General features: G+C 37.7%; 2 protein-coding genes across 2 annotated transcripts; both read left to right on the top strand.

Moving 5' to 3' along the window:
* The first annotated feature begins 35,235 nt into the window (after positions 1–35,235).
* On the top strand, positions 35,236–90,150 carry LOC127446758 (glucosylceramide transporter ABCA12-like). The gene is made up of 45 exons (XM_051707946.1): positions 35,236–36,589; positions 37,119–37,222; positions 38,263–38,369; positions 38,926–39,134; positions 39,679–39,755; positions 39,900–40,030; positions 41,308–41,478; positions 42,037–42,201; positions 42,743–42,938; positions 43,089–43,228; positions 44,096–44,215; positions 44,309–44,399; positions 44,561–44,740; positions 45,765–46,056; positions 49,202–49,316; positions 49,672–50,001; positions 50,747–50,816; positions 50,901–51,035; positions 51,793–51,945; positions 52,087–52,270; positions 52,736–52,954; positions 54,112–54,308; positions 54,740–54,897; positions 55,160–55,396; positions 60,392–60,539; positions 60,734–60,980; positions 61,462–61,551; positions 64,812–64,911; positions 66,806–66,933; positions 67,786–67,873; positions 68,050–68,155; positions 70,178–70,232; positions 73,208–73,385; positions 74,337–74,452; positions 76,439–76,598; positions 80,210–80,463; positions 81,362–81,566; positions 82,416–82,525; positions 82,912–83,062; positions 86,568–86,702; positions 87,013–87,116; positions 88,352–88,444; positions 88,606–88,711; positions 88,902–89,039; positions 89,179–90,150. The coding sequence occupies exons 1-45, from the start codon at positions 35,268–35,270 to the stop codon at positions 89,281–89,283; spliced, it is 7,920 nt and encodes a 2,639-aa protein (XP_051563906.1). The 5' UTR covers positions 35,236–35,267; the 3' UTR covers positions 89,284–90,150.
* A 1,950-nt stretch (positions 90,151–92,100) lies between these two features.
* LOC127446762 (BRCA1-associated RING domain protein 1-like) lies at positions 92,101–121,367 on the top strand. The gene is made up of 11 exons (XM_051707949.1): positions 92,101–92,255; positions 92,364–92,420; positions 93,080–93,228; positions 96,775–97,811; positions 98,489–98,569; positions 102,610–102,782; positions 107,163–107,289; positions 107,456–107,588; positions 109,450–109,545; positions 113,276–113,373; positions 120,154–121,367. The coding sequence occupies exons 1-11, from the start codon at positions 92,158–92,160 to the stop codon at positions 120,487–120,489; spliced, it is 2,385 nt and encodes a 794-aa protein (XP_051563909.1). The 5' UTR covers positions 92,101–92,157; the 3' UTR covers positions 120,490–121,367.
* The last annotated feature ends 16,602 nt before the right edge of the window (positions 121,368–137,969 follow it).

Below are 137,969 nucleotides of genomic sequence, written 5' to 3'. Positions count from 1 at the left end.
TTAGAGCAAGAGTGCAATGAGAGATTCTCTTTCTCTCTCTCTCTTCATCCTCCTCCTCTTCTTTCTTCCTCCAATGGCTGGTTCAAATCGGCTCGCCTATAGTCTTTTTACAAGGCAGTAACAAATTGCATGACACATAATGGCAGTACGGCTACAAGTACACAGAGCCTTGAACTATAACCAGATGACCTTTTAATATTTAGACAGGTCTATGAGTAGTTCAGTACTGATGCCTGTTATTTTAACCCTGTTCTGTGTGCATTTGTTCAGTTTCCAGCCAAAAAACTTTAGGCTATGTGAGAGCCCCTTATGATTAACATCGTGTACATTCATGTTACATGCATTTATTGTGACTTTCATTAATCTCTATGATTGATCATCAATACATCTGAAACTCTGTCTTACTAAAGCCATAATTACTACTTTAATTAAATTCTGCAATAGTTAGGTAATACATTTCGGCGCCTTGACAAGGTTATAAACAACTTCCATGTTTGTCAGTATTTCCACCTTATTTTCATTTTGAGAAAACAAACTCCTGGACATACTGGCCAAAGTGATCAGCACCTTTGGACTAGACAGCTCCAATGACGAAGCACTTAAATTCAAATTTATAACGAGCGATCTACATGCTGGTTTGGGAAACGGGCATTACTCCATCGTAAAATAACGAGCAACGTTAGTTAAGATGATCGTTAAAGCTTAAATTGCAATGTTATCGGGAAACCCAGCCCTTGTCTATTAGCTTTTAGGTCATTAATATAGTTGTGTACTCTGCAAAGCTAACCAAATTAGTTATTAGCACATATACATATTTAAAATGTATAGTCTTAAACAAATAAAACAAAACTGATGGCTTATCTCATTTACAGGGCGTGTATTTTATCCAATCAAATGCTCTCTAGAATGAGCATATTCCTTCCCCTAAAAACACCTGCTACAGATTAGCAATAGCAAGTAACATAGCATGGTTGATGGCAAGGGTTGCCACCCATCCAGGATTTTCCAGTATTGACCCTGTTTTTGGCCATCTGAAATTTTGGCCACAAAATAAATAAATAAATAAAATAGACAGAAATTATTTTTTTTATACATTTCATAACAAAATTCTAATTTAATTGATTCCTCTTTAACAAAATAAAATAAAATAAAATATTTTACGTTTTATTTAATTTTGTTAAAAATTACACAATTCATTTTGATGGAATTTTGTTATGAAATTAAATATGTATCTTAAAAATAGGCTAAGCTATTTTTTTGAGTGTATTGATGTTGTTGTTTGATTGAATTATATGTTATAAATGCGGTAATTTCCATATCAAACAAAGAACTAACAATCATAAATAATATGTTTTATTTCTCGCATGATTACCAGCAATACATTTTTCAGTCAGGTGTCCAGGAATTTTACAAGGCCAAGGTGGCAACCCTATTCATATCTGTGATGAAAAATGTCCAGGCCAAACTCTCCTGTTTCAACAGAAAATATGTCAACACAGGAAACTGTGATCATTGAGACATTGCATGGAGTCTTTAATCTCATTAACCTTAAATATGAAAGAGCAACATCTGAGCAATGAAATGTGCCTCTGCTCTGTTTCTTTTAGGCTATGTGGCACCACGAAACCTCCCAAGCACCGGTTTCTTCCCGTTCCTACAGACCCTCATGTGCAGCACAGACAGTTCCTGCACCAACAGATCCTACCTAACAGATGGAAAGTCCAGCTCATTCTTGTACACAGGCCATCGTCAGCGCAGAGATACTGAATCTCACAAGTAAGAAATGGCTTCCTAGAAGCTGCTGTGCAAAACTATTGATTTTCACAAACACTCTTTCCCCAAAAGTTGTTTCATGTAGCACCACATAGAAGTTCTGAGGCTAGTGTTTGTTTTGATTTCGTCACTGAGTCTAGATCTTTCTGTAAATAGATGTTACATTGGTGGTGAACCTTACTGGCCTAACACTCTAATGCCAAACTACAGTATGTGCTGTAAATATCTGATATAGCCTGGGCTCACAAAAAAAGAGGCCATACCTGTATGTTGACACATCACTGGCTAGATTACTATTGTGCTCATTGCAAAATACCTCTTGCAACATTGCTGTCCACTTTACCTTAGTTTTTGACAAAGCTAAAATGCATTTCTTTTGTCAGTTGACTAGCAATAACCTATGGCTGTTTTATGCCACAATGTTTGCCAAAGCCATTAGTTCACGAGCAGTTCTTTTACATCTGTCAGCATTTATTGTTCTGTCCTTAAAGTCTAGGTTGAGTCAAAGTTAAAAACCTTTGTAGTCAACTGGACCATTGTTATGTTGTTGGTGAATTGAAGGTTTTTAGACACTATTTGCTTTGACATAAACACAAAAAAGCTACATTTTAGATTAAGAAATGACATGATTTTCAGAATAAGGGGTAGTTAAAATCCCTCTATTATTGTTGTAGTTAGTGGGTAAATGTCAGGTCGTTCAGTATCATATTAATTTGATGACAGGATGTTGTTTCTTGCTGTTAGATACGACTTAGCAATATCACCTTTAAGTGGCAAGACATGATTACAGAAATATCAATTGTAGATACATTATTATTTATTTATTTTTTCAATGTAAAATGTCAGAAATAGGTATCACAGTTATCTGTTTAGGTTAAAGCATTGTATACATTGTATACATTGTATAAAAAAATAAAAAATAAAAAAATAAAAACTTTACAAAGATTCCTGGCAAAAGTAAGGTTTAAACTAATTGTTTACATAAAAAAAATAGTTGCTTTGCCATTTACCAAACTGTATTGTTTAAAACTTATAAATTTTTTATATACTATTTTTTTAAGTTCATATTCCTCATTAATGTTAAATACTTCACATTTATTCTGAATTCATAATATGTACATTATTTGAGGATTACTAAATTCAGTTTGATAAAAATTTGTCATACAATTGAAATGTGTTAATCTTAAAAAAATAGGCTGAAATATTTTTTGAATGCATAATGATTTAATACTAGTTTAATGTAGGTTAAAGACATTTAGAGTTGAATGTTTTAGACACTCTTTATTTTACTCTAACTTATACATAAAAAGATTTTAAAAATTGTATTAGAATATTGCATGAGTGATTTAGAAATTATACGATTTTCAGAATAATAAGGGGACAGTGGAAACTCCCATTCTTTAACACTTCCTTTATGAATTCAGTCTCTTTGTGTGATCTCAAACTTGCTACCAACTCATGTGAGTTTACATTCACAGAACTTGTTTGTGTAATCCCTCACCTAGTGCTTACCATTGTTAAATAATATTCCATCTTTGACTACGTGACTAATCTCTTAATAATATGTGCTTTCAGTAATCGGTCTATCCTGATTCTTTTTGTAGGCTAAGGGTTAAACATCAGCATTTATATACTCAACTATAGCTAGCAAGAGAAAAAGAAAGCTAAGGGGTTGAGAAATGAATGAAAAGTATGTCCCATTGGTTCTTGTATTGACCCATGATCCTCTGTTCATTCCAGTCTAGCAACACTTCTCCATGGCTTACCTCCACTGGCCGATCTGCAAAAGGGAGGGCTGGTTCACTCCATTCTTAAAAGGGAAACATCAAATCAACCAGAGCTCCTAACGCTATGGGACCAAATGCTCAGTATGTGCATTTTTTTATGTTTTAATGTAAAATACTACCCAAACCATTTTTTGAAAACAGTGATTATTTTGCAGTTCTGATTGGAATTGTTGCTAGTGGCATAGAAATACTCTTCAGCTTTAGACTAGTTTTATATCAATTTCTATATAAAATTAAAACTTTGTTGTGTTTACCCCCTTTTTTAAGATTCCAGTCTTCAAAGCAATGCGACTTCTGTTGTGAACACTTTCAACAGCTCTGTACTGGCTGATCAGGTTAGACAATATAAAACTGATTATTTCCTTTAATACTGACATATATACCACATTATCAAATTCCTCAATTGTTTGGCATAATTGCTACAACTTAAATGAATATTCCGGGTTCAATACAAGTTAAGCTCAATCGACAGCATTTGTGGTGTAATGTTGATTACCACAAAACATAATTCCGACTTGTCCATCCTTTTCTTTAAAAAAAGCAGAAATATAGGTACACTGAGGCAATGGATGTGAATGGGCCAACTTTTGGAGGGTTGAAAAGCAAATATTTGAAGCTTATAATTTTATAAAAGCACTTACATGAATTCTTCTGTTAAAACTTGTGTATTATTTGAGCTTTAAATTTGTTTAAATCGAGTTATAACAATGTTGTAAAATTGACTTTAACTTTACACAGAAAAGGTTAGAAAGCAATTTTATCAAACTAAAATCATGTTAACACACATATTGTTTATGTCTTGTGGGTATACTTTTGAAATAGTGAGTAATTTAATGTTTACGTATTGGCCCCACTGACTTCCATTGTAAGTGCCTCACTGTAATCCAGATTTTTGCTTTTCTTTTTTTAAAGATTTTTGTACAGTAGTAATCAATATTATGCCACAAATGCTGTCGATTAAGCTTAACTTGTGTTGAACCCAGAATATTCCTTTAAGCCATTAAATGGAAAATGTAATTGTTTTTCTTGTGGGAATATGTAATATTCGAATATGTAATATATTTATATTACATATTTATAATACATCATTTTTATTTATATTATATGTAATAAGGAATATTTTTACAGTTTTACTGCCAATATCCGGACTCCCACACCTTTTGACCTATGGTTTTCTGTTATTTTTTCCCATGCCTTTTCCAGTTGTTCATGATTACTATATAAGTATTTAAAAATACATTTCTAAGAGCAATTTTTACATGCTAAAATATTTTAGAATATTCTAGAAAAATATTTCTGATAATTCCAGGCATTTCCAATCCGATATTGAAGCAATCTAATATACTGTGAAGTCACATACTCAATTAAATTTGAGTTTTAGTTTGCCCTTGCAATGAAAAATAATGTTTTTTATTTTTTTATTTTTTTTAATTTAAACTCTGAAGCCTTAAATCAAACTTCAAACTTCAAATTTAAAACTTCAGAGCCTGACAAAGTACGCTACAGGACTATAGTTTGTTTAATTGGAATGTATTTAAATATTTTACCATGCGTTATGCTTATTCAGCTATGTTGGCTTGAGTAACACAAAAATGACCAGTGATATGACCATTAGCTTAGTTATGTTTGTCATTCCATGTTGTTTTTAATAGGAGATGATAGCCTCCATTTGGGAGTCAGTGAACCTCCTGAAAAAATCCTTATGCAGTTTCTCCATGACTGCAATGAACATCTCAATAGATTCCCAGGCAGATCCCTTCACACATGGTCTAATAAACTTCTGCATGTCCAACGACACGGTTTTGGAAGCATCCTTACTAACCCTGAATCAGGTTCGGTCAGCCATTCCACACAATTTAGAATCTGCTACTGAGTCTAATCATATTATGCCCATGGATGTCAAATGACAGGGTCATTAAATGAATCATTATACCTTATGGCTTTCATGCTCATCTGTGTATGTTTGTGAGCTGGCAGGTGTTGACAGAAATGCTGCTCAATAATCCGGCAGAAGTGTTCAGTTCGGTTGGGGAGGCTGTGGTGGTCCTTGATAGACTTCAACAAGAGACATCAGTATGGGACTTCCTGCTGGGCCTGCCTAATCTCCTCCTGAAGCCCTCAGAGATGATAAGTGCTGGAGCAGAGGAACTGGGAAATCTGAAGAAGTATGTGTCCAGGAAATCAGTGTTTTGTTTTACAGTGGTTCTCAACTTGTGGGTTGTGACCCAAAAAGGTCACAGGTCTATGCTAAATGCAAATAATAAAATGCAACTAACCATATAATCATGCGCAGTTAGGATCACAAAATAAATAGACGTATCAACTTTTAAAAGAAGTGAGAAAATGCTTCTCATATCTTTTGTGTTGACGTCAAAGCCTGTTCATCCAGTTAAGCTCTATGATATTTTTGTACAAATTCATCTGGGCATAGTAGAAGCAAGCTAAATTAAGCAGATGCCAACCTGGGCAGGTTGCGTGACATTCTTGAAGACCATGAAAACATCTAAATATGGATCCAGACTAAATTAAATACATGTTCACTTGCATATTGTTATACCAATGGAGTTCGTGGTAATTTTTATACATTTCTAAATTTGATTCAGGATGTGTTACTGTTAATTTGCATACGACAAACCATTTTGGTACTGTGTTGGGTTGCCACTTGATGTCTAATGTAAAATCTGGAAACTGAAGCAAAACCAGTTGAGCAGCAATGCTGTCAGTTACAGGAGATTAAATGAAATTATGTAAGAAGATATGTAAGTGCCCTGCGTGGTTTTCACAGGTCAGTCTGGTTTGTCTGTTTTTTCACAACACTGTTCGTTTCTAAAACACATTATAATGTGTGACCTGCATGCGTGCACATGTTTATGTTTGTTGACATGTTTTTTGACTCAGCCTCTCTTTGCTAATCTGCATTTAGGGTCTTGACTTTTATCCAGAGGTCTTTTCCCCAAGCCAATATTTCTACTGACACCATGAATCCAGTGATTGATGAAGGCATTAGCTTTCTCAACTACATCCGTACTTGGAAGGGAAGAGGTATGTTGCAGATGACATGCTTAACATGTTTTGTGACCTGTGGCATTTGTCTCTCTCTGTCATTTCCCTAATTAATTAATTAGCCATTATATTAAGTTGCTTTAATAGGTTTAAATGTTGGTTCGCTTGGATTGGTACTCACTGGCTGATTAAGCTTTTTTTTGCTGATCGACTAGCAAGCTCACACTGCTGTAAACTACAGAGTACAGTACATGCAGTAAGTAGTGTGAGTACAAGCCTTGTTTCAAAGGGAATTCATGGTTTTAGAAAATTTTAACCAGTGAAAAATGTGCTGTGATAATCTGTGAAAAAAAAACAAATTCACCCAGATATGAAAATTATGTTAACAAAACAGTATGTTCCAAACTTGTATGATTTGACTTTCTTTAATGGAACAGAAAATGAGATGTTTGGCAGAATGTTAGCCTCAGTAACCATTTACTTTCTTTACAAATGCAACCTTACTGTAAAGTGTTAACATTGCATCTTTTTTCCATTCAATGAAAAAGCAAAGCACATAGCCCCAGGTTGCTTGCTATAGCGGGCAACATTAGGAAATATAAAAAAATTGATACAGCATAAAATATATAAAGTAGGGATAGGCATCGATACTTCCTATACTGATGTTGTATGAAATATAGTGATCCTCACACAAAAATCTAGATTAAAAAAAAATTGTTTTTTAAACTAGGGATATTATTATTTGGTTACTATGAACATGAACAATAATCATAAGCTTCAAAGTGAAATACAAAGGATTAGGCTATATTAGCAAATACTTGTGCAGGAAGGGAACTATTTCTTCTTCCGCTCATCAGTGCCTTGTAGAGGCAATGAAAGAAAATCAGAGAAACAGCTTCTGGAGTAAATTCACACTAAAATAACAACATATCTAAAGGTGACATTTCTTAAAATGATTTTGGGTGTAATTGTTGTTAATATGTAATTAAAAAAAAAGTTAACCATGGTTTTACTAAAGTAATATTGTAGTAACCATGTTTTTTTGTTTTGTTTTGTTTTTTTGTTGTTTTTTTTAGCTGAAACCATGGTTATACTAAAGTAATATTGTAGTAGTACTATAGTGAAACCATGGTTAATTTTTGTAAGGGTAAAGAAAACAGAAGTATGGGTAGCTCAGTGAGTAAAGACACTGACTACCACCCCTGGAGTCGCGAGTTCGAATCCAGGGCATGCTGAGTGACTCCAGCCAGGTCTCCTAAGCAACCAAATTGGCCTGGTTGCTAGGGAGGGTAGAGTCACATGGGGTAACCTCCTCGTCGCTATAATGTGGTTTGCTCTCAGTGGGGCGCGTGGTGAGTTGTGCGTGGATGCCGCGGAGAATAGCGTGAAGCCTCCACTCACGTAATGTCTCCGCGGTAATGCGCTTAACAAGCCACGTGATAAGATGCGCAGATTCACTGTCTCAGACATGGAGGCAACTGAGATTCGTCCTCCGCCACCCAGATTGAGGGGAGTCACTACACCACCACAAGGACTTAGAGCGCATTGGGAATTGGGCATTCCATATTGGGTAGAAAAAGGGGAGAAAAAAAGAAAAAAGAAAACAGAAGTCTAATAATTTTCTGTTTACGCTCACAAATGTAAAAAACAAAATGACTTGAATTATGACTAAAAATTATATTTTAAATTACCCATTTTATCCCAAGAAATAAAAAAAAAACAAAAAAAAACTATTTATTAGAAGTATCGGTATCGGTATCTGCGATTTTGGACTTTTTTGTATCGGATCGGAAAAAAAATAAGTGGTATCGACCCATCCCTAACATAAAGTCCAAACTAGTCTGTCTATGTGTTCTGTGTGCATCACACCCTTGTACTAAATGTGAAAAACATCCTACTTGACATGGTGAAAAATGATTATTATCATAGTACATTTAGAGCTTGTTCTCACAGAACAAAGCTACAGTAAACAGAGCTTTTAAAGGATAATATTATTTGAGTATTGATGTAAGACTTTACTGTTACTGTTTTAACCAGTGTATTTCCCAGAAGGTGAATTCACTCATGCTTCAAGTGGTTAGTATGTCGCCTGCCTCCATAAAAATCACACTAGATTTCTCTATCAGTCTTACAATTTGCTGTTATTTTTTTCTCTCCGTTTTTAAATAGATGTGTTTGTCAAACTGAGTGATGTCATGACACCAGAAAGCATTTTTCCATTCACTTCAGAGATAAAGGACCTTATCAATCAAATCCAGATTCCTCTTGACAAGGTAGGCCTCACATTGTTGTTCAGAGCAGGTTCTAATCCAGCATACGGGTAGTTGATGTCCTGAGGTGACATCCTATACATCTAAAACTTTTTAAAAGCACATTTTGCTAATTCTTTTATGAATGTAGTTTTTTATGACCTCATATAAATTCAGAGACTACGTACATGGAATATTTGTACTTATAAAATGGTCAAAAAAATAAATAATAATAATAAAAAAAACTTTAAAGAAAAGGTTCCAGGTATTTCTGTCTGCTCCACTTGTATAATTTGTCATAATGAACATTCTCAGTCTGTGTATCCTGTACAGTCCTAGTACAATATACAGTAGGTTACCATTACTTTGTAGTCACTCCCGTGCTGATAGTAAGAAGACGAGTGACATCTAGGTTCTGTTCCATAATCTAGTGAGGTTCTGCTGTCTACTGCCTACATAGGTAGCATGCTAACAGAAATAGAACCTTAAAAAATAACTGATTTGGAATGTTAAGACAACAAAAACATCTGTGCAACATACCAACTGTGCTTTTCAAACTACAGTAAGTGCATGGCAGACTCAACTCACTATTGATGTCAGCAGAGTCTGCCAAACTTACCGAAAATTTCCTACTCACATGCAAATGAGCTTGCAGTTCACTACAAATGTTTTCCAGAAGTTTAAAGCTCTTCACCGGTACTGGTGAACCTGTAGCAAACCTTTGGCGACAATAAAGTGTTTGCGGCAAAGCTCATTTGCACGGAAAAATAATGATTGTCGAATATGTGGCATGTTTGCCAGAGCTCTTGATTTTTTTGTAAGGGTGACTCTGTTTAAATATATAGTGAGTTGAGTCTGCCATGCACTTACTGTAGTTTGAGGAGCACTTTTGGTATGATGCACAGATGTCTTTGTTGTCGTGGCATTAGCTTGTTGTTAAGATAATGAAGCAATATTAAGCATAAAAATACATGCCACACTTTTTTTTCTCCATACTTTATGGTATTGAATGACTCATAACTTTCCTTTTTCTATGTTTTGTCCACCTGAGTTTGTTATGTGATTTCAATTGAGTGTGGTGTTAGCATGTTGCTAAGCTAAAAACAATACTCTGCATAAAAATACATAGTAAACAGTTTTTAGTATTTTTGCATCCATACTTTATGATAGTAAATGCCTTAAAAGTTTATTTATACTTGCTTTGTTGACCTTGTTGCCTTCTCTGTGAAAGATTCATGCGCTGTTGCCTAAGAATTTGGCCAAAAGAAGATAAATGAAACTGGCTAACTTTTGGAACAGACTTCTAAAAATCCCTAAAAGTGCCTAAAATCCTTAATCTCTAACTTGCCTGCATAGGCAGCTCACAAGGTTTTGGAACAGGGCCCTACTCTTTGTATTTATATAAACACACACTCACCAACAACTACACCATCATTTACACTCTCATATGTTTTGACCTTCTCAGGTGGAAGTGCTGTTCATCGAGGAAGACTTCCGTACCTTTTTGTGCGATCATAACATCAGCGCTGCCTACTGCTGGAGCAGGGAAGTTGGCCAGATATTTCAGGGAATAAATACCGGAAAGGTTTCTCAACAGGTATATTACTAACATATGCATAACTACTAAAAATAGTATTACATGCAGTTTATTTTTTACAGTTTTTGTAATTAAGAAATGTTGATGAAAATGTTCTTCAAATTTAATTTTAGTCCAATTTACTCTAAAATTACATAATTTTAGTTGATGAAAATTACATTTTAGTTGAAAATGTGCTTTTGAAAAACTTTTAAATAACAATATTTAACCAAATTCAGTGTCATTTTCTTCTCATAATATTTTCATCAACAGTATATTTGAATTAAAATAGTTAAATTATCGCCATCATGCATCTTTTCTCCTGGGATTTGCTATTGTTGACGAAAAATAAAAACTCAATAAAAACAATCGTTTTCATCAGGTATTTAGTTGATGAGATTAACACTGACAACATGTCTACTACATCTAAATGTAAAAGTGCACAAAATTGTATCTTTGGTTTTTGATCACCCAGACAAGAAAATAAGGGGGTGAGAACTCTTATTTGAGGTAAGCCTCGCCCTTACCTGCTTTATTAATGGTTATGTGAGAAAAACACAAACATCAGCTGTGCATGTTACCTTGGAAACTATTTCAGTTCAAACACAAAACAGCATGCTAAAGACTGATTGCATAAAAACTGTGTATGTGCTTCAGGGAGCAACAATTAGCGATTTCCCTCAACACAGAGGGAACTCCACAGCAATATGTAATCACCCAATCATGGCTTTCTGTTCAAAAGTCATGCTGCAAGTCCAGATGACAAATTATATGTTGAGTAATCAATAATCCACAATGAATTTAAACTTAAAGGTGAATGATCCAAATGTATGAAAATTATGCTAATGCTAAACTTTTAATGACAGTGTTCGAGCACACATGCAATATATCAGAGATCATATAAGGAGGAAAAGGCAAACAGCTCATAGGCTGCCTTTGGAAATTAAGGCAGCTGCCCTGATGCCTGACAGTTCAGTCAGTCAAATACTTCACAGGCAGTGTTTTGAATATGGTCACCTTGTAATGCTGTCAAAATGGCTAAAACTAATTCAAGTTCAACTATTTCAAGAACATATATAGTAGGTATGATGCTTATTTATAGCTAGAAATGGAGTTCTAATAAGAAAATAAAATAAAAAAATTACGTTAATAGCATAAACTAATTACTGCTTTCAATTGCTCTATCAGACGCCATTTTAAATTTTTAACCAACCAGTGAAACGCACTCATAGAATTTTTGGATATCGGAGGCAGCAAAGGCTTCATTTATGCTGCCTTCAAAAACTGACCAAATAAAGAAGAGATCTTAGTAGACAGGATGTGGTGCAAATATGTTTTGCCTAAAATGCATGAGCATTAGCTGAACTAGCCTGAAAAAATCAGAATTTTAGCGTGATTTGAGCTAAAGCAGCAATACTTGTGATATCATTGTTGTCAAATATTCTTGCCTAGTTGACATATGCAATTGAAACATAATCTTGAAAATCAGTTTTGGAGATGTCTGTCTCTCCTCATTCAAGTAGATAGGAGCTGTACTTGTATGATTATTGCCTTTCTGGGGGTGTTACCAGGATGGTTGTTGAGTAAAGTGACTTGCCTTAAAGGGACTTTGAACATACTCGCTCTCCACAGGTAATGGTGGCATGGAGTCAAAATTCTGCCTCAAAAGACGTGGCCTTCACTAAGGGGGTGTTGAGCAACATGCTGGGCCTTGTCTCTCCAGCAAGCTTGGATGCTGTGCTTAAACACAGCAGGTCCCAACGCAGTAGCAGTGATGCTCAACCACTGAGCCTGTGGGAACAACTGTATGTGAACCCAGAATTTTTTTTGCATCTGTTTTGGTGGAGATGCTGTAATGAATAAAAATGTTTTCTAGTCCTGTAGTTCTCAACTAGTTTTGCTTCAGAATCCAGATTTTACATTGGACATCAAGTGACAAACACAATACCAAACCCGCAACCCATATTTAATGTAGTTTGGGTCGTATTTTCCTTTTACTTTCCATAGTTTTGTTTGTGGTTTTTGTGAATGAGGGCACGTCATGCAACTTGCCTGTGTTGGCATCTTCCTAATTTAGCTAGTTTCTACCGAGTAACATGAATTGTGCCAAAATAATGTACAGTTTATTGGAAGCATAGCCTTTGACATTAATAACAAAATATATAAGAACTGTGTTCTCCTCCCTTTTAAAAGTCCATAACCCTAAAAGTTGACAGACCATTTTTGGGTCATGACCCACCAGTTGAGAACTACTGGTCTAGTTTGTTTTTTTCTTGATGTAACGGTTGGTGTCATTGTAAAGGAGGTCAAGTGTGTCATTCAGTAATAATTATCTCACCTTCACCTCTATCCCATCTTTGGTTTTCCCACTACAGAATCTTTGGAATTGGCAAAACAGTGTTTGATCTTCTACAAGGGATACCTGGATGGGAGTACATTCAGACTTTCATGATTGGTGGCCAATCTTCCATGCAGATGGCTAGAGTTGCAATGGAAGCACAGCTACGTATGTATCAGCATGCGCAGAGAAACAAGTTATGAGCAAACAAGTTATGGAACTATTTCATATGCTATCAACGTGCAGTAGTTCATTACAAAAGTGAGCATCTGTGTTGCTTATTTGCCTAACAGCATTCATGCAGCTGGTCCTGAAAGATGCCAAGCATGTCCAGGAGATCTTCCTTTCCCTAATGCAGAATGAGACCTTTGCAAATGCCTGGGCTGACCATGGTATGGACTCCATTGTGCAAACTGTGGTCAAGGTGAGTCAACTTAAGGCCCGGGTATCCTTAGTTTTTCGGATCGTGCCCGGTCGACCATGTTGCCTTTCAAAGTATACTTTTTTGACTGCGGCGAATACGAACGCGTTCGACGCATGCACACTGTGACTGCTTTGTGATACTCTATTATTACAGTCAATGGCAGGCACATGCGGCGTCGATGCGCACAGACAAGGACAGTCCGTTTGTCGAGAATATCTGGGCCACACGTGGACAGTCCATGCAGACTTGGCTGATGACAATATTTGCTTCACGCACACTGTGCGTGGAGCAATCAGCAACACTCAGTCATCAAATGGAATTGCAAAAATAATGTGTGTTTTCAAACAGGTTTTCCGAAACACTCTCCCCTTCTGTCATTGGTTGGAAAAACAGATAATCCCACCCCAAACTCATGCCATTGTTTGAGCCAGTGTTGCTATGTCAGGCTAATTGGGATGCTTTAACAATGTGCCACATTGTTTACACTTTCCAACAGATGGCTTACATACTGCATAGTTTCTCTGCATATTGAGCTGGGAAAAGAATGTATTTTAGCATCGAAAAATGATAAACTTCACCTTTAGATGTAAGCTTCATGTATTTTGCATAAAGCTCCTCATTTACCACTTGGATGTTGCCCCAATGTTTTCATGCAGGTTCTAGAGGGCCACACTAACTGCAGTGATCTGTCTGCTCCCTGGACTTGGATGTCAACATTCAGCTCTATAGACCCTCAGAAGTGGGACACTCTCATTTGCTCTGGGAATAACACAAATCTTGAGCAAATGCTGTTAACACCACTTTATCCTGTAATGGAAAAGGTATGGGAATTTATTTAGAATTGATGAACCGAACATTTCATCCCTTTTTTTACTGTTTTGAAAAAATTGAAGATTTTGCCTAAACAAAGTATGTCATCACAGGTCCAGCACTTGGTCGATATAGTAAATGGAAATGTAATGTACAATGTCACACCCTCCATACTTATGGCAGAGTGGCACAGACTATATGCAACTTACCTGCAGTACAGCACTGCCCTCCAGATCTTGATAACAGAGCTTAATCAAGACTACTTTGCTGCATGGAGCCAAGAGAACATTACAAATGATTTGTCCCAGATTCTGCTTAACAGGTCAGAAACCCACTAATAGTTAAAAAACTACTATGTGACCACTGACCAGAATGTTGCTTGTTGAGAATTACGAACTAACACTGAAAAAAACAGTGCTTTGGTTTCCAGAAACATGCTTAACTACTTACCTTTATCATTTATTAAATGTATTTTTAGGTTTATTTATGCATTTGTTTTGCTTGTAAAACAGGAGTATGAGCACATTTGAGACTATAGGTTCTCTACTAGGAAACAGCCCTATGTGGCCCTCAATGGAACCATACTTCCACATGGCATATTGGATTATGAACTACCAACCCAATGCCACTGCATTACCACACTGTGAGTGTCACTGCAAAAAATACAATTACATATGCATACAAAGAAGTAGAGTAAAAGGTCCATATTACTGACATTTTAGACATAGGCCTATTCAAGTACAAGTGCAACTTTTTTTTTATTTTTTTTTTTTTACTAAACTTAGTCCTTAATATGTGATAATGTTGTGTAAGTGTGTGATTACAAATAGTTATCATCTTTAATTATATTAATATGAAAGATTTGTAAAATTGACACTGTAATGCAAATTGATACCATTGTTTACATTGATTTCCAATTACCCTACAGCATACTTGACCAGTTACTTACTGTAACATCATGAAAATTACTTAATCGCTAAAGAAACTGTGTGACCTTGTTATTTGGACCAAATGATAAAACAATGCAATGAATTATTATGTGGTAAAAATGTACTTTCTTGCAGGCACTGTTGGTTCATTTGGCCTAAACTGTCAGACTGGCTTTACTTGGGAAACATTGATTCTACAAATTCATTCTCTGATCTCTGAAGTGTCAAGTGAACCTGAAAGCCTTCTAAGGTAGTAATTATTTTCTGCAGAACATTTATTGATTCTTAAGTAATATTTATATAAATGAATTGTCCTTGACTGTTTATTTTCTTAGTCTCTTTTACAAAGTATACTTTTTTGACTGCGGTGAATACGAACGCGTTCGACGCATGCACACTGTGACTGCTTTGTGATACTATATTATATAAATAAAATAAAAAGTGTCTTAGTAATCTTGTATCAAAATGTAATAAATTGTCCCGCCTCTGAAATTACTTTTCTTTTTATCTAACATCACCAATCCCTCATACTTTTTGAATGCCCAGTTTTTACAATCCAATACATTCCTGATGGATAACATCAAGTTCCGTTTTCCCATTGAATATCCTGTTTCACCCGGAAATATGTCACATTTCGAAAGTAAAATAAGTTGTGTGTGAGGTTTCCTGTTGACTTTAGTGCATGCTAAGTACTCAAAAGGTATCAAATTAAATAAGAAGACCCATCGGTCTAGGGCTGGGCGATATGACGATATATGTCGTCGCGACGATATAAAGTGTCAGTCGACAGAGATTTTGCTATATCGTGTATATCGCGATATGTAAATATCCATGTGACCAGTGTGACCATGTCTATCAGTGGGCATGCTTCACGTGAAACTAAAACCAGGCTTGAGCGGGGGATGAATTTGCGGGTTATTTGCGCGCTGGTTTAGCGCCAGATTCACTAAAGGAAATATGCAAATCAGGCAGGTGGCGCAAACGCGCCCACACACTCGTGGCTGATTCTTTGCAATTCTGATTTTGCGGGCCGGTTCTGAGAGCTATACAGCGGAGGAGTCAGAAGTTCACTGTGATCTGACTGACACACCGCCTCGACAGCATCACTGTGATCCAGACACCTGAATCATCTCTTTAACATTCCGAGGTGCGCTTGACTACACCGCACATCTGTACGTCTCCATCATTTGATGAATTTTTGCTGATGTGATCAAAAGAAAAGTTAAGAAAATGAAGGGGAGCTTGTTATTAAAACAGGTGCGACATCTGGTTCACAAAAACTGACACAGATTAGAAAAAATTTATCTGCAAACTGTTGCGCGACGATAATCACGTGGTAATACAAACAATATGTTTTAACACCTTAAAATGAAGCACGCTAAAGAATATTATGAAAGCCAAAAAAATGCGCTGTGCATTAATTCCGTCTTTTTTTAAATCTTTTTGTTGTTGTTGTTTAAAAAATTACTATATCGCGATATAGATTGTTATCGTGATCTAAAATTACTCATATCGTGATATAAGATTTTGGTCATATTGCCCACCCCTAAATCGGTCATACAGAAAGTAAATGTAAATGTCTCCACATTCCACTGTCATTAACTTACAGACATTTATCTTCTAATTGTAGACCTATCCAAGGAACAGTGGCTCTCTTACAAAGCATCTACAAGGATACCTACATGGCACTTTTGCAACATGTCCTTGCCAACAGCTCTGGTCAGCTTGTTGGTAATGACAGTTCACTACAAGGACTGTTGCTGAGCCTCATAAATACAGTCGACAAGGAAATCCAGCTCCTCTCCAATATCCAGTATACTGAGCAGTTTGACAATCAACTCTCGCTCTCTCTGCTAAATAACATTATGGCAGCTCTTGGACTGGGACAGCTAGAGAATCTGTTGTCAGGAGGTTTCCAGACATCCAGTTTCCACCCAGCCATTCTTCAGGTCCTCACCAATGCCCACATCCAAATGCTTAACAATGAGGGGGGAATTGCAGTGTTGCATTCGATTTTGAGCCAACTTGGAGCACTCCTGCCTCCAGAGCAACAGTATCAGTTAGAAGCAGGGCTTAATAACACTCATGCTCTGTTTCGAGATCTGGAGATCTGTTCATCACATGGTCAGGACTGTGCTGCTGATGTCCAAAATGTTTTTAATATTCTAAATGTTCTTTCTGAACTAGTTGCCATTGGAATTAATGACTCCTTTCCAATAACACCTGTTCAGAGTAACATGACTCTTTCTGTTGCGGCTGATGTGCTTTGTCTGCTCCTGCCATGGAGCACGCCAATGTCATCAGAAGCCACCATGGAAATTGTCAGTAAGGTCAAACATTTTCTTAACCAGATCTCTGCATCGCCTGTTGCCAGTTTAACCAGCGTCAATGAAGCTCTTCAAGCCTCCAATCTCACTGTTTCAGAATTAGAACAAGTCTGTAATGTAATTAAAAATGACTGGGCAGTGTCCATGCTGCATCAACTGTCTGTCCTCAATATGGCCATTCAAACCCCACAATGTCTGAACACTTACAATGCCTCAATGCCTCATACCACACAGTCTGAGGCTGAATGTGTCCTTCAGCTCATTCAGAGTGCTAATGGTTTACTTCAAGTAATACCAGTGGCAAAGAACATTCAAACAACTCTTAGAGACTGGCTTAATATCACCGCTGTAGAGTTTATGAAACTAATTGACATGTCAAGCCATGAATCTGATCCACATGCATTGACCGAAGAGGTGCTGATAACAGCACTGTCAGCCATTAGACAAAACCTTCAAAGTCTCGAAGTGGAAAACATGACTATGATTACAACTGAGCTCAGTGTTCTGGAGGACCTTTTGAAAATCGTATTCAAAGAACAGTATCCATATCACACCATTAACTCGACATTGATGGCTAATGGACGTTATAAACTGAAGGTATATGGAGAAATCACACTGTGGTATTTAAACATGCTTGGGAATGCCACCAGTGGCAGCATGTTTGTGAAGATTCTCCATCCCCTGATCCACATAACCAAAATGCAGGTGGCCTTTAGCAATGCAGAAAGTGATTTTACTACATTGGTGATGAATCAGATCCAGACTTTGACAGCCCTTATGCAGCTTCCACTGGATGGGGAAGACCTTATGGAGGTTGCCAATGCAATCATGACCATACTGCATGGTGAACTGAAACTGATTAAAACAAATCTTGAGATCCAAAAGACATTCTATGACTCTCTAGACTCCCCAAAGAACACCAGTATTCCCTCTGAAATTGAAGCTCAGATCATGACCTACCTCAACATGACAAGGGACTGGATCACTAATCCACAACTGACAATGGCACTTGCCAGAATTTTCCAGTGGAACATTAGCTCTGTAGACATAACAACACCTGGGATGGATCTTGAGCAGCTCATTCAAGCTTTGACTCCCCTACTCTCCCCTGAGGACAAAGCCTTCCTTGCCATTGCTGACCAGGTCTCACAGACAGTAAATTATGCTCTACAGATCTCTAGTACTGATGGTGGTCTCCAAAGTGGAAAGTTTACAGAAGCCATCGTCAGTGCTGTAAGAATGGTTTTGGATAATATGTCCAATGTGACTGGAGCTCTACCTCAGGATGTGGTTCACAGTATCCTTGGAGCTTTTCATGGTTCACTTCAGTTGATCCTGAACCCCAATATGAGCTATGTTCAAGCTAGCAACCTCACACAGGAGACTGTCCGGAGGGTGGAGGGAGTGATTCATGCTCTTTTCCCAGTGGAGGCAGCTGAGGTGTTGGTTCCCATCACAAATAGCATTTTTGCCTATTTGGAAACCATCTCCCAACCTGGTGGACCTGACAAATGGAATGAAGTGTAAGTGAAGACAACATAGATTTGCTTCAACTCTCCCTCTCTTTTTTATGTATACAGTATAAAGAAAATGTCATGACATACTTCATGATCTTTCTCTTTTTCAGGATCATAAATGTGATGAAAGAACTTCAGAATTGCCTGCCATCAAACAACACAGCTCAACCCATCATATCCATGTCACTAAAGGTCACAGAATTAATTCTAAACTCAAATGTGGGTAACCTGACAAAGGACTGGATCACTAACCAACAACTGACAATGGCACTTGACAGATTTTTCCAGGAGAATGTTAGCTCTGCAGATATTGCAACAGCAGTGATGGATCTTGACCAACTTATCCAAATCGTGAACCCCCTACTCTCCCCTGTGGAGAGGGCGTTCGTTGCTGTTGCTGACCAGGTCTCACAGGCAGTAAACTATGCTCTACTGGTGGCTAGCATGGATGGTGGTCTCCAAAGTGATAACTTCACAGAAGCCATCACAAGTGCTGTGAGAGTGGTTCTTGAGAGTTTGTCTAATGAAACTGGAACTCTACCTCAGGATGTGGTTCACAATATTCTTGATGCTTTACAAGGTTCACTTCAGCTGATCCTGAACCCCAATTTGAGCTATGCTCAAGCTAGCAACCTCACACAGGAGACTGTCCAGATGGTGGAGTATGTAATTAATTACCTTTTCACAGCAGAGGCATCTGAGGTGTTGGTTCCCATCACAAATAGCATTTTTACCTATTTAGAAACCACCTCCCAACCTGGTGGACCTGACAAATGGAATAAAGTGTAAGTGTAGACAATATATACAGTATTTGCTCTGAATTATTCTGTCTCTCTCTTTTACTTTGAATTTCAAAAGAGAAAAGGAGATGTCATGAAAGTCTTGATTATGTTTTTTCTCTTTTTCAGCATTGTAAATGTGATGAAAGAACTTCAGAATTCCTTACCATCAAACAACACAGCTCAACCCATCCTATCCATGTTGATGAAGGCCACAGATTTTATTATGAGCTCAAACGAATGCAACTTAACAAAGGACTGGATCATTAACCAACAAATGGCAATGGCACTTGGCAGAATTTTCCAGGGGAACATTACCCTGGTAGATATCAGAACATCAGGGTCAGATCTTGACCATTTATTGCAAGCTATGATGCCCCTACTGTCCACTGAGGAAAGAGCCTTTCTTGCTGTTGCTGAACCGGTCTCTCAGGCAGTAAACTACGCTTTACAGATGGCTAGCACTGATGGTGGTATCCAAAGTGAAAACTTCACTGAAGCCATCATAGGTGCTGTGAATGTGGTTCTAGAGAGTATGTCTAATGAGACTGGAGCTCTACCTCAGGATATGGCTCTCAAAATTCTTGGTGCTTTTCATGGTTCACTTCAGCTGATCCTGAACCCCAATATGAGCGATGCTCAAGCTAGCAACATATCACAAGAGATTGTCCAGATGGTTGAGGGAGTGATTCATGAATTTTGGCCAGCAGAGGCGACTGAGGTGTTGGTTCCCATCAAAAACAGCATTTTTACCTATCTGAACAACATCTCTAAACCTGGTGAACTTGATGAATTGAATGAAGTGTGAGTGTAGAGAGTACATAGGCTATTTGTTTCAAATTGTCCTCTCTCTCTCTCTCTCTCTCTCTCTTTCTATTTACATATGTATGCATATATATCAAAAAAGAGATGACAGTTATGGTCATGTTATTTCTCTTTTTCAGAATTTTAAACGTAATGAAAGAACTTCAGAATTCCCTGCCATCAAACAATACGGCACAGCCCATCATATCCATGCTAATTAAGATCACAGAATTCATTTTTGGCTCAAATGAGGGCAACTTGACAAGGGACTGGATCGTTAACCAACAATTAACAATGGCATTTGATAGAATTTTCCAGGGGAACGTTAGCTCTGCAGATATAGTGACATCTGGGATGGATCTTAACCAGCTAATCCAAGCCTTATACCCCTTATTCTCCCCTGAGGAAAGAGCTTTCCTAGCTGCTGCTGATCAGGTTTCTCAGACAGTAAACTATGCTCTTCAGGTGGCTAGCATTAATGGTGGTCTCCAAAGTGAAAACTTCACAGAAGCTATTATCAGTGCTGTCAAAGTGGTTCTTGAGAGTATTTCGATTGAGACTGGAGCTCTACCTGAGGATGTGGCTCACAATATTCTTGGTGCACTATATGGTTCACTTCAGTTGATCCTGAACCCCAACATCAGCTACTCTCAAGCTAGCAACCTCACAAAGGAGACTGTCCAGATGATGGAGGGAGTGATTCATGCCCTTTTGTCTGTGGAGGCGGCTGAAGTGTTGGTTCCCATTACAAATGGCATTTTTACCAATTTGGAGACCATCTTACAATCTGATGGACCTGACGAATGGAATGAAGTGTACGTGTTGACTCAAGCTAGCATATCAAGCTAGCATGCTAAAATGTATAACATGCATTTGTTCCAAATTATTCTGTTTCCAATTTATATGTATATAGAGAGAGAGGGAGCACAATAGACAGAGAGATGTCATGACTAACTTGATGATGTTCTTTCTCTCTTTCAGTGTTATAAATGTGATGAAAGAACTGCAAAATTCCTTGGCATCAAACAGCACAGCTCAGGCCATTATATCCATGCTTATTAAGATCACAGAATTTAGTCTTGACTCAAATGACAGAAACTTGACAAGGTATTGGATTGTTAACCAACAATTAACAATTGCACTTCCCAGAATATTCCAGGGGAACGTTAGCTCTACAGATATGACAATATCCGGGATGGCTCTTGACCAGCTAATCCAAGCCATGACCCCCCTATTCTCCCCTGAGGAAAGAGTCTTCCTTGCTGTTGCTGATCAGGTTTCTCAGACAGTGAACTACGCTCTACAGGTGGCTAGTATTGATGGTGGTTTCCAAAGTGAAAACTTCACCGAAGCCATCATCAGTGCTGTGAAAATGGTTCTCGAGAGTATGTCTAATGAGACTGGAGCTCTACCTCAAGATGTGGTTCACAAAATTCTTGGTGCCATTAATGGTTCACTTCAGCTGATCCTGAACCCCAAAATGAGCTACACTGAAGCTAACAACCTCACACAAGAGACTGTCCAGTTGGTGGAGCAAGTAATTCATGCTCTTTTTACAGCAAAGGCGGCTGAGGTGTTGGTTCCCATTACAAGTAGCATTTTCACCTATTTGGAGACCATCTCACAACCTGGTGGACCTGATAAATGGAATGATGTGTAAGTGTAGACAATTAGATTTTTTCAAATTTGTTTTTAATCTTTCCTTCCACACACATACACATAGGGGAAACCAGAATTTGTTGTTGCATGGTGAAGATGTCAAAAGGCCAATATCTCAGAAATAAGTTGTTCAGTAAAAAGTCCAATTGCATAAATGCCATTTTTCTATAAGTGGTAAACCATGTTGGTTTCAGACTCATAGTTCAAAACTATCCTAAATTAGGACATTTTTTTTGTATCATATTTTGTGAAAACTGTTACCAATTTAATAATAACGGTAAAGAAAGCAGTGGAATACATCCACAGAATTGCCTAAGGATACATAAAGACCTGATTTAACTATATGATGGTGGGGGGTTTTTTTTAACCAAAAGGTTGATCTGTGATCTATGGACAAGAGTGTTTAAAAAAAATAAAAAAATAAAAAATCGGGCCAATTTGTTATTTGCATTTTATGTGATATAATTTTATACACTTAATTAAAATTTCTGATAGAAAAAAAGCAATTAATTTTATGGTTAACCTTTCACTTTTTTTAATTTTAATTTTGTGTTTCAGAATTGTTTTACTGTTTATATCTTGACATTAAATTGCAAATGACGTCTAAAAATTTAATCAAACAGCATAAAAAACATTTAAAATTCTGATATTTTGTGGAAATTGCCTTTTATTTTTTTTAAAGGATTTGTTGTCAAATCACGAGAAACTTGGTGTTCTATCTATTTTTCAGTATTATAAATGTGATGAATGAACTTCAGAATTCCCTGCCGTCAAACAGCACAGCTCAGCCCATCATATCCATGTTGATAAAGGTCACAGAATTTATTCTGAGCTCAAATGAAGGCAACTTGACAAAGGATGGGACCACTTACCAACAATTAGCAATGTTCCAAGGGAGCGCAAGCTTTTCAGATATCGCATCATTCGGGATGGATCTCGATCAACTGTTCCAAGCCTTGAACCCTCTATTCTCCCACGAGCAGAGAGCCTTCCTCACTGTGGCAGAGCAGGTCTCTGAGGTTCTAAACTATGCTCTAGAAGTAGCTAGCACTGATGGTGGTATCCAAAGTGATAACTTCAAAGAAGCCATCATAAGTGCTGTTAATGTGGTTCTGGAGAGTATGTCTAATGAGACTGGAACTCTACCTCAAGATGTGGCTCACAATATTCTTAGTGCTTTTCATGGGTCACTTCAGCTGATACTGAATCCTAATATGAGCTATGCTGAAGCTAACAACCTCACACAAGAGACTGTCCAGATGGTGGAGGGATTGATTCTTAGCCTTTTGCCAGTGGAAGTGGCTGAGGTGTTGTTTCCCATGAGCAACAGCATTTTCACCTATTTCAAAACCATTTCCCAACCTGGTGGACCTGACAAATGGAATGAAATGTGAGTGCAGAGAACATATTTACTTGGATCACTTTGAAATTGCTCTCTATAGACAGGCACTTCTGTCTCTCTGTCTGTCATTGACCTACATACAGTATATGTGTTTTTGAATGTCATGGGTTTATGTTTCTCTTTTTCAGTATCGTAAAATTGATGAGAGCACTTCAGTATTCTCTGCCGTCAAACAAAACTGCTCATCCCATCATATCTGTGATTCTCAAGGTCACAGAGTACATTCTAAGCTCAGATGAAGGCAAGTTAACTGTGTGGCGTTTGCTGGGATTGATTTTAATAACTGCAATACTTCATCAATGTATTGTTATTATGGACATACAGTACCTTTTTAACTCGTTTTGGCTGATTCAGCCTTCTCACTTTCCTTTTCTTCTGATTTAATCAACCATATTTTCTCAGGCTATTTAAACTCATGGGACAACTTAGGAAACTTTAGTCTTGGCAACCTCAGTGAAATATCACAACAGGTAAGTTGACAGAAATTGTTTTATCTCAAAGGCCTGTTTCTGACAGCTCGTACTGACAACTTATTTACATAAAAGTTCATTTTGACTGGAAAATATCATATTGATGTATGTATTTTAAGTATTTATGATTTATTGCAGACATAGAAACCACAGACACACACAAAAGCACATTCACTAACAGTGGGGTCCAAATGTCTGAGATCACTTTTTTTTTTTTAATCATTTAAACCTAGAAACAAATAATTTTTGGAAAATTTAAAACAAGTTATGATATAAAGTGAAGAAGAAATATGTACAATTCTGCACTATTTGAAGGTCACTTATCAAATGTAAGCGAATTGGTGATAGTGACCATGTTAAGTCCTTAGTACAATATCTCAGATTTTCTTGCTTACATTGAAGTGCACAAGATGGTCTTCAGAACATTTTCATTAAAGGGGGCATACCAAACTTTCTAAATCAACTGTTCACTCAAATTGTTATGCTAATAATATGCTTTGTAATTAAAAATAAATAAATAAATACAAAATAAAATAAAAATGATAATGAAATGTAATGTTGTAATACAATTAAATCAGAAAAAAGGGAAATCTAATGTTCACTAATGGTCTCAGATTTTGGACTCAACAGTAGCATGTATGTACATGTGATTGTATGCTCATATTTAACTTGTTCTATGGTCCCCCAGCTTGCAGTGCTTATGGGCTCTGTGTCACCATTCTTGAATGAGTCTGCTCAGACTGTCACAGAAGCTGCAGCAGTGCTGGTCCAAATCCTCTCTGGGAATGCTGACCAAATGACCTTTCACATGTGAGTTAAAGTAGCTGTTGACAACACAATCCCAGCATACTCATCATTTGTATTTTCTCTTCAGATTCTTTTAATATGTTCTTCTTACTACACTCACTGTGCACTTTATTAGGAACACTATGGTCCTAATAAAGTGCCTGATGTGGTCTTCTGCTGTTGTAGCCATCTCTGCCTCAAGGTTCGATGTGTTGTGCATTCTGAGATGCTATTCCTCTCAGTACAATTGTACAAAGTGGTTTTCTGAGTTACTGTAGCCTTTCTGTCAGTTCAAACCAGCCTGGCCATTCTCCGTTGACCTCTCTCATCAACAAGGTGTTTCCGTATACAGAACTGCCACTCACCGGATGTTTTGTGGTTTTGGCACCATTCTGAGTAAACTGTAGAGACTGTTGTGTGTAAAAATTCCAGGAGATCAACAGTTACAGAAATACTCAAACCAGCCCGTCTGGCACCAACAATCATGCCACGGTTGAAATCATTGAGATCACTATACTGAGATCATTCTGATTGTTTATGTGAACATTAAATGAGACCTATTATGCCCCTTTTTACAAGATGTAATATAAGTCTCAGGTGTCCCCAAAATGTGTCTGTGAAGTTTCAGCTCAAAATACCCCATGGATCATTTATTATACCATGTTGTAAATGCCTCTTTTTGGGTGGAATCAAAAACACGCTGTTTTCATATGTGTCTCTTTAAATGCAAATGAGCTGCTGCTCCCCGCCCCCTTTCTGAAACAGGGCTGTGCCTTTACAGCTTGTGCTTCGAATACTATAGCAACAACAAATCAGAACCAATATGACTGACACCTTAAATACCAGTTTGTTTTTCAGCCATTTAGCAACACTGGATGAGCAACACAAAAATATACTGTAATGACGTTAGCTATGCTTTATAATGAGACGTGACATTTTAGGGGGTTGTCTTGCATCATGCGATTTGCAAACATTCACAAAATATAAAATGCGATTGTTACATCTTCAGGATATAAAGCTGGAACACGAACAGTTGGTACTGATCCATGCTTGAGAATCAAATATTTAGAAAATCCTGCTTTATATTGACCCTCATTCACAGTGAGAGCAGTCCGGTGTAAAATGATGTTCTCAAACATACATGAATTTTGGTATGTTTTGGGTAACATTTTCTTCAAAAACAAAACTTGTCCACTGCGTCTTCAGTGGCTCTGATGCTGGGAGTACATGAAGACTCTTATGTTCACTTTTACAGCCTATAACAGAACACGTATGACGCTTATGAAGCTGAGACATTATTCTTCTCAATGTAGCTGCTCCAGCGCGGATAAAAATGGCGGACTGTGTGTCGATCACTCAGGGGAGGATCTATGATAATAGGGTGAAGTCCGTCACCAGTCGTGGGCGAGGCCTGCTCTAAAGTGACATCACTTTAGAGCCAATACCAAAACCAATCATTTTGAGATACTGTTTTTGATTAATAGAAATATAAGAAAGAGGAGTGGGTGTACTTTAAACATTGTAGGGTTGTTGTGTACACACACTGCTGACTAACATTTATGTTCAAACACCATGTAAAAGTGAATTTAACTGAAGCTCCTGACCTGTATCTGCATTATTGTATGCATTGCACTGCTGCCACATGGTTGGCTGATTAGATAATCACATGAATAGGTGTACAGGTGTTCCTAATAAAGTGCTAAGTGAGTGTATATCAAAACCCATTTGGCAGAAATTAGTGAAACTTTAGGGAAGGCAAGGCAAGTTTATTTATATAGCACATTTCATACACAATGGCAGTTCAAAGTGCTTTAAATAAAAATTATAAAGTAAATACCAGATACATAAAAAATGTATTTAAAAACAAATTAAAAACATGAAATATGAATAAAAAGTAATAATAATAAAAAAAAGTCAAAATGATTAAAATGAATAAAAAAGAAAAAGAATACAGAAATAAAATGATGCAGTGCAATCAGTAAGTGCTCGGTGAATAAATGCACAGCTAAAGATGCTGGGTTTTCAGTCTAGACTTGAATATTACTACTGTTATAGCACACCTGACCTCTTCTGGAAGCTGATTCCAGCTGCGGGTGGTATAATAGCTAAACACAGTCTCGACTTGTTTTGAGTGAACCCTTGTATTTCTAACTGACGTGATCCTAATGATCTAAGATGTCTGTTAGGTTTATATTCAACAAGCATATCTGCAATGTATTTAGGTCCTATGCCACTGAGTGATTTAATTTTGATGTGACTACTGAAACTAAGGTCTGACTCTAAAATGACACCAATATTCCTGAATAGATTTTTTTGTCTTTAGACCCCTGGAGTCAAAGTATGTGTTCACCTTGGGAATTTCACATTTGTTGCCAAATACAATAACCTCTGTCTGAAGTTTCGGCACATCGAACTGTTGGTTTCATCAATGCACTGGCACAGAGAGTCTATGAGGCTGTAGTCATTTGGCGATAGGGTTAAATCTGGGTGTCATCTGCATAGCTATGGTACATAATTTGGTTCTTTTTCATAATTTGGCCTAGTGGGATCATATATAGTTTGAACAGGAGCGGTGCAAGAATTAAGATTTGTGGGACTCCACATGTCATGGATGTCCACTCAGATTCATAGTTGCCTATGTTCACATAGTTGCCTGTCCTATCTAGATATGACCTGAACCAACTGATAGTCTTTAGAACCAAGTAGGCAAAGACTTCTTAGAACTGTGACTGTTCAATCACAGTAAATCCAATATAGATACATTGTTTCGTCTTTGGGGTCAATTTGACCATGACAAACAACACACTGTAGAAAAATACAATAGTTAAACGCTACAGTGTGTACACCAGTCAGAACCTCTTATGTAACCTGTTGTATGAAAATTAATTGCAGGTTTCATGGTGAACATGGGATGAATATCATCAAGTTAAAAACATTTCATAAAATCCCATGAAATCACTTTTCAAATTAGTTTATCTTATTTTGTCTTAGTTTTTAATGTTAAGCTGACTGTGTTTGTTAAACAACAGGTTGGAGGAGATGTTGGCTACTCTTTTGTCAACCTTCATAGATACTCCTATGTGGGATTCATTGCCCTCTGTTGTGTCCACAATTCAAGAGGTCATTTTGAACAGTACTCAAATCATGCAAGCACAAACAGGTAAGAAAAGCCTGCATTACAACTGAAACTACAAAATTGAACTGTATGTAGCTAACAGAAATGCTTCCTTCTCCGCAGAGTTCTTCTACAGTCTTCAAGGGCCATTGTCCAGCCTTTTGTCAGACATTTTCCATGCCATGAACTACAGCAGTTTCACTGTTCCCTCCCTTGTTGGTGGATTGTCACAGGCTCTTGTGTTGACCACAGAAGCTTCTATACAGGTTAGAACAACATTCCTCTCTACTGATGTGCCTGTTACGGCACTTAAAAAGAGTGTCAGTGACACTGTTAAGAATGCAGGTTGTTCAGCCCATAGTATAGGGTTGGGGAGCTGGTTTTTCTATTTAATCCATTGAAGCTTATTAGAAGAATGTTTGTTTTTCACATTTATGATGTTAACTGCACCAATAACAAAGTCATATTTATGATTTGTCTTAAGAACCTTATGTGTTTTCAGACACCTACAATTTTACATTATACAAGTATGGCAGTATAAAATTAGAGCAGACTGAACCCTGAGTTGTCTCTGTATGATTATTTATTTACATTGGTTTTCCTTCTAGCCGACTCAAAACAACTTGATTTTGCTCAGCTTTGGTTTAACTGTTTTAGCGCAGTTTCTGTGAGAAAAATATTTACCTTCGATATACAGACTGTTCTGTCTCCGGTCTCTTATTTTAGTAGTCATTTATGTGTAGGAGGAGATCCCCAGAAAAACACTATTATAACGGTCGCTGTCTTCCTCCAATTTTGAACAACTATGTAAAGGAAGTGTACAGGTGCATCTCAATAAATTAGAATGTCGTGGAAAAGTTCATTTATTTCAGTAATTCAACTCAAATTGTGAAACTCGTGTATTAAATAAATTCAGTGCACACAGACTGAAGTAGTTTAAGTCTTTGGTTCTTTTAATTGTGATGATTTTGGCTCACATTTAACAAAAACCCACCAATTCACTATCTCAAAAAATTAGAATATGGTGACATGCCAATCAGCTAATCAACTCAAAACACCTGCAAAGGTTTCCTGAGCCTTCAAAATGGTCTCTCAGTCTGGTTCACTAGGCTACACAATCATGGGGAAGACTGCTGATCTGACAGTTGTCCAGAAGACAATCATTGACACCCTTCACAAGGAGGGTAAGCCACAAACATTCATTGCCAAAGAAGCTGGCTGTTCACAGAGTGCTGTATCCAAGCATGTTAACAGAAAGTTGAGTGGAAGGAAAAAGTGTGGAAGAAAAAGATGCACAACCAACCAAGAGAACCGCAGCCTTATGATTGTCAAGCAAAATCGATTCAAGAATTTGGGTGAACTTCACAAGGAATGGACTGAGGCTGGGGTCAAGGCATCAAGAGCCACCACACACAGACATGTCAAGGAATTTGGCTACAGTTGTCGTATTCCTCTTGTTAAGCCACTCCTGAACCACAGACAATGTCAGAGGTGTCTTACCTGGACTAAGGAGAAGAAGAACTGGACTGTTGCCCAGTGGTCCAAAGTCCTCTTTTCAGATGAGAGCAAGTTTTGTATTTCATTTGGAAACCAAGGTCCTAGAGTCTGGAGGAAGGGTGCAGAAGCTCATAGCACAAGTTGCTTGAAGTCCAGTGTTAAGTTTCCACAGTCTGTGATGATTTGGGGTGCAATGTCATCTGCTGGTGTTGGGTCATTGTGTTTTTTGAAAACCAAAGTCACTGCACCCGTTTACCAAGAAATGTTGGAGCACTTCATGCTTCCTTCTGCTGACCAGCTTTTTAAAGATGCTGATTTCATTTTCCAGCAGGATTTGGCACCTGCCCACACTGCCAAAAGCACCAAAAGCTGGTTAAATGACCATGGTGTTGGTGTGCTTGACTGGCCAGCAAACTCACCAGACCTGAACCCCATAAGAGAATCTATGGGGTATTGTCAAGAGGAAAATGAGAAACAAGAGACCAAAAAATGCAGATGAGCTGAAGGCCACTGTCAAAGAAACCTGGGCTTCCATACCACCTCAGCAGTGCCACAAACTGATCACCTCCATGCCACGCCGAATTGAGGCAATAATTAAAGCAAAAGGAGCCCCTACCAAGTATTGAGTACATATACAGTAAATTAACATACTTTCTAGAAGGCCAACAATTCACTAAAAATGTTTCTTTTTATTGGTCTTATGATGTATTCCAATTTTTTGAGATAGTGAATTGGTGGGTTTTTGTTAAATGTGAGCCAAAATCATCACAATTAAAAGAACCAAAGACTTAAACTACTTCAATCTGTGTGCACTGAATTTATTTAATACACGAGTTTCACAATTTGAGTTGAATTACTGAAATAAATGAACTTTTCCACGACATTCTAATTTATTGAGATGCACCTGTACAACTGAGCTGTTAATCAGCTTGTGTGATTATCATAACCTGTTTAGATTTCTGAATGGCCCAGTCAATAGCCACTTTTCCACCATCGGGCCGAACGGTTCTGAGCACAGTGAAGAACAGTTCCAGTAGCATTTCCACTTGAGCATGGTTTGGCAATTCACGATTGTCAATTTACCAACGCCACGGTGACTATTTTGTTTCTAGGTAGTTAGCAAAGTTCAAAGGTGAGGTTAATAAAATTGAATACAAAAAATTGTGTATGTTTGATGTATCTTCATGAATGTATAATGATGATGAACTAGTATGGTACATTTTTTTTACATGCGTTTTGCATCAGGAAGGTAGATTGCACTAGCTAGCTCATTAAAACTCATATAATATAGCATTATATTGTGATCATCTCCATAGCACACTCGCTCCAATGTTTACCTCTCTCGCAGTCACCAAATTACGTATTTGTTTCGTACATTCAAGCAACACAGTGAAAAAAGAAAACCGTAACTGGCCTGTATCAGAAAGGAACGGCACAGTTTCACAAAGAGAACTGTTCGGCCTGATGGTGGAAAAGCGCTTAATGTGCCAAGAAGTAAAGAGTAATCAGAGAGAAACAGCTTCTTCATTAAATATTGTCTAGCATGTATTAGGTGCTGCCTTTCACCCCTAGAGAAAATCTGGTTTCTTTTCACAACAGATGCTTAAATCCTGGCAGGAGTCATATTTCCCTGCCTTCCTATTATACATTTGGTGAATGCTTTGTTTAGGAGAGTATCAATGATCAGACAATGCGATGCCATTCCTTCAAATCAAGGGGCCAGAAACAGAATTGTTATGGGTGGGCTCGCTCCCTCGGGCCCAATGAGTACATTTGGTCAGGGTCCAAAACGAACTTATCTTTCAATAGTGAGTGAATTTAGAACATTTAGTAGCCATAAATATTTCTTTATGGCCACGAAACTGTATTTTGCATTATTTTTATAAAAATATATAATATATAATTTATATATAATTTTTATAATATATATAACAGCTTTTATTTTATTGTCATCCTGTTTCTTTTTGAGTCTCACTATTGTATAACATTATGTTCGACTAGCACATGATAATTATTTTATCTTGTTAGGCTGGTTTGGAGGGTCAGGACCTGAACTGCAGCAAGGTGCTTCAGATATGGGTGGATGTGAGAGAAGCTGCTGGAATAAGTGAAGCCAGCATGGATTTGTGGTGTAACATCAACCTACAGCCAGTCATTGCAGCCTTCAATAAACCAGGAGAAAACACAACAGCCCACAATATGATGGTAAGACAATAAGTTTGTGTGTAAAAAAAATAATAAAATGAAATTAACAGCAAACATACAAGTAGCTAAAATAATGTACAAGATATCATAATACAATACAGAAATATGAAATATGGCCCTATATGAATGTATATAAATATCTATATATAAATATATATGTGTAAAGTACATCATATATGTGTGTCATATATGTGTTACATATATGAGCATTTTTGCAGTATTTTGAAATATATGTTGCATACATGTACAAGTATGTGACTGTTTGTGCCTGCATGTTTTGACTATCAGTGAAAACCATACATGAACATACATATTTTGCCATATATCAGATTTCTGTATGGGGTCCATTCTGCTGGAGTACATGTTTTGATTTATTTTTTTGACCCATGTGTTGTAAGTAGTATTAGTAGATCCTCTAGTTGTTTGCTTTAAGTAGTTTTTGTTTCTGATGACTAATGAATGATGCTAGTTTTTCTCATGAAACTTTTTTCTTTCTTTCAAATTCAACTGTCATACATCTGCACTAGACAGTAGTGTGCACTAAAGATTGAAATAGACTTTGTCCCTTTGTGTTTCTAATATATTTGCTATTCCTGCTTTAAACAGGACATGGAGATGGACACTCTGTGGATAAATTACACTGCAGCTATGGTGGTTCAGTCTCTGGAGTCTTTATACGGGGTGACTCGGAATTATACCATTGCTAGTGAACACCTAACAGAAGTCCTTTTGCATTACACATCAATGCTGTCCAACCTTTCTGTGGCAGAATTAACAAACCAGGGTGACTGGAATGTCCAGCTCTTCCATCTGCAGTTGTACCACAGGTGAAAAAATTATTTAGAAATTTTTGCAGGAAGTAAATCATTCTCACAGTGATACTTGACCTGAGTCATATTAAATGACAGCAAACAAACTGCTCTGTTATAAATGAGTAAGATCTTTTATAAACATACACACTCTGTGGTTTATTGAGTGTGTATTGAGCTTTTCAGTTATTTCACACAGAATTATTTTTAAACTGAGTCAGTGCAGCTTGAAAGGACTGCCAATAACAAAAGCAAATGGCACTAGTATTCCCATAATACGTCGACATTATCATGCATCAGATTATATTACAGAAATGTATTCTCAAATTTGCTGAGAGATTTGCAGTTTTTACCCATAAGGACCAGGGGTAGAATCCATGCAAACAAACTGAGTAAGAGTAATTAAATTTGTATTAAGAGTAATTAAATTTGCATTAAATTTTATGTATTCAGTTAGACTACCAAACAGGTTTGAGCAGATAAAATAGTTTCTGTTATTGTTATCTCTGTCTTCCTGCTCTTTAATTGATTCTGCTTTATGTGCTCATCATTGTAATGAACTGACTACTGATAGGAATCAATTTATGCATTTTCCCATATCTGGGAAGTATCTGACTGCAGGAACATTTATCCGCTCACTGTAGATCATTGACCATGATGGAAATGCTCCAAGTGTATTTGAACTATACAGTTCTGTTAATATAATGTGAGTGCCCACTGAAATGGAGAACAAAATTGAGATGAATGACAGACTAGTGTTTTGCAGTGTATAAGATTTTAAAATAAAAGTAGTTCAGTTTTAAACAAAGTACAGTATACATTAAATATTAATATAGCCATTTTATATATATATATATATATATATATATATATATATATATATATATATATATATATATATATATATATATATATACACCGATCAGCCACAACATTAAAACCACCTCCCAAATATTGTTTAGGTCCCCCTCGTGCCGCCAAAACAATGCCAATCCGCATCTCAGTATAGCATTCTGAGATGCTATTCTTCTCACCACAATTGTACAGAGTGGTTATCTGAGTTAACGTAGACTTTGTCAATTCGAACCAGTCTGGCCATTCCCTGTTGACCTCTCTCATCAACAAGGCATTTCTGTCCACAGAACTGCCGCTCACTGGATGTTTTTTGTTTTTGGCACCATTCGGAGTAAATCCTAGAGATTGTTGTGAGTGAAAATCTCAGGAGATCAACAGTTACAGAAATACTCAAACTAGCCCATCTGGCACCAACAATCATGCTTCAGTCCAAATCACTGAGATCACATTATTCCCCAATCTGATGGTTGTTGTAAACATTAACAGAAGCTCCTGACCCATATCTGCATGATTTTATGCACTGTACTGCTGCCACACGATTGGCTGATTAGATAATTGTATGGATGATTGTTGGTGCCAGACGGGCTGGTTCGAGTATATCTGTAACTGCTGATCTTCTGGGATTTTCATGCAAAACAGTCTCTAGAATTTACTCCAAATGCCCAGTTCTGCGGATGGAAATTTTTTGTGTGTAATATTTTTAATTTTTTGATGTTGAAATACTTCATCCTATCCCAGTTTAATATGCAAAGCCATTCGTAAATTCCCCTGATAAATGTAAACACTTTAGCTCTATGGTGCTTTCAGAAATTGCTCTGTTTGTTTGAGCATCCTGACCAGCCCGACACTGGTTCAACCAACGGGATGAATTTAGACTGGGGGAGTGTTTGGGAAAACTGTTTGAATACACTCATTACTTTTGCAATATAGTGTTTCTAGTGTCGCAGAAATTGCACATATCACCTTTAAAGAGCCATTTGTATTGTTAAATATTTATCTTTTTTTGTTGTCCAATTCTAACTTCGTTCTCATTCATCAGCATGTCCACTGTACAAATGGCTCTGGAGGAAATCAAAACAGAGGCTCCATGGATAGAGCCATACATCCAGGCAATTGGAAAAACTATAGAATACATCCTGCAGAATGGCAGTCTTCTCCAGAACTCAACTGGAAACCCTCAGATGATTAAGCTGGCTCTAGAAATTGTCCTTACTGGAATGAACTTTACACAGGAGTCCATTAATTATGTCCTCAGTGGAGAAATATTTTTGAACCCCAATGGAACCACAATTGACAGTATTATAAAAGAGGTGATCCAACAAGTAATTGAAATGGAATTGCTGCAGGACTGGCCCATACTGTATGGAATAATGCAACATGTTAATTATTTGGAAGATTCAAGTGGCATTGTGTGGAAAACAATTGAATTTGTCAACTGGCTCAGCACTACTGAAGATACTGGAATCGATTTTGTGTTGGAGATGTTGCTCAAGTTGTATGAGACAGTTAGGCAAGTTCTGCCAACCCTAACCGAGATGACACCTCCACTGAAATGCTTCTCTGACACGTTTATCGACCTTGCTGAGAACCTTTTGTATATGCTGAGACAAATCAAACTTACCAGTGACTTCTTTGCCCCAGTGGAGCAATATCTAAACCCTCTTCAAATGCAGTTGGCTCAGGGACACAACCTACAAGGTCTTTTGTCTCATACCAGAAACACCAGAAGGCTCACACGTAGTGTAATAAGGGAGCCAGTTGACGACTTCCTTGATATTCTTGACATCGATTACCAAGCCTTGCTTGAAATTCTTTCTATTCCACCTACCCAGACTGAAATTTTGGAGACCATCCACGTTTTCTTTGCCAATCCAGACCTGGCGGTCATCCTAAAAGGTCTGTTGAGAGACACTAATGAATATTCAAGTCAGGAGGAAACCATTGATACAGTTCTGAAGGTGCTGTCCGACTTGACACTTCCGAGCAATGGACAGGAGTTGCTGGAGATGTTTATAGACATTGGCAATGAGAGATGGAGTCTGGCGGACCTAGATAAAATAGAAAAGCTGGCAGAGAGCCTAGGAAGAACAGTTGACATGGCCATGCTGCTCTCCGAGCAGCCATCTCTGAACATTGCTCAAACAATTGAGCACATGGCCCAACAACTTCAAGCCTCAGTGTCAAACATTGTCTCACAGCAAGAAAATGGCACCAGCCCTGCAATTGAGTTCCTCACTGCCCTCAATAGCATCCTCACCGAGAACTTTCAGGAAGTCAATGACACCAGCCGTCAGATCACTGATGTTCTTCAAAACATAATTGATTCATTTTCCAATTCAGGGTCACAAATGACCGTAGGACCATATTTGATGGCTGTGGATCAAACTGCCAAAGCTTTCGCCTCACTCCTCTCTGGAGAAGTAGCAATGTATTTCAAAATATCTGGACAAATGCTGCAAGCCTTTGCATTGCTCGAGGCATACCCTATAGATACAGAGCAAGTTCTGATGTCAACCAACATGATTTCTAACTCTCTTAACCATGTTCTTGCCCTCTCAAATATCACAATGCTTCCAAATGGACAATCCGTTCAAGAGGTCACCCGTCCTCTCGTCCTTAGCAGTGCCATGGCCACCCACGTACTGTTCAACCTCTCCATGTACAACTACAGCCTGAGCAGTAACGCAGAGCGGGAGATGCTGCTAAACCAGACATTAAATCAAATGATCTTTGTTCTCCCCAAAGAAATGCATGTCTACCTCTATTCAATCAAATCCCCTCTTTTAACTGCCCTCTCCAGAGTATCCAGCACTGCGGAAATCATACCACACTTCCCGGAAATCTCCCAGCAGGTTACAGGGTCTCTCCTTGCCTCTCTAAACATAACTTATGATCCGACGTCCACACAAATGACTCCAGATGGTCTTGCTTACATTTTGATGACCATGTCCAATCAAGTGTCCATGAGTCTTTTTGAGGGCCTCAAGTTAACCGATTCTGCTATCCAAGTGTCACAAGTGGTGGATTCTCTGAGCGAGGCTGTGCAATCTCTATACTCAGTAATGCCTGTTGAAGGAAGACAATACCTCAATATCACACTCTACCTCATGGAGACAATGTCCTCTGTGCTTAATGACACCAGCTCCTTTGGTGATGTAGAGAGAGCGGTATCTCAGATAGTTCATTCTGTCAGTGGACTTCTGGCCAGTGTGCCAAATATTAACACCAACACATCAGGCAGCATTATTGGTGACCTGGAACAGAACATGAAGACAATCCTAATGATCCTCCAAGGGGACAAAAGCCCTCTTAATCAAACAGCTGACATTACCCAACAGCTGCTGCACACCATCCAGAAATTCATCTCGATGGGCGATAGCAGCATGGAGTTGAATCTCACCCAGAAGGTGCTGGGGGCTGCAAGCATGAATATTGGGGATCTGCTGCTGATGAATGACACAAATTGGACAGACAAGTAAGTTTCTATAAGGTCTTCCCCTTCTGAAAAATAGACCATGCTGGTTCCAATTTTCCATGTTGGTTAGGCTGGTTTTTGCTGGGGTGGTACTGCTCTAACTGGTGGACCAGAATAGCTATGCTGTTCACCAGCAAAAACGGCCAACTAACATAGAAGTTGGTTGACCATGGAGCTCTTAGTGGTTAAGATAGTAAGAAGCCATGTGGGGACACCAACAAACCACCATCCAAAAAAAAAAAAAAAAAAAAAAACATATGCTGGTTACAAGCATTGCTGGTCTTTTCAAAAGATTTGTTATGAGCTCATAACTGTGCCCATTGTCTTGTTGCTCACTGTAAGCCTATTACTTTGCCTGAATACAGTAATTGCTAAGTTCATCAAAGAAATAAGTTTCATGACACACTTTTGGGGTCATGAAAATAAATGATCATGTTGCATTGTAGAACAATATGATTAAGTTGAACCCTGTAAAAATGGTAAAGAATAAGTTTTGGTTAGTTAATTAAACTTTTTTATGTTTACTTAGGCTGCCTTTACTGCTGGCAAATGTTGCGAACAGTCTTCCAGATGATCTTCAGTATTCTTCTCCTATAAAGACCATCATGAGAAGTTTGGCCAATGAATCTCAAGGTACATAAATCAACTGAGAAAAGTTTCTGACCTATAACACTGTTCATTCAAGGTCTTTATTTCCATGATCTCTTATGCTGAATAGATACCCACAGTTGTATATAGTGCATCTGAGTATTTTGCATTCAGCTGTATGAATTTGTAATTATCTCTATACATAATTTACATTTGTTTAGCTCAGGAAAAATATGTATGTGTTATGCACTGTAAATATTTCAGACCCCCGATTTTCCCACTGAATAAATTACTTTTATACTCTCGCTATAAATCAATGTATGTTGCTTTATGTGCTTGTCAATACAAAGATTTGTTAGTTTTCATAGCAGTTCCACGAACAATAAATTTAAAGTCTGCTTTTTCAATGTTCTGCCAGGAGGCATGTGGCCAGACTATATTAGAAAGTCTTTCTGCACCTTATTAAATCCCATTCCCGCAGTAGAATCACTTCTTCAGCCTATGCTGTTTAAATTATTAATATTTTTATTTTTTTTCAAAAGTTTTACCTTCTTGCTCAACTGTTGGTGATCCCCAGTGCTTTGTGTTATTAGCCCAGTCGCTTTTTGAGTTTGCTTAAATATATCATCCTGCTGTGCTCCAGGATGCACCATTTGTCGTTTCTTTGAAGTTCCACTGTTTATTCATGCCCCTTGTCTGCAGCACACTTTCATTTTCATTGATAAGTCACTCGTTAAGCCTTTCTGTTTGCTTTATGTTTGCTAGTATGATTTAATAATGCCGATGTCTTGTTGAGCATTTAATTTCCACATAAGTGTCAGACTTTTTTAATAGCTGGAGGTGTTGCAGATGTTCTGTAGGAGCTGTCAGATCTAAATCAGTACACAATGCCATTAAGCTTATAAATATCTCTTTTTTTAAGGGGGGATTTTTTGCTAGATAATTTGCTGCTTTCGTCACTGTGTGTCTGTCCTGAAAATGTAGTTAGGTTGAAGTAATGATGCCTGTGGGGAATTTAAGTTTCTTCAGCTCTGTGAAAGCTGATCTTTGTTTTCCCTTTTCTTATTTTTCTTGTCTCTCTGCAGAAAATCTGAATCTTCTACTGCAAGTGCTAAACACTGTCTTTGAATTTGGTTCAGCCAACTGGATGAATGACAGTTCGGGTCTGATACTGGACCACCTGTTGACTCAGGTGAGAGTATTGATGGTTAAGATGCAAATTGAGCTTCATTAAATGAATAGTTAATCCAAAAATTATTTACTCACCCTTGTGCTGTTTCAAACCTGAATGCAGTTTTATGTTCTGTAGTAAACAAAATGAGAAATTCTGAAGAATGTACACTCCACTTTTCCAAACAATGATGGTTTGTTGTGACCATGGTTGTCAAGCTCCAAAAAAGGCAAAAGATCATCATAAAATTATCATAAAAGTAGTCCATATTACATGTCCTAGATAGTTTTGTTTGAGAAACAGGACAAAATTAAAGTCACTAACTAATGTCTTCCCATCCACTGCAGCATTCAGATCTAATTTGTGCTTTTGATAAATGGCGACTTAATATGCTTCATGCCAGGTTATATGGCATTAGTTTTTGCATGTGTCATAAGCAAATATGGTGCAGAAAATGACAAATAAGATATGCAGAGGACAGGAACTTTCAGTGAAAAGCAGCTTACATTTTAGTTTATTAGATTTCCAGCTCTCTGGACTGTAAATTTTACTATGAGTTGTTTTCTTGATGTTCTAGGTTTGTGCTCTGGAAAATATGGCCTCTGTGCAGATGATCAGCCAGGCTCTGTCTCTCAGCCCTAGGCTGCTATGTGGCACCGTTGTCCCCACACTTCAGGCTCTCCATGTGCTCACAACCAACGTGGTGAACAAAAGCGTTGACATCTATGATCTGATTTTCCAGACTTTTGTTGGAGACCCCAGCACTTACAACACTGAAGTGGACTGGTATTGCTTTTTAAAATTACCTTCAACGTGACCTTTTTTAGGTCAATATGAAATCAAAATTTACCCTGTTTACTTTCTTAATATACTGTATGTTCTTGATCTTTTTGTGCCTGATTCATTAAAAAAAAAAAAAAAAAAAAAAGAAAAAATTGGTTTTGTAATTTTTCATCAAAACGTAATAACTTGCTCTGCCTCTGAAACGACTTTCCTTTTCAGTTGACATCACAAATCCCTCTTTCTTTTCAACCTCTCCCCTTTAACCACCTGGATCCATTCTGTTTTGTAACACCCACTTTTCATGATCCAATTAATGTACCTCACCGTACATTTACTTTTCATTGAAGATCTTGTTTCTCTCTAAAATACAGCAGATTACGAAAGTAAAATGGGTTGCAAAAGGCAATTTACATTGACTGCACAAACAAATGTAAATTATTATTAAAACAGTTATAAATCATTATTAAAGCTTGTCTTAAGAACTTCTTGAAATTTAATGTCAAAGATTACTTTTTGTTGTTTTCCTCTCTTTTTCTCTCTTGTTTAGGACCTCAACCCTCTCTCAATTTGTTGGCTTCGACATCAAAACTCTGAGAACTCTTAACATCAATATGACATCTCCAGGTGTGTACCACTGTCCCTTCCGGCATAAGAACAGCAGAAACATCAATGTTCTGCAGCCGTCAGATGGTGGTCCAATCACTCTTTTTCAGCCCCTATGTGTGCATGCATGGTTCCTCACTTGTCTTTTGTATTGCATTTTGACAGCTGAAGAGGAAGTTTCAGAGCTGCTGAAGAACACTACCCTGTTTGTTCAGGATGTTGAGCGGTACACCAGCCTCCCCCCTCTCACTCTTCAGGCTCTGCTGGAGTCCCCTCTACCCAGCAGCAACATGCAGGTACAGCACAACTCTGTCCCCAATGCATACATCAGATCTGCTCTCAAAAGGTGTGCCCCAAAAATTATGGTTTCACACAGTGTGAGGCAGAAACAGGAAAACAAGAGAGAGACAAAAATAAATTGAATGGCACTTTTTGTTGTCATTTCCCATCTCCTCAGCCAGAGGAGACTCTTGTTTCCTCCCATCCCAGGGTCCTACCTAAACATCTTAGGGAGTTTTCCTTGTCATTGTCGCCTTTGGCTTGCTGATTGAGGGATGTAGAGCACTATTCTTCATAAAGCTGCTTTATGAAAGTACTATGCACATAAAGAAATTGGACTCACCTATGCATTTTTATTACTATTTTCCAAATCTTGTAATAACAGTGAAATCATAAAGATGATGGGAATTACGAAGTGACCAAAAACGTGAAACAAATCAAAGCTATCTTATATTTTAGCTTCTTTAAAGGGATTGTTCACCCCAAAATGAAAATTATCTCATCATTTACTCACCCTCATGCCATCCCAGATGTGTATGACTTTATTTCTTCCGCTGAACACAAATGAAGATTTTAAAAGAATATCTCAGCTCTGTAGGTCCTTTACTGCAACTGAATGGGGGCCAGACCTTTGAAGCTCCAAAAATCACATAAAGGCAGCATAAAAGTAATCCATATGACTCCAGTGGTTTAATAAATGTCTTCTGAACCGATGAAATCACTTAGGGTGAAAAACAGATCAAAATTTCAATCCTTTTTTACTATAAATCTCCACTTTCACTTCCACTTTCAGAATGTGAAATATTCATGTGAATATGAATGTTCTGAAGACATAGATTTAACCACTGGAATCATATTGATTACTTTTATGTGACCTTTGTGTGATTTTTGGAGCTTGAAAAGGTCTGGCCAATTCACTTGCATTGTATGGACCTACAGAGCTGAAATATTCTCCTAAAATCTTTGCTTGTGTTCTACAGAAGAAAAAAAGTCATACACATCTGGGATGGCATGAGGGTGAGTAAATAATGAGAGAAATTTCATTTACAACTATCCCTTTAAAGTAGCCGCCCTTTGGCTATTGATTACAGCTCTGCACACTCTGGGCATTATCTCAACCAGCTTCATGAGTTGCCAGCTGGGACGCTTTTTAAACAGTATTGAAAGAGTACTGAAGCTTAGCTCTTATATTGTATGTCCTGTTAACTCAAGCTAGTAGCATTCTAGGATGATGTGAAGACTTTTAAAGAGTAAAATTCTTGCATTAATCTCAGATTGTCCTCTCTCGCCATAGATCTTGACATGGTTGGCAAACCTGCATCAGTGCTCGAACCCCTCGTCTCTGGGACTGGACCCTACAGGGCAGATGATCTTCAGCGCCTTCTGTAATATGTCAGACAGTGAATGGTACAGCATGGCAATTCTCCTGGTTCGCCACGTGGATACGAAGGCCGCTTTGTTCAGGGTAAAAAACTTAACTTAATTTAACATAACTTACTTATAATTGCTATGAATCCAAAATAATAATGCCCTTTTTTATGCTATAATGTATTTGTGTAGATTCTTCTCATTTACTGTACCCTTATCTCATCCAATCAGAATACAGAGTCAAAAAAATTCATTTTATTGCAGTAGTTTTACTGTAGCTGTAGTTTAACAGTGTGTATATATATATATATATATATATATATATATATATATATATATTCAGCTCTTAACATTCATTTGTTACAAATAATCTTATGGTTTTGATTTGGTTATCCAAATAAATACAATTATCAAATGAGATGAAGCCATTCATTTGTACAGTATTTAATTCTCTGGATTATCAAAAAATAGATATTTCCACATGGTTATTTAATATATAAGCAATTTTTCAGTTTCTAGCAAAAATATATATTCATACTTCAAAACTATATTGTGTTTACAAACAGTTATTGTTATACAGTGTAAGATTTTGGTCATAACACCATCCCCTACCAGATTGTAGTATTCTCTTCTTGTCTATAACATTTTCCTGCAGCTGTTGTTATCCAAAGAAATTCAGGATTTGGTGGCACTCATGCTAAAGATGGTCGAGTTCCTGACGGAAATGATGCAAAAGCTTGTACCTGCCCTGAACAAACTGCAGGAGTACCTGGCAACCATAGGAGATCTTAACCTGGTGGCCAACCAAGAGTTCCACAGCGTGAGTTCTCCCAAAGAAAATTTGTAGATTGATAGATTGATTTCTCCGAAAAGCCTAAAAACTGTAGGTCAAATGCTGCATTCCATTCAAGTCGTTTCAAAGTACTTCGTATATCTCTCTGGGTGCCGACATGTTTGTGTGACGTCAAGCACCTGCATCTTGCCGAAATCGGAGTTGAAAATTTCCGCACGAGCTTCCAAGTTGGAATTCCGACTTCAAGTGGTGTTCTATTGCACTTTTCCTTGTAGGAAGTTGGAAAATCCGGCTTTCCGAGTTGAATGGAACTCAGCATAAGGTGCTATCAAACATTGCTCTGTTTGATTACACTGACTCAACCAGTGGGCCAGGACTGTGTTTTTTCAACCAATTGCAGACTAGGGTGGTATTTGGGAAAGCCATTTGGAAACAATTTTTGCAATTCCATTTGGTGGTGCTAGTGTCACAGGAATTACACACTTTAGCCTAAACATTGTTACTTTGGTAAAATTGGTAATCCCACCAAGCACTGCCACAAACATTTTATTTTCTCTCTCTTTTTTAGCTGGTAAGAGGAAAGCGATCCACAATGTCTAGCAGAGCAACCTTCAACACCCTCTCTCGAGCCTTGTGCAAAAACGGAATCCTTACGCTTTTCGCCATCACTAAACTTCCCATCGCAACTGAGACTGATCCATCAGTCCAGGCGGACCACAAGAGAGAAGAACTCATTCAGAAGTTCAAAATCCCTCACGATGCCAGTATAAAAGCACTTTCTTTTCTCAGCTAAATTTGCAATAAAGCAATATGATAATGAACTTTCATGAATCTACTTACAGCATATGGAGTACAGATTGATGAGATGCTGTGGTCTGGCATAATTAATATACTGCTTATGTCCTAATGTACAGGTCCCTTCTGTATGAACCTTTATTTGGATATGGTGAACACCACAGGGGGCGCGGTGGCATGGGCATTCCTCAAACCCATGCTGTTAGGACAGGTCCTGTACTCACCAGACACACCTCTGATTAGAGAAATCATGAGAAAGGTATTGGTTTAAAATACTTCTATAAATATTGACATATAAACTGAATTTATACTGTCTACCAATTTCCGATTTTTCACTGAAGACACTTGTATCCAAAGCACTTTAGCAAAGCATTTTATTTGTACATGCATTCTGAGGCTGTGCAACAAATCATCAATTTCCGTCACTCTTTTCCATCATGATCTATTTTTATCCAACATGTTTGTTTTATTTCTTACCAGATAAGACATGTTACGCATTATTAGATTATTGTTTTAAGAAAATCCTGTTTTCTCACCACTACTTGGTGGAGAGAACTCTCTCTCTCTCGTACACACACACACACACACACACACACACACACACACACACACACACACACACACATAGAGACAAAAAGATAGAGACAAAAAGAGAGTGTAGCAGTATAGAAATATATACCCCATGAAAATGGTTAAATTGATGCACTAACTTTAAATGGATTTCTTTCTTGTCTTTTATCCATCAACATGGCGAAGAGCGCTTTGAACTATCCGTCAATGTTTTTAAAATGTGGTATACGATGTAACATTTTCAGTTAATGCAACATCTGCATGTTTTTTCTGGGAATTGAACCCTTGATCTTGTCGTTGCCAGTGGCAAAGCTTTTACCATTTGAGTTATAAGAACAGAGACTGAATCTTGTTGCTTGCGTGTAAATGGCAAAACACACTGATTTGTTTTCGCATTCCGAATCATTCAGACTATAAATTCTGATTGAATGAGTCGCATTTGAAGTAGGTCCCAAAACTGTGTATCTAAAAAAAATATTGTGTTGTCCTAAAAATACACTTTAGCATTTGTTATCTGACTGTAATGAAACAATTCTCTTATCCTGCTTTCCTGCAGTCAAATTCTTCACTGCACCAGTTTGGCGATCTGAAGCTTTATGCTGCTGAATGGATAGCGTCATCATCCTATGTGATGCAGTCTGCTGACCTTCTGACTAAAACCTTGCCAATGCTTCAGGTATACTAACTACAAGACAAGTCAAAGGCCAACCATGTAAACCTCTCAATGTTACAAACTCTAACTGCTTGTTTATCAAACTACTCTACACAGAACTCTCTGCGGAATCCCTTCGTCCAAAACTTTATTCAGACCCAGACTGGTATTGATGTCGCACAAATGACAGCAACACTCAGCCAGTTCTGTAAGTTTGAACTTGACAGTTTGATATACGCAATGCATGCAGTATATTGCAGTATTTGGATAAATTCCTTTTCCTGTCATTCCGACTTAAACTCAAGGAATTGAACTGGAGTCGATTCATAAATTCTGATTTGTTCCCCCTACCCTTTACTCTCTGCACAGCGAACATGACAGATCTGTTGCATAAGAACAAGTTTATCATGGATCAGATCACCACCCTCTCCCAGCTTATGATGAACCTCTCCTCCTGCGTCAACTTTGACCGCTACAAAGGCTTCAACTCCACCGATGAACTCGAAACACAGGCAGAGAAACTGGCTCAGAACCGCGAGCTCTATGCCAGTGAGTACACACACACACTTTCATGATGAGATGCCTCTTCTATTGACTGCTCCACTCATGCATTTTGTGATACTCACAGATGAGGACACCACCAGCACTGAAGAGCCATCGTGCTGTAAGGCCTGTAATTCAATGCAATTCGATTGAATTCAATTGAGATATAGATTTCCACTGTAATCGAAGAGCAGTATGCCACTGAGGTTACTATGGCAACAGAGAGCCAGCTTCTAGATCACTGCTATGGCTACGTGTTCATACAGCAGCAGAAAAAAAACTGCTTGTGTTTTCATGAGGGCCTTTAAAGACGCAAAACAAAGTAGTATCCTTATCGGTCACCATGGTTACAGGGCTTATTCATGGCTAATGTGAGTTAGAGAAGTGGATTGACTTCAGTTACCTGTTTATACAGATATTATTCGATCCGCTCCTGTGTATAAACGTGCTGATGTGTAAACAGAACAAATTGAGAGCCACACCTGTTAGTAAATGGCTAATTCTCACAAAACCCGTCAAGAAAATATCCTAATCCTATATACTCAAAAAAAAAAAAAAAAAAAAAAAAAAAACAAATAAGTTATTTTTTACATATAGAAAATTAAACCTATTTTTAGGGCCATAAAGATTTTTTACATTGTGACATTGTTTTCAATAAAAAAAATAAAAAATTTTTACGACAGCATCTGTAACATAATATCATACAGTAAAAAAAAAAAAAAACTGTTACGGTACTGGAAATCATCTTTGAAAACAATGGGAATATTACAAATAATTTGTGTTACGGCAATGAAAATTGGGGGTAAAATGTGCTAATGTGTCCTGAAAATGATGTCACAATGGAAAAAATATGAATGGTCCTAAATGTACCCTTTATTTTCTTTATGCAAAATATAATACTTTTTATTTTTTTTATTTGGGGTTAAATATAACCAGGACATTTTCTTGACAGGTTTAATTGGAATCATCCAAATATGGTGAACATGGCCACTATAAGTTATTTTTATTCACGTGTTCTGCATCTCCACAGGTATCATCTTTAAACTTCCTGAGGCAACCTCCAAATCCAGCCTGCCTTCTGATATAGACTACACCATCCGCATGAATATCGAGAATGCCATGCGTACCGACCGCATGCGGAATCCCTTCTGGGTGAAGGATGCCTTCATCTCTGCTACGAAGACACAACGGTACAGCCGAGGCTTCGTGTACCTGCAGGAGAGCATTGAGAGAGCCATCATTGAAATGCAGACGGGTAAAGCCATGGATGGACCCGCGGTCCAGATCCAGGCCTTCCCCTATCCATGCTACTACAAGGATGAGTGAGTGTCTTACAAACACAAACACTCCAAAAGTCACTGAGCATCAGATTCACAAAAATATTCTTAAGAAAGAAAAGAAGAAAGCTCTTAGGATAAGTTATAAAAAGTTCTTAAGAATGTTCCTGAGTGCAATTCTTGAAAAATTCCTCTCAAACGGGGTTTTTGCACACATGCACCTGTCCACACACACAAACACACATACAGAGATATATATCCTTTTTTCCCCCTGTCATTATATACTTTTAAAGTACAATAAAACAGATTTTCATTAATGGGAATCTTAAGTTCTGTTGTACACTAAACAATAATTTATGCATTTTTAATGGTTTTCAATACGGGTAAAAAATGACCCAAAGGACAAATGGAGGCTGGGGTTTCTAAAGACAATTGGTGGGTTAAGACTGTTCAGAATTGAATGAATTAAGTTTTCTAAAGCATTTCTCTTGATGCTGTCTGCCATCTTTAATTATTTTTTCAGTGAGCTCATTGCAATGCATTGCCTGCTCCACAAAGGATGCATCCTTAGAAATTGCGAAAAAATGAGGTGTCTGAGGCCACCTCCATTCTAATACGTTTGCATTTGAAAACGCATTCATTTTGCTAAGTTTACACCTCTCATCCTCAATAAATCGGTGTTTTGTTCCACTGAAAACATAGCATTTTGAAACACTCTCCAGTAGCGCTTTGGAAAATAATGACATTAGGAAACTGGGGACAGATAAAAAAAAAGTTCTTCAGAAGTTCTTAGGATAAGTTATAAGAAGTTTGTAAGAATGTTCCTAAGTGCAATTCTTGAAAAATTTGTAAGATTTTTTTTTCTTATGAATAAAATGACAGGCTTTGAAATTGTCTAATCATACTAACCTGCTTATATGGTTGCTTTGTCTAATACAACAAATTCAATACTTCAACACTGTTTTTTTATTTTTATTATTTTTTATGTAGCAAGCACCTCACCATACATTTTTTGAATGTAAAGTGTGTGAGATGTGTTAGTTTAACAATATTAACCATCTTAGGAGAATTAAACATTTGACAACTTTTAATTTGACATGGAGGAAAAGAAAGAAAACAAAAATGTCATCAGACAACAGCTGGAGGTTCTCATTGAGGAAATTACTGCTAGGGTCTCTATCCCTGTTAATTGCCTATAGCATTTCCATCTGGAATACTAACATCCAATAAGCTTACAAATATGCTAGATTATAAAAGTAAAATGTTGTAGTAGTACTGTATATGTAGCTAGTATTATTTAGTGATGCAATGCTTAATATTTGTGACCCTCTGCATCATAATGAGCGTTATTATGTTTTATGGACTCTAAAGATCACGGAGACAAAGCATTATGCAGCGCATCAGTTTAAATTGGCTTGCATGATTGGTCACCACATTAAGAAGCTTTAAAACAATATTTATTGTTTGAATAACATTTACATAGCCTATAGCGACTTCTGACTCAACTGTCATATCAGTAACCTTATAAAATTATTTTATTCTACATGGGGCACAAGCGCCTCATGGGGGCAGCCATGTTAGCATCACATGACCAAATGAATACTACTCGCTTAATCTCAGTAACTTGCCTGTTTTTTTGGACACTTTCATTAATGAATTACATGAATCCTGTTTTACTGTGTATAGTAAATTTCTAGAAAGGCATTGGTAACTGAAAATTACTGTGTTTGAATGATGCAGCATCCAAGCCACTAGGTGTCAGTGTAAGCCAATGTAAACCCCTTTGACATACTTAAAAAAATTACTGAGTGCACCTTTAGGATATCTGTGAGGTTATCCTAACTTTAAGATTTTATTTACAAATAAACTTTTTATTTTTTATTTATTTTTTTATTTTTTATGAGAATTTGAATTCTTCTTAAGTTTTTTCTTAAAGGTGCTATATGTAAGATTGACAACAAGCATTTGAAATTGGTACTGCAGTCCAAATTCAAAATATTGGAGAGTTGTCTGCCCCGCCCCAGACTCGAAGCTCATGCAGGTTGCCAGAATGTTGACACGCAAATAAGCCAACTCAGCATCCGTTTTAAAGGATTTCTGGGCTTTAAGCTGTCTCCATCCTCCAAAGGCATCTCCAATATGTATCCTTGTTTTACTACGCCTCTGGTCATGGTGGTTTTTAGACGGATGGTGAGGCTTTTTAGGTAGGCTGGAATCTGTTATCTCTGATCCAGTTCATTTGCTGGCTTCCAGTGTTGTTGCCTGCAAACTTCTTCAAATCTGGCAACCTGGTGGTGTGGAAATACTATTGGTGAGTGGGCAGTGGGCGGGATCAAAATTCTGGCCCAGAATGGAAACTTCAAAGTAGAATATACTGGCTGTGACATTGTTATCAGAGAAGCTAGTATTTCAACTTAGCAGGTTTCCTAATTTTCTAATGACATATTATGGTCATTTTATGATTTAGTACAGTTAAGATTGTTTAAGAACAATCTTAAAGGTGCACTCAATGATTTTTTCCTCATTAAAAAAGTTTACCTCCTAAAGACATATATATGGAAATTATTACCACTCACATTAAAATGAAGACTCCAGTCATATCAGTAACCTTATAAAAGCTGTTTTATTCTACATGGAGAGGGTCCGCAGATTGGGGCTGCCATTTTAGAATCACATGACCAGCCGAATAATACTCGCTTAATCTTAGTAACCATACTGTTATTTGACACTTTCACTCATTGATTAAAGTAATCATTGCTGACTATGTTTACTAAATTTCTACAATGGCATCTGAAACTGAAAACTACTGATTTTAAATTATGCTGCATCCAAGCTGCTAGGTGTCAGTGTAAGTTTAAGATGACACAAAGACAAAAGCTACTGAGTGCACCTTTAAGGAAAACAAAATATTCACAACTTTTTTAGAAATTAAGAAAAAAAATGATTGTTAAGAAGAATTTTCTTAAGAACGTTTTGTAAATCTGGCCCCTGATCTAAGGACTGTCCTTTCAATTATTTTTTTTTTTTTTTTAATGGCAAATGCCAATACTTATACAGCAACTAAAGAGCTGGGGGGTGATATCATGCTGATATATTTGTGACATAACAGAAATTATGTATTATCTAGGAACCATTTTAAAACATTTGGAGTGCTCTGCAACAGCTAATCTCAACTTTTTCTACCTTCCAGTTATCTCAACAGCATCGCTTTTGCCTTCCCAATGGCTCTCATGATTTCCTGGGTGCTTTTTGTTGCCCACTTTGTGAAGAAACTTGTCCATGAGAGAGAGCTGCGACTGCACGAGGTATAAAAATAAAACGTATTTAGATTGCTAAAAGGCTTTTACTTTAGCAAAAATGTTTTTTAAGGATTAGGGTTAGGTTTGGGAGATGTCAATTGTAAAACTAGAGTTTTACATATTCTGAAGAAAATATAAGTGGTGCTTGCCTGTACAAATGTTGCTGCCACAATGCTAAGGTGTTGTGAGTGGTTACCAATGTGTTGCTATACAGCTGCTAACTTGCTAATATGTTCATGAGATATTTTTAGCTCATTGCTGTGTGGTTGCTAGAGTATACTGAGCTAACACCTATCTTCTGGTAATATGTTTCCAGAAACTTTCATCAGGTTTCTAAAATCTCTTTTGACTCTTCTCACAGTACATGAAAATGATGGGAGTCAATCCTATCAGCCACTTCTTTGCCTGGTTCATTGAAAGTGCTGTTTTCCTCCTGTTCACCATCATCCTCCTCACCATCATTCTGAAAGCTGGCGGCATCCTTCCTCACAGCGATGGCTTTGTGCTCTTTCTCTACCTTTGTGACTACAGCCTCAGCGTCCTTGCAATCAGCTTCCTGGTCAGCTCCTTCTTTGATAAGACCAACATCGCGGGGCTGAGCGGCAGTCTTATCTATGTCATCTGCTTCTTCCCCTTCATCGTGCTGATCCACTTGGAGGACAACCTCTCGTTCTCTGTGAAGAGTGCTCTGGTCTGTACTGCATTTTAATCAATGTGCAATATAATATCATTGGTCAGTCATATTTTGACATATAAATGGGAGGTTTTTCAGTTAATTTTCATGTGCCCTAGGATGTTTTTTAATTTTTAATTTTCATAATCATTACAGGTTTAAATTATAATTTATAATAGCTTTAAACTTTTTAAAAATGTATCTTTAATTACTTTTTCCTGTTTGTTTTAAAGGGATAGCTCACCCAAAAATTAAAATGTGTCATTTCCTCACCCTCATGTTGTTCCAAACCTGTATGAGTTTTATTCAGTCATGAAACACAAAGGATAATGTTAGGCAGTAAAGTATGTTAGCCATTCACTTTCATTTTATTGATAATGGATGCAATGAAAGTGAATGGTGACTGAGGCTTTATTTGACCTAACATGCCCTTTTGAGTTCCATAAAATGAATACGTTGCATGGGTTTGAAACAACATGAGGGTGAGTAAATGATGATTTGTGGGTGAACTATGCCTTTTAACTGTTTAATTTTTAAATTTGCCAGAATTGCACTTTTTTGGGCTTGTTCCATACCCAAAATCTTTAACGTCCCCTCTATAATACATTTATAATTTAGCACTTTTTCCATCCATTGTCTATATTTTTATTTGAATTTGCATTTATGTGTACAGTATATCATTTTATAACTCAAAGCATTTTAGAGAACCTAATTGAAGAATTCCTAATAAATAAATCTGACTGTTTTTGTTTTTGATCCACAGAGTCTGTTTTCTCCAACATGCTTAAGTTATGCCACTCAGTATATCTCCCGCTATGAAAAACAGGAAGAAGGTAGGCTGACTTTTCATCAAGCTGTAATTATTGTTTGTGTGAGATAATTATATTAACTGAATGTATTGTGTACCTTCACCTCAGGCATCCAGTGGAGCAACATGTATGTCTCTCCTCTGGCTGGAGACACTTCCTCCTTTGGTTGGCTCTGCTGGCTGCTGCTTATTGACTCAATAATATATTTCATAATTGGTATTTACATCCGCATGGTCTTCCCAGGTATGTGTGAACTACCCACCTCCCAGGTCTCTGAGCAATGTACAAATAAAGGAATAGTCCACCCAAAAATGAAAGTTTTGTTATTATTTACACACCCTCATGCTGTACAAAACATATTTGCTGTTATTTTCAATGTGAAACACAAAAGGAGAATTTCTGATGAATGCTTACACAGGTCTTTTACATAAAACGACAGTTCATAGTTGCCATGGCTGTCAAGCTCCAGAAAGAAAATAATAATAATAAATAAAAAACCCACCATAAAACCACCATAAATATAGTCCTTAGATGCTATATTCTGCAGGAACAGACTAAAATGTAAGTTGCTATTTACAAAAAATCTTGATTTCCACTGCAGTTTTGGAACGTTGACATTTTTAAAAAATCTAAATGTGAATTCTATCAAGATTTCAGAAGTTTCTGTCTATTCTGCATATAAAGCTATCATATAACTTTAAAAGACTTGAAATATAGCGCACAAGTCATATGGACTACTTTTATGGTGCTGTTATGGTAATATTTTGTCCTTTTTAAAGCTTCACAGATGAGGTCACTATTAAATGTTGTCGTATGGAAGAGAGCAGCATAAAGATTCTTCAAAATCCATTGTTTTGTGTTCCATGGAAGAATAACAGTATATGGAATCTTAATATTTGGGGGAACTTTTCCTTCAACCTGTCCATATTCTTTGCGGTTAGGTTAAAAAATTATATTGCAATTTGCAGTGTTAATCTCCTCTGTTTTTTCTCCCAATCAGGAAAGTATGGCATTGGTGTCCCGTGGTACTTCCCTGTGACACGATCCTTCTGGACAGATATGTTCAGCTGCTGTAACAGAACACCAAAGAAGATTGGCAGAGGGTTGCTCTTCACTAACATGATGCAGGAGCAAAATAATGACAAGAACAAAGGTACAATAACCATTCATCTCTGAAGAGAATTTCCCCACATGTGTTCCATCCAGTGTACTTTTATTTGAACTCTTTACCCTCTTATTGTAACATCTTGGCTTCTCTTTTTCTGTGATGTTTTTTCCTTTTATCTTACTGTAGGGAAAGGTAACTTCCCGGCTAATGGAGAGGAAGACTTCTCAGGTTTACCTGTGGGAGTATCACTGTATGGGCTGACGAAGACCTACGGCAACCGGAATGCTGTCGACAACCTGAACCTCTCTTTCTATGAGGGGCATGTCACCTCTCTGCTGGGTCACAATGGAGCTGGAAAAACCACCACTATGTAAGAGCACATGTTACATACATAAATATTTCAGTACAATTTGACTTTAGCCAAGCTAATGAAACAGTGCTCTAATAAGAATAAAAATCTGCAATACACAAATATTTTGTATAATAGTTTTTATTTTATTTTTATTCTAAGTACATTTTTATAATAGACATTTCTCTCACAATCGGAGATGCATGTGACACTGCATTAGAATTTGGCTAAAAGAAGGTATCTTTAAAGACAGCATAATCATGCTGTCTACCGTTTTGGCACAGAGCCTTAGTCTCATTTGCATTAATGTATCTACTATACCGTAGTATACTTTACTATACTGTACTGTATTGTACTATGTTGTGCTATGCTATGCAATGCTATGATATGATATACTTTACTATGTTATACTATACTGTACAGTACTATATTAGGCTATGCTGTGCTATGCCAAACTATGCTATACTATACTGTGCTATATTTCAGGTCACTTCTGACGGGGTTGTTTTCACCCACCTATGGTACCATTGAGGTCTATGGGATGGATATGCAGACGTTTATAGATGATGTGCGAAAGGAGATGGGTGTTTGCATGCAGTATGATGTCTTGTTTGACCACCTTACCACCAAAGAGCACCTGTTGCTATACGCTCAGATCAAAGCCCCCCACTGGACCAAGCAGGAAGTGAACGAACAAGTGCGCAGGTACGTTCAACACTCATTTTCTTACAGTTTTTTGTACATATACTTGTGATTGACTGATATATTGTCAATGGATAGAGTACAAAGTTTATATCTTTGTCAATGAATAGTGTAAATAAAAATGAGTATGGAATAAAATAATGCATTATAAATTCTGAATCTATGTACTGATAACCATTGTCCCGTGTCTGCCAAACATATTGAGTGGTCCAAACATCATCTGCAGCCTGAAATGGAACTTTTGGTTGGATTTTAAGAGTGAATGCACTTAACTGCATAGGAAAGCTATAGGTACATTAGTGTACATTGTGTTTAGCAGTGTGATGTTTCAAGTTAAATCGCTCAAATTTAAAAAATGGCATATCGGATGAAACTAAAGACTCTAATCAATTGACTCAAACAGATTTCCATGCAAAAACATAATTAGGTTTCTTACCATATGTAGTTTTGTTGGCAATCCTCCTGAAGACAAACTCCGCTGTGATCTGCACAAAGTTTTTTGTCACATGACTCGGTGTGTCAAAAGTTTAGCCCTTTACAGACAGCACAGATTCTTCTTAACTGAGATCAGTCAGTTTAAATTAATTTAAATCCTGCGTTGCATATAGCGAAGCCAAAAACAACATCCATGCATTAAATCGGTTTTCAGTGTAAATATACGCTAGATGGGCGTCTTTGAACATTGCTTGTGACATGCCATGAGTGCGTTTTTTTTTTTTTTTATGATGACATGTAATATTAGAAACTCTACATCTTTTAAAAACATTTCTCAAGACACTTTAATTTTGGTCCATTACACAGCGCCGTGGCAAGCTGTTTTTTAACGCAAGAACACATGCTGTGTAAACGGCCCCTAACACTCACTAATAATGAGAGATGTGTACTCTGTTTACATTTGTTTTGTTCTTATTAGCTTGTCAGGAGCCATATGGTATCTTGTAGCTTTGTAATCTGTTCTTAACTTGGAGATGTGGCTTAGTGATCAAAGATTCGGGCTGGTAATTAAAAGGTTATGGGTTCAAACCCCACAATGGACAATTCATGAAGTATCAACATTGTGCCCTTGAGCAAGGCATTTAAGGCATTCTGTTTACTTTCTATTAAAGCATCAGCTGCATGAGGATTTAATATTAACACATTCTCTGTTTTCTCTGTCTTAGAAACCTAATGGAAACAGGCATGTACGCCCACCGCAACAAGCGTGTCGGCACCCTGTCAGGTGGTATGAAGAGGAAGCTATCCATCTCAATTGCCTTCATAGGAGGCTCACGACTTGTGGTGCTGGATGAGCCCACCACTGGTGTGGACCCCTGCTCTCGACGCAGCATCTGGGACATTGTCCTTCAACACAAGCAAGGTGAAATCCCCCTGCAATTCTGCCATTCAGGCCAGGGAGAAAATAATCGCCTGCCTCATACCTGTAGCAAACCCCCAAAAGGACTTTGATCTTATCGGGTATCTGACACTCGGTTTAGAATTTAATTAGGCTTGAATGGATTTTCTCAAGGTGTGTGCAGTCAAATCCAGACAGGGAAAAATCCCGATTGACGTGTAGTAACAACTGATTGTTATCCGTCATGCTCCCTCTGTTCGGGCCTCTGATGTTTAATTATCTTCCTCAGAGACAGTTAGGGAATTTATCTCAGGCAAGGATTTAAACCGTAAAAGAGGGTCATGTCAGATTCTCCGGTGTTATCTTAGTACATCACCCATTTGTTCAGAGTCTATGTTCTTTCTGTCTGTATCAGTAGATCTTTGATTTGATGTTGTTTTTTTTTAACTGTCTAGAGCGCACCATCATTCTTTCCACCCATCACCTGGATGAGGCTGAAGTTCTCAGTGACCGCATCGCTTTCCTAGAGCACGGAGGCCTCAAATGCTGTGGTTCACCCTTCTACCTCAAAGACAAACTGGCTAAAGGCTACAACCTCACCCTAACAAAGATGGTAAATTTGTTTAGTTACAGATCTTAACTTCATGAAGTATGTTCTCTAGTGACACCCAACAGTAGGTGGTACGAGATACAGTATGTAGGAAATCGGTTCCCTGGGACAATGGTCAATTATACAGTTTAGCAGTCATCATACAAAAGTATTTGACCTCAGAATTCTGCTGTTGACCAATGATCAAGTATTCCAGATAGCCATTTAGTAAATATTTTATAATATGTCATATTATGAACATGCATTTCCATGCTTTTTGGTTTAGGTTCAGACTCCTGATTCAAAGGAGAGCTTCGACAATGATAAATTGAGGGCTTTCATTCAGTCCTACCTGCCTGACGCTCTGCAGAAGGAGGGAGAGGTGGGCGATCTGGTCTACTCCCTCCCACCATACAATCCCCAGAATGCTGTGGCATACCAGTCTCTGCTCACCAGTCTAGACCAGAATCTCGACAGGCTTCAGCTGGGCTGCTATGGCATTTCCGACACCACCCTTGAAGAGGTAATAGTGTGATGTAATGTGAAGGCCTAGGGGACGTTCTCACATGATTCATACTCATAGTCAAACACAGTTAGATGAGGCTTAGTGGAATGGAACAGAATTCAGGGATATACTGTAGCAATTTATTTTTCAAAATTGAACAACTTTTAACTTGTGCCCCTGCTTGACATGCCGTCTTAAAATGCATGACTATGTTTTGCATGATTACGCTGGTTCGCTAGCTTGACCCACATGAAACCAGCATTAACCATTATGGAAATTCATGCTGGTCTCAGCTGGTTTTTTCAGCACACTGCAAAAAATTATTTCAGTAAGCATTAATCAAAATTTAGTTTTCTCTTTTTTGAAGTACAAATATCAAAACATCCATAAAACAAGATCAATTTAATTCAGAAAACAGTTTATCTTATGTTTATTAGTTTAGTTTACTGATGTATCTTAGTATACGTATATCTAAGTTTATTTTTCTTGCTCCATTGGCAAAGTTCTTTACTTTTTACAGTGCTGTCAGTTGATTAAATTTATTAATTGTGATTAATCAAATATGTTTTTTTTTGTAGTTAATTGCGATTAATCACAGATTTTAAAAGTGCTGAAATTTTCTTCTTTTCCTTACAAAATGCATTTATTTCCATCTTTTGTTTCCACAAAACAATATGTAACAATATAATGCTTTATTAACATTTTCCAAACAAAGACTTCCACAGTATAAACATAGAAATGCACTAAAATAGCACTGATTCAAGTAACATTAAATGTTTCCAAAGGTCTAATTGGGAGTTTGACTAACTGTCTCCCTAAAGTTTGCATTTTTATTGCAATGGGCATTAAATCTCTTAAACTATCATTCTCCACAATATTGTTCTGCCTGTAGACTGTGGCTATCCGCTTAGCTGGCTGAAAAAATACTTGATTTCTATCACAAGTCCCATCTGTGCTTGTTTTGTGCATCAAATAGCGTTAAGAGGTCCTTTCTCCATCATTTTATCACTGACACAGAAGTGCTGTTGTGTGTGTGTATTGTGAAGTGTGCGTCTGTTAATATTTCGGGCAGACATACTACAAAGGTTCCGCCCTTTCAACCAGTGTTTATGCTGGTTTATGCTGTATTAACGGTAAATGCGTCAATCGCAATTAAAAAAATTTACACGTTGTGATGCAGCGGTGCAAGGGTGATGCGTGAGCTCTGACGATCTCGTGAGACAGCGGGTGTGATCTAACATGGAGATACTCAGAACGTTAACAAAACTAAACTTGAACAGAATGATATTAGGACATAATTGGAGGAGACTTTAACACAGTTATTGAACCAACACAAGACAAATCGAACACCACACCACATTTTAAAACCTGGCGATCCACAGAAATGATCAAAAAATACATGAATGAGCTTGGTCTTGGTGATAGCTGGAGACTTACAAATCCAACCTCAAGAGAATACACCTATTTCTCATCAGTTCATAAATCACACTCATGTATTGATTATTTCTTAACAAGTAATTCCATCATGCCAGACATATTACAGGTGCATCTCAATAAATTAGAATGTCGTGGAAAAGTTCATTTATTTCAGTAATTCAACTCAAATTGTGAAACTTGTGTATTAAATAAATTCAGTGCACACAGACTGACGTAGTTTAAGTCTCTGGTTCTTTTAATTGTGATGATTTTGGCTCACATTTAACAAAAACCCACCAATTCACTATCTCAAAAAATTAGAATACATCATAAGACCAATAAAAAAACATTTTTAGTGAATTGTTGGCCTTCTGGAAAGTATGTTCATTTACTGTATATGTACTCAATACTTGGTAGGGGCTCCTTTTGCTTTAATTACTGCCTCAATTCGGCGTGGCATGGAGGTGATCAGTTTGTGGCACGGCTGAGGTGGTATGGAAGCCCAGGTTTCTTTGACAGTGGCCTTCAGCTCATCTGCATTTTTTGGTCTCTTGTTTCTCATTTTCCTCTTGACAATACCCCATAGATTCTCTATGGGGTTCAGGTCTGGTGAGTTTGCTGGCCAGTCAAGCACACCAACACCATGGTCATTTAACCAACTTTTGGTGCTTTTGGCAGTGTGGGCAGGTGCCAAATCCTGCTGGAAAATTAAATCAGCATCTTTAAAAAGCTGGTCAGCAGAAGGAAGCATGAAGTGCTCCAAAATTTCTTGGTAAACGGGTGCAGTGACTTTGGTTTTCAAAAAACACAATGGATCAACACCAGCAGATGACATTGCACCCCAAATCATCACAGACTGTGGAAACTTAACACTGGACTTCAAGCAACTTGGGCTATGAGCTTCTCCACCCTTCCTCCAGACTCTAGGACCTTGGTTTCCAAATGAAATACAAAACTTGCTCTCATCTGAAAAGAGGACTTTGGACCACTGGGCAACAGTCCAGTTCTTCTTCTCCTTAGCCCAGGTAAGATGCCTCTGACGTTGTCTGTGGTTCAGGAGTGGCTTAACAAGAGGAATACGACAACTGTAGCCAAATTCCTTGACATGTCTGTGTCTTGATGCCTTGACCCCAGCCTCAGTCCATTCCTTGTGAAGTTCACCCAAATTCTTGAATCGATTTTGCTTGACAATCACAAGGCTGCGGTTCTCTCGGTTGGTTGTGCATCTTTTTCTTCCACACTTTTTCCTTCCACTCAACTTTCTGTTAACATGCTTGGATACAGCACTCTGTGAACAGCCAGCTTCTTTGGTAATGAATGTTTGTGGCTTACCCTCCTTGTGAAGGGTGTCAATGATTGTCTTCTGGACAACTGTCAGATCAGCAGTCTTCCCCATGATTGTGTAGCCTAGTGAACCAAACTGAGAGACCATTTTGAAGGCTCAGGAAACCTTTGCAGGTGTTTTGAGTTGATTAGCTGATTGGCATGTCACCATATTCTAATTTTTTGAGATAGTGAATTGATGGGTTTTTGTTAAATGTGAGCCAAAATCATCACAATTAAAAGAACCAAAGACTTAAACTACTTCAGTCTGTGTGCATTGAATTTATTGAATACATGAGTTTCACAATTTGAGTTGAATTACTGAAATAAATGAACTTTTCCACGACATTCTAATTTATTGAGATGCACCTGTAAATGCTACAATTAAGCCTATTGTCATCTCTGACCATGCACCATTCACCATTACTATTAATAACTGAAATACTACAAAAAACTAATTTAGTCCCACGAGCCAGAGTCCCACGTCATGGCCGCCGAGCCAGAGTCCCACGTCATGGCCGCCGAGCCAGAGTCCCACGTCATGGCCGCCGAGCCAGAGTCCCACGTCATGGTTGCTGAGCTTGCGTCGCCTTCTGCCTGGGATCCTCAGTGTGCTCCATGCAATGTCACAGCCACACCTGGGCCTGTTCCATGCCATGTTACCGCCAGGCCTGAGCCTGCTCCATGCCATGTCACAGCCGCACCTGAGCCTGCTCCATGCCAGGTCACAGCCACACCTGAGCCTGCTCCATGCCAGGTCACAGCCACGCCTGAGCCTGCTCCATGTCACAGCCACGCCTGAGCCTGCTCCATGTCACAGCCATGCCTGAGCCTGCTCCATGTCACAGCCACACCTGAGCCTGCTCCATGTCACAGCCACGCCTGAGCCTGCTCCATGTCACAGCAATGCCTCAGCCTGCTCCATGTCACAGCAACGCCTCAGCCTGCTCCATGCCATGTCACAGCAACGCCTCAGCCTGCTCCATGCCATGTCACAGCAGCACCTCAGCCTGCTTCACGCCATGTCACAGCCGAATCTCAGTCTGCTCCATGCCATGTCTCAGCCAAGCTTCAGTCTGCTCCATGCCATGTCTCAGCCAAGCCCCTGACTGCTCTATGCTATGTCACAAGCAAGCCTCTGCTCCACGGTCCAGGCCTGCCTCTGCTCCACGGTCCAGGGCCGCCTCTACTCCACGGTCCAGGGCCGCCTCTGCTCCACGGTCCAGAGCCGCCTCTGCTCCACGGTCCAGGGCCGCCTCTGCTCCACGGTCCAGGCCCGCCTCTGCTCCACAGTCCAGGCCCGCCTCTGCTCCACGGTCCAGGCCTGCCTCCGCTCCATGGTCCAGTGGTCACATCTGCCACGGCCAACGAGTCATCATCCACGCCTACAATGGCCAAGTCAAGATCCTGCCGTACCATGTTTCCATGTCATGCCATGTAGCCACGCCCCCCCCCCCCCCAACACACACACATCAAGTCACCATGCCCACCCCACCACCCAGCTCCCTCACAGTGAACTTTGTGTTTATGTTTTGGGGCGTCGAGAGCCGCCCCTAATGGGGGGGATATGTCACGTTTATGTGTTTTGTTCTTGTTTTCATGTCTTTTGTTTTAAAATTTAGTTCCTATTCCTGTTCAGGTCATGTGGTGTCATGTCATGTGATTTCCTGTTCCCTCATGTGATCTTGTCATGTGTTTCCCCTGTTCATGTGTCTTGTTTTCATTGGTTCATTGTTTTATTACCTTGCTATCAGTCTTGTCATTTCATTGGTTAAAGTTCATTTAGTCTTGTTATCTTGTTTATAGTTTAGTAATGGGTTGTCTTGTTTACCTGTTACCCATGACTTTTAAGCCCTCATGTTTGCCATTGTCGATTGTCAGGTATTGTTTGTGAAAGTAACTTTGTTGGTGTACAGCATTCCTTGTTTTGTTTCATAGTCAAGCCAAGTTATGTCAAGTCAAGTTTAGTCTAGTCATTCATGTTTATCTTGGTTTTTGGATCTCACTTTTGTTAATAAAACTGCCCTTGGGTTCTACACTTCATCGTCGTCTTCGTCTGCATTGTCATTGCCAGCGCCAGAATACGTTACATGTTTACTGGAAAATAAGACAAAATACAGATAAAGAAAAATGTATTTTTTTTTTAAATGCAGGGAAAGAGAACAGACAGAGTGCATCCTGTGTGAACAGCCCTTTATACAACCTCAACAACAACCAGTTGCACTGATGACATTCCAGTGACATTTTAAAATGTTGACCTGTTCTGTTTCTCAGGTGTTCCTGCAGTTGACTCGAGATGACATGGAGCCTGAGAGGAGCGGTGCCTGGTCTGTGTCAGAAAATGTTACAGTAAATGATGTGTTTACCTCTAGTGACAGCATTCCAGATGACGTCAACAGCATGTACCTTGGAGAGAAAGCCAGTAAGTGGCCATTTTGAACTACCAGCTTCTTTCAACATACTTTAGAATTACTATCATGACCTGTACTTTAACAATTACATCTCTGAAAGCTTTGAACTTTGAAAGCTCATCTTAAGACTTTGTATTAGTTAAAACAGTTTTGATGATTGCATGGGTCTCATGTGGTACGCTCTTTTTTTTTTTCTCTCTTGTAGGCCTCACTGGCAACTCCACTGTGAGTGGGCTCGCCCTGATGGCACAGCGTGTGATGGCAATGTTGCTGAAACGCTTGCATCACTCCAGGAGGGACTTGAAGGGACTGATCTCCCAGGTGGTCTTGCCCGTGCTCTTTGTAATTGCTGCCATGGGCCTGGGTTCCATCAAGAGTGACCTTCAGCACTTTCCTAAGATTACGCTCTCACCTGCTCAGTACCACGTTGATGAACAATATGCCTTCTTCAGGTTAGACTCACATGTTACTTGAATGTGATTCAAATGTGTCTCTGAATTCAATGATCAATATAGCAATATATACCTACATATATTCTTATAACAACATAATTTTTTTTTTTTAAATGCCACATTGAGACCTGTGAATGGTTTTGAGTGCTGATACAAACGAATCGTTGAACCGACTTGAAACAGAAAGTTTGAAAACACTGATTCTCAAAAATGACTCAAGCTTATCAACTCTATTGGCATTTCAATAAGAAACAGAGCTGTTATAAAAATTACTTCTGTCTTAGTGCTATTATGCAAAAGGGGTGGGCGCAAACTTTGCCAACTTCCGTGTTTTGCAAAAATTAGCTTATGCAACCTTAGTAAATTGATGAGATGATGAGAAAAATTGCATTGCAATCACTGAGATATTCACTATATTATATTGTGAACATTCGATATACATCACAGCCCTAAATATTGTTATTGAACATTCTTTCTACAGCAATCAGAATCCCAATACCAGCGGTCTTGTAGATGCCATGATGTCCTATCCAGGCATTGACCACTTCTGCATGAGAGACCCCCCAAACTCGTAAGTAATCATCCATATGTTTTATAGTGATTGTATGTGCAGTCCAGCTCTCTGAGCTTGGTAATCAGACTGCAGGCCGCTCTAAGCCACAAGTGATTCATCAGCTCACCGGCGCACTGCAAATGGGTTTCATTTTTTTCTCGGCTTTAATTTTTTCAGACTCTCTGATCTCAGGTCACTTCTTAAGCTCTGGTCTCCACCTCCTTTGCTGTGCCTTGGGACTGTGCTACTCTAATCTGGTTTTAACAGTGGGTCTTTTTGCTTTCTCTGTCTTTTTTTTTTTTTTTTTACACTAATTTACCATTTTCAGTTCTCAGTCACTATTTTCTCATCTTCCCTATTTCTGCTCATCTTCCTCTCTCCTCACCTTGTAACTCACTCATGAATGCTCCCTTTTTTGTGTGGGATCTCTCTCTTTTTCTCGGTATTGTTCTCTCTCTCACCCACACATCTGAAAAGATTTACTTTTGTAACTCCTGAATAAGAGCATACAATTATAAACAGAGAATATCACGAAAGCTTTCAAGAGAATATCAGGGTCACCAAAATCATAAAGAAATAATAAATTATAGTCTGCATAAAGAAAATTAAGCCTATTTAAGAACCATTTAGATGTTTTGTATTGAAATTGTCACAAATTCCGCCAAATTCTCATTATTGGGAGCTCCTGTGGTTCGACTGGTAGAGCATGGCACTAAGGGTTTGATTCCCTGGGAACATTTGGGTAAGTGTTGGTTAGGTTTAGGGTCAGTGGTAAGGTTAACAATGTAACTACAAATGTAATTAAATGCAGGTACTTTAAATATACATACAGTGCAACAACAAGTATTTACATAATAAGTACATTGTATCAAATGCTTAAGTACATAGTAGTTAAAGACACCTAATATAAAGTGGAACCTAAAAGTGTCTACCAGATGTAATGTAATGTAAAGGTAATTAAAGTGTCATCACCGTAATGCAAAACAATCTCATTCTCATTACTGTAATGTTAATTTTTTTTAAATAATGTTTAAACTGTCAGGTATTTATACATTATAATTGTTTTTGTTCTGCTGCATTTAGTTCATGCCAGTTTAAATAAAAAAACATTATATTACAATATATTTATGCATTAATACAGTTAAAAAAAATTAGAGAAATGAGAATCACCATTGAGAATAATGAAAGTAAAAATTTTTTTAAAAAATCCCTCAAAGATAAAATGTCTGGAGGCATTATGGTAATGAATGTTTCAAGGGAAAAGGTGTTTAATTGTCATGAAAATGTCACAATTTTAATTGTCTTAAAAATAAGCTTAATAATAAGTAATATTAATTATAGCTCTTTTTCCAGATACAGTGCATCCGGAAAGTATTCACAGTGCTTCACTTTTTCCACATTTTGTTATGTTACAGCCTTATTCCAAAATGGATTAAATTCATTATTTTCCTCAAAATTCTACAAACAATACCCCATAACGACAACTTGACAGAAGTTTGTTTGAAATCTTTGCAAATTTATTAAAAATAAAAAATTAAAAAAAATCACATGTACATAAGTATTCACAGCCTTTGTCATGACACTCAAAATTGAGCTCAGGTGCATCCTGTTTCCACTGATCATCCTTGAGATGTTTCTACAAATTGATTGGAGTTCACCTGTGGTAAATTCAGTTGATTGGACATGATTTGGAAAGGCACAAACCTGTCTATATAAGGTCCCACAGTTAACAGTGCATTTCAGAGCACAAACCAAGCCATGAAGTCCAAGGAATTGTCTGTAGACTTCCGAGACAGGATTGTATCGAGGCACAGATCTGGGGAAGGGTACAGAAACATTTCTGCAGCATTGAAGGTCCCAGTGAGCATAGTGGCCTCCATCGTCCGTAAATGGAAGAAGTTTGGAACCACCAGGACTCTTCCTAGAGCTGGCCGCCTGGCCAAACTGAGCGATCGGGGGAGAAGAGCCTTAGTCAGGGAGGTGACCAAGAACACGATGGTCACTCTGACAGAGCTCCAGCATTTCTCTGTGGAGAGAGGAGAACCTTCCAGAAGAACAACCATCTCTGCAGCACTCCACCAATCAGGCCTGTATGGTAGAGTGGCCAGACGGAAGCCACTCCTCAGTAAAAGGCACATGACAGCCTGCCTGGAGTTTGCCAAAAGGCACCTGAAGGACTCTCAGACCATGAGAAACAAAGATTGAACTCTTTGGCCTGAATGGCAAGCGTCATGCCTGGAGGAAACCAGACACCGCTCATCACCTGGCCAATGCCATCCCTACAGTGAAGCATGGTGGTGGCAGCATCATGCTGTGGGGATGTTTTTCAGCGGCAGGAACTGGGAGACTAGTCAGGATCGAGGGAAAGATGAATGCAGCAATGTACAGAGACATCCTTGATGAAAACCTGCTCCAGAGTGCTCTGGACCTCAGACTGGGGCGATGGTTCATCTTCCAACAGGATAACGACCCTAAACACACAGCCAAGATAACAAAGGAGTGGCTACGGGGCAACTCTGTGAATGTCCTTGAGAGGCCCAGCCAGAGCCCAGACTTGAACCCGATAGAACATCTCTGGAGAGATCTGAAAATGGCTGTGCACTGATGCTCCCCATCCAACCTGATGGAGCTCGAGAGGTCCTGCAAAGAAGAATGGGAGAAACTGCCCAAAAACAGGTGTGCCAAGCTTGTAGCATCATACTCAAGAAGACTTCAGGCTGTAATTGGTGCCAAAGGTGCTTCAAAAAAGTATTGAGCAAAGGCTGTGAATACTTATGTACATGTGATTTTTTTTTTTTTTTTTTTATAAATTTGCAAAGATTTCAAACAAACTTCTTTCACGTTGTCGTTATGGGGTATTGTTTGTAGAATTTTGAGGAAAATAATGAATTTAATCCATTTTGGAATAAGGCTGTAACATAACAAAATGTGGAAAAAGTGAAGCGCTGTGAATACTTTCCGGATGCACTGTACTTCCACTCAAAGCACTTTTCAGCTAACTTTACGAAATACTATATAATTTATTTTGATTTTGTGGTGAAATTTGACCTGGACATGCTTTTGTGAGATTTACCCAGGGATCATTTGCATTCAATATACATTTCCTGTTTATAGGATCGATTTCTACTAACATGCTCTCAAATCAGTGCACATCTCAAGATACCTTCAGAATGATCATCACTGCTTTGAGCACTTCTCTCCATCTCTTATTAGCGTGGCAGAATATTTTATTCTTAATTTTACTAAGAGAAGCATTTCAACAATGTTTTTGTCTACAGTATTTGTAAAGAGAGACATAGCACAGGAATCCAGACCTGGACCACCACAGGCAACAGCTCAGCTACATTTACCACCTGCAAGTGTAGCAAACAAGTGCAGGTGAGCAGAACCATTATTACACAACGAACACTGTCATATTTTCTCAATGATGTGCATCCAGTTCAATTCCTGAATTTGAATTGAGTTGGCAAACAGGATGCAGAATTGGAATTTGAATTCAAATTTAAGGAATTAGAATTAAAATGCAATGAAATTCAAAGAAATTCATATGAAGTGCGATGAAATTTAAAGACTGCTGTAAGTGTAGTTTTTAATAAATACATACATTTTTAGTATGACATATCCACATGTTTTCAACATGAAGGGTATTTCTGGAAACAATAGATGATATTAATAATAAATGTTATAAATTTGTGTCACATTTTGCAGTAAGGTTCTATTTGTTGATATTAGTTAAAGCTGCACTATGTAACTTTGTGCTCTCTAGCGACATTTGTGGTTGACACTTAAAATTGCAAGTAATGTGCGGAAGAATACATTACGTCAGTCGTGCTCTGGCACTGCTCTTCTGGCGGATGAATCTCCCAATTTGAGCTTACCTTGACATCACCTGTGTGTGATCATGACGTGCTATTTTCATGTTGATATTATGTTATACAGTTAAACATTTGGAACAAATATTACTTGTTTTGATGAAGATAAACAACACTCTTATTTACATATTTGATTAAATTTTACACTAATATCGCTTCTCTGACACTTCACTCAAAGCACTTTTAAATAGAGAACACGGGACTCTCCTCAGCCACCACCAGTATATCTTAATATGATTATTCAAGTGTTTTATCTACTATTAATTTTTGATATGTACTGCAATTTTCAATTTAAGAGGTTAAACTTGTGATATGGCTGATATGAGTTCAATAGAAGACTTTATTATTTTTATACTATATTGTCCAGTCTCAGTTACTACAATAGCATGTCTATGCAATGCACACAATTACACGTAAACTAAAAACATAAAATGAGGATTCAATAATGATGGGGATCAAATATACTTATGTAAAATATTTACATTTATATGTAAAAATAATATGCTTAAATATGCAATATGTCAGTTACAAGAAGTTAATTTCAGAAGTCATACATATTAAACATGTCACAGTAACTTCACTGAACAACATAGATACATGGCGATCGGTTAACACACGAGTATTGTTCGATTCATAAAAGCATGACAAGCATTAAAAGTTTCAACAACCATACCAGAAAACATATCCAAGCATTATAACAGGTAAGCAACTTCGCCAAACGGAAAACAGATAAACATCCATCTAGACTGCAAGGATGCTGTCCTGAACTGTGTGAGTGTTACTTAACTGAGCTGAACAGCGTAGCTTCTCCAGACGAAACATGAGACAGCTGGAAATTCTTTCTTGTGTGTGTAGACATAACGTAATGACGCAAGGATGAACGTCATAAACCAGCGATTTTGCGGCAAATCGAACCTGACAGCTCAAAATACATATCATTTTTATAGGCTTACATTAGTGAATCGGGGTAAGGTAAGGTCATTGTTTTGAACACTGATTGTTGATGTACTCAGTCAATAATGGCAATTTGTTCATTTTTAACCAAAAAGTCTTACATAGTGCAGCTTTAATGCAATAGGTATCATGAACTAACAATGAACTATGACTTATTACAGCATTTATTAATAGTTAATTGTTTATTCATTTTAGTTCATAATGCATTAACTAATTTTAACATATACAACTTTTAATGTAGAAAATGTAGGCTATTAGTAAATGTAGAAATACTATCAATAACCAAGATTAATAAATACTGTTAAAGCATTCAACAACCTGTGGTGTGTGACCAATTCAATTCAAATTCCATCTCACAAACTGACAAGGAGCCAATTAACAAATTCTTATTTTAGCCCAGAAAATGTTTCTGTCTGATATGTCACTCACTTTTCTGCCCATTTCAGTCATGTCCTGCATCAGGTTACAATCCACCTCACATAAGAAATCCATCATCCCAGATTGTCTATAACCTGACGGGCCTCAACATAGAGAACTACCTGATAGTCACCGCTAATGACTTCATCAGAAACAGGTGAATTTAATTGCACATGATATTACAGTTTTAAACCTATTTCAAAAGGTAACACAGTACATTTATGCCACAAGTTCAGATTTTGCCGAGGTGGAATAATAAGGAATTTATGAAGCGCTGGTAGGCTGGTTAATAATTAAAGAGGAAGCGCTTTGGTTTATCCCATCTTTACCGTGGCATTTCCAGCCAACTGACATTTTCCATGCTAGTCAAATAGCACATAGGACTGGGGCATGCCACTGGCATGAAAATACTTTATTACGTCTAAAATAGTAAGGCTAGCATTTATTATTCATACATTGCTCACTGCAAAAAACTATAAATAAAATACACAACCCTGCCTCAGGGTGGTGGTGGAAATAAATAAAAAGACAAATCACAGCTCTTGAATGAAATTGGGCCAGAATTCACCAAAGACATAAAACAAGTGATTAAAAGTATACCATTGAAATTCTTTTTTTAAGTTGCAAAACACTTATTCATTCTTTGTTACATAAATTGAGCTGTAATGTAAATATGAAGAATGTAGGAAAAACATAGAGGTGGTACAGTCTTTTGAATGCCCAGGAGTCCACTTAAAGTATTTTGTATTCCTTCTTTATTTTTATTTTGGAATACCATGCATAAAATGTCCAGATTTGCTGACATTGAAATTGATTACATGTTTTTGGAGGGCGTGGTTTTGGAGACAGGGTGTGCAGCTGAAGGAATGGGGTTGGTCTAATTCATTGGCTTGGTTTAGCGGAAGTTAGCAAAACACCAAAACAAACAGGCTTTTGGAGAAGTTGCACCAGCCAGTAGTTACAGTACAATCAACATATCAAACGTAAGATGTGATGTTCTTTGTTTCAGATATGGAGGATGGGACTTTGGAAAGCCCCTCCCACTTGATCTTAAGATGGACATTTTAGAAGTGCCACAGAACAGAACCCTTACTAAGGTAATTTTGATTAGTCATATTACATATTCCCAATGGCAAAGTGGCTCATTGTCCCAAATTAGCAGTTTATATAGCCACTAACAGGCTCTATTCCAAAAGCTAGTAAGCAGTATGCTCTGTTGCAATATGATAATAAAGATTTGCTGTAAATTTGACTGATGTTTGTGTCCAAACAGGTTTGGTATAATCCAGAAGGCCACCACAGCATGCCTGCCTACCTCAACAGCCTCAATAACTTTCTTCTGAGATCCAATCTGCCACCTGAGAAACGGCAACAATACAGTGAGTTAAATCTCTCTCTTTCTAATACTGTCAAATCTGATCTGGGCTGACTTCCTATTGTAATTTTTAAAATTTCATATTTATCTAATAATCTCCTTGTCATATTCAGATAGAAGGTGCTATTGGCCCTGTTGGCCTCAGTTTTTGTTATGCACTTTGTCTTGCTTAACCAGACTTTTTGAAAATGAAGTCTGGTCCACTTTGCAGCTTATTCTGGCCTAGAAATGCCCACTTAGACTGGAAGAAATCATCTGAGTGACATATAAAGCGACAAACCACAGTTTATTTTGTTTTTACATGCCATTTGGAGTGGGTAAACCAGAGTGAAAAAAAGCTTATTCAGAATGGAGCGACAATCTCCACGGACAGTTGTACAGAAAATATGAAATAAATTGGAAATGTGTAATTAGTTTTGAGATCAGAATATCTGTCCATTCAAAAATAATATATAAGTAGGCTTGGGATCGATGCTTTTTTCACACGTTTATAATCGGAATATTTTCCTGAAGATTATCAATATACTTTACATCCAGATAAAAATTATTATATGCCCGTTGCACAATAGTCTTCATCTTTTCAAAAATATTTCTCAACACAACTTTGGTAAAGTGTAAGTGGCAGGGAAAATTAAAGGGACACTGGACGTGTCTGATGGACGACATGGCACGTTCTAAAATGCAAAACATTTATTCTTTACAAAGCTACGTACGCACACACTGCTAACATTCAGTGTCAAAATTCTGAAGTGCCGCGGAGCGCAACTCACATTGTTTTCCATCAAATTCGACCCAAATGACTGTATTATCAAAGAACAAAGATTATTTACTCTAGCCATCACTGGATGATATATTGTAAATTTGTATGTTTATCTTATATGTATCTTTACAAGTATGTTATTTTGTGGTTTGACAGCTTGAATGAAAGACCTATTTAAAGCTACATACAGAGAAATTGCATAATAATCGTCACCATTTCTAATCGTTCAGTTTGCGCAGTTATACAAGTTTCTTACATGAATCTGCAAACTCATCAATGTCACTTTGTTAATTCTTGAAAAAATACAAAAACCTTTGTAAATTTGGACTGCTATCTGCTGCGCCATATCAGCTTGTCCTGTGTGTATATGATCGTGAATTGGAAAGCACGCAAATTAGGCTTCTAATTTAAATGTCAGCTAATTTGAATATATCAATGCCTCAAACATATAGCGATAAAATAACATGCCAGTCAATAATCTATATATCAATACTTTATGACATCGGTATAAATAAGGATTATTTCACTGACTGAAAACTAAGTGGAATATACAGTTTAGTTTGTGAATATCTAGTTTGCTTGCCACAGAGTGTCTCCAAAAAATTAGTCAAAGATTCTTTTCAGAGAGAGAAACCATGAAACTGGCAATATTTGGCAAATCTAAGCACTCATAATATCATCCCGATACCTTCTAAACACTCCTAACACAACCTATGCACCCCAACTCCCATAAGTTGCATTGCAGACGGGAAATCTGATTGGAGCTTGCGATTTTCACAACTGCTTTCTAGTTTTTGCATCAGACAGTCATTGAATGGACTGTGGGCGGCCCATGCCTTGTGAGGCTGAAAAAAATTTAATACCATTGCCTTTGAAGGGAGGCAGTGTTACTATTCTATGGCCCACCATAAGGCAGAGTGGTCTGAACATTAATTAGAGGTGCTGAGAACTGAAATGAAGGAATAGAGCTGGACGGAGTCCCCAGTCTTATTTCAGCAATGCTGGACTAACTCAAAGGTTGAGATTCACTGTCTGCCTCCAGGCAAGATTAGGCAAGAAAATCCCAGTGGTCAATAATGGAAAGTGGGGACACAGTCATTCAAATGGACCTGGTGAACTCATTCAGGGCAAAACAGAGCATAAATTCAGCAAAAGTTCTTCCAAGGAGCAAATTGCTCATCACATGTTTCATACAAAATAGTACAATGATTGACTGTACATGTGTGTATTTCCTAATACACTTAAATACTTTTTTCCACTATACAGCAATCTCATTGTCTAGCCACCCTTATCCTGGCCAAGTGCAAGACGAGGATGTCATGTAAGTACACACACACTAGGGATGTGCAAATCTACATATTTTCACAATTAACTTAAAGAGATAGTTCACCTAAAAATTAACATTCTGTCATTATTTACTCACCCTCACATTTTTCCAAACCTGTATTTCTTTCTTCCATGGTACACAAAAGAAGATGATAGTCAGAATGGCAGCCTTTATTCACTATTCACTTTCATTGTATGGGGAAAAAAATGCAATGAAAGTCAATGTTGACTGCTGACTGAGACTAACCTTCTGTCTGTCAGTATCTCCTGACTCATACCTAACACACACATACACCCTTCTCTCTGGCAGCTAAAGCTGATAAAGTACTAGGTGGGACCAAATCACAGTCCCAGTGGTGGAGATAAAATAGCAATCAGCTAATGATGGGCTTAAGATAAAATATGCAAACATTGCTCTGACATTTTCATTCTAGTGGAGCACACGGATAAATGTAATTTGACTCATGTATTTACTCCTCTTTGATTTATCCCTGAGCTTGGCTTATTGATTACTAACCCTATATAATGTGTTTGCTCAGAAGGTGGTTCAGAGGTTAATTGATTCAACAACACCACCCAAAACATGCTTGTATTTTGAACACAGTGGGCAATTTTAAACGTGGCAAAATTTAAAAGGCACACTCTGTAACGTGAGCTCAATTATTTCATTTTTACAACTGAGATGAGGCTGGCGCGACACTTTCTGCTTAGGCCTGAGAGGGGGAAATGAGGAGAGGAGAGGCATGAGAAGGCGAGAAAATGAGTAAGAATTGGTGTTGGTTCACAGCTCGAAATTGCTTCTACATGTAGTTGACAAGAGCAGAAACTTTTATATGTCCACCTGGGCTGGGCGATATATTGAAAAGTCCCAGTGTATTTGTGATTATTTTGCTAGCTATATAAAAGTAAACTTTGTCATTAGACTAGTTTCAGTATGTGACAGCATTTAGAAAGAAATATCATAGTACCGTTACTCATTTCACAAAAATGGCTTTAGAGTCGGTAAGTTTCCATGAATCAGTTCAAACTGTCTGTTCTGATAAATCGATTCAAAACTCGAATTCAGCAATTCATGTCAACACAAAAAGTTCACAGAAGTCTTTGTGTGGTATTTTTCATATATTAAAATGTAATATAAATGTTGGAATCTTCAGTTTTCAGTATATATCGCAATATTACACAAATATATACAGTATATATAATATTATATATATTGAATATTTTCAAAAGGTAATTGTTTTGTTTTTTTGCTATATCTCCTAGCGCAAGTAACCACTCAAAATAGAGTTCAAAGATGTTTACATTAAATTTACATTTATTCATTTACTTTTATTAATTTTAATTAGGAATGCTTTAACACAAGTGACTTACCTTAATGAGATGGTAACATAAGAAATTACAAAATAAAGTTTCAAAATTGTCTAGAAAAAAAAAAGTTTAGTTCTTATCGTTTAATTTTACTCAGCTTTATTTGAGTTCTCTGCCCAACCGACCCAGCCCCTCTAATCTAAATACCAGTGATCCTAACCTCTGTATTCAGGCTCGTCTCTCTGCGGTTTGGGTCTCCTCTTGTTCCATAACATCCTCGATTCTCAGCATTTTTGGTAGCGCTATTCTTGGGAGGAGAAATGGGACACAGAGGTGCAGCATTCAATGCTTAAGCTCAGCGGGTGACCACTAGAACAAGAAATATCAAGAACAAGAGTTCTTGAGTGATGTCTCACTCTGTCTTTCACAAATCTGAGTCACTTAGAGAGATCATGATTCTCATGGCTTTCATTTTTTCTTCCCACTGTTCCCTCTGTCTGCTCCTGTTGTATGTGCATTGAGCTTGACTGAAGAACAGTGTTAAGCTCATGTGAGACTCAGTAGGAAATATGAAGCTCAGTTTGTACTGTGAGGTTTAGACAGCAAGACATGGTTTTCAAACCTAGAACTTCTGCCAGACAGACATTCACATACAGTACTCTTAACTCATACTGATTTGAGTCTGTGGCTCTGTTCTATAACATAGTAAACTACCTTGTGCATTGCAAACACGGGCAGCTGCCTTCTAAGATGCCCATAACACAGAACACATTTTTGTGTGACTCTGCGCTGTTATTTTGATTTTTCCATGTTAACCTGCATTAGAGGAACGGTTTTGACTGCTTACTGTTTTTTCAGTATAACGCACATGAATGATGCATTTTCAAGTTAAAAGAACTTGACCTTTTTAAAAATGTCTCTCGAGACATCTGCTTTCTGATGCACTGCTTCTAGCTTTGTTAACTCAAGATCGCATTCGGCCTGAATGGCCCCTAAGGCAGCATCAGTAATATCATGGAACCTCAGAGTAGGTGACTGATTCTGAATGCGTTACATAGGCAGCAACTCTGTGCATCATATAAATAGCGTTCTTCATGCAGAGCTCATTGGAAACTGGACTTGATATTTTTTACATTGGAGTTTGGCATAAGTATGCTGCTAAGCTAAAGATGTGATAATGTAGCAAGAAAACAATTTTTATATTGGGTAAAACAATTTAATGTAATGTATTGGCAAATTGGGTAAGCAGTAATTTTTTTTTTTAATTAGATTGAACTATTTTATCAATAGTTTTTGGTGTTAAATACATTATATTTATAGTTGACATTTCTCTCACGTCTTCCGCTATCTTGTTGGAATGCATTATCACATTTCCTCATCCACAAAAGATACAGTACATGCAATGAAACCTTAAATTTTGACCAAAATGAGATATCTTAGAAAGCAGTATAATCATGCTGCCTTCCTTTTAGAACAGCCCTTGTGTTGAGAGTGCACCTGTGATACGTAAAATGCTGCCTACGAAGGCACAGAGCCATATAGTTTTCTCTCAGTGTCAGGTGCCAGACAGAAGTTCAGGTACACTTAGCACACATTGCCTAATGTCTATGTCCTCAAAGTTGCATCCTCTAACTTCTCAATGTTTCATTTTTTCCACTCAAGGGTGGGAGGTTTGGTCAGCATACTGGTTGCGCTCTGTGTCCTCACTGGCTACTCCATCATGACTGCCAGCTTTGTCATCTACGAGGTTCAGGAACATCACAATGGTTCCAAGAGACTCCAACAAATCTCTGGCATCAGTGAGCCTTTTTATTGGATCATCAACTTCTTCTATGATATGGTAATTCAGTGCCAATTCATAGATGTCAACTTTTATGGTCTGCTGCTTTGATCAAAAATATCAGAACATAAATATGTAGCTTCAGGTTCTTAACATGTGTCATGGAAAAAATAATAATGTGAATGTGTCTCGTTCTATATACTATGGAATAGTTTACCCCAAAATGAAAATTCTGTCATTATTTACTCCCCTTCATATTCTTCCAATCCATTATTTTCTTTTTTCAGTGAAACACAAAAGGAGAATGTCTGAGCTATTCTTTTCCATACAAGGAAAGTGGATGGTTATTTATACTGATAAGCTCCTAAAAACATATAAAAACAAGAAGTCCATAGACTTGTGCTTTATATTCCAAATCTTCTGAAACCATACAACAGCTTTGTCTGAGGAACAATTGGAAATTTAAGATGTTGTTTATTTATACTCTTCCACTTTGACGGAGCTATCGAATCTCATTTGCGTTTGCATTTTTCAAACTTGCCGGTTGATGATCAATTATGTGACATGGGAGAACTAATAGCGTTTGCCTTCAATGACGTCAAACCTGGCATAAAGTGTTTATTGGCAAAACAATTTTTATTAAACACTAGGATAAATGAGATTTGAGAGCTCTAATGGAGAGGAAGATTAGCAGTGAACGATGATTTAATTTTCGACTGTTCCTCACACAAAGCATATTGTATGGCTTCAGAAGACTTGGAATATGCGCATTAGACATATGGACTACTTTTATGATACTTTTATCATAAAAACCAACCACTTTTCTTATTTGGAAGAGAGCAACTCAGACATTCTGTCTAACATCTCCTTTTGTTCACTTAAGAAAGTCATACAGGTTTGGAACAACATGAGGGTGAATAAATGATGACAAAATTTTTGGTTGAGCTATTCCTTTAAATTGTATATTACGTAAGAATTTGTATTTATGAGGCTTGTTCTGTGGTATTGCAGGCTCTTTACATGATTCCTGTGGTCCTGTCAGTGGTGATGATAGCAGCGTTCCAGCTCCCAGCCTTCACCGATCGGCAGAACCTTGCCGCGGTCACAGTGCTTCTGATACTATTTGGGTCAGCATACATTATGCTCCTTTACCACCACAGACTTTTCTGTCATAAGACAGACGTCTCATTAAAACCTCTGAGTGCTGACAGCTCCTCAAGGCACTCGGTGTTATGAATGTATTATTCAACAAATGTTACACAATGCAGCATTGGTCCTGTAACAGAGAAAGTTTCCGTTAATCCAGAGACTTTAAGGTAAACAATAGGCTCTCTGCTACAGTGGGAGAGCTACTTGGAGCTTTCCTGCAAGGCCTGGGCTCTGAAGACGCGATTTCACACACTCCCTCACCCAGTTAATTGCATTGTAGAGAGCGGAGAGGGCACAGTCTGGTTTTAGGCTCCAGAGCTCCAGGCTGTTTGGTGGGCATTCATTGTGTGAAGTCAGCAGTCTGCCCCGCATTCATCCATCTGACTGTGACCTTACCAGCTTTCGGCTCATAAATAACCACACATCACAGAAATCCAGCCACTTTCTCTTTAACCTGATTAATTGCTTTTGTATAAAGCTATAGTCCATCCAAAATTGTATATTCTGTCAATATTTACTCACCCTTATGTTGTTTCAAATCATATGACTCATAAAAGTATCATAACAGCAGTCCATGTGACTTGTGCGCTATATTCCAAGTCTTCTGAAAAAGTCAGATAACTTTGTGTGAAGAACAGATAGAAATGTAAGTCATTATTTGTTGACAATAGCCTCAAACGACACACTACACTATGCACTTATAAAATATACTATGCACTCAGCCATGTAGTGTTTTAATTTTCAAAGTGTAGTATCATCCCAAATGGAACACTTAACGTTTTATTACTACACAGAAACATTTGCTGTTTAACAGCTGATGGAAGTGACGTTTCAAGCGCACGTGATGTATTGCGCATTAGCCAATCTCAGTTAAAAAAACATACTTATTCACACAGCTTGGGGTGACGGTAAAGCATTCAACTCACATTTGTAAGGTGCTGTATCCACTGAAGTTTCGCCAGCTGCTACATTCATCATTATTTACAATTGTTTTGTCAGACCAGCAGCGCAGCCAGGTAACTCCGCCTCTTCCGCTATCTACGGCAAGCTGCGTGCACTGAGTGCATGAAGTGTCCAACATTCCACACTCCGTTTTTACGGTTGAAAAAGTGCATCATCCGAGTACTTAAAGGACACTTCTTTTTGCTGTATTTTCAGTCTAAATGTACTACTCGCACTACTTACACTACAAAATGGCGTAGAATAGTGCAGAAGTGTGCAGTTTTGAATGCACCTAATCTTAATATGGGCCCTTAGCTCTTCTTGGCGCTTTCATGTGAATTCATAAGAGAAGTAGTAACGTCCGATACGTTCATTCACGAATCAGAGTTTAACTCAATGATCCAGTCGCAGTGGTTGATAGTCCACTAGAGGGGACAGTTTTCAGTGAATAGCAACTTAAATTTCTGTCTGTTCCTCACACAAAGCCATCGAAAGACTTGGAATATAGCACACATGTTCATTTTGAAGCTTGCTATATGAATAGGTGTGGGCAGGATATAACCTTTTGTGTTCCACAGAAAAAAGTCCTAGGGGTTTTAAAGTTTTTATGTGACAGGTTCCTTTAACATGTGGTGTGGACTTAACTCCACTAACAACCCAAATGCACAGGCCAACAAACATGCACACACACACACAGTAAACCCTCAGTTTAAGCACATCCTCTGCCTTGACCCAAGCACCCCAATCACCAAGAGTAATGAATAAAAAAGCAGATCATTCTGCTGAGCTGGTGAGGAGAGAGAATGCTTCACAAAGAGGAAATAGATGAACTCATTTATCTTCTGGCCTCTTAGCTCAACTGTGGAATATAGTCTGCCTTGCTTTAGACTCCCTCTTTATGCTATAGTCAAAGCAGATGTCTTAGTACTGTTGTTTTATCTTTTTCCATGTTTTAAATCATCTCTCTAGACTTGCTTTTGAAACGTAGTTCTTACCACATCGATATCATGATTTCTTTACAGCTTTGCAACCTTCCCTTGGATGTACCTTCTTTCTGCGGTATTCAAGGATACAGAGATGGCTTTCATCGGATATGTTTGCATCAATCTGTTCATCAGCGTCAACACCATCATCTCCACATCCATTTTGTACTTTCTCGGTCAGCTTAACCCGAATGACCAGGTGAGAGAATAGTGAAAAAACATGTCCACATGTCACATAAAAAAATATATATATTTAAAAAAATTACTGTAACAGTTTGATTTATTTTTAACTAATTCAAAGAGTTCTCATCCAAAAATCCTCCACGTGCAGCAATGACAGCTTTTCAGATCCTTGGCATTATAGCTGTCAGTTTGTCCAGATACTCAAGTGACATTTCACCCCACACTTCCTGTAGCACTTGCCATAGATGTGGCTGTCTTGTTGGGCACTTCTCACGCACCTTGTGTGAAAATCCATAAGGCCTGCACCCCTGAGTCTTCTCTTTACAGTTGTACATGAAACTGGTGTTGAGCGGGTAGAATTCAATGAAGCTGTCAGCTGAGGACATGTGATGCTTCTATTTCTCAAATTAGAGACTCTGATGTACTTATCCTCTTGTTTAGTTGTACATCTGCCCTTCCACATCTCTTTCTGTCCTTGTTAGAGTCAGTTGTCCTTTGTCTTTGAAGACTGTAGTGGACACCTTTTTATGAAATTTTCAGTTTTTTGACAATTTCAAGAATTGTATAGCCTTCATTCCTCAAAACAATGATTGACTGATGAGTTTCTAGAGAAAGCTGTTTCTTTTTTGCCATTTTTGACCTAATCTTGACCTTAAGACATGCCAGTCTATTGCATACTGTGGCAACTCAAAAACAAACACAAAGAAAATGTTAAGCTCCATTTAGTAAACCAAATAGCTTTCAGCAGTGTTTGATATAATGGCAAGTGATTTTCTAGTACCAAATTAGCAATTTAGCATGACTACTCAAGGATAAGGTGTTGGAGTGATGGCTGCTGGAAATGGGGCCTGTCTAGATTTGATAAAAATTTACTTTTTTCAAATAGTGATGGTGCTGTTTTTTACATCATTAATGTCCTGACTATACTTTGTGATCAGTTGAATGACACTTTGGTGAATTAAAGTACCAATTTCTTTCCGAAACAGCAAAATCTGTACATTATTCCAAACTTTTGGCCGCCTGTGTGTGTGTGTGTGTGTGTGTGTGTGTGTGTGTGTGTGTGTGTGTATGTCTGTGTGTGTGTATATATATATATATACACATACATATACACACACACACACACACACACACACACACACACACTCACTACCGGTCAAAAGTTTTGAAACACTTGACTGAAATGTTTCTCATGATCTTAAAAATCTTTTGATCTGAAGGCGTATGCTTAAATGTGTGAAATTAGTTTTGTAGACAAAAATATAATTGTGCCACCATATTAATTTATTTCATTATAAAACTAAAATTTAACTAAAAAAAAAAAGTTTTTAAAATGGATGACTTGGACCAAATAATAAAGAAAAGCAGCCCATAAGTGCCCAACATAGATGGGAATTCCTTCAATACTGTTTAAAAAGCATCCCAGGGTGATAACTCAAGAAGTTGAGAAAATGTCAAGAGAACATTTCTGCAAATTCTAGGCAAAGGTTGACTACTTTGAAGATGCTAAAATATAACACAGTTCTGATTTATTTAGGATTTTGTTTAGTCACAACATAATTCCCATAGTTCCATTTATGTTATTCCATAGTTTTGATGACTTTACTATTATTCTAAAATGTGAAAAGCATAAAATAAAATTATAATAAAGAATGAGTAAGTGTTTCAAAACTTTTGACCGGTAGTGTGTGTGTGTGTGTGTATATATATATATATATATATATATATATATATATACATACACAGTGGTGTGAAAAAGTGTTTGCCCCCTTCCTGATTTCTTATTTTTTTGCATGTTTGTCGCACTTAAATGTTTCAGATCATCAAACAAGTTTAAAAATTAGTCAAAGATAACACAAGTAAACACAAAATGCAGTTTTTAAATGAAGGTTGTTATTATTAAGGGAAAACAAAATCCAAACCTACATGGCCCTGTGTGAAAAAGTGTTTGCCCCACCTGTTAAAACATAACTGTGGTTTATCACACCTGAGTTCAATTTCTCTAGCCACACCCAGGCCTGATTACTGCCACACCTGTTCTCAATCAAGAAATCACTTAAATAGGACCTGCCTGACAAAGTGAAGTAGACCAAAAATCTTCAAAAGCTAGACATCATGCCAAGATCCAAAGAAATTCAGGAACAAATGAGAAAGAAAGTAATTGAGATCTATCAGTCTGGAAAAGGTTATAAAGCCATTTCTAAAGCTTTGGGACTCCAGAGAACCACAGTGAGAGCCATTATCCAGAAATGGTGAAAACATGGAACAGTGGTGAACCTTCCCAGGAGTGGCCGGCCGACCAAAATTACCCCAAGAGCACAGCGATGACTCATCCAAGAGGTCACAAAAGACCCTACAACAACATCCAAAGAACTGCAGGCCTCACTTGCCTCAGTTAATGTCAGTGTTAATGACTCCACCATAAGAAAGAGACTGGGCAAAAATGGCCTGCATGGCAGAGTTCCAAGATGAAAACAACTGCTGAGCAAAAAGAACATTAAGGCTCGTCTCATTTTTGCCAGAAAATATCTTGATGATCCCCAAGACTTTTGGGAAAATACTCTGTGGACTGACGAGACAAAAATTGAACTTTTTGGAAGGTGTGTGTCCCATTACATCTGGCGTAAAAGTAACACCGCATTTCAGAAAAAGAACATCATACCAACAGTAAAATATGGTGGTGGTAGTGTGATGGTCTGGGGCTGTTTTGCTGCTTCAGGACCTGGAAGACTTGCTGTGATAAATGGAACCATGAATTCTGCTGTCTACCAAAAAATCCTGAAGGAGAATGTCCGGCCATCTGTTCGTGACCTCAAGCTGAAGCGAACTTGGGTTCTGCAGCAGGACAATGATCCAAAACACACCAGAAAGTCCACCTCTGAATGGCTGAAGAAAAACAAAATGAAGACTTTGGAGTGGCCTAGTCAAAGTCCTGACCTGAATCCTATTGAGATGCTATGGCATGACCTTAAAAAGGCAGTTCATGTTCGAAAACCCTCCAATGTGGCTGAATTACAACAATTCTGCAAAGATGAGTGGGCCAAAATTCCTCCACAGCGCTGTAAAAGACTCATTGCAAGTTATCGCAAACGCTTGAGTGCAGTTGTTGCTGCTAAGGGTGGCCCAACCAGTTATTAGGTTTAGGGGGGCAATCACTTTTTCACACAGGGCCATGTAGGTTTGGATTTTGTTTTCCCTTAATAATAACAACCTTCATTTAAAAACTGCATTTTGTGTTTACTTGTGTTATCTTTGACTAATATTTAAACTTGTTTGATGATCTGAAACATTTAAGTGTGATAAACATGCAAAAAAAATAAGAAATCAGGAAGGGGGCAAACACTTTTTCACACCACTGTGTGTGTGTGTGTGTATAATATGCTACCATTCAAATGTTTGGAATCACCATTATATTTTTATGTTTTTGATAGAAAACTATAATTTTATAATTCAATTGATTAAGAATTTCAATAAAGTTCTTGACAGGTTTTGTCAGAGTCATTTATATAGAGGCAATATTCAAAAAGCAAATAAGATGCATAGCTACTGTATATTGATTGGACAGAGGACCTGCTTTGCATATTGTTCATTCCTCTCTAACCCACTTGCTCTTGCTGTCCTTTTCAGAGCGTTCAGAATGTGTACCGTACCATGAGCAATGTGTTCCTAGTGTTCCCTCAATTCAGCTTTGGGAATGGCTTGATGGAACTGGCACGGCTTGACATGCAGGTGCAGATCTTGAGCGCTTTCGGGGTGGATGCCTACAAGGACCCCTTCACCATGGATGTGCTGGGCTGGATGTTCAGCTCCTTGTTCCTGCAGGGTTTCATCTGCTTCACGCTCCGTCTGCTACTCAACAAGTCACTCCTTCGCAAAGTCAGGTACATGCCTTAGGCTCTGACACCATAGAGTCAAAGTGCTTGTTGGGTCGCTAAAATATTTTTGAAGTAAAAAATATGCCTTGGTTGGCATAGAACTCTTTTTAAAAAAAAAAAAAAAAAAAAAAAAAATTAAATGGATGAGATTAATATTTTCAGTGATTCAGAAGTAGCACTGTCAATTGAACTTTTCATAGAATTAATTACATGATAAGCTGATTAATTAGTCAAATAAATTGCAAGTGCAAACAGTTGCATATATCAATTAATGCTGAAAAAATACCAGGAAGTAAGATAATTCAAAGGCATTACATTATTGTGGCAGGAAAGGTAAAACATACATTGTTTTCTTCAGTATTTTTATTTTAATTTTCTTTTTTTGTCTTTAGTATTTTTGTCATGTTTTCCAGTAAAAATATCCAAACATCCATAAAACAAGATCAATTAAATGAAAGAATAAATTAAAAGTCAACACGTGTAAGAAACATATATACAGATATGTCTTGTATGAATTTTATTTGTATTACCCCAGTGGCAAATTGTTATTTTCTTGTTTTAAGCAAAACTTTAACTAAATTTGCTAATAGAGTGAGAAACACTTAATTTAAGATATGCAATATTCACTGTCCCAAGTGATTTTTCTCATGCAATTGTGCTTCTAAACTACATTTATTTATAGATAAATCTTATCTATATAAATAGATGTTTAGATATTTATAAAAATTCAGTGTTTTTAATGTGTTATTATTTTTGATTAATTGCACTAAATTAATGTTAAATTGAAAGTCCTAATTCAAAGTCATGGTGTTTGAACAATGACCAGCTGAGAAGTTTTGGTTTTAATGCTGCTTTTAATTCAACATTGTATCTGATTTGATGTACATTAATCTGTCCTTCACAGAAAATTAATCTGCCGTAAGAAGGACTTCCTTCAGAGCTACAGTCCCAATGAAGATGAAGATGTGGTGGCTGAACGCCTGCGTGTAAACAGTGGAGATGCAAGTGCAGATATTCTGCAGGTTAACCAGCTGACTAAAGTCTATCAGCACCTGAAGAGGAGGGTACAGGCTGTGAAGCAGCTGTCTGTGGGCATCCCAGCAGGCGAGGTCTGTGCTGTTTGCAAATCAGCATTTATCATTGACGGCTTTCTCATACACAATATTCCGATATTATTCAGAATTTGGCCGTATTCCAGTTAGGTCTGCATCATCTACAGTAAATGCATCAATCTATTAAAAAAAAACTAATTTGAGTGGGGAGGAGACACATTTTTTTTTGTACAAATGTTTAAAAAAAATAACATTAATCAATATGCAGAATTTCAAAAGCATTATTACCTACACTAGACCGTCCAGCTTCATGAGGTATCCACCTGTGATGCTTTTGAAACCGTACTGAAAGAGTTTCCCTGCATGCTGGTTTTTCCTTCAATATCTGGTCTAACTCATCCATTAAAAAAATTATAATTTGAAAATTAACACATTACAAATTTTTTTGGGGGGGGAATTTAATGTTAAAATCATGTATTTTGGTCTATAAAAGTAATTTAAATCTCTTAACCATAAACCATTAGATAAAAAGTTTATTAGCATAATTAGAAACATTAATTTAGTCCAAACTTTTCACTGGTAGTATACATTTAGCAATTTATTGTGAAATGGTATGGAGTCTTCATAATATTCTGATGCCATGCATAGGAATGTGGGAACTAGGAATATTCCAATAGTTGCATGTAAAAGAGCATGTAAACCTTTTTTTTTTTTTTCAAAATAAAGGCTTATAAAGAATATGGGTCTTAATTGGAAAATGATGTGCATGCAAACATTGTCACTGAGGGACTATGTTGTGCTTCATTATTACACATCACACAAGATTTATGATTCAGCTGTTAAGAATAATTTATGAGAGCAAAACATTCAGTGTGAATGAATAGAAGGTCAATGTCTTTCCTTTAGTGTTTTGGATTACTGGGAGTCAATGGTGCAGGAAAGACCACTACCTTCAAGATGCTGACAGGAGACATCAGCCCTACCGACGGCTCTGCTAAGATCCGTGACATTGACGGGTAATGCTTTTCCTTTAAAAACTAACATCTACAGTGCACAAAAAACAAAACTTTAATCTGAATTTTTATCTTGTTTTCCAGTAAATATATTTAAAAAAATCTTTAAAACAAGACATATTTATTATAAAATTAAAAAGAAATTAGATATTACATTTTATATTTAGTGAGATGTATGCTTAAAATTTAAAATTCAAATGTAATTCAAAGGGAAAACAAGTTTGTCTATCCCCAGTAGTATTTTACTGGAAAACAAGACAAATAATTTTTTGCTGTGTAGTATTTTTACTGATGCTTATCGCCTTTAAGATGCACTAAAACCCCTTTAACTAGACAATTTTGTTGGGTTGTCATTGTGTGCTCATAATCTCCCTGGCCTGTGTCATTAGGAGAATGGTTGACATCATAGACTGCAGGAGAGAGGGCATAAACATTGGTTACTGCCCCCAGGTGGACGCACTGGATGACCTCCTGACTGGAGAGGAACATCTCTATTTTTACGCCCGCATCAGGGGCATCTCCAGGAGGGAGATTGACCGGGTAAGGCCACATCTATATCAAATTATTTTTGTCCAGGGAATGGCAACTGGAAAGCTTCTCAAATTGACCACATCATTGCTGTTGCAATAATCAAGGGGGTCTATAAAACCTTGCCAGAGCTATCTGTTAGCCTTCATCTCAATGGCAATTGTTATGCTGGCACGTGACCCCCGGAAGTATGCATAGTGATTGCAGCAATTGCTGTAATTTGCTCATGGAGTGTCAGATCTAGAGACAGATTTTTAGCTATAAATGCCATGAGACTAATTACTTTCGAACCACAGAAAAATGGCAACATCCTGACAATGCCAATTGGCTAATGGCACTTCAAGAACGCACACAGTCTCAAGCCCTTCACTAGCGAATATCCTGCACTGTGACATCAAATGGCAGAAGGCACGGAAAAATATAAGTACATAATGATTTGATTAGATCTCTGGACAAAGAGAGTTTGATATCGCCTGAGTATTGCATTTGACAGAAAACGGTTGGCTTTCCTCCACTTTGATTAACGAGGTAGCTAATTAACCTTGAATTCTCTCAGGATTGTTGGGCAGAAGCAGTTCTGTAAAACTTGCCTTTGGCTGAAGATGCAGAAGAATATTTATCAGTTTTCCTAAAGATTAAAACACTGGTCTAGGCAAACATGTTATATTAGCAAGCTCTGATCAAATTAGTTTAAGTTGGAATACTTTGCCTTTTAAACAATGGTTTTAAGCAATAACCTACAGTACATGAGGCCGTGAGTTACTGTACAGTGATTTTACCACTGGTAAGGAGTTCAACACAAAGCAGAGTGCTTAAAACCCCCTTTATTTTTCTGCCAAGTAACATAGTTTATTAGTCTAACTGTAGGCTGTTTCTGGTTACAAAGTGATGACACGATGTGCCGCTTTAATATAAAAGTTTATGTAAATGTTATATGCATGTAAATGGTATATGCATAAAACACTTCTTTTACCTTCTGTTGTTGACGTCAAAGGCTGTGTGTCCAATCAGACTCAATATTATGGTGCATCAGGGTACATCTTGATAGGAGCTTGCAAAATTAGTATATTCCAACATTTACAGAAGTGTGTCATGCCCTCATTTTAGAAAACCATGAACAAAACTACACAAGGTCAAACAGTATGGCCTAGACAACATTACATATGGGTTCACTTGCAGCAAGGATAAACATGGTTTGTTTCACACTGTGTTTTGTGCAGTGAATTACTGGCCTAGAGCAAGAAACCATTGAAATTCAAGAGACATTTGTCACTCTGTCAGTCTGGCTTTTTGTGCGACAGGGTCGTGGCATCAATGTTCTGTGTCTGTCTTGTGTTCTGTCTTCTGTCTTTGTGAGCGCACGGTTTCAGTTGTGGTTTCCCTGCCGTGCACTTTTTCGGTCAGTCTTGTTTCATGACCGGAGCATGGTGTCTGGATCCTGACTTCCCTGTCTGGTTCGGTTTCGGTCAGTGTCGGGGTCTGGACACTCATGTTCCATGCTCTGTCTGTTATTGGCAGTGCATTGCGCTTATGTCATCTTGGCGGCATGCACTCACATCTATCGTTTATGTCTGTCTCTTGTGACCACGCGCTTTGCGTTGTGCGCCCGGGTCACGATCTGTCTTCATGTTGTGCGGAGGTTCGGTCACTTCGGTCTGAGATGTCGGGTTTATTTGTGGCCAAACTCTTGCACAGGTTTCCTGTCTCATCTTGTCTCCTGTTGCGTGGCAATCACCACGCGATGTACACTCAGGCTTTGTCCGGTGTGAGAATGCACAGCATTGCTTTGTTGGCATTGCCGTGCATTCTCATGTCTTATTGGCATTGGCATGCACTCGTGCCATTCGTGTGTCTGTGTCTTGTGAGAGCACGTGGCTTTATTTTGTTTCTGTATTGCCACGTGTTTCTCAGTCTTGCGTTATACCCCGCCTCCTTGTTTGCCCATTATTAGTTCATTTGTTACACCTGCCCTTCCCATTAACCTGTTTGATTTCCTTCCCTATTTTAGTCTCCTCATGTGTGCTGTCCAGTGCCAGTTCGTCTTGTTTCATCTCCTGTTGGTCTTTTTTTTTTTTTTTTTTTTTTTTTTCAGTCAAATTTCTATAATTTAGAAATAAAACCCCATTTTCTCGTCAAGATAATGGTTCATGATTTTTATTAATAATTTCAATATTTGATGTTAAGAACACATTTGTACGATAAAACATTTTGATATTCTGCTGGGTCGCCACTTGATATCCAATGTAAAATCTGAGTTCTGAAGATTGAGTAAAGTGGATATAAAATGCAACCTAGTCTAAAAATGAAGTAAAACTGGCACACTTTAATGATGATGTTACCCTGCTATAAAAAGGGGCAGAGCAGGAATCGACTTAACTATCTCTGAACGCTATCAGTCATCTCTTGGCTACCAAACGTCTTTGTGAAGAAACTGCTTTTGAAATTGCTTCTGTGGTTTGGCTCATTAACTTGGATTAGTAGAGGATTCCGCGGAAACGGCTGGTAAATTCTGATGTCCTAAAGGGAAGCATACAATGCTAGAACAAAAGAGATTATGTGTAGGTGCATATCACACTGTTAGACCTTTATGGTTTTTGCAGGTTAATGTGAAGCTATTAAAATTCATAGAACGTCTACTTGGATTCTTTGATGTATGAATCCAATTAGTTAAATGAATGCCGAAAACTTGACATGCTCTGTGTTGGGGTCAAATGTCAATAGGCATTTAATCAAAACATTATTCAAAGTGACTCATTCTGATGTCAAGACCACATCGTTAATGTGTTCCAACAACTTGTTAAGCCTTTTTGGGTGAAGTTATTGCTTTATAAATATCAAAAAGACTGTAGATGTGGAACATGATTGTAAAAAAGTGTGATAATGAAGCCAATTTTGTACTTTTATTGGTGCTTGTTAAAGCAAACATTACTGTACTATAGTTATTTTAAGAAACCTTAAGTATTAACTTTGCTGTAGACCTCATCCCTAACTGTTTGTGCTACGAACATGAATGATACCTCAGATTTAATGTCTTTTTGAGGTGTGCTAATAATTTTCTGAGTGATCTAACTTACAGTACATTTTCACCTGGCGAAAGATGAAAAAAAACCAGTTACTTATGATTGGGGAGGGACCCAAGTCATGTCTGGACCAGACTTGAGGGTAGGCTTTTTTGGCTTGGGACAGTATGCAAATATAACAACGCCCTAGCAACCACCCAGAACACCTCAGCAACCACATGAATGTAATAACTTGCTCCGCCTTTGAACCAACTTTCCTTTTGGCTGATATCACCAAACCCTCTTTTTTTTTTTTTTTTTTAACCCCTATCTATCTCCTGCTCCATTCTGGTATGAAACATTTACTTTTCACAATCCAGCCAATTTTCATTGGAAAGAAATGCTGAAATCCCAGAAATTTGTCAGGTTACGGCAGTAATGTGAGTTTTGAACTGTGTTTCATGTTGACTTCTGTATACTCTGCTAGACTCTCAATATTTTCTAATTTTCATCTTTAGGTTGTGAACTATCTGTTGAAAAAGTTGGAGCTGAATTACCACCGAAACAACACAAGTGAGAGCTACAGTTGCGGAACGCGCCGGAAGCTGTCGACAGCCTTGGCCCTGATTGGAAACCCACAGATCCTTCTATTGGTGAGAGAAAAAACACAGATTACTATATAGTAAACCATTCAGCAACACTATAAATCTTTGCACAGCATAAGTTGCATTGAATGTTTTCTCAAAGGGGTTTGAATGGGTAAAACACTGTGCATTCATGACAAACATCTCTAAAGTGTAAAGTCTCATAGCACCTCAGTTATTATGACTTGAAGTAATTTTGGCTTGGGGCATTAAAGGAGAGTTTGTGGGCTTTGCATTTGGTTTTACATTTCTTTTGTTGGCTCAAAACAAAAACAACAACAAAAAACACACCACATTTTTGTTTATCTGTCCCTCTTAGGATGAGCCCAGCTCTGGAATGGACCCACGTTCCAAACGCCACCTCTGGAAGATCATCTCGGAGCAGGTGATGGGCAAATGTGCTGTGGTTCTGACATCACACAGGTATGAATGTTCATGATTCAAACTGCATCACTGCCCTGTATGTTTACTACAGTTGCCTAGACTCCCAATACTCTAATACGGTTTGTTTTATCTGTTGTATTGGTTTGTTTGGCTTTAATTAGTGGTCAGCAAATTATAGTTATAATAGTATGCCCATAAATCTGTTGCCTGGGACAACGGTCAATTATACAGTTTAGCGGTTATTATACAAAAATATATGACCACGATTGACCAATCAAAATCAAGTATTCCAGAGAACCTTGTAATAAACTTAAAGAAATATTCCAGGTTCAATACAAGTTAAGCTCAATAGACTGTATTTGTGGCATGATGTTTAACAACAAAAATGTATTTTGACGCACCCCACCTTTTCTTTAAAAAAGCACAAATTGAGGTTACAGTGAGACACTTACAATGGAAGCGAACAAAAAATCGAAACTAGTTGCGAACTTGCCGCAAATTTGCAGCTTGTTATTTTCAAATGCAAATGAGCTTTTGATTCGCCACAATATTTGTCAGAAGTTTGCAGCTCCTTGTAGGTAGTGGTGTACCTCCGGCAAACCTTTGGCAACAATGGACAATTTGATGCAAGTTTGCTGCAAAGCTCATTTGCATGTGGAAGTTCACAGTGGCGAATTTGCGGCAAGGTTGCTGCAAATTTGCCATGAACTCACGATTTTCATAAGGGTGAGGCCAAATTCTGGAGGGTTTAAAGGCAGAAATGATAAGCTTATACTTTTATAAAAACACTTACATTAATTCTTCTATTTAAACTCTTGTATTATTTGAGCTGTAAAGTTGTTTAAATAATTTTTACAGTCATTTTAGGGTTTTAAAGTTTGACATTTCATCGTCATGGCAAGGAAGTTGTAAAATTGGCTATAACTTTACACAGAAAAGGTTGGTAAGTGATTTTATCACACTAAAATCATGTTAATACACTTATTGTTTACGTCTTGTGGCTATACTTTTGAAAAGGTGAGTATTTTAATGTTTACAGATTGGTCCCTTTCATTGTAAGTGCCTCACTGTTTTTGTGGTTATCAATATTATGCTTTCGACTGAGCTAAACCCGGAAGATTCCTTTAAGATATTTTGTATCTGTTATGCTGCTTGTGATCTTCCAGCATATTGCTTTTCTGCAGAGTGTGGTTTTAAAAAGTGTTTGCCAATTCAGATGGCTTTGGGTGAGTGTAATAGGAAGAGTTTGAGCAATATGTGTTTGTGTTGTACAGTATGGAGGAGTGTGAGGCCCTATGTACCCGTCTGGCTATAATGGTGAAAGGACAGTTCAGATGTCTTGGCTCCCTGCAGCACATCAAGAACAGGTCAGTGGTTCTTCCTCATGAGTCATCAGTTTCCTCCTGCCAATCCTTTTCCTCTGTTCTCACAAGTTTCCTTTGTTTTCCACACCTACTGTTGCACTTTATCTCCAGCAGACACTTCATAATTTTGTCCCTGGTGATAAAATAATGTGTTCATCTGACAGGTTTGGCAAAGGATTCACAGTGAGGATGTATTTAGCCGAGGCCTCTTGTGATATAGATATGATCAGCAACTTCATGCAGCAGAATTTCCCCAGTACATGCCTAAAGGTGAGACGCAATATAGAGCACATCATAAAGTGTTAATACTACTCTTTGTTCTGTCTGTTTTGGGGGAGAATATGTTTGGTCAACATTTTCTTTGGTACTTCATGTATTTAGATTAATTGAACACCTATACCTAAGAGCATATTATTGTTTTAGCTGTCTATTTAACACTATCAATTTTCTGTCCATAAAGGATCATCACTCAAATAGGGTGGAGTATCACGTGCCTGTTGCTCCTGGCGGTGTGGCTTCCATCTTTGACCAATTAGAGTCCAACAAGGCTGTACTTCAAATCAAACACTTCTCAGTCAGCCAGACCACTCTGGATGAGGTAAGATATACAGGCATCACGACTGTCTTAAAGCAATAATTCACCTATACGAATTTGAAAAAAGGAGAGTAATCAAAAAGAGAGAGACACAGATGTGGTGAAATGGAGACTAAATTATTGTTTTGGCTTGCCTCCTCAGGTTTTCATTAACTTTGCCATGGCAAATTCGGACACAGACACGCAGGAAATGACTGAAGGCTCGGACATTGACAGTCTAGACTCCTACAATGCTTTGACCACATGAAATACTTGATCTGCACATAATGGCACTTAATGAACCTTGAAAAAATAAATTAATTTAATTAGATAGGAAATATTCTATAGACTAAATCGTATTTTGGTGTTGTGATCTAGTTGTGTAAATGTCAATTTTTATTGAATAATGAAGTCTCCAAATAGCTGATGAATAATTATTGAAGAATAATATGAAAATGTATTTGTCACTTCACTCTCTTTCGGTTCTTCCAAATCTTGACTTTCTTGCACTTGCAAATATTGATCCAAATTCCAAGTATCTTCATTATGTCATAAGATTATTATTGTTAAAGAAATTGTCTGTTTTGTTAGATACTTTGTCATTTGTATCTCCTTTGAAACCAAATAGAAATACTGTATGTGCAGAAAGTCGTCATTAGTTTACACTTTATGCAAATGCATTAGCCTTTAATTTGTCTTCCTTTAGACAATTCAAATGCTGCTTTACAAAGTAAATTAAGTCTTTTAAAATGTTTTAACTTTTTATCTAAATTATTTGGAGCTTACTAGCACTATCAGATTTTTTTATTTTTTTTTCTAAACAACCAAAAATGTGTTATTCAATACATAATTAAATATGTATGCAGAGTGAAGATTTTATCCTTTTAACTGCTGGCTGCATCACTGCAGAACTTCTCTGGGGTTGGTATAAATCACAAAGACCTTTTTGGCTCCAAGATATAAATGATTCTTCAATGCTGGCACATCTTTACTCTCATTAATATTTTCTCTGAAGGCACATCTCTGTGCAAGAACATACTGAATATTTCAGCGGCTCTTTCCTCTGTCTGCTTCAAGGCACAGTTCCTCTTTTAAAAATGTACCAAGCTTATTTGTACATTAAAGCTATTTTTCAAATGCAGTTGTTGAGCGCTTGTATTATTGAATGTAGTGCAATTGGCTCTTTGTGTCATAAGTTGTGGTCTCCGGTTCCTTTGCTTAGAATATTGAGCACTTTTGAAAGAAGGACTCCAGAAGTTACTACAGTAGTTACTGAAGTGTAAAGTTACTAAAGTACTTCAGACGAAGTCTTATTCATGTGTAAAAGGAAGTAATCACGACTACAGTGTGGATTCTACTCAGTGATCATTTGAACCATGTTTCTTTTTATGTTCATTCCCTATTACACAGTATACACATTTTATGTGTAGGGGCATAGAACAGCATACAGTATGCTTTATATGATATTTAGTTCCTTATGATTTTACAATTGAGATGCATTTGCATTTGTCAAGGCCAAAGGTCAAAAGGAAAAAATGCTAAATTTTGAATTGTAATTAATAAAAAAAAATTAAAACAATTATGCAATGACTAGACAAAAAGACAGAGTATACAGAGTAAGGGAGTGAGACAAACCAACTAATGCACAAAACATAACATAATTAATCAAATCTATTGCTACTGTAATACTTAAAGGAATACAGTATACAGGGTTCTATAAAAGTTAAGCTCAGTCGACAGCATTTGTGGTATAATGTTGATAACCACAAATACATTTTGACTTGTTCCCATTTTTCTTTAAAAAAAGAAAGTGAACGGGTGCCAATCAGTAAATGTCAAAATGCTTACTGTTTCAAAAGTAACAAGATGTTAACAAAATGTGTTATGAATTTATTGTGATTACATTTCTTACTAACCTTTTCTGTGTAATGTTTTTTACACAGAATTTACTTTTTTTATCTTTTTGATGATATAACACTGTAAAACTTTAACCTGTGAATATTGGTCTTGATGTACATTTAAAGAAAAAGGATGTGTTTTTGAATTTAAAACATGGTATGTATGTATATATATATTTATTTATTTATTTTATATTTTTTTTGGGGGGGTAATTTATAGAACACTTCTATTCACAAATCTAAATTGTCATTATATAAACCAAATTTTACACATTTCAAAATAGAAATAGGTCATTATTTTAATATATTGACAGGAGTAAAAACTTTATTTTGTATTTTTTATTAAAGCCTTGAGTATTTCTTTTTGAATATTTCTTTTATAAGTTTTTTTTATTTTATATATACATGTTTTTTTTATTTTGTTTTTTTTTAAGAAGGGATAAATCAAAATTAATTTCAGTGGTAATCAACAACATTTTTACACAAACGCCGTCGATTGAGCTTAACTTGTGTTGAACCCGGAATATAATGCATGTGCAGTGTCCAAAATGATGCCACATCTTGGAGTTTGTAATGGCATTCTACTCGTACTCTATATATACTGTAGATATGGCAGAAACAGTAATAGTACAGGAAGAACTCGCATAGTAAGAACTGCTTTAAAAAATGCAATTAAGGGATACTGCAAAGACCAACAGGTTGGAAAATATACATTTATTACACTAAAAAAAAAAAAGAAGTATTTTTTCTTATATCTAAAATTTCTGCATTTACATTTTTATAATAAAATTGCATCAAATTGAATTGTGTTATTTTTAAATTAATAAATACATTCATTTTAAATTAAGAAAACTTTTAGGAAAAGATTACTCAATTAAATTTGATGGAATTTTGTTATGAAATTGAAATGAGCAAATCTTAATTTTTTTTTAGTGTACCAATAATAATAATAATAATAATAATAATAATAATAAAATAAATAAATAAATATATATCCCCAAGAAAGACGTTTTGTTTTAATCATTTCAATTAGAGAAAGAAAAAATTAACATATAATATAATATAAACTAAGATGAAAGACCCTTATTGAACTTCCTAACTAAAGTCCAGTTGACCAATCAGAACGTGAGTTCGCTGAACTCCTCCCCTTCGCTTCCTCGGCGCTGTTGGCGCGAACTGCAAAAACAAATACACGGTTACATCACTTCGTTTATAGAAATAGTCATTTCTCTTTGTTTAATATCATGGATCGCGACCCTGTCATACAGTCAGAGGCAGTGACATGGACCAAGACGAGAGAGGCGATTGCACAGTTCCGAAAACTTCTGCTGTGTTCAAAATGGTGTGTTTTATTTCGATAATAAGGAAAACAGCTCAAACTTCCTGGTTGTAAATAAACTAACAACTTCATTTGCATTAAACGCAAGTAATATTTAACTGGTTTTTGCAGCTCAAACATCATGAAAGACCCTGTGTGCCTAGGGCTCTGTGAACATATGCTTTGCAGGTAAATTAACTTAGAGATGCGTGTTGCTGACTGCCTTATATTGATCCATTTATGTCCTTCAGAGCACATCATGCATATCTGACTCAAGAATCAACAGTTGATTTATATAAATATAGACACATCTCTCTAGCAATTAAACATTCTATTAGAAACTGATAAGCAATTCAATTCTTTTTCAGGCTCATATAATGTTCAGCAGTCTTATAAATATAATAAATATCATATAATATATAATTATAATGGTGTATATAATCATGGGATTGTAAATAGTATTATGCATGCAATCAAGGTATTGATCAGGCCAACATCAAGAATATCTGTCTGTAGTATAATATATTTAATAATTCTATTGTAACCTGAATTTGATATGTAATGCAAGTCTTGGTCAGGCTCCAATCATTAATAGCCTTGTATAGTAAATATAATCGTACTTTTATAAACTGTATTTGATATGCAATTAAAGTCTTGATCATGCTCATTAATATCTCTCTATAGTTTAATATATAATCATACTACATAATTCAATACATTATCATGCTATTATATATATATATAATCATGCTGTTATTGGTGTGCAATGCAGGTCAGTGTCCTGGGACACAGATCTCTCAGCCTATTGCTAGTTACATCTTAGAGTATGCATGTGGTATGTCATATAGGTCTTGTGCTGGCCCCCACGCTGGAGATGGCTGTAGTATGTGCCACAGTCCTGCATGGGTGAAAGACATTCAGATCAACAGACAGCTCAGTAACATAACAGAGCTCTTCTGCAAGCTGGACTCCCTACTGAACCCTCCAGAGGTCTCGGGTAAGACAAGACCTTCACAGCATGACATGAAGCACCTAAATGAAACTTTAATACATGTATATTATTACATCCTTGCATGCAATATAATGAACTTCTTGAATGAATGTGCTTTTTCCCCCACACATAAATCCCCAAGTGAACTTTGATCCTGGTAAAGACTATAATTATGCAATGTTATTATCCATAGTGGTTTTAGCTGGTTGAGTTAAAGCCATGAAAGGGTGATGTTGCCGGTGGCAGAGAGATGTGCTGCCTGACAGGCAGGTCTGTGCCCCGGAGGTCAGGGTGTTTAATGCTGCAGAGGAGATTGAGTCGGTGGAGGGGTCACACTGGGTCATTCATGCTGGTGAATTCTATAACTTCAAAGACATCAGCTAGGCAGGGGAAGAGGAATAGCACTGAATAAAATTGCTCATTTACACAGTACAATTTGGTTTAGCTCTGCCAACATTAAAAGGTTAATATCAGCAAGAGATATTTAGCCATTACATAAAATGATGTCAAAGCTCATTTAAAGGGATAGTTCACCCAAAAATGAAAATTCTCTCATCATTTACTCAACTTCATGCCATCCCAGATGTATGACTTTCTTTCTTCTCCTGAACACAAACAAAGATTTTTAGTAGAATATTTCTGTGGGTCCATACAATGCAAGTGAATGGTGTCCAGAACTTTGAAGGTCCATAAATCATATAAAAGCAGGATAAAAGTAATCCATATGACTCCAGTGGTTAAATACATATCTTCTCAAGCGATTTGATAGGTGTGGGTGAGAAACAGATAAACATTTAAGTAACTTTTCACTCTAAATCTTCACTTTCTTCATTTGTTTTTGGTGATTCACATTCTTCATGCATATCGCCACCTACTGTGTAGGGAGGACTTAAATATTGGTCTATTTCTCACTCCCATCTGTCTGCTTCTGAAGATATGGATTTAACCACTGGAGTCATATGGATTACTTTTATGTAGAGCCCAACCACTATGGGATTTTTGAGACCGATACTGATTTTAGAGGGGGAAAATTCATAGATTACCGATATGGTGGCCGATATAGTTCATTTTTGAGCTGGAATGAAAACAGACCTTTTCTATATGGATTGTGCACCGATTTTGCACCGATATGACTATGCAAAGGTACTCAGAAGGCTGCTTTCTTAAACAAATATTTTTATCAAAGAACATTTGACATTATTATTATACATTGTCAACAAATTCTAGAAATGAACACTGAGAAAATAAAGAATAAATAAAAATACAATAAATAGCTTAATAAACATCAGTACTGTTAGTATAAGTCAATTGCTGAACATTTAAATAAAGAATAAAATAAATAAAATAAAATAAAATCAGTACTGTGTGTTTAGTATCAGTCAATTGCTGACCATTTAAATAAAGAATAAATAAAAATAAAATAAATTGCTTGATTAACATCAGTACTGTTTAGTATCAGTCAATGGCTGACCATTAAAATAAAGAATAAAATAAAAGAAATGGCTAAATAAACATCAGTATTACTGTTTAGTATCAGTCAAATGCTGACCATTAAAAATAATGAATAAATAAAAATAAAAGAAATTGCTAAATAAACATCAGTACTGTTTAGTATCAGTCAAATGCTGACCATTTAAATAATACATTAAAATAAATAGCTAAATAAACATCAGGGGCCGGTTGCACCAGTTATACGTACATACCACTTAGCCTAGTTGTGGTGTAAATGGGCACTAAGTCACAATTTACGCTCTACTAAATATTTGAGCGTTGCACCATTAAAGTGATGTAGGACGTAACCCTACGTATCAACTAAATATACACGGCAGCCGATATATCGGTCGGGCACTAATATGGATTAAACCATACTTGGAGAACTTGAACACCAATCTGGACAACATAAAACAGTATAATCTTTGGCCTGTCCCCCCCAGGACCTTGAAAAAAACAACTATTTCTATGGCATTGGCACAAGAAAAAAGGCATAAACTCTCCCCATCGTGTATCAACAGGAATTCTTGGTACTGAAATGTAGTCTCCCACTCCATAGTACAGTGTTCACAGATGGATCCAAAACGGATAACAGTGTGTCAGCAGCAGTAGAGACTGGAGATCAACAATATGGCATACATATTCCAGAACAGCTCTGTCTTCACAGCTGAGGCCCAAGCGCTGCTACTGGCTCTGGAAAACCTTGAGCAGGGCCAAGGACGAAACTTATTAATCGCTACAGACTCAAAGTCTTGCCTTCAAGGACTTGAATCCATGGAGACCGATCACCCCATAATCATAAACATTTTGACTAAAATACATAGATTACAGAAGAAGGATTTCAACGTTATCTTCTGTTGGGTGCCGGGACATATTTGTCTGGCAGGAAATGAAAAAGCAGATACAGCTGCAGAAGAGGCATTAAACTTGGAGATCTCAGAATGTCTGATACCACCCTCTGACCTCAGGCCATTAATTAACTCGTATATCACCAATAAGTGGCAATCAGAATGGAATGAGTGCGACAGCAATAAACTATACGAAATAAACCCCAGGGTCCAAAGCAACTACTCTCAAAATGTTAAATTTAGGCACGATCAAATAGTGTTTACCAGATGCCGACTGGGCCATTCAAGACTAACACATGCATTTCTACTGACTGGTGAAGATCCTCCCATACGTATACCTTGCCAAACCCCTATGACCATCAAGCACATTTTATTGAACTGTAAAACTTTTGGAACTATCAGACAATGCTTCTATACAGAGACTTTCTTAATAAACTTTTTTTTTTAAAAGTGCCATCTGAACAGATTTTACAGTTTTTATCTTGTATAAACTTAAAGTGTCTTATCTAATATTGCAAATATGCCGACATGGCGTTAAAACTAAATAAACAAACAAACTAAGGTTAAAAATGTGTGTGTGTGTGTGTATATATGTATATGTGTGTGTGTATGTGTATATATATATATATATAATATAAATAAAATAAAGGTTTTTATACTTTTAGGTTTTATGTTGTGGCTATTTTATTAGAAGTATTTTTATTAGGTTATTTAAAAACCTGAACTAACATTTTTATGTCAAAATTGTATGTATAATATAATACTTAACTGACATTGACACAGTCTTGTGGGTCTACAGTAGTCCATTCTGTGAAATTATAATGTTTTATGGGGGTTTCTTTGTCACATGATGACAAAATGGATTTGTTCTTTTTGGTTAAACTACATTGAATTCGATTTGGCAATCAACTGATTTTCCTAGTATTTTAATAATATTTTTAAAGAACTGATTCACTGTTGTTTTTACTTATGGCAAATATAATCATAAATCTATATTTTTTACAAGAATTTCAGCCTTAATCTCTGAAAAGTTATACCACCTAGACATTTTCATCATAAAAGGGTGTATTTGTATTGTATTTTTGAAGAATTTAATAGATCCAGACAAAAAAAATTTGTCACATAATTGACTCTTAAATCTTTTGTTAAATGTGAATCAAATGTAAGTATTTTTTTACAGTGGATATCATGATGTGATTCTCCTTATGTTTAGCCATGACCACTGATGCTGTACACTCAAAAGAGACCCCCGTCTCCAAGAAGAAGAACTTCAAGATATGGTTTAGCCCAAAGAGTCGCAAAGTACGCTGTTGCGTTGAGAAGCCTGAGGTAAACTTATCTAATGGAGATCAGCAAAAGAAACCAACTACATCACCTGCGTCCAAACCTAAAGACCTGTCTGTCTTCAACTTCACCTCATCCTCCCAGGACTCTGGATCCTCAACTCCTCCACGTGGTAAGGTAACTAAGAAAACAAAGGCAAAGAGGGTCAGCCCAGCCTGCAAACAAGCCCGTGGTGCTAAAAAGCCCGTAACAAGAACTCAGGCTAATCAGGAATGTAAAAAGCTAAAGCTAGAGGCCATCAACCAACAGTGGGGCTTTGGTAAAGAAGGTGCTATTGACAGAAAGTATGAAGATGATGAGATGGTGAGCTCTGGAGATGACAACAAGAAATCCAGTAAGAGAGTGTCTTTTCAGTGCCCCAGCAGCCAGCCTGAGGAACCTCAGAAGACTGTCCACCAAGGAGAAAATCAAAATCTCAGTCCTGACGTTGAAGGCACTGAGTCTGGTGGTGAGATGCCAAGCTCCCCAGCACCTACTTCTAATGACCAGCAGTCTGAGCCTGTCACAGATATTCCAAAATCAAACAAAACTGCCCCAGGGCCTATTCAATCTTCCCCTTCCAGAGTACCGAAGAGAACCAGAGATAACCAGGAGAGTGATTATCCACCTAGTACACCAAAAAGACCCAGAACAATTCCAGGACGGAGGACGAGATTATCTAGAGAAGGAACCACACAGTCCACACCTCCTCCAATTGAAGACCTTTCTCCAAACCTAAAAACTTTCAAACAGTCCAAAAAGGAGCAGAATGTGAAGCCGCACCTCTCACCTTCAGTGAGAAGAAGGTCGCCAGCTACCCCTGTCCTTGGAAGGAGGTCTCCTGGGGTAAGATGCAACCAGAGCAGTCCATCTTACATGAAGAAGAACCACAAGGGAGAGACGCCACTGCACTTGGCTGCGATAAAGGTTTGTGATGGTTAAGATTATCCATGCCCTGTACCAGTAGTTCTCAATTGCTTTTTCTTAGGACCCAGGCATTACTTCTGTAATTCAATTTGGGGCCCCGAATGACGCAGAAATTACACACTTTACTTTTAGAATCAAACATCGAAATATATATATTTTACTATGAACTGCATAGGCAATATATTTTCTTTTACCGTGTGTAGTTTCTTTCATGGTTTTCAAAGATGAAGGAATGTCAAACTATTTGTTTATGTTGGCATTTACCTAACTTACGTAAATGCCAACCTTACCTAAGTGATGGATGAATTCATGCCAAAATACCATAGAGTTTGATTGGACACACAGCACTTTATTTAGAACACCTGTACACATACTTATTTATGCGATTATCTAATCAGCCAATCATGTGGCAGCAGTGCAATGCATAAAATCATGCAGATACGGGTTAGGAGCTTCAGTTAATGTTCACATCAACCATCAGGATGGAGAACAAATTTGATATCATTGATTTTGACTGTGGCATGATTGTTGGTGCCAGACGGGCTGGTTTGAGTATTTCTGTAACTGCTGATCTCCTGGGATTTTCACGCACAACAGTCTCTAGAGTTCACACAGAATGGTGCCAAAAACAAAAAACATCCAGTGAGCGGCAGTTTGACCCCGTTTTTTCTGCACAGGGTGATGTGGAGGAGGTACGAAAGCTCCTTGCTCTGGGAGCCGACCCCAACCTGAAGGACAATGCAGGCTGGACACCACTGGTGAGCCAAGAGAACCCACACACCTGATGTAGCATACATATTTTACACACTACAGTTTTGTTTCTTGTGTGATACGTGAGCTTCTATTTGGTGAAAATGGTTGGAAAGCTTTTGCTTGTTGGGAAAATGTATCTTATCCTTGCAGAAAGCTTGATGTTCACTCAATACTCAACTGCTATGAATGGTTAATGTAGATTTCGTGAATACTCTTTCATGTTGTGTGGGTGTAATGTAAGTATTTTATCCTGTGTTTTTTGCTTTATCCTGTAAATCTTGCGTACCATTTAGTTTGAAAATTGTAGGTGCGAGAATTAGGGAAAATTAAAAGTTAACGCGTACTAACGTGTAAAAGTTAAAACGTTGAAATCCTTCTTCTGTAATCTATGTATTTTAGTCAAAATGTTTATGATTATGGGGTGATCGGTCTCCATGGATTCAAGTGCTTGAAGGCAAAACTTCTCTTGCCACATGAATAGGTTTGCATTTACTCTGAGTGCTTTCATTCCATACATTGTCATACATGCAAAAGACAGGTTGCATTGTATGGCTTAAGGGCTTTTGCTAGCTTGTTGATACTTTGTAATGATTAGATCCAAACTATTATAATAAGGCTGATTGTTATATTCCTATGTAATATGACTGGAAATCATCATATCTGGATCTCTGAGGCAATAATGTTATATACACAGTTGTGCACAGTGCAGAATTGAATTGAGATGGCCTTTTAAATTTCCTGTATTTGAATTGAGGTAGCACACATGATGCAGAATTGTCGAATTAATTGTAATTTAAGTAGAATTAAAATGGAATGCAATTAAAAGAAATTCGTAAACTGCTGTAATTGTAGTTTTTAATAATGCATTTCATAATTTAGTATGAAAAGTTAATCATCCATAAATGTCATGATTGACGCAATATGTGGTGTATTTCTAAAAACATTAATTAGATTGTTAGATTATATTAAATAATGTTTTTATAATATTCTAATTAATATTATAGTTAAATAATAATAATTATAGTATATCATGATAATTACATTATAATAATACATCAATAATATAATGTATAATGATATACTATTATTATACTATTATAGTAAATACTATTATATTAAATATTGATAATACATATAAAAAATATTTTAAATAATTTAACTTGTATTTTTCATTATATTTAATAAATTGACTTTCATTCTATGGGCTATGGTGGAAAAACACTTAATTTCCCTGAGTGCTCAGATTTACCCCACAGTCTTCTCAGAATTATTGGACTGCAGAGTTTTTAAAACACAAAGTGTATTATTGGTACACTTCTGTTAGGTTATACCTGCCAGAGGGTGAGACATAGAGACCCAAGAGCAGAGGAACAGTTCAAAGGATTTATTAACAATAAATGATAACTTTAACTGTGCTGGCAAAGACTGGCTGCAGTTTAGGGAAGGAGTTTTGTGGTGAAACTGATCCATGAGGGCGTGATCCAGGATGTCCCGAGCTGGGACCCAACATCTCTCCTCAGGTCCATAACCCTCCCAGTCAACCAGGTACTGGAACCCTCTGTTCCTCCACCTGATGTCGATCAGTACACCACGTACGCCGGAGAACCCTCAACAAGACACGGAGGAAGCGGGACGGGAGTTGTGGGATGCAAATTAGAACGTAAAACCGGCTTTATCTTAGAAATGTGAAAAACGGGATGGATGCGTTTGAGGTAAGGTGGTAATTTGAGACCGTCCACCACTGGCATAATAACCTTGGCTATGGGAAACGGCTCGATAAACTTGAAGTTGGAAGTTGGAGTGGAATGTCCTTAGAGGACAACCAAACTTTCTGCCCGCACACATAAGCTGGACGCCAGCAATGCTATCTAATGAGCATCTGTGTGCGAGTTGCCCCTGGATGAAAAGCGACGCTGGACGATTGACCCCACTGTAGGACATGCGTTCGAACTGATTGCGGAACAAATAACCGACCCGCTGGGGACGTGGCAAGGGCGTGGTGTTTCGTAGCGCAGCACGGACTTTAGTCTCCAACTCCCAGGATACAATGCCCACCACTCGAGTGGCAGGTGGGATGGTATGCAGTGGAATGGTGGAGGTCTCGACTTTGAAACATCGAGACAAAGAGTCAGGCTTGACGTTCTTAGAGCCCGGGCGATACGAAAGGATAAAATTAAAGCGAGTTAAAAATAATGCCCAGCGAGCCTGTTGATGCGTTTGGCGCTACGGATGTACTCTAGGTTCTTATGGTCAGTCCAGACCATGAAAGGTACCCCCGATCCCTCCAACCAATGACGCCTCTTGCCCAAGGCCAAGTATTTCTCGGTTACCGATGTTGTAGTTCCGTTCCGCTGGTGTTAAGCGGTGCAAAAAAAAGGCACACGGATGCATCTTTCCATCCAAGGAAGAACGCTGCGACAGGACCACTCCAACACCAACCTCAGACGCATCCGCCTCCACCACGAACTGACTTGCAGGGTTGGGAGCTACAAGAATGGGTGCGGTAGGAAAAACGCTCCTTTAATTTAGAAAACGTGGCCTCAAACCGCGGCGACCAACAAAAGTCAGTGCGGGTGGAGGTGAGATCCGTCAGAGACGTGGCAAGCTGGCTGTAATTTCGAATAAATCACTGATAAAAGTTAGCGAACCTCAGAAACCTCTGCAATGCCTTGCGAGAATCTGGGGTCGTCCAATCAGAGACGGTTCTAACCTTAGCAGGGTCCATGCGCACTTCCTCGGATGAAACGATGAACCCCAGGAACGGAACCGACTGTGCATGAAAAGCGCACTTCTCCGCCTTGACGAACAGCCAATTCTCTAGTAGTCGCTGAAGCACCTCCTGGATATTCTGGGAGAAGAACAGAATATCATCAAGATAGACAAACACAAAATGATCAACCATGTCTCTAAGCACGTCATTTATGATAACACTGATCATGCACGCCGGCTTCATCTGCGAGACATGAGGGAGAGAAAATAACAAAACAAACAGAATAAACTGACAAATTCACCAGAGCCGTGACAATACCTCAATATGTCATAATATATTCAAATTTGGTATTTAATAATAATTTAGTATGAAAAGTTAATCACCCATAAACATGTCATGATTGACACAATATATGGTGTATTTCTAAAAACATTAATCAGATTATTAGATTATATTACATATTTTTTTATAATTTTATATTTAATATTATAGTTAATAATAATTATAGTATATAATATGCTAATTACATTATAATAATACGACAATAATATAATATAGAATAAAATATATTATTAATAATAATATACTATTACTATAGTATTATAGTAAATACTATTATATTAAATATTGATTTTACATATTAAAAATTATTTTACATAATTTCACTTATAGAATTGTTTTATATATGCGTTTTTATTATATTTAACAAATTGATTCATTTTATGGGCTATGGTGCAAAAATGCTTAATTTCCCTGAGTGCTCTGATTCACCCCACAGTCTTCTCAGAATTAATGGACTGCAGATTTTTTAAGACACAAAGTGTATTAGTGGTACACTTCTGTGAGGTTATACCTCAATATGTCATAATCAATATTTTCTAATTTGGAAAACAATATTTTTTATAGTAAATATAAATGATCTGACAACAATATAGTCATTGTGGACATTTTGTGCTGTATATGAAATTAAACCATGTTTTGATGGCTGTGTTAATTGTTTTGACAGTAACTTAATTTAGAAAAATGTGTCTTATCAGTTTAGAAATAATGGATTCTAAATGTCAGGGATGAAATAGACATAATTACTCTAAATTATTATTTTAAATGAATGATTTATATTTGGTAGCAAAACTTGTGTTGGACTAGTTAAATTCCTCTGTTGTGTGACTGTGTTTGCAATTCAGTGAATTCCTCTTCCTGTCATTCCAATTCACATTCCAATTCAACATCCTGTAGGGCGTGGCCAATTCAATTCAAAAACTCATGAAATGAAAGAGTGCCAATTCTTAAATTCTTAACCCAGCCTTGGTTACATAATTGTATTTTGTCTTGCAGCATGAGGCTTGTAATCTCGGTCACCTGGCAGTGGTGGAAGAACTGCTACAGCAGGGGGCACTGTTGAATACTCCAGGCTATCAGAATGACTCGCCACTGCACGATGCAGTGAGGAACGGGCACCTAGCAGTGGTCAGACTCTTGGTTGAATGTGGCGCATCCCAAAGTGTTCTGTGAGTACTAAACATGACACCCTCTCACTCAACCTGATCAAATACCCAACCGATCACCTGTGGTTGCAGTTTGGTTTGGGATGAAAGATGTCAAAGGAACTCAATTTCATATTTCTTTAAAGAACGTTTTGTCGAGGGATGGGCAGTATGAATTATTAATAATATAAATAATACTTTTATTATGGTAACAATATATATCACAATGTGTTACATTTACATTTATGCATTTGGCAGACGCTTTTATCCAAAGCGACTTACAATGCACTTATTACAGGGACAATACCCCCGGAGCAACCTGGAGTTAAGTGCCTTGCTCAAGGACACAATGGTGGTGGCTGTGAGGATTGAACCGGCAACCTTCTGCTTACCAGTTCTGTGCTTTAGCCCAGTGGTTATCAACCAGGGGCCCTCAGTACACTTCCGGGGGGCCTCAAGATCTCTTAAAATAATTTAAAATATGATAAATTATTATAATTTTTACATAATTATTATAATTCAACTTACTGAAAATTCTAAAAATGGAGTAACTCCCTTTAACAGCTTGCTTTTTATGAAGAATATGCAGTTCTAGACATTTCTGGAATCACAGGTTTTAAGGAAATGTCTTATAATAGAGATATCTTATAATATAAATATCTAATAGCCTACATGGGGGGGCCTTCAAATATTTTCTCCTATAATGGGGGGCCTTGGAGTCAAAAAGGTTGAACCACTGCTTTAGCTCACTACGCCACCACCACTCTTATTTTCTGGCTATTCAGTGATAAAAATGAACACTTTTTAGTGCTGTTCATCCCAAGATACCTGCATTAAATAATATGAATAAACTCCAGACACATCCGACTTGCGTTGTTTTCAAAAGTGATCACCTCTGGAAGCATTCAAATATGAAATGCCTCGAACACAACCACAAATTCACCGTTATTCCTCCTCCTTCGAAATGTAAATTCAAGCCAGCGGGCCTGTAACCAAGGTAGTTTGGGGTAGGGAACAGGATTTTGGGAGGAAAACAGCCGAAAATAGACCTCTTTATTTGTGCATTAGCTGCTTGTACACAAACCTGGCTCTTGTAAGGGCAGGGTTATAACTGACTAAAAACTTGGCTTAACGGCAGCGCGGCCTTGCATACGTAAGCAAAGAAGAGTCGGTCATGTCACCGGAAGAGCAAGCTATGACATTTTGATTAAAGATTACGAGGTCAAATGTTTTTTATAAAATAGCAAATATGCAAGGATGAATGCATTAATAAAATAAATAGGGTCAGTTTTGATTTCATGCTGACTTTAAGTTTCAAGCTTCATTCAAGGCCGTTTTAAAATTCCATTGAATTCTACATTATTGTGCCACTGCTTGGCAACCATAAACAATTAACCTCTGCTTTATGTTGCAGCCCTAAATGACAAGTTCTTCCTTGTCTTGACTAGTTTGGGATAGATCACGCTCTATATTTTTGCATAACACCATTTTTTCATTTGCCTCTTTTGCAGACTTGTCCACTTATAGCCATGCAAATATATGTGACTGTGTATATCTAGTGTAGAGATGTTCTGGAACCTCTGCTCTAAAAACAGAAACCTACCTCCTCCACTTGCCCTTTATCTGAATGAACTCTCAGAACCTATTTCTCTAAGATTGCCGATGAACACGTAGAGCACAGATGCTCCGCAGGGCTCTGCAGCTTATTTCCCCAAGAGTTCTCAGCATGCGTCTCTGCGTCCCTTTTTGTCTGTCTGCCCTTTGTACATTGATTGACTAGTGCTGTGCTGTACATTGGGAGCGCATAAAACATCAGCAGATTTATGCTTCGTTAGTCAATGGTGAAGTGAAGCATCAGCTCTGTCATAGAAGCAGTGCACAGAAGCAATCCACTGCTGTCAGACATAATAAATCACTCTCACTCCTCGCCGTGCAGAATTGGAGCAGTGGGGCTATGTCGGCCATTGGTGTGGGCTGAGCCTGCACTGTAATGTGCTGTATGCATTGACTGGCACATCCCTGTTGTACCAGTTGTAATCTTTAAGGCTTTTCAGGGTCCCACTACATTTGACAAGCTGCTTCTTGGGGGGTTTGAGTGTAGCAAGAACAAAAAAGATAGAGCCAGTCTGTGTAATTGAGTGCAACTCTGACCGGCCACTTTTTCAGCGGTCTTGGTTCTGAATATATTTTTCCCTATTATTTTCCCTGTTTGGATTTCAATAATGTCTTGAAGCCATGAACCACACCAGCCAGCCCCGAGATGAATCACAACATTATAACTTTTGATTTAAAGAAAAAAATTATTTGAAAATATTGGGAAAAAGACTGTGTACTTCAATAATTTTATGAGGGAGTGAACTGCTCATCCCATGACACATTGCATATGACATAATCAAATGAAAAACGGCTGGATAATATAAAACTATCGATTTATAGTAATTGATTACAATTATATTGAAAAATATTCAAATATATACAAATAGGTTAGTAGTGTTTGAGAGTGTATGTCAACTTGATCGTCATCTGCAGTGCTTTAGGGGCATGGGTGGCCGCTGCTGATTGGTGGAGCTCTTTTTGGAATTATGGGTATTGTAGTTCTTCGTCAGGAATTCAGCTATCAAGCATGTTTTGAAATCACACTTCAGCAGACATATATACCATCGCTAAACAACCTCTGAGCTCATGGTAGGTCTGTCTTGAAAGGTTTATATGTAATACTCACTATTAGACTTTTACTTTCAGAACCTTACTGTTGTGGAAATTTCAGTAAGTTCAACATTGTAACTCCTGGGTTCACCTTGCAGAAGCTTGTTTGGTTTGTTTGGATGATCCGAGCAAAGCAACACACTTTTCTTTCAATCATTGAGATGTGGTTAGCTCCAGTGCTTAGCACTGCTACTCTCGATTGCTTTGGTTACGTGAAAATCAACAGCTGGAGCACCTCCGTGGACTAATTTTCACACATCCATTGATCTGGTACCGCTGGCATCTCTGTCTGATTTGTCAGCTGCAAGATGGATGCAGTCGCTGCGAGGTTTTAACTTAATAATTTCACTCTTAACGGCATGGAGTATGTTATTCAGCTCAGGGTGATGAATACACACTTTCCCTTTATTAATATGGGTAGCACATTCGCGTATATGTGGCGTCTGTGTATGAGACCGTTTGGAAATATTGGATTTTCACTCTTTGAGATTGGAAGCTGTTCGCTGCACCAAAACAAAATCATTTACATCCTATGGGGGTGAGAAGAGACTGGGCTTGTGGCTCATGAATCCAAATGAAATTTTATGGATCAGTAGACCTCTTAATTGTCCCCCAGGTGTTATCTCTGCGCTTAAACTTAATCTTAACATACATCCTGCTCTGCCTTCTTTTCTTTCATTTCCACCGCTCTTCCCTACAACAGGGACAAATGATCCAATGAGGGGCTTATCACACACACTGCTCGCCAAACAGATCCATTAGGCCCTTTTTGGATTTGTCAAAGGGCTTAACCTTTCACTCCTGTTAGTTGTGTAGACTGTGCAAACAATGTCATAGTCTTCATTAATAATTATGCTTGCTCTGACCCATCTCAGCAAGGCAATTCTAATGCTGCTTTTTATGTAGCCTTAAACTTTGTTGTCACGATAGAGCAGAGATAAAAAATATATACAGTAGTTTAGGCAGAGGAGATATAATTCAGTTTCATGCTTAAAAGAAAATAATTTATTTCATATTTATATATTCATAATTTTGTATTTAAAACATTAAACTCATTATTTATTTTATGCAACTGTAATTGCTGCTTAAATGCATTTATGCCACCTCTGAGCAGCATTAAACAGTCTGTGTAAATACACCTAAATGCAACTTCAGATGCAGCTTCTGTGCTGCCTTTGCAGTGTAAAGATGGCTTATAGTTGTGGGATAGTGGGAAAACCAGTCATTGCTCTTAATTTAATTCTTTGTTTGCTTGAATAATTACTGGAAAAACTTAAGTGTTCATTTAATTGAGAAATATTTGACGCTGACATGCCATTGTTGTTGTTTAATGTGAATATTTGTATTAAAATTTAACTTCTTAAAGGTGATGTGAAATTTTTTCAATATTAAAATACTTTCTTGTATTCTAGTTTTATCCTAGTTATGCTAGTGATGCAGAAATAACACACTTTAAAATCTAATCACAATAATTTAATTACACACTCGCCTTTTTGAATCATGAAAATCCTATTTATGATTATTGCAAGCTGGTTGTATGGTACACAAATGCTAACAATTTGCCATGCTTAAGATGCATTATCAGGCTTAAAAGAGTCTATATAGAGAATACCAAGTATGTCCTTGAATATGAGTTTGTATAACTACCACACAACATGGTAGTTTGCATTAAAAAAAAACAGTGTCTGGGTTTCTCAGGAATATGTTTGGCTTGCGGCCTGTGGATTATGCGCTGACTCCAGAAATGCAGAAGATCCTAATATTGGCCCCTGAGGTACCCCATCCTTTGACAGCCCCCCTGAGCCCATCCGGCAGACTCCGTAAGGTACCCAACACTGAACCGGCTCACAAAAAAAATCCTGAAAACAAACAGAAAAAAAAAAAAAAGCACTGGTATTTTGTACTTTGTCTTGTACATTGCTTTAGTAATCCCACATCTGATAAGAATATGAATGTAAATGGAGAGTGCTTTACTGTTTGTATTCTTGTAGGCTGCAGGCTGTGTGAGGGAGACTGGTCCAGTGGTTCTGATAGGCAGTCTACTAACGCAGACTCAGCAGAAACAGCTTGCCAAAGCAGCTAAACTCCTTGGAGGGAAACAAGTGGAATCCTTTACTAGTGCAGGTACATCTCTTTTAATGCACTGACAACATGAGTGTGTAATATAGTGTGGTGTTCGGAAGTATGACATAAATATTTTATAAGTTATTTTTGCTGGAAATAAAAAAAACAAACAAAACACACACACACACACACACACACACACACACACACACAAAAAAACATAAAGTGTATATATACATTTTCAGCCAAGCTATATACTGACATATTATCACAATAATTATTATTTTTTAATTATAAGTAAATAGGTTTAAACACCACATGGAAGCAGTTTTGCACTTGGAGAAGAAAACAATGAAACCTTTTCAGTGCAGTGAAATGAAGTGTCTCTTCTTTCTTTGCCTTTCATCCAGCACATAGGAGGAGAGCATTACAAGCCATCCAGCTAAAGTATAAGAAGGATATTACGAAATAATACATAATGAAACCCAACACTTTGTTTGACAAATGTCTTTCTCAAGAGTCTTTAGACTCCTCCAAAAATCACACCAACAGATAAACAACTTGTGCAGTGTCTCATCATCTACGCAATCAAAGTTGGAATAGAGCAGAATTAAAGTAATTGAAGTAGTTTTTCATAAGCTGTACTTATGGCTGAACATGCAGGCTGTGCATTTGTCACAACAGAAAAAGCTTTTGGATTTTTTTTTCTCAGTGGTTTTCTAGAGTTGAAGGGTTTGGTGAAGTGTTCTTTTATTTATTGGGAGCCTCAGTGAAGAGTAGCTGTGTTACCTACAAAAAGGCTTTGTCTGAAACTGAGGGAGGCTGCTTTGGTGCCACGTGGCCCAACAGCCAAGGTTACATCCTTCAAAAATGCACTCACAAATTGACCAGATGGAGGTATATCAGTCGACAGGATGTTAAGCAGACACAGAATTCAGACATGCTTCACCCATAAGTTAAAAACTGCAGTTCAAATAGTTGAATACTGTTATTCTGATCTCAAGCATTTTGTTCTTTGGAGGCAGATCAGTTGCCAAATAATTAACCTTGCTCAGCAAATTAGTACACATGTCTGCATCGTTTAATAATGCAAATTCCGAGAAATTCAGTTTGTACGCTATTGTGACCATAGTGGGAAAAGTCAGGAGTCTTCGCAGCACTGGTGTTTATATAATGGAGATACTTAAAGGGATAGTTCACCCAAAAATGAAAATTTTCTTATCATTTACTCAACCTCATGCCATCCCAGAAGTGTATGACTTTCTTTCTTCTGCAGAAAACAAACGTTGATTTTTAGAAGAATATTTAAGCTCTGTAGGCCCTTACAATGCAATTTAGTGGGTACCAGACTTTTCAAGCTCCAAAAATCACAAAAAGGCAGCATAAAAGTAATCCATATGACTCAAGTGGTTAAATCTATGTTTTTAGAAGCGATATGATTGGTGTGGGTGAGAAAAATCAATATTTTAGTCCTTTTTTTTTTACTGTAAATCTCCACCTTCACTTTAAAATTCTGGAAGTGAAAGTGGAGATTTATAGTTAAAAGTATTTAAATATTGATCTGTTTATCACACCAAAGTGATTGCATTGCTTCAGAAGACATGTTAAACTACTGGAGTCGTATGGATTACTTTTATGCGTCCTTTATGGGATTTTTGCAGCTTGAAAAGTCTGGTCACCATTCACTTGCATTGTATGGACTTACAGAGCTGAGATATTCTTTTAAAAATCTTTGTTTGTGTTCAGCAGAAGAAAGTAAGTCATACACTTCTGGGATGGCACGAGGGTAAATGATGAGAGAATTTTTATTTTTGGGTGAACTATCCCTTTAAGCTTATATTAATATCACACTCTAAGATTCACAGTCTCTTATAAATGCTCAACATGAGATTTTATTTTTGTGATTTAAATGTCTCTCCAGTCACCCATGTGGTTGTACCAGATGATCCCACCAAGGCTTCTACCCTGACCACACTGCAGGGCATCCTCAATGGCTGCTGGATCCTTCGTTTCAGCTGTAAGTCCACAGTAATCACAATAATGAGCCATTACTAAAGCAAACGCTTTAGATTGGTACAAAGGTTTGTGCTCAATTAGGTGATTGCGTATAGATATTACTACTAGTTGAATGGCTGTTTCTGAATGTTTCTAGATAAACGTATGCAGGGATATAGTCCCCAAAGTAATAAACTGTGTTACATATGGTCTACTAAAGATTTGCATGTATGCATTCTTTTGAGCAATCTTTCCTCTAATTTCATTTTTGCTCAGCAGAAATATCCAATGTACTAGACATGCGCAGTGTTCACTTTACCCATATTACTATTTTGACACACCAAATATTTTTTATCTTCTTATTCTGTTTTTTAGATGGCAGTTTTATTGCATTATCAATCAGATTATCTATTTCTCCCTCAAGATACAAAAAAACCTGGTTAAAAACATCACTTCAAAAAGACATGCGGTTGAAACAGTGTTCCCAGTCATGAAAATCCCTGAAATATCAGGGAATGTTAAAATTTCTGGATTTCTCAACACCAGTGTTATTTCTGTATACTTAAACTAAGACTAAAACTGTTCATTTAGAAAACATTGTCATAAACTTAGCTTAAATAAAATATACTACAACAAAGTGAAACAAAAACATTGGTTTAAAAGCTAATTTAAAATAAGCAAAATAATAGTTTACATGAGTGCAGTCTGTATAAAATCATTTTATAATTCATTATCCAATAATCACACATGACCGGAAAAGTCATGGAAATTAATTGCTCAAAGGGTGTGGGAACCTTGTAGAAATATTTCTTGCTAGATATTTGATTCAAATCACTCAACTTGATACTTCTCAATTAGTAGAATTTGAGTTTGAGTGAGTTTGTCTCATTGAGTTTAGCCCCTCTTTCTGTGTCACACTGTATGAGCTCTTGATACTGTGCCTCAGCTCTTCTTTTCTTCTTTATGGGTCTCCTTGGCTCTGTGACTCACGGTTCAGTGCTCATAAGTGTGTGAGCTGCCAACTCCACTGATCCACATCCACCCACCACACGCACTCACTGAGCTTCAATGTCCTCTCCCATCATCGTGAATCTAATTAGCTAATATGCTAATGGCTCTGTACTGCTCAGCTAAAAAGCTGGCCCTATCGGCCAGAGAGAGCAAGTCGGATTAACCCTGGAATGTAGCATTCACACCACCACCGCCCTCACCGAGTCCTGGGAAATGAAAGCTGTAATTAAAATGGGCAGAGGAAGCACAATTACAGCTCATGATTACCATGGAGGATTCTGCATACGTGTATGCATGCGCAGGAACACACTTGTATCAGGGTTCTGATACGATGGGCTTGGTGGGAAATAGAGAGAGCGCTGTGACATTCCGGATGCAGGAATAGCAATTCGGCTAATGGCTCAGCATCACACTGCCACAACGGCATGCAAAATTTTTATCATAATTGGGTTTTTTCCATGAGGATAAGAGACTTTAAAAAAGAAAAATAAATAAAATAAAAAGAAACAAAACTAAAAACAGCTTTTTTTTTTTTTTTTAAATAACCAAAATGAAATAAGCAAAATAGTTTTTCTTGTCATCTAGCTATAATGTCAAAAGGTCTTGCTTAGTTTTAGATTTTAATTACTTTTCACTCAACTCCTACATTTACTATAATTTCCAAAACTAAAACTGAACAGAAACAAAACCTAAAATTGTAAAAGCTAAACTGAAATTAAAAGTATTGAAAATAGTATTAAAATTAAAAACTTGAAAATGCAGATCTATTATAATCTTGTTTAACACCAAAAGCCTTTTGGTTGGGGAAACAATCAGATCAGGCTAACATCTTTACCCTGCTCTTAAAGCTAGTTCATATATTTTTAGACACCCTTTACAAGATGCCCATTTATTCCCCTTGTCCTTTTTCTGGCACTATCCTCAAAAGAACAGCAGACAATAGCTGCTATCTCTTGCAGAGCCCTTTAGTCAAGAGATGACCATTTCAGACAGAGACACAATTAGGGCAAACCAAGTAGAATGCTATCAAATTGTTGTAAACAAATTCAGCCGGAAAAGGCTTTAATTTTTATTTTATTTTTAATGTGAAGGAGGTTTTATTTTTTGACAGCTCAGTTGTAGTACTGTGTATATTGTGCTTCAAGACCAGTTGCGAGGCATTTTACCTGACAGAAATGAACAAAAAGATTGTTTTCAACCTTTCACCCAAAGATCCTTGATGCTTCTAGCTCATCCAAAAAAATAATTTTCTCATAATTTTCTTACCCTTAATCTGTCTCAAACCGGTTTGACTTTCTTTCTTCTGCAGAACATAAAGATATTTTGAAGATATGATGTGAATATGTCGATACAATGCAAGTCAGTGGGGTCCAAAAACACACCTAGGCAGCATAAAGGTAATTTATGAGACTCGTGGTTAAATCCATGTCTTCTGAAGCAATACAGAAACGTGCTCTGCTCATGTACACGCGCTGTGCATATGCGTCAAGCTCTGAGCAGACTGCAGATGGCAAGAAAAAGGTTTATTCTGGTCTGTTCTAACCCAAAATCTATCTTATTGCTTCAGAAGACATGGATTAAACTACTTGAGTCTTATGGATAACCTTTATGCTCCCTTTGTCTTTTTTGGAGCTTGGAAGTTTTGGACACCTCTGACTTGCATTGTATGGATATATTCACATCAAATCTCCATCAAAATTTCTTTGTGTTTCGCAGAAGAAAGAAAATGGTATGAGTTTGAGACAGCATAATGAGAATGAGACATCATTTTTCAAATCATCATTCACCCTCATGTCATTCCAAACCTGTATGCCGGTAATTTTTTTATGTGGAAGAAACTTCGAACCATCTTCACATAGATCTTTTCCATTTAACAACAGTTTATGTATATTTTGAAATGTCAAAAAAGTCTACATTTTATTATTTCTAAAAAAAAATGGCATATTAATTAATAACTTTTGTATTTGCCAGTTAACATGCCAAAAATATCAATCTTTTTACATGTATGAACAGTTAAGAACATATTAATGACTTACAATATAGTTTTAGATGAAAACCATTGGGTTATAAATGATTTATAGGCTTGAATTCCACCGGGTCAAAATTGACCCGTGAAGCAAAAGGTAAATGCAGACTCTGAATGCAATAGGAGGGTTAAAGAACTTTTAAAAAGTAGTCCATAAAATCTATGGACTGTGCCTTCTGATGTCATACGATAGCTTTGTGTTAGGAACAGACTAAAATTTAGGTTGTTATTCTATCCTTTAAAAAATTTCCCTCTACTGCAGCTCTCAAAACTCATTTTCCATTTCATATACTGTATTTAAACTGGATTGCATTCGGTTACAACACACATGAAAAGCAATAGAGCACTGGCGTCAATGACATCAACCTGGTCTGACATGTTAACGTACCATTTTTGAATATGAATGCAAACATGAATGAGATCTCAGAGCATCAGAAGAGGGAAGATTATCAGTTAATAATGTAACATTTTTTGTCCTTTTTTGGAGCTTGACCGTTGTATTCACTATGGACTATTGTTGCATGGAAATAAACCGCAAAAAGCATAAAAATATCTCATTTTGTGGTCCACAAGAAAAAAAACAGCATACATGATTGAAACAAGATGAGGGGTAAGTAAATATGTTTTGCTTAACTATTCCTTTGAAATGGTGGTAAGGTTGATTTGTCTGTTCCCTCTATCTTTCTTACTCTCTCCTTCTCTATCTATCTTTCAGGGGTGAGCTATAGCCTTCAGACAGGCAGCTGGGCCGGAGAGGGCGAGTACGAGGCAGGTGAAGGCCCCCTGCGTGCCCGTGTGAACAGAGGTAGCCTGGTGAGTGACAGGCCGACATGTGGAGGGCCTAACGACTATCGACACATTTTCCTCTCCAGAGAGGAGAAATAATGGCTGAGTGAAATCCTCTGCTGGTCCCGCTTTTTTAATGGTCTCTCATTGTCAATCTGTGTTGATCTGCTCTCCTCAGGCTTGCTTGGCTTTTATTACTGGCTGCGCTATGGATTGTGACTTGTTTAGAAAATCACACACTTCCCTGAGGACTGGGGATTCAATAGGAGGCCACATACTTGTAACTTTCTAAGGAGACTGTGCATTGTGAGACAATACAGGGCATTGGTGATCTCCCTAAGCCACGATGTGCAGCTCAAATTCAGTGCAGCAAAACAGTCAAGCTTGGTGTTCTGCTCCAATTACTAAGAAGGCTCACAAAATAACCTAGCATCTCCACAGTTCTTGACCTGTAGGAAATATTCTCTTTCAAATATATATATATATATTTTAAGAATTTTAATATTACACAACAACAATCAAAATCAACAAACTCCCTCAATCCCCACCAAATATCTCCCAGAATCCCATCCCTTCTGACCATTGTTAGACTGATAAATAACAATAATATGTATATATAAACTCAGCAAAAAAGAAATGTCCTCTCACTTTCAACTGCTTTTATTTTCAACAAACTTAACATGTGTAAATATTTGTATGAACATAAAAAGATTCAACAGCTAAGACATAAACTGAACAAGTTTCACAGAAATGTGACTAACAGAAATGGAATAAAGTGTCTTTGGACAAAGGCGGGGGGTGCGGGGCGGAGCGGGGGGGTGGGGGTCAAAATCAGAAGTAACAGTCAGTATCTGGTGTGGCCACAAGCTGCATTAAGTACTTCAGTGCATCTCCTCCTCATGGACTGCACCAGATTTGCCAGTTCTTACTGTGAGATATTACCCCACTCTTCCACCAAGGCACTTGCAAGTTCCTGGATATTTCTGGGGGAATGGGCCTAGCCCTCACCCTCCGATCCAACAGGTCCCAGACGTGCTCAATGGGATTGAGATCCAGGCTCTTCGCTGGCCATGGTAGAACACTGACATTCCTGTCTTGCAGGAAATCACGCACAGAACAAGCAGTATGGCTGGTGGCATTGTCATGCTGGAGGGTCATATCAGGATGAGCCTGCAGGAAGGGTACCACATGAGGGAGGAGGATGTCTTCTCTGTAAGCAGCGTTGAGATTGCCTGCAGTGACAACAAGCTCAGTCCGATGATCATGACCCCAGACCATGACGGACCCTCCACCTCCAAATCGATCCCGTTCCAGAGTTCAGGCTTCGGTGTAACGCTCATTCCTTCGATAAACGCGAGTCTGACCATCACCCCTGGTGAGACAAAACCGTGACTCATCAGTGAAGAGCACTTTTTGCCAGTCCTGTCTGGTCTAGCGAAGGTGGGTTTGTGCCCATAGGCGACGTTGTTGCCAGTGATGTCTGGTAAGGACCTGCCTTACAACAGGCATACGAGCCCTCGGTCCAGCCTCTCTCAGCCTATTGCAGACAGTTTGAGCACTGCTGGAGGGATTGTGCATTCCTGGTGTAACTCGGGCAGTTGTTGTTGTTGCCATCCTGTACCTGTCCCGCAGGTGTGATATTTGGATGTACCGAGCCTGTGCAGGTGTTGTTACACGTGGTCTGCCACTGCTAGGATGATCAGCTGTCCTTCCTGTCTCCCTGTAGCGCTGTCTTAGGTGTCTCACAGTACGGACATTGCAATTTATTGCTTATATCTTTAAAATACAGTGTCCCAAAAAAGGGACATTTCTTTTTATATCTATCTATCTATCTATCTATCTATCTATCTATATATATATATATATATATATATATATATATATATATATATATATATATATATATATATATATCACACACAGATACAGTATATATACACTGGCGGCCAAAATTTTGGAATAATGTACATATTTTGCTGTTTCGGAAGGAAATTGGTACTTTAATTCACCAAAGTGGCATTCAGCTCACAAAGTATAGTCAGGATATTACTGATGTAAAAAACAGCACCATCACTATTTGAAAAAAGTCATTTTTGATCAAATCTAGGCAGGCCCCATTTCCAGTAGCCATCACTCCAACACCTTATCCTTGAGAAATTATGCTAAATTGTTAATTTGGTACTAGAAAATCACTTGTCATTATATCAAACACTGCTGAAAGTTATTTGGTTCATAAAATGAAGCTTAATGTTGTCTTTGTTTTTGAGTTGCCACAGTATGCAATAGATTGGCATGTCTTAAGGTCAAGATTAGGTCAAAAATGGCAAAAAGAAGCAGCTTTCTGTAGAAACTTGTCAGTAATCATTGTTTTGAGGAATGAAGGCTATAAAATTACTGAAATTGCCAAAAAACTGAAGATTTCATACAAAGGTGTACACTACAGTCTTCAAAGACAAAGGACAGCTGGCTCTAACAAGGACAGAAATTGATGTGGAAGGCCAGATGTACAACTAAACAAGAGGATAAGTACATCAGAGTATCTAGTTTGATAAATGCCTCACATGTCCTCAGCTGACAGTTTCATTGAATTCTACCCGCTCAACACCAGTTTCATGTTCATGTACAGTAGTAAAGAGAAGACTCAGGGGTGCAGGCCTTATGGGAAGAATTGCAAAGAAAAAGCCACTTTTGAAACAGAAAAACAAAAAGGAAGGTTAGAATGGGCAAAGAAACACAGACATTGGACAACAGATAATTGGAAAAGAGTGTTATGGATCTTAACCCCACTGAGCTTTTGTGGGATCAGCTAGACTGTAAAGTGTGTGAGAAGTGCCCAACAAGACAGCCACATCTATGGCAAGTGCTACAGGAAGCGTGGGGTGAAATGTCACCTGAGTATCTGGACAAACTGACAGCTTGAATGCCAAAGGATCTACAAAGCTGTCATTGCTGCATATAGAGGATTTTTTGATGAGAACTTTTTGAAGTAGTTTAAGAAGTTCTGACCATTTTTTCAAATTGAAATAGTGATTTTTCACGTTATTAATGTCTTGACTATACATCGTGATCAGTCAAAATCAAAAGTAACAGTCAGTATCTAGTGTGGCCACCAGCTGCATTAAGTACTGCAGTGCATCTCCTCCTCATGGACTGTACCAGATTTGCCAGTTCTTGCTGTGAGATGTTACCCCACTCTTCCACCAAGGCACTTGCATGTTCCTGGATATTTCTGGGGGAATGGCCCTAGCCCTCACCCTCCGATCCAACAGGTCCCAGACGTGCTCAATGGGATTGAGATCCGGGCTCTTCGCTGGCCATGGCAGAACAGTGAGATTCCTGTCTTGCAGGAAATCACACACAGAACGAGCAGTATGGCTGGCGGTATTGTCATACTGGAGGGTCATATCAGGATGAGCCTGCAGGAAGGGTACCACATGAGGGAGGAGGATGTCTTCTCTGTAAAGCACAGTGTTGAGATTGCCTGCATTGACAACAAGCTCAGTCCGATGATGCTGTGACACACCGCCCCAGACCATGACGGACCCTCCACCTCCAAATCGATCCCGCTCCAGAGTACAGGCCTTGGTGTAACACTGGTAATCCTGACTGTTGCACCTCGGTTGTGCATTATTTTTCAATAATTCAGTTATTCAATGAGTCAATTATTCTGCTTGTACCATGGTTACTACACCTTAATACATTGTTCAGGGTTTAATCAAGACATTTTCCGGTTTTCGTCCCTAAAACGCTCTTTTGAATGGAACTACTTTCTTCCACCACGGATTCAGTGTCTTGCTCTGATACAGCTCAAGCCCTCTGCTAGTTGGAAGACGTCACTTCAGAACTAGTAATGGAGGATTCAGGCTTGCGCTACTTTACTGGAGCATTCACTGGAGTAACAAGTTTCTGCGTGTGTGAGAGTTTGTGTGCGAGTTTGTTTTTGAAGGATCGAAAGCGAGAATCTCAGAAACTGAGAGCTAACTGACCTTTATTTGCTGCAGCTCTCATCAGAAGTAACATCACTTCAAAATCGCCAAGATGTTCACTGGTGGCCAAAAGTTTGGAATGATGTACAGATTTTACTCTTATGGAAAGAAATTGGTACTTTTATTCACCAAAGGGCATTCAGCTGATCACAATGTATAGTCAGGACATTAATAATGTGAAAAATTACTATTACAATTTGAAAAACAATTTCAGAACTTAAACTACTTCAGAGGGTTCTCATCAAAAAATCCTTCACGTGCAGCAATGACAGCTTTGCATTCTAGCTGTCAGTTTGTCCAGATACTCAGGTGACATTTCACCCCACACTTCCTGTAGCACTTGCCATAGATGTGGTTGTCTTGTCAGGCACTTCTCACACACCTTACAGTCTAGCTGATCGCACAAATACTAAATAGGGTTAAGATCCATAACACTCTTTTCCAATTATTTGTTGTCCAATGTCCGTTTCTTTGCCCACCCAAACCTTTTCTTTTTGTTTTTCTGTTTCAAAAGTGGCTTTTCTTTGCAATTCTTCCCATAAGGCCTGCGCCCCTGACTCTTCTCTTCACTGTTGTACATGAAACTGGTGTTGAGCAGGTAGAATTCAATGAAGCTGTCAGCTCAGGACATGTGAGGTGTCTATTTCTCAAACTAGAGACTCTGATGTACTTATCCTCTTGTTTAGTTGTGCATCTGGGCCTTCCACATCTCTTTCTGTCCTTGTTAGAGCCAGTTGTCCTTTGTCTTTGAAGACTGTAGTGTACATCTTTGTATGTAATCTTCAGTTTTTGGCAATTTCAATCATTGTATAGCCTTCATTCCTCAAAACAATGATTGACTGATGAGTTTCTATAGAAAGCTGTTTCTTTTTTGCCATTTTTGACCTAATCTTGACCTTAAGACATGCCAGTCTATTGCATACTGTGGCAACACAAAGACAATGTTAAGCTTCATTTAACGAACCAAATAACTTTCAGCAGTGTTTGATATAATGGCAAGTGATTTTCTAGTACCAAATTAGCAATTTAGCATGACTACTCAAGGATAAGGTGTTGGAGTGATGGTTGCTGGAAATGGGGCCTGTCTAGATTTGATCAAATATGACTTTTTTCAAATAGTGATGGTGCTGTTTTTTACATCAGTAATATCCTGACTATACTTTGTGAGCTGAATGCCACTTTGGTGAATTAAAGTACCAATTTCCTTCCGAAACAGCAAAATCTATCCATTCCAAACTTTTGGCCGTCAGTGTAAGTTTAAGCACTTCTCAGTAGCAGCAAGTGTCGCCATATTTCTGATGTAAACCTTAACAACTGTTTTCAACCCTACTGAAATGCTGGTGACTGACATGACAGCTGTCATGTGTGTGAGAGCTTAAGAGAGGGGGAGGGGGAGCGCATGGGTGTTTCCCACAGATTTTTTTAGATAATATAGAAACTTTTGTATTGATCAAGTGTATCTAGCTCTGATACAGCTCAAGCCTTCGTTGCTAGTTCGAAAATGTCACTACAGAACTAGCCACAGAGGATGCGCTGCTTTTCGGCATTGGAGTAACAAGGTAGTGTGTGTGTGTGTGTGCGTGTGTGCGTGAAAGAGGGGGGAGGGGTAGCACGGTGCTTTCCATTATAGCTATGTGAGGCTGATTAGGGTGAAATACATTGAAACAAAAAGTTCTCTGTGTGTTTGTGTGGGTGGGTTTGGGTGGTTTACAAGTAAATTTGTTTAGGTTACAAACTGGTAAATACAAGGGTATTGTGCTATAAAAAAAAAAAAATTATGAGGACATTTCTAGTGTCCCCATAATTCAAATCGCTTAAACATACTAAACTGTGTTTTATTGAACATGTAAAAATGCAGAAAGTTTTTTGTGAGGGTTAGGTTTAGGGGTAGGGTTAGGGTATAGAACCTATAGTTCATACAGTATAAAAATCATTATGTCTAAGGAGAGTCCTCATAAGGATAGACGCACCAACGCGTGTGTGTGTGCATGCGCGTGCGTATGTATGTGTGTGAGCGTGTGTAAGTGCGGGGGAGACGAGGGAGCTTTTCAACCAAAATTGAAATAAATAAAGGATATTATAGACATTGTTTGATGTTTTTAACCGATTTACTTTAACCAATGTCTTTGTTTATATAGTTATTTTGCTGTGGTAGCATGTACACGTGGGTGGGTGGGATGAGATGAGAGAGAAAGAGCGGGACCTCAAGGGTGCTTTTCAATCGAAATTGAAATAAATTTAAGATATAATAGACATTGTTTGTCATTCTTTCTGATGTACTTAACCAATGTCTTTGTTTTAACTGGTTATTTTGTTATGGTAGCCTGTACGGCTCTTTGAAATAACGGAAATAATTTGGCGAAGTGATATGGAATCGTTATGCGGTCAAGACCTGGAACTACTTTATAGCTGTGCGTTTACTTGAAAAATAATTGCACACTTTAGAACGTCTGTCAACCAATCAGAGTCAAGAATTTAACAGACCCGTGGTATAATTTATACCACGGGTCTGTTAAATGCTCAAGTCTGATTGGTTCACGGATGTTCTAAGGTGTGCGATTATTTTTCAAGTCATTGTCGAAAAGTACAGGAACCCTTCAAAAGCCTTCTGTAGGTGCTATTTAAGTTGTGAGGCATTGTTTTTTTGGCTTTGGTTTTGTAACTTTTCTCCTAATTAGGTTTTCATAGCCAATATTTTGGCAATATTTATGTCAGAGCCATGGCTTAGCAGTTAGCACACATGCCAGTTTTCAGGTGATTCTTCATTGATGCGTTGCCTATTAAATTGCTCTCAACTTCTCATATGCTTCTATGTCCTCAGCTGCCTCCACTCTTTGATGGATGTTTCTTCTACTTACTGGGTTCCTTCCACAAGCCCCCTAAACATGAGTTGCTGCAGTTAGTGAAGGAGGGAGGCGGTCACCTTCTGAGCCGCCAGCCCAAACCCGACAGTGACGTCACTCAAACCCTGAGTGCAGCAGCTTACCACGCCCAACCTCGTTCAGACCAGACCCTCTGCACACAGTATATCTTATATGAACCTCAGAGCTCTTATAAACCCAAGCGGGTTCGGATGGGTAAGGTCTGGTCGGCTCCCTCCACTTGGCTTCTGGACTGCATCAGTGCCTTTCAACTTCTGCCAGTGCCAGAACCCTAGATCATGTCCTTGCTTTACTTTGTTGCACCTAAATGACATCAAATAAAACTTTTTATCTCCTAGAGAAAATATAAAAGGTTTTTTTTTTTTTTTTTATTTCACCACTTTCACTTTTAGAAAACTTAGACTAGCAAAATCAGAAAGTCTATACTAGTCAATACTAAAATAAAATAATGTAATGATAACAGTCTTTCTGTGTACTGACTCAAAATTCAGTCTCGGTGGGCTGTCTAACTGACTTTTGAATGCTTGCATGTGTATTTGCTCATGTGCTGTACGACAAGCGCTTGTGTCTTGTGATTATGCAGCTGAACGCGTGAATGGTCAAACACACTTCTTTCACAAAATGCCTGTCTTGGCAAGGTATTAAAAGTGGCAAGGTTGTTTTTGTTTAATGAGTGTGAACAGGTGCGACAAAAATTGAAATATCAGATCTGTACACTAGACCTTGCAGTGTAAAAGCCTAATAGACCTGCAACTGTCTATAATTTCGGTAATATGAATCAAACAACCATATTGTCAAGAAAAAGAGAAAAGCATTCACTGCTCTTTACTGAAAAACAAAAAAAGAAATGTGTGGTTAACTTAATGTAGCAGAAAAGATTAAGTACTTTCTACATTGAATAAGTTAAAACATGAACTTAAAAATGTTAAGTAAATTCTTATCTTGGATTTGAGCTTGATTTTTTCATATACCTCTACAGTAGTCCTGAAAAACAAAATGTACAGATATTAAAACAGATTATGCAACTATTATACACTTTCAGCGCAGTTAAAATAAATCACCCTGAAAATAATCTGAAATTATAAAAGGCTGTGTGTGAAGTCAAACACTTGAGTAAGGGAAGAGAAATCAAGTAAATATTATTTATGATATACAGGTGCATCTCAATAAATTAGAATGTCGTGGAAAAGTTCATTTATTTCAGTAATTCAACTCAAATTGTGAAACTCGTGTATTAAATAAATTCAATGCACACAGACTGAAGTAGTTTAAGTCTTTGGTTCTTTTAATTGTGATGATTTTGGCTCACATTTAACAAAAACCCACCAATTCACTATCTCAAAAAATTAGAATATTTTGACATGCCAATCAGCTAATCAACTCAAAACACCTGCAAAGGTTTCCTGAGCCTCTCAGTTTGGTTCACTAGGCTACAAAATCATGGGGAAGACTGCTTATCTGACAGTTGTCCAGAAGACAATCATTGACACCCTTCACAAGGAGGGTAAGCCACAAACATTCATTGCCTGTGAACAGAAGCTGGCTGTTCACAGAGTGCTGTATCCAAGCATGTTAACAGAAAGTTGAGTGGAAGGAAAAAGTGTTGAAGAAAAAGATGCACAACCAACCGAGAGAACCACAGCCTTATGATTGTCAAGCAAAATTGATTCAAGAATTTGGGTGAACTTCACAAGGAATGGACTGAGGCTGGGGTCAAGGCATCAAGAGCCACCACACACAGACATGTTAAGGAATTGGGCTACAGTTGTCGTATTCCTCTTGTTAAGCCACTCCTGAACCACAGACAATGTCAGAGGCGTCTTACCTGGGCTAAGGAGAAGAAGAACTGGACTGTTGCCTAGTGTTCCAAAGTCCTCTTTTCAGATGAGAGCAAGTTTTGTATTTCATTTGGAAACAAAGGTCCTAGAGTCTGGAGGAAGGGTGGAGAAGCTCATAGCCCAAGTTGCTTGAAGTCCAGTGTTAAGTTTCCACAGTCTGTGATGATTTGGGGTGCAATGTCATCTGCTGGTGTTGGTCTATTGTGTTTTTTGAAAACCAAAGTCACTTCACCCGTTTACCAAGAAATTTTGGAGCACTTCATGCTTCCTTCTGCTGACCAGCTTTTTAAAGATGCTGATTTCATTTTCCAGCAGGATTTGGCACCTGCCCACACTGCCAAAAGCACCAAAAGTTGGTTAAATGACCATGGTGTTGGTGTGCTTGACTGGCCAGCAAACTCACCAGACCTGAACCCCATAGAGAATCTATGGGGTATTGTCAAGAGGAAAATGAGAAACAAGAGACCAAAAAAGGCAGATGAGCTGAAGGCCACTGTCAAAGAAACCTGGGCTTCCATACCACCTCAGCAGTGCCACAAACTGATCACATCCATGCCATGCCGAATTGAGGCAGTAATTAAAGCAAAAGGAGCCCCTACCAAGTATTGAGTACATATACAGTAAATGAACATACTTTCCAGAAGGCCAACAATTCACTAAAAATGTTTTTTTAATTGGTCTTATGATGTATTCTAATTTTTTGAGATAGTGAATTGGTGGGTTTTAGTTAAATGTGAGCCAAAATCATCACAATTAAAAGAACCAAAGACTTAAACTACTTCAGTCTGTGTGCATTGAATTTATTTAATACACGAGTTTCACAATTTGAGTTGAATTACTGAAATAAATGAACTTTTCCACGACATTCTAATTTATTGAGATGCACCTGTATATATATAATATATATATACATACAGTGTGTCATCATGTATTAACCTCCTGAGACCCCCGTGTGACTGCTGTGCATTTTTCCATTTCCATTTTTGATTTGTAACAAGTAGCACCTAATAAACAAGCACAAACATTTTTTTTTTTTTTTATTCTAGAGCAAATAGTTTTCCTAAAAATGTATGTCCACATATGTGGAAAGTGAGACTATGTTGTAATTTTCTTTTCATCAAATTGTTTATGTTTCCAGTAGTGTTGGTTATTCATGTTTTTTAGATGTTAAAGACATTATAGCTGATTTTCTGTAAAACTGAATAAATAATTCTTATTCAAAGTAATGTCCAGCATCATCCAATCACTGCCAACCATGTTAAAATAAAGTGTTGCATTATAAATTCTGAATCTATGTACAGATTACCATTGCCCCATGTCTGCCAAACACGTTGAGTGGTCCAAACATCATCTGCAGCCTGAAACTGAACTTTTGGTCTGATTTTAGGACTGAATGCACTTAACTGCATAGAAAGCTATAGGATGCTCCCTTGCTCCCTATTTAGTGAATGACTTAACCTCTATTGTGCTGTCTGTCTTCACTGGTCTCAGATCAGTTCGAAATGCACCTTATTTTCATCCTAATTCCATATAAAGCCTCTGAAAGCAACATTTTTCAGCTTTTGGATGAAACCCATTTATTCTCAATGTGAAAATGAACAGTAAATATATAGGAATGCATTAATGTAAATGAATAGAATCATATTGCACAGTAAAAAAATAAAACAAAATGTATATTAAAATGAAGCAAAATGACCCACAGATGTGTTAGTTAAATGTTATTCAAAATAACTAACATGTTTTTTTTCTACTTTTGAGGAAATGTGGTATGAGTTTCCACATATGTGGACATCATGTTTATCAGGGCGCTGATGTACGAAAAATGAACCTATTTGTTTTTTTAATGCGGCACATCAAATGAAACTAGAGACTCTCCTCATTACAACCAAACAGGTTTCAATGAAAAAACTTAGAGATTTGTTACCAGAGGCACTTTTGTTTGCGCTGCGTCTGTAGGAGCGCTTCAAGGAAATCGACGACATGCTGTTGTGTCACATGATTCGGTGCTGCAGAAGTTTAACATTTAATGACACACTAGAGTCTTGTGAACCGAATTCAGTAGGTTTTTATTCATTTAAATTATGCGTTGCATAAAGCGAAGACAAAATACAACATGGATGTGGGGTCGCATCTAATCCTAAAGAAGAAAACATTGTCATATTTATTTGCTAATTTGAGTAAATTTCACTGGTAAATTAAATAAGTACATTTTACATACATTTTCAAAGATGGTATTCCCAGAATGCATGGGCTTGAATAATTGAGCTTGCATGATTCAGCATTTTTATTGTTTAGTTTGCTGTTAGGTTTGGTACATTCATGTTTTGTGCAGTCTTAAGTTCATTTTCTACTCAAAACTACCTGTTCATGATCACCATCACGGTGTTTTGTGCACCAAGTGATAAGGTCTGCGTGTGTAGCTTACAGTTTTTCTCAATTGCTTTGTCTCAGTTCTCGAATGAGAATTCCAATAAGTTCAAATCTCTGAACAATTACATTCTTGTTTACACCAGATTTGAGTTTCTTATTCATTTAAGGAAAGTGCACGTGTTTTGGCACATGCGTGCAAAATTTGCACAATAACTAAATGCACATGGCTTGCTGATCAAAACTGATGAGTTGATTTTCAGTGAAATTGTCATACTCTTCACAACTTCTAAATATTCTTTCATCATGTGAGCCATCACATGCAAAATGATCCATTCAATTATCAAAATCTGTCAGACGTACATGTATATACCATAAATAAAATGATTTAAATCTTATCATTTGTTTTAATATTGGTTAGATAAATGTAGTTTTAATAAGCCTTCTACAATCGAAAGCCAATATTGTAATTTAAAATTGATCAATTATTATTTTAATTGTCAAAATACTATTATCGACATGCATTAATATAGTGTTTTCATTTTAAATGAGTGTGTTCAATAGAATATTCCTTTTTTTTTTTTTTTTTTTTTTTTTTTTTGCTGAGGTACTAAAATTGTTATTTAGAATTGTGAAATTTTACTGGTATTGGTATCAGCCACGGATGTTTTAGTACTGTGACAACTAACAGAATCATGAGAAAGAATAAGCACTCTTTTCACCAAGCTTTTGTGTGTGGGGAAAAACTAAAGAGCCTTGCTATCTGTTCAAGACTGATGTCACATGGCAAAACTGAGGAGAAAGAACAGTATCTGCATACCTTTCACAGTCAATTGTCCTTGTTCTTTTCTTCTGGGCCAAATTAAGCCATCTGAAAGCTAGAAAATTATGTATTTTTTTGCCATTGTTCAGATCCCTGACCTATCTTTAACAGATTCACAAGTCGTCTGCAGACCATTCAGATATCTCTTGGGTTTCAAAATATCCATTTTCATCACTTTTAAATGAAATTCTAATTGCTTGGATCACTTTTGTTTAAAACCCAAATGATATTCGTATAGTCCAGGACAGAATAATGGGTTGATTCTGGCAAGCTTCGGCTTCATAGAAGCAGAGGTGCATTTTGATTAGATACAAAAACAACAACCTGAAGAGCTGAATGGGGAAAAAAGAGCAATTAATCCTCTAGTCAAATAGTCGGCCCTTTCAAACAAACAAGACTTCTTGCTTTTTGTTTCTGTGAGGGTTACAAAAATGAAAGATTTCTGGTCTTCTCTGGCCATTTCCCAAGACACTGCTTTCAATGGGATTAGTCAGGGATGCTCCTAATTGCTATTGATTGCTGTGAGCCGCATTAAATTGCTTCGCCCTAGTCCTGCAGGGACGTGGAGGGAGGCAATTAGTGATGTGGACAGGATTTCGGTGGGTGATTAATTGGAGGGTATTGGGGGTCCTGTTGGTAGAGGGAAGGAGCTATACACCCAACTCTTAACACCTGACTTTGCAAACTTTAACACCTCACTGCTAAGAGTAAGCTTACAAACTGAGGCACATATGGTTTCTGAAAAACATGTGTAGGCAGACAGTCTCAAGAGCAAAGTTTCTCATTACATAATGTGGTTGGTTTAAATTTGAAGATGATTTTTATTGCATCCTGACTTTTATTCATCCAAGATCTTTCTAGCCTGAATTTATATTAAAGGGAAAGACCAGAGTCTATATAACATGGTTATTGTCTAGACACATAGCACTACGCAAAAGTGGCTGCATCAGAATAACAATGATATTGTAAATCTCAGAAATGCTCAGGAATGATCATCAGAGTATTTTAAATTTTCTAGGAATCAGGTGTTGCCAAGCAAGCTGTTTTAAAGGAATAGTTCACTCAAAAATGTTCATATAACTTTTGAGCTATATTTTTAAGTTGTCTGAACTCATACAATAGCTTGGGAGGAGCAGACCAAAATTTAAGTTATTCTCTTATAATCTTCCCCTCTTCCAAAGCTCTCCTTTGCATCCAGATTTTAAAAAATGACAGGTTTGACGCCATAACACAATTGGTTCCAACATGTTGTAACCGAACTCAAAGCACCAGTGAAAATATGTGGAATGGAAAGTAACATGATCACAACACGATCACACGGGATGTCGGCATGTTGTTTTTGAGAGTTCCGGTACCCTAGGATCAGCCTATCAGACATTTTTGCATTGGCTCCAACGTGTTTACCTTCTCCTGTGGCGTGACCGGAAGCACGTGCATCAGCACCGTGGTCAGATCCTGAGTTGACACCATGAAGTAATCGCGTTTCCATAATGAGTGACTAGCATGATTCGGAGATGCATTTTTCTCTCTTACATTACATTTTAACTCCACTTATGGTTTGGTTTGAGGGGTTCAGTTGATACAATAAGCATTCCACTTCACTGTATTTCACCCTGTACAGCTGAAAAGAACTCGCTGCACAACTCACTTTTGGCACCCCTCTGTGGACATTACACCTGCAAAATGGAGCTCACATGTTCCCATATGCCCAACAACACTTACTGCTTTGGCCACTGGGGGCAGTGTTTCACATTTCGGTAAGCACAGACCGATTTTTCCTAAAGAAAAGTCCACCTACTGCTTCGATTTTACTGTGAGATCAGTCTGGATTCGACCGCTGCAGTTGAATAACAACCTAAAAAAATATTGTCCATGGAAAAATAACCGCATTCGTTTTTGAGTGAACTATCCATTGGCTGTATTGAATGATGCTAGACTGGAGTCCAGTTTGAAAGTGCAATGTCTTAGATATGGGTGCAAAGTCACTCCGCTATAACTGTGAAACTAGTGCGAAACTATAACTGATCTTCCTCTGGATGTTTGAGTATGTCGATTTGCCATGGCTGGAAGTAATTCAGTTCTGGCTACTGTTTCTGTTACTTATGATGAAGGTTGCACTTCTTCAAAAGCTTTTAGGGGTGCACTTGGATCTCTTTATGTTACTTCCTGCTTTTGTATCAGCACTTTAATGCTCTCTTAGACAATGACGGATGAGGAAACCTGTGGCGGAGTTCATGTAATGGTCTGAGTTCCTCTTATTTTTCTGCACACTATGACCTCAGTGTGGCATCTGTTTTTCATAGCACTTGTAGAATAAAGTGAACTTGTGTTCTGCTCTCCCTGTGACAGAGAGAATGTGATGTTTCCACACTGTAAATGAATGGTTGGATGTAAAATACTGCCTTGTCAGCAGAGGAACTGCTAATATCTGCAGTATCAGAGATCACACCCTGTGCAACTGTCCAGAGATGAGCTGGATGGATTTGCTTACAAAAGAAAGGAATAAATCCACACACCATCTTTCTTTTTACTGAATAACACTTTTTTTAATTTATTTTTTTTAGGTCGATTTAATAAAATAGTTTTGTCTTCATAAATAATACACATTTTTAATCCTCTTTCTACCTCTGAATTTAGAATACACATTAAATGTTTTGAGATCTGTACATGTTTATATATTAGGGCACCTGGGTTTGAACTTTGTACTGCCCCACATAAAAATGAAACACACAATTTCTCATCTAAAAGAATAGTACTAATAATTTTGAAGGAATAGTTAACTCATAAATGAAAATTCAGTCATTGTTTACTCATTCCCATGTTGTTCCAAACCCATATGACTTACTTTTTTCTGTGGAATACAAAAGGAGAAATCACAAAGAATATACTGGTCACTCTTTTCCATGCAACTTCTCTTTAAAAAACTAAAACAAGTATATAAGACTTGTGCACTATATTTCAAGTCCTTTTTGAAGCTTGAAAAATGGAAATGTCAGAGTGAGCAGTATATGGTTCAAAATTTCTTGTTTTGTGTTCCACGAAAGATTGAAACTTATACAGGTTTGTAACAACATAAGGGTGAGTAATTAATGACGAAATTTAAAATTTTGGGTAAACTAGCCCTTTACATGTTTCACATCATAGACTAAATTATGATCGTTTTAAGTTTAATGACCCTCAGTGCCCGCAAGTAGTAAAAGCTGATTGTTTAACAGTATTTTATACTCTTCCATTATAGATGCAGTTTGTTTTCAGGCACATATAACAGTTTTGTTTAGAAAAAAATAACAATCTTTCACAGCTTCCAGCTACAGTAAGTCAGTGTCTCAGAAAAGAGCAATGGCACACTTTTACAAAACTGACAGTGAATGGCGAGACATTGACATGGAAGGCCATGTGCACAAAGAATCAGGACTTTCAAGAATCATGATATTTCTTCACATTGCTGTCTGCCCACAATCTGGTCCTTCCTTCAGTGGATGTACTGTAGTTTGTTATGAATTAGAAGAGTCCAAGAAAAAGTACATACGATGTTTTCCACGTCATCAGGCTGGGCCATTTTGAATTCCATGTGATTGTCAAAAGAGAACAGGGAAAACAAATCATAAATGGAGACAAATGAGTTAAGTGTCACGGCTGACTTTCAGTCAATAAATAAGATATAAACAATTCTGTGTAGAGCAATGTGTGATATGCTGGCAAGACAATGTACAGTTGTCCAGTTTAATGAACATTTAGGGTTAATATATTTAAAAAATAGAAAAACTGTCATCACATACAATAATTCAAGAACACATTTTGTTTCAATCGTGTGAGAGGCTGAGACTTTGTAATCTGCATTGGTGTGTTTGAGTAAATCTCACAAAAATTGTTAATGAACATGTCTGGGTCACATTTTGCCCCCAAATCCAAAGAAATTAATTACAAAGTTTGCATAAAGAAAATGAACCCTTGTTTGGCACAATTAAATTGCATAATTATTTTCATGACAATTGAGCACATTACCCCCCCCCATTGCAATATATTGTTCTAAATATTTATGCATTTCAATTTCATAACAAAATTCCATCAGATTAAATTGTGTAATCCTTAACATAATACAACCTAAATATTTTAAGTTTTATTAATTTAATTTAGTTAAAAATGTACACAATGGAATTGTGTTAAAAAATTTAAATGTGTAAATCTTAAAAAATAGGCTAAAATATTTTTGTGAGTTTAATGCAACAAAATCTAATTCTCATTACTCTAATGATATTATTTAAATTGTATACATCATGATAGTATTTGTAGTGTTCTCTTTACTGTATTACAGTAATGAGAATCACCATTGAGAATAATGGGAATTACAATGGGAAAAGCTTAAAAGTAAAATTTCTGGACGCATTGTGGTAATGAGAATTTGGGGGGTGGGGGTGTCTTATATAGTCTTAATGGTTTTAATATAGTCTTTGTTTTCTTTATGAAAATGTAATTTCATACATTGTTTCTAAATTTAAGGATTAATTGTGACCTGGACATGTTTTCATGAGATTTACCCATTAATGTGATATCTTTACAGCTGTATGCCAAAATATCTTAACAGTAGAAATCTCTGGTAATTAAATATTGGATGAAGTTCCAGGCAAAATTATCCTTGCTGAGCTCATTTTTATATTGGAGTGAAGGACATATTGTTTTGGCACCAGATGGATTAGTCTAGAACTATATTAGAGGACAGATTAATCCAGAAATCCCCCTCTACTCTTAAGAAAAGCAAGAGCTCTGTGCCCACTGGGATGGACAGACCAAAAAAAAAAGAAAAGAAAAAAGAAGGAGAAATTAAAGCCATGGGAACAAAAAGATGACCCGTTCGCCTAAGTCTCAGCTTTACTTGTAGCTGTGGGTCATGATTTGTAGTTAGTCCTTCACAGTCTCATTCGTGACAGCTTGTATACTCTTCCACATGCTCTATTGTTATATATTCTCTCTATATTTTATGATGCTACAACTACACAGAATCTGTTTCTTGATATGTTCACTTACTTGACTTACTCTGGGCAATGTTTATTAGTATTTCTTTGTCATTGGCTGTCATTTATGGACTTTTACAGGTCATTAGATCAATCGAGATGTAATGATGTGCTGACTTCTAGTACAAGCCTTGGCTTCTACCTTGAGCTTTCAAAGACAGGAGACCCTGAAGTAATGAAAATAACACAGGAACCTGTTAAAATAATGTAAAGGCAGTGGGTGAATATATTTAGAGCAGTTGTTCTCAACTGGTAGATGACCGAAAATTAGATTACAGGTCTGTTCTGGTAGGGTTGTGGACAGCAGGGAAAAACAATACTAAATACAAATAATAAAATTGGCCACATAATCATATAAAGTAAGGCTAAACAAATAGGCTTATCAAATTATTTTTGTTTGACGCTTCATGCACTCAGCACTAGTGGGTTGACCTACGTAACGGAAAGGGAGAAGTTATGGTGCCACGATGCTGGTCTGACAAAACAATTGTAATTATTGGTGACTGTGGCAACTACCCAAATGTCTGTGAAGACAGTAACTTACAAACGCAAGTTAAATGCTTTACCATCACCCCACGCTGTGTGAATATGTACAAAATAACTGAGGTATAATTGGTGAACTGAGTTTGGCTAACATGCTAAAGCTATCGGCAACACATCACGTGTTTTTGAAACGTCACTACTGTCAGCTAAAAAAACAGTGAGTGCTTCCATGTAGTAATAAAAACGTTAGTGTTCCATTTATGACAAAACAACACTTTGAAAATTCATACAGTAGAAGGCTGAGTACATAGTGTATATTGTGAGTGCATAGTGTATAGTGTGTCATTTGGGCCACAGCTATAGTCTTTTTAATTAAATAGAGTTGTACAGCAAGATGCTGACAAGAGAGCAAGACATAACAGCCAAAGACCACCTAAGGTGGCACAGATACAAAAATTAAATGCACATTTTATCATTCGAAAGTGCATATTTATCTTAAATTTAATGAATATTCGATTTAGAATATTAATTTGACAGCCTTACCAATAAGGAGTGCGTTAACTTACACAATCTTATACCGATTATACTTCTTAAGCCTTAAAAATGCTTTAAAATCATGTAAGTCAATCGGGGCAAGGTCATAACGGTTTAAGGAAACACAGAACGCATACCTATACTTTTGCCCATAACCCGATTGCATTGCATGTAAACACCTTTTTGATGTCAAAACTGGAGAAAACCCTTACAATTTCAAATGTCATGTAAATACGATTTCTTGTGTGTTGGGTTTATAGAATAAGAGAACTTTTGTTAGTTATCAGTATATTGCTGTGCATGTAAACGCGCTCAAGGACAGGTTGTGACATGCCCTCATCACTGAAAACATCTCGGTTACGTATGGGGGGTGGGGGGGGGGTTACATAGTTGAAACCTTTCTACAATAATGCCAGGATTGGCTAGTGGTTAAGCCCTGCCCTTTTAGGCGCGAAGCTGCATGGTATAATAGCAGGTGCACAAACACAATTCCTCAGAATTTTCTAACTGAGGGACAAAAAACCTCAAAAAACCCAGAGTCCGTAGTTTAGCCAGCTTACGCAATGTCTTGTTCATCTCAGTGAACCAAGGTTACATACATACGTTCCCTTATGGTTCAGTACACTTGACATTGCGTCACTGAGCTGACGCTATGGGGAACAGATTCCCATCATGCCGCACTTCACAACATAACCTTCCCAGAGAGGAAACATGACGCTGCAGTTCCGACATGAGTATGCTGCAAGTGAATGACCCTTATGGTGAGCCAGGAGGGGAACACTTAGAATATATATGTGAACTATGGTCATATAGTATGAAATAACCCCTTCACGAACCCTGTAGGGAAGGAAGTTTATTTGTAATGAAAGTGCCTGTGACTTTTGGGAAATACAATAGTCTGAATGCAGGCGGTTGTGTAAAATGACAGGGAGCCTGTCCTTAAAAAGAGGGGCATAAGTATATGTTTGGCCAATGAAATAGCAAGCGCTCTAGACAGAGGACTTAAACCTTGTAAAACCTTGCGAATGTGTTTTGAGAAGACCATCCTGCTGCAAAACATATGTCTTGTTAGGACACACCGTTCGTCCATGCCCATGAAGAGGCCATGCCTATAGTTGAGTGTACTTTAACACCAACTGGGCAATTCGCACCCTGAGACTCATGAGCCAGGGCAATCGCATCAGTGATCCAGTGAGAAAGTCTTTGCTTGGAGACGGACATTCCATTCGTGTGTCCTCCATAGCACACAAAAAGCTGGATAGACTGTCTGAATTGGTGGGTGTGCTCAATGTATGTGTGTAGCGCTCGCAAAGTGCATAACAAATGCAAGGACTGTTCATCATCTGAATTAAACGGAGGAGGGGAAAAGACTTGAAGGTGAACCACCTGCGCTCTGAAGGGTGTGGTTAGAACCTTAAGCATATAGCCTTTCCTGGGTTTGACAGTGGTTTTTGAAAGACTCCAGACATGAATGCTTGCAAATCACCGACCCATTTTACTGAGGCCAAAGCCAGCAGTAATGCTGTTTTAAGAGACACACAATTCAACATAGTCCAGAGGCTTGAAGGGAGGCCCCACAAGTGTTTTTAGGACCAAAGTTAGGTCCCAAGTCAGGACTGTAAAATCATGTTTGCCTATAGAGGTGCTGGCTTCAGGTGCGTGATACGCAAATATAGTCACCACATAAACTTTTAGCATTGATGGAGTAAGACCTGCATCCAATCGCTCTTAAAGAAATGCAAGAATTTCAGGTGTGGGGAAGTTCACTGGGTCTTTGCCATGTAAAAAGCACCAATTAGTGAACATTCCATTTCAGTGCATAAAGGCGTCTTGTGGACGGTGCTCTAGCCTGTAAAATGGTGTTCATAACTGACTGAGCCAATTCTGGCTCATCCGCTCTGCTCTGTTCAAAGGCCACATGTGTAGGCTTCACAGCTTTGGCTGGGGATGCCAAATCGTGTCTTGTGTTTGAGAAAGAAGGTCTCTCCTCAGCGGTATTTCCCATGGAGGCCCGTCCAGTATTTCTAACATCTCCCGAAACCAGTACTGATTGCGCCATTTCAGCACAATTAACAGAACTGTTTCCATGTCCACTCGGACTTTGCTGATGAGAGAATGAAGGAGGCGCACATACTTGCGTTTTGCCAGCCATACGCGGGCGTCCTGGTGACTTATTTACGCCGCTACTGTTGTGTTGTCCGAACGAATCATTATGTGGTGATTCACAATGTCAGAATGAAAAGCTCTCAAAGCCATCACACACCGTGCCCCAATCTGTGGTGGATGCATCTTGGGTCAACACTTTCCTTCTGAAAATTTGACCCAGCATAACACCCTGTTGGTAGAAGGCTGGCGCTGTCCATGGTGCTAGAGCGGCCAGACAGCAGCAAGTCATCGCGACGCTCATGCGCCCGAGGCTCCAGGTGCAATGTGGAACATCGCTTGAGCCAGTACTGCAGAGGTCTCATGTGTAACAGACCTAACGGTATGATGGCGGATGCTGCTGCCATAAAACCCAGCATTCTGAAATGACTTCTGTGGTAATGTTTTTCCAGTTTGAACTGAGATGGACATTGAAAAATGGTCTGTATGCGCTCGATTGTGAGGTGCACACGCATGCTCACGGAGTTGAGACGAACTCCTAAAAAGATTTACTGGCTGGGGAAAAGTGTGCTTTTCAGCCAGTTGACATTAGACCAGATTTTCCATTTAGCAAAGCAGCAAGTCTCTGTGTTCACTTAGTAGTGCCTCTTATTGGCTAGTAATAAACAATCACCGAGGTAATTCAAAACATGCACACCGTTCATTTTCAATGGGGCGAGCACCACATCTATAATTTTGTGAGCGTCCGGGGAGCCAGAGACAGACTGAAATGAAGGACTTTAAATTGATACGCAGTTCCCTCGAACACAAATCTAAAAAGCGGTGCAATTGGTACATGAAGTACGCATCCTTCAGATCTATTAATGCAAACCAGTCCTGAGGACGGATGTGCAATAAGATCTGTTTCTGAGTTAACATTTTGAATGGCCACATCGTGAGCGCGCGATTCAAGTGTCTTAGAACTAGAATGGGCAGAAGCCTGCCATCCTTCTCCAGAACAAGGAAATAACAGCTGTAAATCCCGCTGTGTGTGTCGCAGTCTGGGGCAGTTCTATTGAGTTTTTTGCAAGGAGACTGTGAATCTCGGCGTGAAACAAACGAGTTGGCCGGCATTCAAACTGAATCCTATGAGCGTGCTCGATCGTTTAAAACACCCAGTCTGACGTGCCCAAGGGCGCAGGAGGCTGAATCATCCCTCAGAATGAGGGCAATTCATGAGTGAAGCATCTTGAGACTCATGCCCTAACAGTGAGGGCAGTCTGTCTCTATGAGAGCTGTCTCTGCATGGGTGCAGCACAGACAGTGAATGCAGCTCATGCTGATCTGACGGCGGGATGTGTCCCTCGCATAAGGAACACTTACGGAACGACATCTTTAAAAAGATGCAAATGTGTAAGCGGCTTTTTAGTTATATTTATATACACACAACATCGAACCATCAAATGGCGTGGCGGAGTAAATGTTCACTGGAACACTGCAGGGGAGCAGAGAGTCTTCTCGTTACCGTGAAGATCCCACCCGCTGAATCGTGTATGTCGACGACGAAGTAGTAGAAGGCTTTTAGATGAGAGATGAATCGCTGTCTTGAAGGAAGAAAATTCTGAGGAATGGTTTTTGCGTGCCAGCTTTTATACCGGACAGCTTCGCGCCTAAATGGGTCGGGGCTTAAACACCATAGCCAATCCTGGCGTTACTGTAGAAAGGTTTCATCTAGGTCATGTAGAAGGACACTCCCCCCCATAGTGTCAACTTAGTGATGCAACGTCAAGTGTACTGAATCGTAAGGGAACCATGAATATAACTATAAGGTACTCAACCCAGACTACAATAAATATGGATTTACTTGCAATTATACAATTATTACTGAAAATATCAGTGATTGATTGTAAGGGTATTTTTGTTTACTTGTGTACGCCAAATAATTTTTGGTACAGTGTTGGGTTGCCACTTGATGTCCAATGTAAAATATGGGTCCTGAATCAGAACCAGTTGAGAACCACTAATTCAGAGTCAAGCACCTTCTTTGGGGGTCACGCTATTGCATTAATTTTCATCTCATTACCAAATCCACAGATCTTTTGTTAAATAGCTCATCTATCAATGCTACGAAACGGAGTCCAAAAGGTTAAAGAGAATGAATTCTCTCGGAGGAAAAAAATACCTATGATAAATCGCAGGTGCTTTGTGAAGTTCCCATTGAATTAATGACTAGTATTCCTCATCAATGTTGTTTTTTTTTTTGTTTTTTTTTAAATCAGAGAAGTCGATGCCAGTATTAAAGAGGCTCACTAGGGAGATCTATAAGCAATGCAGTCATTAAACTTGAATGATGACTGTTACTTACGTGCCATGCTGTAATTGGTCGTAGCGCAGTGTTATTAAAAAAAATCTCCACCAAACATGGGCTGAAAGCTGCTCAGAATCTGTTTAGATGTTCTTATTGGTTTAAGTATTTTCAAAGTGCAGTTGATCAACATCTTCACTCTCAGCTGAAAGTAATTCGCTGTGAGCTAAGGTTGTAATGCATTGAAGATCAAAAGGAATGTTTCTAAATGTTGCTTTGAAGTGCCAGACTGTATGCAGATTATTTTCTTTGTTTCAGCCCAGTGCATGCTGGGCTGTTGTCTGGCGGGCAGTACTACAGAGGGCAGAGGCGGATAATTTATCACTGCATATTGCCTGATTAATGAAAATTAGAGTGGGCTGCTTTGGGCTGGCTAATTGCTTAGATAACAAGTTCAAGCTGCTAGCCTTTAGGAAAGCTTGTTTGTTTGGGCTTGGGAGAGAAAAACAAGGGCACTGCAACAGATATGTCTGTAGTATTGACGAGATTTATAAGTTGTGCAATTTTAAAAAGATAATTTTCAAGGTTCCTTCTAGCTTCTCACTTGGATATTATCAATTAATAGAGACTGCACACTATGTTTCCCATCTATACTACTGGATCCATCCAAAATTTTTTCCCTTATGGATCATGAAATAGAATAATTTTCCAGAATGAAAACTAGATCATTTTTGCTTTTCAGCAGTGTTTGTCCTAAGTAGGGTTGGGAATAAAGAATAAAAAAATTAAAAAAAACGACTGAATCCACAGTGCCATGGCAAAATAAATCATGCTTTAGCTAAATTGTAAGCTTGCAGTCTGAATTGAATATGATGAGAGAGAAAGACACCAAAATAATAGTCAGTAGTCCTGTTCACTAACATATGAAAGCTCGTTTTGTCCATGGTATATTACTTTTTTTTTTCTGTCTTTTCTCATGATCTCAACATAACAAAAATTGTTTTCTCGAGATCACAACTTAAATGTTAATAATCAGTTATTAATTTGCTCTTAGAGATTGTTTTTATTTAACAGAACACATTGATTTCTTAACTCATATATGAAGCCTTTGAGCCTCACTTGATTATCACTTATTTATTTATACACACTTTAGTTAACAAAAGATGAAAAAGACATGATAGCGTTATTAATAATTGTTATTGCTTCAAAACTTTGTCAACCACAGCGGCTTACTAGTTGCGCTTAATTTTTTTAAACACCAGATGGCAGTAAATTGAACCATTTAGAGAAGCTTTGAGTAACAAACCCGATTTCAATACATAATGAAAGCCCCATAGCTTCAGACAGCCTAATTTCCCATCATTACTCCATGGATAGAGGATTATGCCTGAGAGATGCAGGTCAGCAGACTTGTGAGTCACAAGATAAAAGTGAGATAAAATCCATCTCCTTGACCTAGAGAAGCCTACACTGTTGCGATAAACTGAAGATGAAAATACTGTGCCTGTGACGTTATGAGGTGAAAAAGTGTTTTCTCGTGAGGACTGTAAGTCGAAATCACGAGATCGAATTGAGTTCTTGAATTAAGTCGTGATCACGAGAAAACAACATTTGTAATGTCGAGATGACGAGAAAATAGTCATAGAAAAAAGACAGAAAAAAGTAATAAACCATGGACAAAATGGGCTTCCATACTAACGAATGACTCTTATGAGGTGATTATTTTTAACGTATCCTTCAAATAGACTTTTTGTTTTAGAATTATTGGAACTGATAAGGAACTATGATTATTTTGTGGAATCGTAACCAGAAATGTATGGAACCATAAATTCCTTATGATTCCCATCCCTACTCTTGAGCCATTTTTCAAGTATGGGGTCTAGATCTACCTTATTCCCTCTTGTTTTCTAATTAAATAATTACAATCAAACTTATCAGCACTCATACTCAACAAATGAGGGACCATAGAGGCTTGTGCAGGATTAGTGGAGGTGTGGCTTTATGTATGTAGTGCTGTAGCCGAATGTGTGCTATTCTTTATTATATCATTACTGTGTATTTGGAATAAAATTATTAAACAAAGTGTTTAAGCAGCAAAAGCAAAAAATACAATTAGAGGGTAATCTCACAAAACCAGTCAAGAACATGTCTAGGTCACATTCCGACCCAAAATCAAAAGAAATAAGAAATAACAATTTTCTTAAAGAAAATTAAGTCTTTAAGACCATTAAGATTTTTTTGCATAGTGGCAATATTTTTGTGACAATTAAGCACATTCTTCAAAAAAAAAAAAAAAAAAAAAAAAATCTCA

The sequence above is a fragment of the Myxocyprinus asiaticus genome, chromosome 10 (genome assembly GCF_019703515.2).
Source record: "Myxocyprinus asiaticus isolate MX2 ecotype Aquarium Trade chromosome 10, UBuf_Myxa_2, whole genome shotgun sequence".
Lineage (NCBI taxonomy): Eukaryota > Metazoa > Chordata > Actinopteri > Cypriniformes > Catostomidae > Myxocyprinus > Myxocyprinus asiaticus.
This window is presented reverse-complemented; position numbering and strand designations above follow the sequence as displayed.

Bases quoted from the DNA above. Each gene is read 5' to 3' on its own strand.
- LOC127446762 (XM_051707949.1), top strand. From the start codon at position 92,158: ATGGATCGCGACCCTGTCATACAGTCAGAGGCAGTGACATGGACCAAG. The intron at 92,256-92,363 runs GTGTGTTTTATT...TGGTTTTTGCAG, and splicing joins CTTCTGCTGTGTTCAAAATG to CTCAAACATCATGAAAGACC. The intron at 109,546-113,275 runs GTAAGTCCACAG...TCTATCTTTCAG, and splicing joins CTGGATCCTTCGTTTCAGCT to GGGTGAGCTATAGCCTTCAG.
- LOC127446758 (XM_051707946.1), top strand. From the start codon at position 35,268: ATGGCCCAACAACTTCAAGCCTCAGTGTCAAACATTGTCTCACAGCAA. The intron at 39,756-39,899 runs GTGTGTACCACT...GCATTTTGACAG, and splicing joins CATCAATATGACATCTCCAG to CTGAAGAGGAAGTTTCAGAG. The intron at 51,036-51,792 runs GTATGTGTGAAC...TCTCCCAATCAG, and splicing joins CATCCGCATGGTCTTCCCAG to GAAAGTATGGCATTGGTGTC.